Genomic DNA, 144179 nt, shown 5'->3' on the forward strand with positions numbered 1-144179 from the left:
AATTATGCACTTGATGAAAAATGATAATACCTCTTTATCTGTATTACACTTGATTTTGTGGTATAGGTGTCTCTGATGTCAAAACGACGCAAAAGTTCAGATGCGGACTACTGATTCAGGAGCTAAGTCTGTGGCAGTGTTGGATTTCAGATGCGGCACTAAGCAAGGTGAGAAGCAGTTAAATTCAACGTACGTTATGTGTAAAACAAAATAGTTCAAGCCTCTATCGTTAAGTTCCTTATTCTTTATTTTACTACTGTTTTTCTTTCATACGAAATTAAAGCAACTGGTCGACCTATCTGATTAAGTATTGCAGCAAGATCATTCTCTAAAACACAAGTTTCAACTACAAAGAGAATGACAGCATCCTCAATACTATTCACTACAGACTGAGCAATCGCACGTTTACATTTTTCGTAATCTGAAGAAACAACTAGGATTACTGTGAATGTTTTGCATTTAACTAGTTATGTATTTCTCGGAAAACAATGCACCCACCTGGAATAATGAGCTAACAACCCGGCTGCTCACCTCAGTAAGGCAGAATTGCTAGGCACTGGTAGTTTCAACAATGGCTCGTCTTTCAGGATATTTTTTAATTGTGTTGAAATTAAAACAACGATATATCCTAGAAATGGTATGAATTTTTTTGTAGGAGCATTTTTCTTTATTCAGGGTTAATTTGTACTTTTTAGATGCTGCGGTGGACTTTGAGAGTTTTTAATAACGATCTTCTTAATTTAATCTACTAATACTGTCACATCATCAAGATATTTAAAAATACCTTTGAGATTATCTTTGCTGATCATACTGTTATCACATGTTGGAAACAGTGTACTCCATTTGTAACTCCAAACGGAATTCAGTTAAAATGATACAGTTCACGTCCAGCCTCAAAATCATTTTCACGGATAGGGATTGATAATAAGCACTTTGTAAGTCAATAGGTAGTAAAAAAAACAAGCACTTTACGTCAGTATCTAATTATTCCAGATTTGCTAACATAAGACCAAGGTGTAGGGTTTTAGCTGCCTGGGATTATCGCCAGCATATACAAAGGGTTAAAGCTGGAATTCCCAACAATTTCCGTTTTTTTTTTTTAAGTCATGTCAATTCCACAAGAAAATCTTTGTCAGTGCCGTCTCAGATTGTTCGCAATGGAGGCGTTGCTGAGGAGCCTCTTGCGATGTGTGAAGCATTCAAGGATTTCTTCTCCTCGGTTTTCACGAAGCCCACGGGAGTCTTTGTTCCAAGCGGATATGACCATCTCGGCGATGGAGTTGCTTATGAGTTCACCCCTGAAGAAGTATTGGAGAAGCTTAGAAACCTTGATGACAAAAAGGGCTGGGGCCCTGATGGGATTCTACCAGGTGTACTTAAGTACAGTAGAAGCATCTTGGCCACTCCAGTTTGCCACATATTTAATACTTCACTTGCGATGGGAATCTTTCCTGAGGCGTTCAAAGCAGCCTACGTGGTCCCCATTCATAAATCAGGACCTACTGACATCGCCTCTAACTACAGGCCCATTTCTACCCTCTCAGCTTTATCCAAAGTTTTTGAGGATGTATTTCTTGATCGAATAAGATTTAGGATTGCTCAGTTAACCTGTCCTCAGCAACACGGCTTCTCACCAGGAAGGTCGACTTTGTCAAACTTAATGTTACTTCAGACTCAGGTGCAGAGTGCATTTGCTAACAGTAAACAGCTAGATACAATATATTTAGACTTTTCCAAGGCCTTTGACACTGTGGACCATGCCTTGTTACTAAAAAAAAAACCTCTGCACTTGGTTTCGATAACATTTCAATTCGTTGGCTGTCGAGTTACCTTTCCGAGCGCAAGCTTGCAGTGAAGTTTGCTGGCTCAATACCCTCTGAGTTTATCTCACTTTCTGGTGTTCCCCAGGGCTCTATCATTGGACCTTATCTCTTCACACTCTTCATAAACGATCTTCCTCTGAATATCAACAGTGACTGCCTGATGTTTGCGGATGATGTCAAGTTATTCTCATAAATTACTCATGTTGCGGACTGTGAATCACTTCAAGATAGTCTTCATGGCGTATATTATTGGTGCTTAACAAATAAAATGTCACTAAACGCCAAGAAATGTCAAGCCATATCATTTTACCGTTGCACTTTGCCTATAATATACAATTATTTGTTACAAGGAGAAACCATCGCTAGAGTGAGCGAAGTGAGAGATCTGGGAATTACTCGGACACAGAAGTTTAGCCCTGAGGCTTACGTTCATAATATCTGCTCGAAGGCAAACAGAATGCTTGGCCTTATCTCCCGTTTTTCTAAACATATAACAAATAGGGTTACCCTGAGGACTATATACTGTGCCCTAGTACGCCAGATTCTGCAATATGGATCGACTGTTTGGAATCCACACCAAAAATACCTTTGTGACGATCTTGAACGAATCCAGCGTCGTTTCATTCGTTTGGTGGGTGTCAGAAATGGATACCAGTATCAACAAGTACCAATTGATGATCTGTACCCCAAACTGGAACTAGAACATCTTGAGACTCGCAGGAGAACCATCACCAACTTGGTTCTCCACAAGTTGGTGATGGTTTTCCCGGACGTCCTTCAACTCCTCCATTTCAAGACACCATCCAGCACTCGTTCCAATGACCTCTTCATCAGGCAACACTATGGGACAAACTATGCAGCAAACAGCACGGTGGCGCGCCTGCAGAGGGCCGGCAACAACCTGCCTTCTACTGTCAACCTGTTCCACGATGGTGTGAGAACATTGAAGTGGAAAGTGAAGGGTACAGTGCTACCAACTTAAATGCCTCCACTCAATTCGTCACATATTACACCATCAGTTTTTGTTGTCTTCGCTGCTAACTTGCTGTCTACATAATTATTCATATTCTCTGTTATTGTACGCCATAGTTTATCTTGTCACTATTGTTATTTTTACTGTTGCTGTTTTTGAAACATTGTTATGAATATTCTTGTTATATTATGTTATTTATATTGTTATAGTTTATTTATTGTTGCGTTTTTCATGTTTGTATTGTTACAGTTTTAAAACATTTATATACATATATTTTGTTGTTGTTATATATCACACCTTGCCATAGTGTATTATGTTAATATCATTTTTCAGCCTTTCACAAGTTTTGTTGTAGAAATTATATTGAGGTTAAGTTGTTATAGTTAATTATATGGATCTTGAATGTGAAAATGGAGAGTATGTCCGTTGAAAATAAATAAATAGGGCTGATAAAAGTATCTAAAACTGAGAAACTTTTACTAGTTGTCAATATTCTGCAATGGGTATAAGCTTCCAGTTAAGGGGAGCATGTACCTTTTTGGCACCAAAATATCGATTTTTTGAAACATATCATAAAAAATACTATGTTTTATGCCCTTTTCAAAATATATAACACTCTATATCTGAGAGGTTTAGAAATATGTGTAAAATGTGTTTTAAGAAATGTATGCACGCTTTTTTCAGCTGACAACATGGCGCGCTATGGATTGTTAGTGTCAGAATGTATTATATACATATTACTTGCTCCAATTGTATGATTATTAAGTTTTTCCCCTTTAGGTTGGTAGCACTGCTTGCTTTAGATGCATTTGAAGGATGTAAGTCATCTGTAAACTTACCTAACCTACACTATTATTATTGTTATTGTTTATGTTTACTAACAGTGTTTGTCAGTGTAATTCTATTTTGTGTGGTGCCAGTGATCAAAAACTTTGGACTCTTAGTGTGTATTTATTATATAAATAAGTGATATTATTGTGTATTAGCCATGCCTAGAGTGAAAAGGTTCAATAAACAGTCTTACAGAGGTAACCAATTTCGTAAAAAATTCAAGTGAACTAGGACTAAGTGCTTCTCCAGGTACAAGTGAATCTAATAGGCCTAGGCCTAAAAACAATCATCTAGTTCTAAGAAGATTAATGATTCAAAGTTGCCTAAATTTAGTGATTATGACATAAACAATGTAAATATTATATTAGATTTACAACAGATTTTCTGGCCTAATAAAATCTTTCACTGCATGTAAATATTGTAGTAGTTCCGACTGCATTGACATAAGCCTAGATGAAGACTTCAAGTGTGGAATAGTATACATCGTGTAAATATTTGTTGCAATGTATGGTAAACATACTGACTCAGTAATAAGCTCCAAATGTGTTAGAAATATGTATGAGTTGAATCTAAAGCCCCATTTACACTGCCCAAACATCCCCGAGCATCGAGCATCGAGCATTCGTGATCGTAGCTCGCCGGTTTTCAACGAGCACGAACGCAAAACGAGCCCTCTGTTTACACTGCTCGAGCATTTGTGTCGATCAGTTTCTCGTGAGCGTTTGCAGTGAATATTGATGATGGCACCCGGACTGTCAAAACTTTTCCGCTGCGGCCGCCGTCCTCATCCTGTTACAGGAGGAAACGCGAGGAAGGAAAAGGCGACGCGTGTGGGATGTCTTCATTTTTGAAAAAGAGGAACCACACTATTTTGCTGAGAGATTTGAAAGAAGACCACGGAGGGCTCTTCGAAAACTTCAGCCGAATGTCGTTAGACGATTTCATCACCATCATATTGGGAAGGATAGAAGGGAAAATTGCCAAAACCGACACCAACTTCCGAGAGTGCGTTCCTGCATCAGTCCGGTTGGCGATAACTCTTCGATTTTTAGCAAGTGGTGACTCGTACGGTAGCCTCATGTATCTCTTCAGGGTTTCAAAGCCTACAATTTCTTTACTTGTTCCTGAAGTCTGTCGGGCCATCGTAGAAGCACTACAGGAGTACACTACAAGGAAGCCAACAAGGAGGTTATTTTGCTTTTGACGGTGTCGTATGTCGTCTCCAACTGCGTCGCTATAGCTTCCCAAGCGTCATTTTTTTTAATTTTGTTGAAGTACAGCTTGTGGTTCGGCTGCCACAGCTCTGGGTGCCCCTCATAAAGAGAAACTAAAAAGGAGGCACTTTTCATTCTCCCACTCCATGCTGCTTTCACGAAAAATTACTACACAGAATAAACTAAAGAAGGAATTCCACACTCGAAATGGGAGACGTGTGAACTCGACAGCCAGTAGGCAAGAGAAGAACAGAATTCGGTGAACGCTGTTCGAAGAAACCCGAGGTGTTTACACTGAGCGAGCGGCGAACGAGCATCCCTTTGATGATTCGCCGGAAAACCGACATCGGGCGGATCAGGCTCGAGCACGAACGAGCATTCGATTCGACCTTGCTCGGCTCGCCGAAACTGTTTACACTGCCTGAGCCTCGAAACGAATGATCGTTCGTCACTCCTGTTTGCGACGAATGCTCGGGCAGTGTAAACGGGGCTTAAGATTATGTTTATGCTCTACGTTCAATCGGCAAAGGCCTAGATTCTGGTAGGGTATTTTCTGCTGTGATGAATATCGCTCCACCAAACAGCCGAATTTAAAAATATAATAAAAAACTGCTTACTGCTGTAACAGAGGTAAGTGAATGTTCACTTAGACAGGCAGCTGATGAAGTTCGTAGCCTAAATGATGATTGTCGTGATATAGCAGCCGCTTTTGACGGTACCTGGCAGAAGCGAGGCTTCACCTCTGTGAACGGCGTAATGACAGCAACATCCTTCGATACAGGAAAGGTTATGGACTTTGAGTGTTTCAGCAAATATTGTAATAAATGTGTCAGAAAACCTCTAAGCCATGACAAAAACCCTATTGAAACAGCACAAAAATTCTGGTACTTGTTTGGCAAATTTTTCAGGTACAAGTGGTGGAATGGGAGGTGGCGGGAGCTCTGACTCTTTGTCGCCGCTCTGAGGCTAAACTCAATGTGCGATACACAAAATACCTTGGAGATGGGGACTCTAAGGGGTTTACTCATGTTGTGGCAAACAATCCCTATGGTGATGATGTTTTGTTAGAAAAAAAACTTGAATGTGTAGGCCATATTCAGAAGCGACTAGGAACAAGACTGCGGCGATTGAAGAGGGATAAAAAAGGAATCAAATTGAAGGATGGTAAAGGACTTGGAGGACAGGTAGGTTGACTGATGTAGAGATAGATCACTTACAACGTTTTTATGGGATGGCAATAAGGAATAATTTGGAAGATGTTGAAAAAATGAAGAGAGCAATATGGGCTACGTTCTATCACAAATTATCGACTGACGCAAAACCTCAGCACGAACTATGCCCGCCTGGGATTGAGTCTTGGTGCAAATACAGACAAGCTCAGGCAAATAATAAGCTAGATGATTTCAAACATACAAACTCATTGCCTGAATCTATTATGGAAGAAATAAAACCAATCTATAAGGATTTATCAGCCCCAGCCCTACTAAAGAGGTGTCTGCACGGTAAAACACAGAACCCTATGAAAGCAATCAATAGCGTAATTTGGAATAGGCTACCCAAGACCACATTTGTTGGCATTCAGACATTAAAATTAGGGGTTTGTGATGCAGTTCTTAGTTTTAATGAAGGAGCAATGGCCAAAGTGAATGTTTTGGAACGATTATGCATCCAACCAGGACGCTTTATGGTTGAAGGCCTTCAACAAATCGATTCCAATAGGGTTAAAAAAAGCTGACAAAGAAGTCCAAGAAGAAAATAAAAAGAAGAGGATAAAAAGAAGGATAGGAAAAAAAGAGTAAAAATGAAGAAGATGATTACTGTCCAGGTGGATTTTAAAGTGATTATGTGTTTTGAAGTGTAACTAAAACTTTAAAGCTGTTTTACCGAAAGTACCGTTTTGTGACATTTCGGAACACGTTGTGAAACAATTATTAGACTACAGACTTCAAATTTTACAAACTTATTGCAGACTAGTTGGTGAGTAGATTCATGCTTTTTTATCAATATATATTATGTTTTTATAATTTTAAAAAATATTGTATTTACATAATTAAAAAAAAAAAAAAATTTTTTTTAAATTCCTACCACGATAATTTTTTTGTTTATTGAGATATTTAAAAAAAAAGGCATGAAAATATAAAGCTCTTAATGTAGAACAAAACCCTAAAGTTTAAAAAAGTCAATATGTCTAATAGTTTAGGAGATAATGGTACCGACATGTTGCAGTGTACTCCCATTTAAATAACATGGGACCCGAAAAAGGTACATGCTCCCCTTAAGTAAACCGGTTTATGGTTTGGGAGTAATAAACTACTGACGTCTTTTGTGATTCTGACTTATAAATAGGACTTGATAGTCCTCCATAGCAAATAGATCTCTTAGTTATGGATCCCGTTCGATATCAATCTATTTATTTCACTTTCCATACATTATGTTTCATCAACGGAAAACTTTATTATTTATCAATAGAGATTTTGTCTTCATCACATAGCAATCTGGTTAAAGATTAGCAAACAATTCAGGAGAATGAATTGTAGCTTTAGGCAAAAAGCATGGCTCCAAAGCTAGAAGGGCATCCTCCGGATGAACTAGTGTCTTCAAAGGATATACAAATATTAGAATATTTAGAGAGTATGTCATCCCCGATAATCGTATCTGTAAAAAATTAGATATGACAGCAACCTTAGTTTTTATATGACTGTGTCCCAAAAGCTAAACATTGTTGTTGCTACATTTCATATTGCACAATACCGTTCAGGTGAATAAGACAGCCGCATTAAGTGCAATGAAGCGTCTGAGTAAAAATGTGATTAAGCCTACTTCCTCAGAAGGACACATGGTTATAATACAGGAATTATCTGAAACAGAAATGATAACCTACGTTTCTGATAGTATGGTAAAGAAATACTCCTTTGAAAAAACGTATCTCGTCTCTATTGAAGATAGAGATAAATGGAGTAAAAAGGAGGCCTATCCTACTACAGATATTTTGAAGTATTACACAAATGGATCACGCCTAGACTCAAGAGCAGGTTTTGGAGTATATAGGCCAGGAGCAAAATTAACAGTGCCCCTGGGAAAATACGCCACGGTCTTCCAAGCGGAAATCATGACAATAGAATCATGCGCCAGAAGTCTCATTCAAATGGCGTCAAAAGGAGCAGAAGTTTTAGTACTTTGACAGTCAGATAGCATTAAAGGGACTCAAAGCCTGCTCCTTGCCCAAAAGTAGTATGAGAATGTAAGAATACACTAATGGAACTGGCAAAGAGGATTAAGTTCCCTTAGGCTGGGTACTGGCCAATGAAGGCATTCAAGGGAATGAAAAAGCAGACTCCTTTGCCAAGACAGCCACAGAAAGCCTTCTGGTAGGGCCAGAGTCAGGCTGTGGAGTAGCCCTCTCCTACAGAAAAGCACTAATAAAAGAGGATTGCCTGTAAGCAATCTTCTAGAATTCTTAAAAGCCTCAGATTCTTAGGGCATAACCAGGAGAAAGGCCTCAGGACTTATGCAATCTAAATTTTTGATTTCCCCTTATGCAAAAGGGTGGTCAGCATTCCTTGGGCAAAGTAAGGAAGACATACGACTATTATTAGGGCATGGTCCTCTTAGGGAACATCTGATGAAGGTGGGTCTAAGCCAGACTGACAAATGCAGACTCAGCAGAGAAGCAGAAAAATCAGCAGAACATATACGACTAAACTGTCCTTCCATATGCAAATCAAAGAAAAATAAGGGCTTATCTCAGCTCTCAGGATATCACAGATTAGTCTTAATATATTCTAGGTTTCTGTAAAAGCCTCAAATTCTGAGGACCTATATATTAAGTAAGGGAAGTGCAAAGGCCCCTCTAACAATGTGCAGAGACCTAGTCTCTTTCTCTCTGTAATATATATGTCACAAATGTGAATAAAATTAGTTAAAATGCAGTCCGAATTCAACACGTTACTATTTTATACGACAAATATTATTGGTTTTTTATAATGATCTACAAAAATGTTTCGTATAACTAAACTTACGAGAAAATCTGAGACTTTACTTGTTACAGCAATAAGGTAGCCTTCACAACTAAAACACGCAAATCGTTTACCGAGCCATCAAGTCGGCACTAATCAAGTGTGCAGACCGGAGTGTGTGTAGCAGTGTTTCATGTTGTGACTTGAGTACTTTCCACCTCTCCCTATTCATTGTTTCCTCCTCAGTACTTATTGGTCACTCATTATATTTATTGCACTTCTAGAAAGTGGTGATTTAGTTAGTGCAACTATAGCACCTTTTAAAGATAAGTTTTAACTGCTATTTTCTAACAGATAGTCTACAATTATTGATCCCATTTTCTGATTAATATAATAATACAACGCCTGAAAAACCTAATGGTGCGGAGTATAGAAAGCAAAGGAAGGAGCAGGAAGAAAAAACAAAAAATCAGAAAATCAATTTGTTTTTTTTAAATCTGATGTATTTACAAGTAAAAACAATGAAAGTGTAGGGAAAAAGAAACTTTCAGTTTTGTTAGTGAGTGTAGTGAAATAAGTTCCAACCTACCTACCATCAGGGCTGAAAATGAAGAATCCACACCGACCCTACTTGAACTTGAACTCACAAATAACAACACAGATGTGAGTCTAGACATTAAGGTAAATAAAAATAGTTGTATCATAGAGATGGATCAAAACAATTATTTTGTTATTGTGATACTAATTTTATTGATCAGAAGCCTGCAAAAATATTTAGCTTGTTTATAACTGACATTGGGCTCTTCAGTAAAGCTAGAGTTATCTATCTTACAAGAATATAAAACTTTTAATTTGAGTTCTGATCCATGTAGACCCAAAGGACCTTTTCCTAAAAACCCAACAAGCAAAAGATCTTTTAGCAGTGATTTTTATTACAAAACTGCCAAAACAGGCCAAAAACTAGAAAGGTTTTCGTTCTGTTGTTCGCATTTATTAAATGGAGTTTACTGTAAACCTTGTTCGTCGTTTGCTGACAGAACCGATCCTAAATTTAAATATGCTTGGTGTAATTGTTTGGCAAATGATTGGCAAGGGTTAAGCAAAAAAATAAAATATTGTGAAACATCCCTTATACACTTAAATATTTAGCATACAGTACCGTAAAAAATATCCATGATGCAAAAGTCACTTATCCTAAAATATGCACCTGAATGGTGTGACATTCTTAAAAGACTTTTGGAAGTGGTAATAACTATGGCCACTTGTAACATAGCGTTCAATTGCATCGTAATGAAACTATTCAAATAGTGGATACTAAATCAGGACACTTTTTGAACATTATTGAATTATTGTCAAGATATGACCCTCTTCTAGAAAGACATTTTGAAAACGATTTAAGAAAATTTAAGTAATTATCTCCTACAACCCAAAACGAAACGATCACGTTTGCATTACAGCATGTTCTTAATAAAATTATAAGTGAAATACAAGCAGTTCCTTTTTTCTCTCTCATATTAGACACCACTCAAGACATCAAAAACACATCAACTGTCATTGGAATACATGTGTCAGTTCACAACAATGAAAAACTTGAAATTAAAGAATTATTCTTAGGATTCATCGCTGTCACATCCCAAAATTCTGAAAAAGGAAAATTTTAGAAGGAAAAACATTGCAATTAAAAAGTTTAGAGGTCAGGGTTATGACCGGGCAGCTGTAATGAGTGGCAAATACTCTGGAATCCAATCTAAAATAAAATAAAAATCATGTAATGCCGAGTATGTCCATTGTGCCTCGCATAATTTCAATTATGTACTCAATGACTCAGTTACTGACATAACATAAATAAATGATTGTATTTTATGATTTGGTCAACAAAATATGTGTTTTTTAGCCAAAGTCTGCCAAGATGGCAAGTTTTAAGAGAAAAATTAATGGAGTCATGGGGGCCTATTATCTGCATGACACTCAAAACATTGTGCCTGACTCGTTGGTCATTTAGGTACAATTGTTTGATGTCCATAAAGTGTAACTTTGTTTCTGTTTTAAGCTGTTTGATAAATATTATTCTCACTTCCACAATAGAGAAGTTGTAGAGGCAACAGGACTCAAAAAATAAATGACTAATTTCCAATTTGTATTGATGTTAGTTTTTCAAAGTAAGGCTTTAGAAGAATTAATATAATGTCAAAATGTTACAGAAAGAGAATGTATCTGAATATCTGTATTTTCAGACTTCAAAAATAACACAATCTGGTTAAACAAATTTCTCTGCAATACTTTGGAGATAGCAGATAAGATTGAAGTAGGTTTCAGATCAGACACACAAGTTGTATTACTTATCTTAGGCAAAGGATGATAATATATCTTCTTTTACAGTCAGACTGGTAAGAGGTAGATGATCTGGGTAATATATCACCTGCATAGAATGGAACTGATCTGACCATTTTAATGGAAGTTCCTTCCCCTCTAAAAGCAGTTTTTGAAATTATGTTCATTATGCATGTTCGTCTTCACTCACTTTACTTACTTACTCCCATGGCCATGGATACCCTAGGTGGTATTTGGCCTCGCCAACCAGCTGCCTCCATCTCTCCCTGTCTTCACAATCCCCCTGACCCGCTCTCAATTTCCGCAAGTCCTTCTCCACCTGGTCCTTCCAGCGATTTTTGGGTCTACCTCGAGGTCTTCTTCCAACTGGATTGTGTTTCCAAACCTCTTTAATCAATTTATCATCCTCCCTCCTCATCACATGGCCTGCCCACCAGTCTCTTGCTCTTTGCTTCTCCTACAACGTCTGGAGATTGAAACATCTCTCTGATTTCTTGGTTGTGCCTGATTCTCCATCCATCTCCATCTCTAATGGGTCCGAAAATTTTCCTCAAAATTTTATTCTCGAATGTAACCAATCTCTTTTCTGCCTGTTTTATCTATAATCCATGTCTCTGCTCCATAGAGAAGAACTGGTCTTATAACAGTCTTATATATTCTTAATTTTGTTTTGTAAGACAGTAATTTTGATTTTAAAATATTATTTAATGCGTACATGCCTCTATTTGCCAAATTTATTCTATTTTGGATTTCCATTAGTTCATTACTCTTTGAATTAACTATTGCTCTGAGGTATTTGAATCTTTCAACCTGTTTCGAATTTATGGTTCAGTATTTCCAAATCTTCTCTACCATTATTTCCTCACCTAAAATAAATCAACTTTGTCTTAGCGTCATTAATTTCTAGTCCTATTGACCGGGTTTTGTCTATTAATATTCCTGTCATCTCCATCAGTTCATCTCTGTCATTGGAAACTAACACCACGTCATCCGCAAATGCCAGTGCTTCTATCTTAGTTCCAATGCTTATACCTAGTTTCCTATTTCTTATTTCTTTCAACGCTTCTTCCAGGGCTAAATTGAACAGTAGTGGAGAGAGGCTGTCTCCCTGTCTCACTCCTGTTTTTACCTCAAACTAAGTTTTTCACTCACTTTGCAAAACCAAAATTTGTTTTTAATATTGTTACTGATGTAACATTTATAAAATGCAAACTTATCCCATCTTACTAAACAACCACAACTGTACCAGCAAACTATCAACGTATGTCATCGGGAGTCATATAATATTCTAGAGTTGCTTCCATTGTTCACCCAGTGAGCATTGTTACCCAGAACAATATAAACTCCTTACAATTTAGCTAATCTTAAACTTGGATTCATTAAAGACAATTTGATACACTAAACGTACTGGGTTTTCCGTACTCCCATTCCAACGTGTTGTGCCGTGTGGACACGATCCCGATTCAAGTAAGATTTGCATGTAAAGCTTTTTATTTTCTTGTTGCTATTTAATGGGTCATATAATCTAGAGTTGCTTAAATTGTTCACCCAGTGAGCATTGTTGCCCAGAACAATATAAACTCCTTGCAATTTAGCTAATCTTAAACTTGGATTCATTAAAGACAATTTGATACACTCAACGTACTGGGTTTTTCCCTACTTCCATTCCCACGTGTTGTGCCGTGTGGACACAATCCTGATTCAAGTAAGATTTGCAAGTCAAGCTTTTTATTGTCTTGTTGATATTTAATGGGACTATGTTGCTAATTTTTCTCTAATGGTTATAACAGTTTTAAGTTGTGTCTGGATTTGAATGAGGCTGAATAACCTTGACCAGGACTGGATATAATTCAGTTTACACAATATGCATGATTCAATAATTCCATAAGCAACATAAGCATAGCAGTGCCATCAAGTTAATATGACAGTGCAGAACATTACTTCAAAGAGGGAAAGTGGACGGGTAGAGAGTTTGATATTTATTTTGTTCTAATACTACAGAATAAGGAATGCAATAAATCAATATTTAACACTTGTTTCTGTGATTTTATTCTAGCAAATACTAAAGAGATTCCAATCCAATTCATTAGAATATCACAGAGTTAATATCAGACGATTAGTCTCGCTAAATTAATATTTAAATAATAAATCTACAATAATATATTTGACAACCAACATTTTATGCGTAAAGTATTGTAATGATTCTAAAGAGAATGCTTGTTGAGTAGTTGGAGGCAGGACCTGTAATATTTCACATGTTAAGGCCACTATAGGAAAATGACCGCAATGAAGGTTTATAGGCTGTCAGTTTGCACACAGTGTAAATTGAAACAGCAACCAATCATCAAGTTATTTGGCAAAGATCACAGTATTTTATAGTTATAAAATAACTATAAAGATAATTAACCCATTTATCTAGCATATATTAGAACAAGGTATAGTCTATAAAAAAGATAAAACTGTGTCATATAAAATATATAAAACTGGAAGCAATAGTTCACTTAATTTGATAATAAACATCTAAAAATATTTATACTGTAAATAGTGTTATAAGTATAACAGACAATAACACAATTCCTTGTTTCCATAGAATAAATAGTATTAATAGATTCTTTTTGGTATATGTCACAATCTGTACTAAACTTAATGCATGAGACATAATAAAAATCCAACAATATACCTTAGTTGTAATTAACTAATCAACAGTTTAATTTCCCCTATATTACAGCTCTTTATAAATAAATTCCATGCTAGGAGCAATGAAAATGCATCCACATTTATTTAAACAACTGGAATAATAAATAACACACAACAATGTTTTGATCTAAAAGAGTAATAATCATATCAAACCATATATCCAGGAGAAAGGAATGCTGATAAGGCACAAATGGTTATTAACAATTCCAAAAATCACTACAGTCTGTTCTAAAATATACAATATTGAAAATATAGAAATTTGTAAAAAGCAGTTCCAGCAACAGTTAAATATACCATGGATATTCATTAAATGGCAGGACATTATGAAAAATAGAATATATATTTCTTTGATTGTATAGAAAACATTCAATACAATGAAAAACTATTTGAATACCATTTTTTGTCCAACATGTACAGAATAGCTTGAAAAAATAATTTAAACAAATTGAATTCAAAACTGAAGTCTACTTTTTACTCTTTAAAGGATGTGGCCTTTAAAGATTTACATATTATCATAGTACAAAAACAGATTTTTCTGCAATGTAAAATAACTTAATATTTAAAAAAAAACCTGTATATAGTGTTTGCTATTCTTCTGTCCAAACTATATTTCTAATTCACAGGTAGGTAAACAATTCTCTCAAAGAATATAAAAAAGAGATTCATGCACATTTAAGTTCATTTATTCTTAAATATAATGTTAGTTGAGACAACTATATGTTTTTAATATCTACAGGACTTTTCATGTCTTAGCTACAGTAATAAGTTTCAGACCAATACAACCTTGTATCAGAATTCAGACGAACTTTTCTATAGCTCATTAACTAGAAATGTTTTTTATCCTCGGTTACTTAACAGCGGATTTCACAGCTCTGGTAACTTCCATAATATTGCGGGATCAGGTTTACTACTAAAACAAGAGTAATTATGTCCTGGTTCCTGTGGTTAAGATAAGAATTTAAAAAAAAACCGAGAACAATTGGTTCTGTTTAATGAAACCTAATAATAATGCAATCTTTAGGTTACGTTGTCATCAATCATCAAATCAAAAAGCAATTTCAATTTTTTCTTAAGTCATGGCAACATAATGTCTTTTGTAAATATAAACCAAGCCAAATATATTATTGTATATGGTCAGGAATATACGTTTAACCAAGTTACATTTAATTAAAAATAAAATGAAATAGTGTATAGGATATAACTAAATTAACCACTATAGTCTACGAGAAAATGAATTTACTTAAGACAGATCTACATATAATACTGACAATCAAGATGAATCATTAGTTTAAAACACAGCTGTCACAAAATCAGTGATCACTGCTTTAACAAACTAGGCTATTGACAGTGAAAACTGACTTAACAATGGAATAATTTTCACTAAGCTTGTCATTGGTAACAATACTTTTACATGACATTAAAAACATACTAGAAAAGTACAAAACATACACTATTCATTTTTTCTGTTCAATACTTAGTATAAAAATACTGAATGTAAATATTAACACGAAATATATGTCTAACGAGTCCTTTAGAATTTCTGAGGTCATAAGGTGTTTGTGTTTGCTTGAGTAAAGTGTTCTATAAAACATCTATGTTTACGTCCTATAGTCACAAACACATTCTGCTAATTATTTATAACAAGATCAACAATAACAGTCTATTGCATAGTTCTCTGTTGTATAATATCTCAAAGCATATAACAAATTTGACATCTAGGATGTACCTTTATTGTCAACTGTATCCACCCATATAAAAGTTAAAATGCAACTCTGGATGACAAATAAAGCTAGATACCCTTGAAACATGATTTGATTTGACACATAAACTTCAACAAGAGAGTAAGGCACTAGAGCACGCAGGTGATGTACCTGATATGTAAGTTTATTGTCTCATGGCATCACAGTGCGATGGTTACTTATTCACCGTCACATTCCCGACTCAGCGATGCCTTCATCATCTGTAACCAAACATTGATACATATAATTACTAACAACATAATGAACGACTAAAAGTTTAAAAGCAAACCGGCATACATAATAAAAATATACATTTATGAATATAAATAGCTTATTAAAGCAGTTGATATACATGAAAAGCTAGTTCCTTTTGTGTAGGTACTAATGTCATCTGGTCAAAATAAGTTTACATACTTTACTTAACTAAAAATCTTATTGCACCTTGCTGGGAAAATACCTTATGAGAAATTTTATACTATGTGCTCTAAAGGTTTTAAATCACAATAAAATACAAGAGTGGATCGATTTATATAGTAACTTGTCTAATAAAACCAATTCACTAATAATGCAATGGGAAATACAGACTATCACTCTATTTTTCTTGATCCAAAAAACATTGATGGACAAAATAATACAATGGAAAATGCAGACCATCGTTCTATTTTTTTTCTTGTAATCGAACAAACGTTGATGGACAAAATAATACAATGAACTATGTATTACTTAATGCTTTCAAACTGCAGTGATTTAGGGAATACTTTAACTAATATAGTATTTAAATAGAAAATAGCACTAATTTGAGATAGTATCAACACCCGATCAGGAAATGACACTAATTAAAAAAGCATGTAGACTGGTATTCAAAGCATCACAGTAATATAAAACTAGGTGGGTTAAAACTTTATAATAAATCTGAATTATTTGAAACTTTTGTTAAACAATACGTTGATTAATTTTTTACTATCTTCTTTCCATGGGATTCAATGTTGTAATTCCTAATTGGGATTCCTGTTGTAATTTAAACTTTCTATGATAAAAAGAAAAAAAATCAATATGTCAGATCCAATTCTATTACCCAAAATTTTTGACTGAAACTTTAACAAACACCATTTGAACAATCAGGTACTCCAAACACAAAGAGTGTTGATGTAGTTTTAAAATCATAATGTTTTTCATGCCTTGATTTAAAACCATTTGAAAAAATATGAAGTAAAACTATGTAGACTCTTTATAATTAGAAATATACATGCAAAGCTATCCATGACTAAAACGGTTGCTCATAAAAAAATTTACGATAAGACATAATTTATGCACTGTACAGACAGTAGCTATAACCATAAAAATTACTGAATTGAACCTACTTTCAGCTGAGTTATAACTATGTTTTTAGCAGCTGCTTCGTTTATGTGCCCTGTCTTGTTTTGTTTGTCAGCTTTTTGACATCATTTTTGTTCAGAATGGATAAAAGTTTTTTGAAAGACCGTAACAATTATACAGTATTATTTCATTTGACCTTGCACAAAATGAACATGAATATTCAATTGTGATCTTGCAATATAAAAAACAAAAGGTATAAACAAGTAATCCTGAACATATTTTTGTATAAATCTTTAACTTTATATGATATTTATAGAGTAAAAATCAGGATTAACCAAAGAGAATATAAAAAAGCATTGTAAAAATAATGCATAAAAATGGAATTTGTCAACAAATTTTATTTTCTCTGAAACTATTTTACTGTCATACAATAATTTGTCGCATAATTTTTACTTCTTTTAAATTCTTCAACAAAATATCTAATAAAATGAAAAATAAAGGTTATATGAATCAAAAACAAGAAAGTTGTATTCACATTTCATATAAGACCAACTAAATACTTTATTTTTTATTGTATCTTATTAGACCACTCTTTACAAAAGAATTCAAAACACAGTTTAATCCCTTTAATGGTATTTTAAAATGGTTAAATATTTTAAAATTAAAACAAAAACTACAATTTAAATAAAATATTTAAGAGGTCATTATTATTAATTTGTTTAATATATTTTAATAAGTAATTTATGAAGAACTTATCCTTTTAATTGAAATATACCTTGGCAGTTTTAGTTGTGACCAAAAAGTCATGGTGGCTGATTAAAAATTTAATTTCTGTTGATTAAAGGCTTTCTACTGAAAAAGCCATGCCACTTCACTAGTATACACTGAAAAATAACCTGCTTAAAAAAAACATTTTATTTCTTTGCAGCACTTAAAGGGATTAACTTTAAACATTAATTTATAAATGAATAAGTTCTGGATATAAGAACTCTAAAACATATACAACTCTCTGTTTATGTATTATACCTGCATTTTTTGTAATTTTCAATTCCATAGTTTGATATCTACATTAATATCCAGAGTACCATAGCTATCTTCCAAAACACCTTAATCTAAGAAATTTACACAAACTCTGTAATTTTGTAAATTTGTTAAAACATGACTGCATTCAGTTTTTTTTATAAAACTTTATGTTTAAAAAGTCTTGTTGTCATGCAATAGTTTTTGACATATTATAACTAGATCATGTAAAGAGACAAGAAAATGTGAATAAAATTCAAATGTGATACTTTGTGTTATAAAAAAATATGGATGGCATTATCAAACACCTACTGCGCCACAAGCTCCCAGCCTGTAAAAATGTATAACATATACCTTTGTCTAATATTTGTCAAGGCCACTGGCATTGTCAGCAATAGTTTCTTTAGTTGCAAGTATAAATATTAATATTGGAGAACTTGTTTCCACCAAAACATACAATTATCAGTATGAAAGTAACAATACAATCTCTGTGTAATCAATTCTTTGAATCCTCAATTGACTTTATTTAATCTTTATTAACAATTCCTTTGTTTCAAACAAGATGCACAAAATTAAATGGTACATATTTACTGGAGCACACTTGCATCTGTTAAGTTCACTATCCACTCACACTGCCTAGAAATAGGTATTTAATACTCATCAGGTACACATATAGCGTTTGTTGAGTTGTTACTTTTTGGATTAGGTAAAAACCATTATTTGTAGCAAAAAATACTCTTCGAGTAAAATAGTAATTATGTTTGGATTTTATCAGCAGTGGTTTGATTCTCAGACACGAGTTCAGAATTTTAAGTTTCTAACTTGTCAAAAATTCCTAAATATTTTCATTAGTCAATCAGTAAGTTGTATTGTGCAACTTTTTATTCAGCAAAGAAACTACATCTAAAAATCTAATAAACAAACAGGAAACCAGTTGGCTATTCTATAGTGTGATTTTCTGTTGACACAAGTTGAATGTTGTGCCAAATAATCACTCTCAGTGTTTAAACTGACTCAATTGATTACCCAGTTACAGATGTATGTAATTCAAATTTAATTAAATTAAAAAACTAAATCGTTTTTAAAAAAGCAAAAAATCACAAGCATTACAAACAGTTTGGATAGTTAATATAGTTATATCAAATAACATTATAATTAAAAAGCATATCATAAGCATATCATGTCTTTAGAGGAAAAGACAGACAAAGTAAGTATGTTTATTCATTGCTTTGTATCCTGGTGAAATATTACAGTATACTTATAATTTTAATGGTGTGAATTTGTTTATATTTTGACATAATAAAAACAGATTTAGGTTTTAGTTTTTTCCTTTGACTTCAGTAATGTTATTAAAGTATTGAGTTTTCATAAAAGAGAAAAAGTACATGTGAAATAAATTAATATTAATTTACAAGCATTTCAACTAATTTAATATATCTACTCAGACAAAGTAACGTATTCTGGTGACACACACAATCTGATAGATGAGCAAGATGTAAGTAATCAGACGACTAAACTAGCGACAACTGTAGACGAGCCAACACATGTTAGGTTAGGGGATGCAAGTACAAACACACACAACACAAGGCAATATAATGGAGGGACAAGTTTACCCCGTCACCGTTGTTTTTCTGCGTCAGGAAACTTTTCTAATACTTCCGACTTCCGTTTTCCTACAACCATCACCACAAACACTAATTACATCAATTTGCTAGTATACTATGCTGGTATTACTATGTAACACATTACTTACACATTATTAATAATATTTAAAACCACTAACAGGTTTGAGAAGAAGATTTTACCAGTAAAGATAATTAAGACAAATTGAAAGTAAATATGCAAGACTAACTTAATATTTCATGATATCAACAGTTATCATGAAGAGCAGAAGACAGACTTCACAACACCATGTTAACATCTAAATTTTAGAGTGCAACAGTTGGTATAATCTGTAGACCAACTAGTTTAAAGTCACTGAACAGTAAATAAAATTAATTTATCACTAAACCCATAATGTAATGTTTCATCACGTTCAATCTCTTCCACCACACCATCTACTTTTTTCACCATAAACACCTTAGTAATCTGTCACGACAACGTCAATCAGTCCTTCAATGTCCATATTTTACACATTTCAGTATATAATTTTTTTAAACATTCTATTTATAATTTAATTTAGTTATTTTCTATAGGACATCAATTAAATTTAAAAATTAACAAAATACAACTCTAATTATATTTATTAATTTGTTAACAAAGTAATTAGGTTGAACAGACTAGTTTATCTCAATGCAATGTAAATAAAACTACCTACTGCCGAGCATGATATATATCGTGAAACAAGTTTTTAGAAGAACCACTGTGCCTCAAATACTTCGTTTTCTGCTTATCAGCTGTGTTTTTTTCAAAATGACAGCTGTTATCTCTTCTTACTAGGAATGCTATTAGTAGGGAATGTTTATGAAATTGCAGTCTAATTGGTTGGTGCTGCAATCTTTTGGATTTTTATCTATTTAGAGGCCATGTGCTTACGTAAATTTAAGAAGTTTGGGTATTATTTTATCAATTGTTTCATGATTTTTACTTAATATTGTTTGTTATGGTGATAATAATGCACTATAATATGCACAATAAATGAAGGGGATTCACTTAATTTTTAAAGTTTTAAACATCCCAGTTCACCATTAGGTCCTGTAAATGAATAATTAAGAGTTATTATATTTCAACTCCTCCCTCATTGCCCTCCCCTCCCTTATAGGGAGATAAAGCTTTATTACCAAAACATAACTGGTATTCTTGAACTGATCATGAACATTATTAAAAAGGTTTGCTCTAAGTAATATATTTTAAATGGCATGTTCAATAAATATGTAAAAAAACTACTAAAACAGGGATAAATACATGACTCTGAATGGTATCTACACAACTATGCCAGAGCTTGGAACCACTGTGTCTGGAATCACAGTGGTTAAAGGGTTAAGTAGACCTCCTTATCTTCCCTACGTATTAATATTGCAGTGATCTTTTGGACAATTATCTTGTTTAAGAATTTTTAATAATAAACAAACAAAAAAGAATATGTATTTCACACATTTAAAAATAGCCTTACCACCTTTACAGGGTATAAAATACAGATTGCTCTCCAAGTAGAATGCTAAAAAGTTGGTAATTTAACAACTGATCCATTCCATATCAAATTACTAATAGTAATTTAAAAAATACTGATCTAGAAGAGAGAATAATGACATGACTACCTAAAGGAATTTCTTACCTTCAAAGCCCTGGTTGTGGTGGATCTCACGAGTATTGCCATTGCCCTCATTCCCCTCGAGGACGGCCAGCAGACACTGGTGGATGCAGATATACTGCTGCTCGGTTTGCACCATCCACACACGCTCCTTGCGCATCTGCCACACGATGCCGTAGATGTCCACCACATCTGACGTGTGCAGTTGTTGCAGGATACGGTCCAGCGCTATCAGAGTACCTGACCGACCCACACCCGCACTGCAGTGGACTACGATGGGTCTCTGGTCTCCTGGTACCTTGTCTCTGAAGGCTCGCACGAAACGTACCAGAGTCTGTGGTGGGTTAGGCACTCCGAAGTCTGGCCAGGTGGTGAAGTGGAAATGTCTAATCACTCGATTCTGGTCTCCCTGTTGTACAGCATATTAATTATCAGGATGTTTCAGTTGGAATTGTGGAGTTATACTTCAATTGATTTAGGTATTTTTTATTTCTAGAATTTTAAAACATACAAATATGAAAATTTGGCACAGACATTGAAGAAATCACCAAAACAGAATAAATCGCATTTGTTTAAAGTAGGGACCAAATTGTGGTCTTGATTTCATCTGTGATTGTGTCTGTGTTATCTTAAATAAGAATTTGATACACATTAACAATTTTTTTGTAACTATTAAAGCAAATCTGGACAGCAGATGTGGCCAGCCAAAAATGTCAAATCCTCCGCCTTGATAAAAATTGTACGATATAAGTTTACATATATATTTTATAGAAGACATATTTGTACAACTTCACAAAATATGGGTTAACAAAACTTAGTGATTGTCGGTTTGATTATCATCCAGCAGCAGACGAATGGCAATATATAAACATATAAAAGGAACTGCAAGCTAAATATTATTTACAAAACTGTGTTAATTTGATTATCTACGAAAAAAAGTACACCACAAACATGTTTTAGCAATCAGTAATTCGCATATTATCAATCAGTTATGATCTGTGTTTTTATGCACTATTTGAAGTTTTTGTAAACTTGAGATTGAGCTTCAAGAGCTAGTCATGATATTGTAAAATGAAACACTAGATAATACTACTCCAAGAGAACAATTATTTATAACAGAATCTGTCTACCTATAACATTTAAAATTCTACCCTATTATGCATCTTATGATTGTTTAATTTATTTAATTACTCAATAACACTTGAAATGTTATTTTACTTTTAAGAGCAAGTATATAAATACATAACATGTCCTTAATTAGACAGTTTTATATGCATTCTTCTCAAGGCCAAATATTTCAAGACATTATCTTCAGCACATTATACAAGTTGATCAATTTAGACTGGTCCAAGTTGAATGGAAGGGCGCAATAAATTCCTTGTTGTTTTGAGATAGGATTATAATTATTTTATTTAACAATTATTTTACAAATGATTTATTTTCAAAACTTGTTGCAGAGAATATTGAATAACTACAACAATCTTAATTTATCTGTCATCCACTTGAATAAAAAAGGGACACTTAAAAATTTCATTTATTATTTGACTACAAAGATAAACCTAAGTGTAAAAAAAAAAAAAAAAAAAAAACAACAAATTAGTTTTAAACAGATAATAAGCATTTCTCTATTTATTGCGTAACGTTTAAATATGTACTTAGTACAGGATGTTGGTGTTTTCATAGATTTAAAAGTGTTCTTCTCTGGAGACACACTGTTTTTAAAGGTAGGTGGAACTGAGGTCTTATGTGGATTGGACTTTTCTTTGATGAAGTTTCTTATTGATGTTTTAAAAATCCATGGCTCAATCTACCTCAATATACTATTACGGCATTGAATAAGGTCTGGGATGGAATAGCAACTGAGATTGTGCAGAGAAAATTTCTTTTGTAGATTGTCTGCAAGTTTCCTGTGCTGGTTGGTATAAGTAAGACATGCGAAATATACTTAATCTTTCTGCACTTTTAGCTTATTGTACTGTGGCAATTTTTTTATAGTGAGTTCTGCATGATTACTGTAGACCAGCAGAAAATACAGAGTTTAAAGTTTAAAGACCAGATTTTAAAGTTCCGAGCCATTCATTTTTCATATGACAAAACCATTATTTGTCTCATTTAATATTTTTTTTACGTATTAATTAATTGGTAACCTTGTATTTGAATTTGTTCGAATTTAAAGAATTAAATGGAAATTAATAAATGATTAATTTACAGTTAATTAATTGTAACCTGGTATTAACTGACATCACAAACACTTTTTGGATTTGGAACAACTCATAACAAGTTAGGAAATGACTTTATAACTGTGACAATGACATGTAAGCTAAGACTGTGTGACTGGTTCTCACCCTCACCTTGTTCAAGTAAAATACATGGTTGGGCTTCAGGGATTGGTTAAGAAATTTAATTTTTCTTTGAGAGATCTACTGGATGGATGTCAATGTCTGATGAGAAAACTCGGAAGTAGATGAGAGCTTCACTTAAAAAAATACCTGTATTTTTAAATAGAATTACTGAAACATTACATGTGTAAGAAGACTAAAACTAATGCGTCCTTACCCTGCACATGACCATCTCAGTGATACTCCAGTCAGGATAGTGGCACTCGTTTAGGATAGTCACTGCTATATCTCCGTAGAAAACTCTCAGGGTATCGTAGGGCCAGTAGTGGTCACACTTCTCCCTGCCTTTCTCTATACACCGTGTCAGCATGATGATGGCCCGAGAGTTGCTCTCCCAGCACATACGCCAAAAGTCGTCCCGTGTGGAGTGTAGCGGTCCTTGCGTCACTATGAACTCCCTCGGTGAATTGTAGCCCTGTTCACAGAGTTGTTATTGAAAATACCTTATACTAAGAGATTTGGTAAACCTAAAGTTAGATAAAATATATCCATTCTTACAGGAACATAGTTAGCGTTGATGTAATCTGAACCCTCCTCATCGTCTACAGGCTGCAATTTGAACCGGGAGTGGTCGTATGGAAGGATGTTTGTGAACCGGTTCTTGGGTCGGTTGCAAGGAAGGTCCGCAGCCGTGCAAGGTTGGTCTCTCCCGACATGCTTCAGCTCCTCAAACTCCTCAGAGAACCGGAAGTCCGAGTCTGCTGACATGAGACGGTAGTGTTCCGCAAACTTCTCCAGATGCACAGGTCTGCTATGTAAAACAAAAATATTCCTCTCTATACTTGGTAATTTTGAAACAATCATTCATATTGGAACACTTATTAAAATTCATTAATCAAATGTTAAAGAATATGTTATTAAAGCATGATTTTAAAACCTAAACAATTTTGTATCAAACTAAAAATAAGTATATTTTGTTGCACTTGTTTATTAATATCTTATTCTTACAAAAAGAGACTTCATACAAAAACAGTTTACAGCATGGAAAGTAAATATTTTGTACATGAAGGCCTACCTAGTTTCAATTATACTGTCTGGTAGAGACATGTTATCACCGACTCTATTCTCAGTGGTTCTCTTGGCGAAGTTATTGCGCCTCCTTATCAGCACAATAGTCAAGACCAGTACTATTAGCATTACTACTGGTATTCCCACTCCCACAACCATAGCTGTGTTGTCATTATCTGTACATAAAACATCAATGTCACTTACTCTAAGAGTAACTTTGTGTGTGCACAATTCAAACATATATAAAAATCAATGTAAATAGGAAATAGGTAAAAATACACCGATTACAACATGCATTAGTCTGTTCAGCTGTATTTCCACTAAATTCCAACTACTAAACTTGAAAATAGTTGTGTTAGCACTAAACCACACATTACAAAAATACAGCAATATGGCAAAATTACACAATACTTGCAGTTGGGTAAATAACAAAGTTTATTTATTTGATGAACAATTACCCTGGGTTTCTACAAGCAAAGAAAATAAGATAATAAAGTAATAATATTCAACTTTTGTAATATAATGGGAGTTTATTCTATAAAAAATGGAATTTTACTTATAAACCCTTCTTCCAGTTTTTACAAAGCAAGTCAAAAAGTATAATACATACACAAAAATATGAATTAAAATAATTCTTTGAAAAAGTTCTATGACTTGTTACTTAGTATTTCAGTGTTATAAGTGCACCTAAAGAAGTATATGAACACACTAGGATAACTAACCTGTAGTGATGGGGAAGGAATAGTAAGTGTCTGTAAACTTATCGGGAGTAGTGAAGGCCCGTATTTTAACACGATAAGTAGTACCCGGCTTCAGAGGCCCATTACAATAGCCTGAGGGTATTCCTTCACAGTTCTCCGCTCCTATCGTAAGGTCTTCGATCGATGAATTCTTGAACGGATTGTATCGCTCCATAACCTGGAAAAAGTTTTCCTATTGAAACAACTACTTATTACTCGCATAAGCTCTTGCATAATTGCTTCTAATTAAAACATTCAAATTTTTATATCACAACATGTAGCTTCAATTTCACAAATAGCTCATTAATTTAAAATGAATGTCTTTAATAAAACTTGTGTTTGTCCTTTTGAACTTAAGTAATTTTGCTTAAGTTTTTATTTGTGATCTGAAAAATGAAATTGTAGGATACTGGTTCTCTATTGCACATGACCAGCTCATGTTAATTCACAACAATTGACCAGAAATGGACAACTCTGAGGTGATACATTCTAACACTAAAATGGGTGCAGCAATTTCAGCACCTATCAGGGTAGTACTGTACCTGGTAGGGTGGCCAAATGCTGTAGGCCTGCACGTCTCGCCAGCTCGGCATCTCCAACCCTGAGGCGTTCTTGGTGTCATCTTCTGCCACAATCACTGTGTACGCTATCACCTGAAACATAATACAAAAGTTATTTGATATAAACTGAATTTGTACCTATTTCACCGAATAAAATAAAAATAAAATGCAATATGTAACTTACAACACCATTGACATCAGAGAAGTAGTTTTTACGGAAGCGTATCTGTATAGTGACTGACGTACGGCAGACCTCGGTGGGCACGACTTGGCTGCTGGGGCGAGGGGGAGCTGTCAACATACATACATACAACGTTAGATCATTCTTCCTTCACTTACATACTATTAATACTTTGATTGGGGAAATTCATGTACTAATTCATTCCGGTCATACAGGTTCTATATAATAAAAAATTAATGTATTACAGAATGTATTGTTAACAGGATATAATGTATGAATTTGTGTATTTCAGGTATTGGAGATAAAATTAAGTCGCAATAATAAAAATCCTGGTAGTTCATGGTTTTGTGTATTTTAGATGATTTTGGAAACAAATTTCACTATTCCAATGATTATTACACAAGACAATAATAACATGTCCTAAACATATTATAGTCACATGAGGACAAATCGGGGCTTTAGGAAGAGTATTCAAGTGTTTCCAAATATGATCAATCCAATTTATAGCTCATCAAAACTGCTGTGAGACCTGGTACTAACTTGAAAAGGATGCCATAATTCATACAAAACACAATATCTTTTCTTTCTCTAGCAAGCTTTCTGATGTGTTATGTCCACACTCACATCTGTAGTTATCACATCAATAGTTAATGGACACTTTGCTGTACAAGAGTTGTTGTCTGTTAAATTTTATCTCATACAAGATACCATACCCACAAGCCTCAAGCTAAGTTACATTTTCTACGATTTAACATCTTTGTTTGTTTAATACTTTATAATAATATGTTTTCTACTAAACAAATAATATAATCTCTTTCTTTCACTGGTGAAAATAGTGAAACAGTCCACCGTGCTGGTCCCCAACTTCTACCACACAAACTTAGAACACCCCACTCTACCAGCCCGCTGATACTCACTGAGGAAAGTAAAAATAAAAGTCATTTATATTTGACTCATCCTCACATGTGCATTTTCTTATATTTTCTCTTGATTCTTACTCATACTGTATTAGTATTGAGGAATGCTAACTGCCACCTTATCTGATACCTCCTGTATTCCAATCCTCCAATTTTTGTATGTTTCAAATTCCGCTCACATTATTGGAGCTCTGTGTGTATAATTAAATGGAAATGATAGAAAGGTGTATATGAAAAATTATTAGTTCTGTGGTTTTATTAAATGTATTTCAGAACTTTTTATATTTCAAACTTTAATATTAAAATAGGCTCTTTAATAGTTGGGGAATTAGGAGGAAAGCTACAAGATCTTTTGAATACAATAGAAAACTATTATACAAATAATTACTGCAATTTACATAATATTTTTTTTTGTTCAAACATTAAACAAAGTAAAATCTAGTCATTACTATAAATATGTACAATTACATATATTATCTTGATTGTCTTCTCTTATTTGTGAAATAGCTTTTTAAATATCCAATTATTTAAAAAGTATTATTAAATTTAATAAGATATATTTATCTATAAACAGAACAATAAAGTTTTAGAGTATGTAACAGCTAATTTTACCAAGAATAATTAAAATAAAACATAAAATTCAGTAAAGTTATACCTAGTATTGGCATTTTTTCTTTCCAAACAGCCTCAGGTCCATAGCCCACTCTGGTCTCCGCCTGGATTCGGAAGATGTATGTCTTCCCTGGTATCAATCCTTTTATTGATCCACTGAATTCCCAAGCCTTGAAGTCCTTCTGTTGGGTGTGGGTAGATCCCTAACAATTCATACAAATATATTTCATTAGTAACTTCAGAAGAATTTCACAAACATAAGCAGAGTAAAGAAATTATTGTGTTTAATCAATTCTGTGAATAATTCAAGATACTACATAACAGAGCTTTTAGAAGTAGAGCAATTATTAAAAATATTGGTTTTAGATAGATTCCGTGGAGCCTAACATTTTTTTGCGTGAATATTATCTTCTAGTTAAAAATTTCAACTCTTTGTCAATAACTTACACTGTCCATTACCAATTAATATGACTATTATCTCTTCTTGTACTGGTCATTGCCTTCTGAATGCTGATCCTGTTTTAGCCTATTTATGATCATAAAATAAAGTTCGTATTAAATATACCTACTGTCGAAATACTATAATATTTGGTTTCAATGTAACTTGTGACTGTGACAAACACACAAGAAAAATACTGTGTATGAACTTAACGGACACAGAGAAGTTGAGATCATTCAATAAAAAAAAGTTTTCCACAAAACACATTATCGAATCAACAGTTCTCAACCTACTGACCTCGAACCGGTCTCATTGCGAAGGAAAGGATTCAGGCAAGACGACAGTGTAGCAACATGTTGAAATAATAATCCCTCCAGATATAAAAACCTCAGTACATTTACTTTCTGGATATGCCTCATATTTTGTTGTTTGGATTTTAAAAATCTGGGGCAATGGTTGAGATATTCAAAAAAGTACTTAGATTCAAAAGAAAGCTATTAGCATTTTAACTAACACTGATCAGAAAACAAGTTATAGGTCACTGTTCGTTAAAGAGTATAAACCTTCTGTTATTAACTTATATATTTATTTATGTGAAGTTAATATTAAGACTAATTTAAGTAATTATGTTTTTAAGAGGAAGTATGCACTCTCATAATATTTCATTTAATAAATAAAGATTTTGTTACACTCAGTAAAACGCAGTCGAATTCTCCGGTAATGTCTGTCGCACTTTTTAGACTGTATACTGTTGATACAAACAGATTTAAAAGAAATGTAAGGGATTGGTTACTTAAGCAACCCTTTTAATCTACACGTGAGTATCCGTCCTATAATGATACTGACTGCATATTCTAAATTAAGTTGGTTTTGTTCTGTTGTTGTTTTAGATATCTATTTTATGATTGACCTTTTATTTATTTATTGAGATTTTTAATGTATTATTGACTTTTTAATGTACTGTTGATTTGTATTTTTTTGGGACATATGTATTGTGTTGTTGACATATATCCTCTTGTTATTATTGTTAGGTTTGAATGATTTAACTTAGAAATGTACTGCTACATTAGCCTCAAATTTAGTTACTAATCTATAAGTTTGTAGCCATTGTAATTTTATTAATGAAATTATCATGACAATGCCAATATTGCCAACCATGGCCGAAAGACAAATAACATTTTCTATTTTAAATCTCAGCGCTTTTTAATTTGTTATTCTTTTATATTTTTATTTATTACATTATTTTTCTGTACCTGATTTAACCAAATTTATCAGTATCATCTGTTCTAATAGACTGATAAATGTTTCACTCACATCTAGGCCGTATGTGATAGTAAACTTCCTGATGACTCCATTCTGCTCTGTGTTGGGCAGCGACCACTCAAACAGTATGTCTCCAGGATGGACATCGGTTGGTTCAAACTTTTCTACCTGAAAAAGTACAACTTAATTGGTAAAAGTTTCTATCATTATTTAGTTTGTTTTCACAAATGAATTGGTATTAAATAAGATAGGAGTGCGCCAGATCGCGTGTTATGCAACATGCTTTCGCTCAATTCCATAGCTCATTTCATTCTCGAGATGAAACCGTTGTTTGCTTCCGGTACTGTAGCCAGTGTGGTAACATTTGGTGCCCACTAAATTTACACTTTACTGTCTTAATAAAGGAAGAATTGTTTTTAGGTAGGTAACAATGAACCAACCAAGTGTATCAGCTAACATCTGACAAATAAATAATTAGTCCTGAACAATTGATTGAAACAATCTATTATCTCTTGGCTCTTATGTACTCACTTTGCCAGGGAAGGACTCCTCTGTTGTAAATATAGCAGACACAGGCAGTGAACTGCGGAGGATGGAGCTCTCTGTTCCCGATCTCACCACCACAGTGAACGTGTAATTGCGATGGGGCTTTAGGTCTGTGATGGTGATCATGTTTTGGACTGTCAGATTCTGCAATAGTCGCCCTTCTGTGTTCAAATACTGGACCTGGACATGGAAAAAATAACGTGCATTATATATAATATATACCACCTAATCTGGTTTACCTTAAAGTGTTAAGAGTTACACAATACTTGCATTAAAGTACTAATTACTGAACACTCAGCTATTATACATCAAACATTAAATAAAGAACCTAGACTGTTTTCTTTAGCCTGAAACGATTTAACTTGGCAATTCAGTTGTTGTTTTATTTAATAAAAAACCATGGTACAAATTGCAGCAGCACAATAAATTAAAATATAAATAATAATTTAAAAAGTAAATAAGTCCAAGATTTATGTTGCAAATATAAAGATTGTACAAGGAACACAGACATGATACAAAAGGACCAGACCTTTGAAAGATATTAAGCTATTACTTTATAAAAATCTGGTATTTCCTGTTCTTCTAAACTAATTCATTTGTTATTATTTGAATTTTTATAAAAGCTAAGAATACATTTTTTTAAGTGTACATGTCTTATGAGTGAGTAAATATTCATTAACAACATTGGTCATAAGCCTATTTGTATTCTTGTAAAGGGGTTTTTCCTTTGTGCCCAATTCAGTAAGTCCATTTAGTGTGTTTAGGTTTTAGAACAAAGCTAATTTAGTGTAATGATTATGATTGTTTTTGTGTTCATTGTAAATTAATTTAGTAAATTCTATAAATTCCATAAAGTAACATTCAATTCAGGCAACTTTAGAATAAATTAATACACGTAATACTCTCAATGTCTCTCTTTTCTATTTGTAACCATATTGACCAAGATCGGAATACAGACATCAAACCAGTGCAAGACTACTGTAATAAAAACATTATGACCTAAAATGAATATTGGCATATAACATAAATAACCGTATACAGTTCAGAAGACTATTTATGTTTTTGTTAATCTGCTAGGTGGAACATTAGAAGTGAGGTTGAACTGACTGACCTCGAAGGCGTTGTACTCCCCGCGTGGAGTGTCCCAAGTGAGTGTGATAGTGGTATCGGTGGTGTCAGTGGCGTTGATGGCAGTGATGGGTTCCGGGTACAGCCTGTCCTGTCTCTGCAGTGGCTGGCTGGCCACACCCTCTGCCACTGTCCACATTGTGATATTGTACAATCTTCCAGGCACTAGAGAGTTGAATGTCACCTGCAAATGCAATGAAAATCACGGTTAATTTTAAAGTTGAATGGGCATCAGTAATTAAAGGATTTACTCTGATTCGTTAATTACTTATTGAGCTTTTGATTAGTTAAAAAGATCACATAACTTAAAATATCAACACAAACATCAAAGTTCTCTCATATAGGGATGTGTGCTTCATACATAAAGTTCTTATCAACACTCGAATGATGTCTACCGAATCAATTTATTTTAATTTCAATCAAGTTTTCTGTATTCATACAATAAGTTTTTGGTATATTAATATCATGCACACTAAACCTCTATGATACTTGACAATTAAGGTTAAAGGTCATTGTCATTAGGTGCAATTATACGCATGTTTTTTAAGTACCATTTTGAATTTCCATTTTTTCAAGTTTATTTTTTAGTTTTAAAAACAGTAGTTACTTAAAAAATACAACTCGTATTGTTTGATAGGCAACTTCAGATATGCACATCAAATACACAATTCAGAAAATTTGCTCATACCTATTCACTTGTGTAATTTAAGAAAAAGAGCGTAAATTAGAATATATTTAGATACAACAATAGCACAACCTATAAATAACTTCTATATATTAAATAACGTTTAAATATTGAACACACACACATGCGTGCACACACAGTATTTAAAATATTATAGCTAAGTTACAAATAGCTTTAAAAAGTAAATGAGCTAATGTCACACGTCAGAAAATAAAATGCACAGTAAAATATTTTCAGCAATTTTTCCATGGTTCTTTAATTTGCTGACTGAAACATTCCATGCACTTTCTGGTAATTTCTCAATATTTTTGTGTTAAAGAACATCATATGACAGTTTTTAGTTTGATCTAATCTGGTCGAGTACAGTTCTAACAGATATGTATTTCTAAGTTATGCATATAAATATTTCCACTACTTGTAAAATTATTCAAATTTTGTTCTACTTGGAATAACAAACAATAAATTATAGACTTGATAACATCATAATTTGTAATTATTTAAATAATTGCTGACATGGTTCATAATTAAAAACATATTTTTATAATTCCTAAAGCCTTATTTTGCCAGATGAATACTTTTTAAGCTTGTGTTATTCTCAAAAGAGTCACAATATTTTACTACTAAATTTTAAAATGGAAAGAAATACACTTTTGTAGAACTGAGGAAGTTTTTGACTTTAGAGAGTGTTCTTTAGTTTGATATTATTTACTACTAAAAGTCTAAAAAAATTTTAGTTACATAGAATTCAAATATAATCACGATTTTAAACATTTAATATGCTTTTCGCACACAAGGACAACTGGCTAGCTGGATAGAATCATCATGTGTATAGAAGAGGTTGTGAAATAAATGTATGTTTCATAGATGCCATATTAATATTCCTTTCTCAGACGAAACTAGTACTTTCAGACAATATTTTATAGAACTTTTACAGGAAAAAGGATACCGTTCACATTCAATTCTGATTATCACTACATAGATTGGCATTAAATATAACTCACCTTCCACTCAGAGTCGTTGGCTAGTTTCTCCTTGACTGGAATGGTGGGGTCGGAGAGAGAAAAGCGGTAAAGGTCAAAGTGTGAGGATGCAAGGGGAGTGGGGGTGTAGCGCAGGGTAACAGAGTCGGTGGCTTGCTGGTTGTTCACCACCAACACTTCGGACAGGATCAGTGGCACTGGAACATACAGTATTCATCTTTACAGTCACAGAATCTACATTCATTACAATCTTATCTGTACCCAATTACAGAAAATATCTTTCCATATTAAAAAAAAAAACTAATTTTTCAACAAAAACAAATTGTTAAACTAATAATATAGCTTAATTGATGAGAAAATGTTACATGAATCAAAATTTACATTAAAGTAAAGTTAAATTAAAACTTTGTTACTTTCGAGTAAGAATCTATAGAGATAAAATTTGTGCCAATTGCTTAAGCATCTAATGGAATATAATGGAAATTTTATAACAATCTAAACATTGGTTAAAAAAATTGTTTTGTAGAAAAAAAGGAACAAATTTTGTTTTCGAGGCTTCCATAAAGGATTTTTTTAGTGAAAACCAAAATTTAATTTTTTAAATTACGACAACATTTCTTTCTGTACTATGTATGAGGCAGAAATTACAATTACTGGAAAACTTTTCAAGAACAACAAAATTACATTTCTTGATTATATTTCAAGTGATACTAATGAATTATATGAGTTACAATACAACTGGCAGTGAGAACTAACATGTCCGTGCAGTGAGGGAGGTGATGTCACTGTGCAGGTCATATGACACAGTGTGTATCTCAAAGTTGTAGCGCACGCCCGGCATGAGATCTTCCACAACAGCTCGCAACCGCTCCTCGTCACCCAGCGTCATGTTCTTGTGGCGGGCAGGCAGCACCTGACCACCATCCGTCACCTCGGCCCAGCTCACCTCATAGCGTTCGATACGCCCACCTGGTCGTGGGAACTCCATCGTAAGGTTGGTTGAGCCCACCAGTGGCGCTATATCCGACACTGGCTTTGGATCTGTCAAGTCAAACAATGCTAAGTAATACCTGTGTACACTTTCAAAATATAATTTATCTCTGTATTTACCATTTTAAAATGATTTACTCAATTTCCTGTATCTGTATCCTGTATTTATTATGTATGTTAATAATAAAAACAATAGAAAAATGTTCTTTCCATATCCTGATTCCAACAATTCAATAATTTTAAAACTTATTTTGATTTTGAATAGTAAAGGTCTAACCAATTTCAAAAGAACATGTTTTTTAGCCACAGCAATATATTACATACTTTAAACAAATGAAAAATAGCGAAATAAAAAAATTAAACTCATTTTCTCATTGCTCAGCTACTGGTAATAATATATAAACCATGGATAGTAGTAAAATTTATATTCCAATACAAAAAGGGTATACTGTAATTTTATTTTTCGATGAATGGATATTTTATATTAGGAAAAGCAAAATGCGTTGCTTATTTTAAATTAAAGAGTAAGAGAAAGGACAAGGAAAGAGCCTCAGTTATGATTGGCCTCTCATCTACAGCAGGCTCCTCTGTTCGTTGCTACGTTAGGTTCAGATCATAAATCATAGAATGTGACGAAGTAGTCTGTCTATTCAAAAAAAAGTAAAAGACCTAAAATGTTGTTTCGACAATGTTTTAGGAAGTTAGAGGAAATTTTCTCAGCTGGATGTTTTACTAAATATTATGTGTCTTTAAAAGACAATTTGAAATATATAGGATACAACAAATCGTTTATCTTGATTGTTTTCGAAAATGCTTAATGACAAACATAACAAAATCTGAGTTGAAAATGAAAGGGTCTTTGTTTGAATGAACTCTAGTATTTTCTTGGATTCTATAGCTACAAGTGAAAAAATTTTAAATTCTTTACAAAATCCTTCAGTTGTGTCACATGCACGCATTCACTGTCCTCGAACATTTAGAAATAAGTTTTACTAAGTGACAAATCATGGCTACAGTATTTAGAACCAAACATAGTCAATTTTAGAGTAAAGGAGAACTGCCTGCAGTATAACAATGCTTTCCCCATACACCTCGTGCAACAACTGAACTTTTGAAATAAAGGGATATTTTACTCCATCCACATTCCAGTCCTAATCTCACACCTAGCAACTGTCACTTATTCAATGAAATGAAACAGGTTGGTTGGTCAGTTTGGAAGGAAAGTCCTTCTCAAATGACAATGGGTACAAGAGTTTGAAAAAACTTGGCTATGTGAAATTGTAGATCTATTTTGTAAGGACCTTCTAAGATATATTCCAAATATTACTCGAGGTACAAAAAAAATGAAATTTTAAAATGAAATATAATTTACTTTTTGTAATAAATATAATGCTAAATTTTCACCTAGCTTTTTAGTTTCTTATTTTCCAAACATGCATCTTATATAGGGTTACTCACGGACAGTATGGTTGGCCTGCAGAGGGTGTTTGCTCTCAACCTTGCCACTGACAGTATTCACTTGTATGGTGTACCTCTCACCCGCCACCATATCGTACAGGTCAGCCTCATTGTCAGTAGCATTTACCATCTCTATCTTCCAGTCGATACCATCCGTCGTGTACCTATACCATGACATTACAATGCTCACTGTGAGCTTGGAAATACACACACCGTGTCCCTAGATACGGTTCATAATACAAGTTTTGAATACTTACATTTCTTCAGTAAGTACCTGTACTAAAAATTTATCTTTCTGGAAATTTAATTATTTTTTTATTAGTAACATATTAAATGTGGTTTTAGAATGTATCTGCTTTAATTTATACATATTTTTGGTACAAATGTTTCAATTTCATTTATGCACAACTGAGTTGGACAACAATGTAATTTATTTTTACAATAAAGGTTGAAGAGCTAGCTTTAAAGTATTGACAAAATTCTCAAAGGAGCTTAATTTCTTATTATTTGAAATATTTATCTTGTTATGTAAGATAACATTTTATAAACATTACATCACGATACTCATCAAAAATAAACATAATATTTAATACCCTTCTATATTTAATACACTGAATTAGTTGTAGTCAAAAAAATCATTCTTCTAAAAAAAAAACTGGATCTGGCAGTGCAAACATCTATTCTTATTTAAGCTACTTACATGATGTTAGGTTAACTTTTTTAGTGTTACACCAGATAGACATAGTTTAGCCAAATACTTCTACTTAATTATTAAAAAGCTTAGAAATTGTGTGTAAATTCATTGGTACTACAAAGTTTGAATAATCAAGTGAAATCAGTGATTTGGAATAAAAACAAAAATCAGTACAAAAAGTCCAACAGTTGAATGCAATAACCAATAAATATTCTGATTACGCGATGCTTGAATCACGTAAACATGCTCCTTAACTAGTGCTCTGTTATGAGAGTAGTAAGTGACACTTACTTGAGTAAGAAGTGAGTAAAGACAGTGCCGATTGGCCCCTTCCACTTGACAATCACAGCGTTGCTAGTCTTCTTCTCAATAACCAGATCAGTCGGTGGAAGAGGATCTGAGCAATACATATAGTTATCAATGCAGAGTGGAAAAAATGTACAGATTTAAAAATTGGCAGAAGTTCTAAAATGACAACTCTGTTATTATGTTAGTCACGGTTTGATATTAAATTGCAATAAAGGGTCCTGCCACTAATATCAAACACAGTACAGTTCTTTTACTAATCCACTAAATAGGCATCACAAAACAAACTCAAATGTTCCGACATCATATGCTACTCACAAACAGCCTGGGGGTAGTCGTGCGGCTCACTGCGCAGGTTATGGCTGATAGCAAACACCCTCAGTAAGTAACTGGACCCAGGGAACAGATCGTTCTGGGACAGTTTGTACTCTTTGGTCAATCGCTTGATGGTTACATTTCCTAAAACACATTGCTGATTTAAGCATTAACAGTTTAATTCTGTTGGTTTACTAAATTTTCTATGTAATAATACTTAACAAAATTAATATTTATTTTTTAATACAATAATTAAGTTAATATTTATTTCCTAGACAATATAACACAACAATTTGATATTAAACTATAGAGCAGAAACAATAGTATTGATTGTGTGTGCACAACTCACTCTGGGTGAAATTCAGTTCCTCTTCAATGTTGTTTACAAACAGGTAACTGGAGTATGTGACATCTAGGAGCTCTTTGTAGTAATTGACAGGGTGCTTGCCTCCCAAGATCAGCAGTCCTGTCATAGTACAAATGAGTTGTAATTCCAGGTACTGCAGTGAAAACTAATTTTCAGTCTGGTTTGGCTTTCAGACCTCAGTGCAAATTTAACTTAATATAGAGAATTTAGAAAATTTTGCCAATAAATACTGTACAAATAATTTAGTTGTATCATATAAAATGTGTCAGAGAAAAGTATAATTAACAAAAAAATACAAAATAGCTTTCCAGAGGGATTTTAATATATATTTAACAAAATGAATATTGCCTTGAAGACTCTAAAACCATACTGAGGAAGAGGGGCGACGTCTGAACTGAGAGTTCTGCTACTAATCCAAGTATCATTTGTAGTTACAACTCCTTGACCAGCATCTGATCATCCAGTGCACAACCAATCCAGAAACTAGAAATCCTTGTTTTAGACAACCAGTTCTTGATTAAAAAACTTTATGATTTGTGAAAGCAAAGTTCAGGTATACTAACCAGGCATTTGTATTCTGGCAGACATGGGCGATCACACTCATTTAATGTTTGAATTCTCTAGCAACTTTCATTAGCACACTCAACACAACAAATTGATACAATCAGGAAAGCTGTTCAATCTGAACTCACTTTAAATAATAAAACTTAACAATTGACCTTTAAAAATGCGACTTACTCATAAGAACTCAGCAACTATTGCATCTTATGAACAAAACTTATAAGCAAATGGCCAAACGTGTCCTAGTGCTGGTCATTACAATATTTTTGTGCATGTAATAATCTCATTAATAAAGGAATTTCTGTTAAAAATAGGCTAATGAAGACAATACTAAATTGCTTAATTAGAATTTACACACTAGCCAACACAGGTTTCCAATAAATAGACAAAAATAAAAAAAACTCCAAAGAGCTGGAAGATTTTAGAACTTCACAAGAAACATTCATGAGAAAGATCATAAAATTTATCCAAATCATATAATATAAAATTTCTAAAAATGATTTTGGGTTCTAATCTTGGGAAAACAGATCAAATAAACATTTAGAGGAATACAGAAATTTAAGATAAGATGAGCAGAAGACAACACACTGAATGTAAAAAAAGGCAAAAATTAGGCAGTACAAGACGTTTATAAAACATACGGCATTAGATGATATGGAAAAACTGTTAATTCATACTACCCTGCTATAATGCCAACAAAGATACAAATACAAAATTAATACAAGAATTCTCAGACCAGAAAAATATGTAGAGTTAATATTACAAATCAACACATTGAGACAAAAAGTTTCAGACATCTCAGTCGTTATTTATCAATGTTCAACAAAATAAGTTTTTATCAAAAAGGTGTTCTCTCAAAATCTTTAGAAAAGATTTATAGTAATTATCACGTTTCAAATCAAGGTAAATTTTAGATAATTAATAGATTATTACAGGGTTATTTAAAAGCCAATATACTAACTCTGCAATATAGAACTGAAGAAACCAAGGGAGAAAATCAAATTAAAACAAAATTAAATAAAACATAGCTTAATTAAAATAACACTATAGTCATGTAATTGATATGTTGATTTATTCACCAACTAAACATATCCTTCGATGCAAATGCTGACAGAATTGGATCACATAGGTGTTTACATTACTTACCTGTGTCGTTTCTCTGGATGACCACTTCAAACTTGTCTTGTCTTGAATTAACATCTGACTTCCACGATATATTCAGGCCAAATTCCACAGGCCGTAAATCTTCAATAATTGGAGATGAAGGACCTGTAACAAAACATAAATATCATATTTTAAATATTTATTTGTTTAAAACTGTGTATATTAAAATATAATAAAACGTAATTTTTAAGGCAACAAAATCAACTAATTAACATTAACTATTATAGTGTTTAAATTTAATTTGCGTTACTCTCTTACTAACATGAAAATTTAGACATATAAACATATTTTGTGCACTTAACTAAGAAGAAATCTACAATTAGTAAAAAATTTCAGCTTTAAAGATGGTTTATGAAAATTTCAAAAATGGATAACCAAAAATAATGTCAATGCTTAGCTTATTATTAAATAGTGGATAAAGGTGATGATTGCATTTCTAATACAAATACATTTTACAATAATCGATAAGGATGCATTTTCCTTTGAAAGTTGGTCTACATGCTGAGGTGGCTGTAGTGAAACAAACTTTTTTGCTATTATTTTAAATCATAGCGTTATGGGTGATGTCTCATTTTGAACATCTTATCATATGCATCCCAACGTTTTTTAGATTTTCTTTTAATTTTTTAAGATTTAAATGATAAAGTACAAAAAGTTTGAAATTTTGTTCTGAATAACCAATAAAAATAATGGAAAAAACTAGAAAAGTGTTTGGATGTGTATTGATAAGATCTTCAAAATCCTCCATAAATCTACAACTAAAAGTAAGGTTATAAATGTGCATGAAGTATAACATAGTTTTTATGGGGCTAAATAAAGGTGGTCACCACTACAACCGGCTAATAAATAATAAATCTATATGCATATCTACCTTTTAGATTAAAGATTCTGTTGGAACAAATCTTACTAGTGAATTTTTATGAATATAAGATATTGCTGTAAGATCTATGATATATTTAGTAGATATTTTTATTTCTTGTTCAAATTATTACTAAGAGTTTGAAATCATCAAGATAACGTATAATTTGAAGCAGACCATTCTAAATGAAACATTAAACATATGGCTTACAGCCGAGCATGCCAGTAGACACAATGCTTGGGGTCATATGGCCCACTGTACAATGTTGGAGAAATAAACTTGTTGTACTGTCAGCTCCGAAGTAGCATCCAATATATTGTTTACAGCGTGTAGGAGGGTTTAGATCTTGCTGTAACTTTGTCCTTGTTTACGATTGTTTGTAACTGATAATTAACTTTACATCCTGTATCAGAAATCTTATTTAGATACAATTTGGCAGGGAAGTCTTAATTTATAAGTATTAAAAAAAATTGCATTTTTAAGATCGAAATTTTCTTAAGATTTGAAAAGCCCAATTAATTATGGTTATCACTTGAATATTTAGGTCTAAACAGCAACTTTCATGTAATGCCATAACCTAATCTGCAAGACATTTATAAAGTAAAAATTAATTTATATATAACTCAACAATGTTATAAATAAAACAACCTAACAATGTCCTAACCTAGGCATTTTTTTTAACTCTCTGGTAATGTAGAAATAGGGAAATAGAATTTTTTGTAGGTAACAGGAAAAAGTGCCATATCTTAGCACTATAGATTTGATTTAGTGATCCATGTGAAAAGAAAACAAGCTATCATAGTTTGGAATACTGAACCAAATTGGTATCAATTAATCATATTCATTCATCTACCTGATCAAAAAAGGAATGCTCCACTGTGGTTTAGATAGTAAATTTTGTATTATTCTTTATAAAAAAAAATATTATATCATTTTCTATGTATGATGTTCAATTTATAATGTTTTCCTCTCAATATTGTGTTCATTTGGACTAAGTTGTGCATTAACTTCTTCTTAAGATAAAAGACGAATCCTCATTGTTCAAATTCTTTCAGCTATGAATTAATCCAAAAATTATTCAATCTCTTTGAATAGTTTGTTATGTTAACCTTGAAATGATTTTTCAGATGCTATCTGACAATCAGAAATTTCCCAGCAACAGTTTGTCACAAGTCATCTATAACATAGAGATCTGTTGAGTGATGAACCTATTGGCATTTTGGAAAAGTATTTCGGTATGGATATAAATTATTGATTGCAAAGTTGGTTCATCTTTTACAGCTATTTGCCATAAAAAGTGTTTGTGACTGAAAAAGATATATTGTTTAAAAAATTGATTCTTTCAATTCGCCATTCATCGCTGTGACAATGTGTCACCATGCTAAGCAATACGTTTTATTTTTATACAATTGTGTTTAACTCAAATAGTTTTCAGAGTCAAGTTTGTAACTGTAGTGTCTAGTTGGAGTTTGTATTTGTGTTATATAACCTTCATGCCATTGTGATTGTGAAACTGTCAAGTTGTGTTTGTAGTATAGTTATTCTTTAAAAATTTGATAAAAGCTAAATGTTGATGGGAGTGTCGAGAGCCAAAGAAAGAAAAGTTTGGAAAAACTTGCAAAAATAAGGTGCGAATTGGAAAAAGGACCACAGTTGGTCTGCATTGAAAAAGTTCTGTGTCGAAGAGAACGCTATTCATATAATAATAAAAAACTATTCATTCATTGTATCTATTTTGAAAATATTAATAAAACTATGACAAATGAGTATAAGTTGCCTTGGAAGTAATCACAACACAGTATTATAAAGACTACTAACGAGTGGCCTGGTAGACAGTGGTCTCATTGCTCTCCATGCCACTAGACACTGCCTGCACTGTGATGGAGTAGTTACGGCCAGGCAGTAGTGTGTCCAGGTCATACTTAGTGCTGGTCGTCGTCGCGGAGTTACTATCTCCATTCAGGATCTCCACCTCTGAGTAGCTCACCTGCATTACAGTCACTTTATAATAGGTAGGTAAACCATGATGCTAGTGATCAAAACATTATTCAAACCCCTGGTACAATGTAAAATAATATGAGTTGTTATATTCATGGCAATCAATTTAAAGGTATAAGTAACACTCATTAAAAATCTGGATTGTATACACACAAAAAATAGAAGGCACACAATTCACAATATACAGTGTCTATATTTGTCTGCTATTTCACTAATATTGTTTTACTGTAATTTAAGCATAGAAACATTGAAGATCATCAAGCAGGCTTCATGAAAGAAAGATCTACAATAGACCAGATATTTATAATGAAAGAGCTAGCTTCTAAATAATATGAATACAATAAGGATCTGTATATAATATTTATAGACTTTAAAAAAGCATACAATAGTATCTCTAGAAGTAGTCTATGGAACATTTTGAAAAGGTTTAGTATCCAAAATAAACTGATAAGTCTAGCAAGACTCTGTGTAAGCAGCTCCAAAGGAAAAGTACAGGTGGGAAAGGAGTACACAAACTTGTTTAATATAAATACAGGAGTGAGGCAAGGTGATGGAATATCACCAATTCTATTCAACTTTGCTCTGGAAGAAGCACTAAAAACGATAAAGGGGATGCCTGAAGGAGTAAAATTGGGAGATAAGTTCAATATCCTGGCATTTGCAGATGATGTAGCCATTCTAGCTGAGAGAAAGAGGGACTTAAACAGACTAGTAGAAGCCTTTTTAGTTGAGGCTGCAAAAGTAGGATTACAAGTAAACGAAGACAAGACGCAATACATGAAAATAAGCAGAAGAAGGGAACAGGAAGGAGAAAAGCTAGAAGTACTCAACCATGAATTCAAGGCTACATAGGAATTTAAGTATTTAGGAGTGACGATAACACATGACATTAACCCTCCATCGGGCGCTTAAAATTAGAAACACCATCAGGCGCTCACGGAGGTTTCCTCCAGGTTGGCGAATAATGGATATCATAGTCGTTTAAACTGTTTTTATTTGTTTAAATATTCATACTGATTTAATTACAATGTAATATATTCATTTTTAGAAATATAATAAAAATTACACTCTTATGTAATGAATTTTCGAAATAAGAAATTCAAAATCTTAAAAAATGTTATTGTATAATAACAACATGATTAATTTTAAGGAATAATGCAATTAATTGTAAAAATGTTTAACCTACTTTAAATATGTATGGAAATTAACTTAGTTTTTAACTTCTTACAAAACAACTTACTTCAATTCTTGAGATATTATACAATTGTAATGTCAATTATTGCTCTGAAATAAAAATTTATTCTTTACTAAAAATTTTTTTTACACACTGCACAAAATTTCAAAAAATTTTCCTTCTGGTTCTTATAACGGCAATGTTCACTCCATAATCATTACTAACATGTTCCCTAGCACACTGGTACTGTACTGACAAGTCTCTCGTCTTCATTCTCCATTTCAAAAAATTCAAATAAAAATATATGGTATAATTTAAAAAGAAATCATCACAGGTCACACATTTAGGCGCACACGGATTATTACAACATAAAAACTAAACACAATAAGGCGCGCTCACGGAGATTTCGTCCAAGCACTACAAACACACCATCGGGCGCTCACGGAGGAATCGTCCAGTCACGCACGGAAGTAGACCTCATACTGACACATTTTGATAAATAAAAGCGGGAGGGTATTGTTTCGTTTCCCCGAAAGATGCTCGTGAAGTACACTGCGGGAAACGACTGCCGACATCAGAAAAGTAGTACTATTTTTAATAATAAAACATACACGGAGGAAAACTCCGTTTAGCGCCCGATGGAGGGTTAAAGAAGAAGTTGAAGTCCAATGTAGATTAGCAGCAGCAGATAGAACATACTGGAACCTTGCAAAACTTCTCAAAAGCAAACTATTAATGAGGAAAGTTAAATTAAGAATTTACAAAACCATGATCTTGCCAGTTTTGATGTACGGGTCAGAAGTATGGGCACTCACAAAGAAATCCCAAAAAAAGTTAATAACCTTTGAAAACAAAATACTAAGAAGAATTTTTGGACCAGTTCAAGAAGAAGACATATGGCGGATCAGGAAGAACAGAGAATTAAGAAAAATATACCAAGATCCCGATGTGATTGCACTGATCAGGAGTAAAAGAATGAGATGGATGGGCCATGTTGCCCGTAGGGGAGAAGATAAAATGATAAAGAAGGTGTGGCGAGGGAACCAGAGGGAGTGAGGCCATTGGGCAGACCTAGGATGCGATGGAGAGATCAGGTGGAGAAGGATTTAAGAACGATTGGCGCTACACTGGAAGTGGCTCAAGATAGAGGAAGTTGGAGAGACATTGTTGGCGAGGTCAAAAACCATCTGGGTTTCGAGTGGCCACAGGAGTAAGTAAGAGTAAGTAAGTAATTTAAGCATGACACAAGCTATATGGTGAAGTTTTGTATCTTAGAGATATGACATCTTAAGCTGATTGACTCAGGATGTCTCCAATAATTAATTATCATCAAATTCACATGATCCAGGACTTAAATTGACCATTTTATAGCTGAATGTTTTTTTTTTTTTCAATTGAATCAGAATTATATCTGATGTATTGGACAGACAGATGTTAAATGTAATATTTATCATGTAAAAATGTGTACATTTGAAAAAATTGATCTACAAGTCACAGTGTAACTAACATCTGGGGCTGAGAATAGGTTTGCTAGCAGTAAAAGCAACACATTGCATAAAGCACACAATCACCAATTTGGTGGCTTTACATTTATTGGAAATTTTAATGATTGATTATTAATTTTTTTTTTGGCAATAATAATTAATGCCAAAGGTAGATGCATACTGACTTTTAATAACAACAATGGTACAAACATATCACGGAATGAAGTAATAAGTATGAAATGACAAAACAATAAAATATTCCTTTAAAGTAACCTTCAGTACAAGGGTCACTTTGAAAGTTTTGAGATATCTGAAGAGTTTTGTACTAGACTTCCAAACATCAAGCGTGATCAATGTATTCTCTTCCTGCGTCAATGCACTTTGAAGTTGAATTTTCCTCTTGTGGAAATCACACAGGCACTCAAATTTTGAAAGAGTCAAATTATTTATGAATTTCATTATCAATTTCAGCTTCATAAGAAAAGGGACAACCGGGCATATGTTTCTTACAGACAGACAAAACGAGATTGGGTGAACAAGAGGAGTGCTCCATTATTTTGATGCATTTTTGGCCAAACAAATCTATTGCAGCAGTGTGAGAAGAGGCTTTGGCATGGTGATAAATTAAACCCTTAGTGCTCCAAGTCCTGAAGAACTTCTGGCAAGCATTATTCAGTAAAACAACTTTCTGTGATAATTATTTGTTCCTCGAGCTTAATAGCCTTCACCAGTTTCGTACTTCTGATGATACGTGTCTCTTTCCTAGAGGTGGAACGTCATGGTGTTTTATCACCAGTGACAATTTTGGAAAAAATTTCATGATCACCATTCAAGCACCATGAACTGCCATTCTAAGCAGTTAATGGCAGAAGGTCTGCTGGCTGATTCTCACAAGCTCACCTATTTACTCATCTGTTAAATTGTGAGGTATTCATTGAGAAAAACTTTTCTGACTTTAAAAAGGAAACAAGATTATTCCTATTGTTGCAGATCCAATCCCTAAGGAACCTTCAATCATCAAATAAATGCAGGTCTGTCCTCTTGGATCATATCGTGCACCTGTTAAAGTTTTCTTGACTAATTGCAGAATGCGGCCATCCCGGAACTCCAAACACCACTAAAGACTGTAACACGGCATGGTGCTTCAGAACCAAAAGCAATTTTGAGATTTTCAATGAACCCTCTAGAGACAAAGTGACTTTTAAAATAATATTGGCCGAATATGCTCTCTTGATAACTCCATGACTTCACGAAATTGATCTTTCTGAACTGACGACACAATACACTGATGAACCCATGTTGTAGTCCGGTACTGAAAGGTGCTCAGCCAATCAGATAAGTATGACAAGAATACTGTAGTGTGCACTCTTTTCCGGTATCTCAAAACTTTTAGAGTAATCCTCTTATTTACATAAGGCGTTCTTTTTGTACTAAAACTAATTGAATAAAACAAGTGAGGTACCTTATACTCCTCCTGGAAGCTGGAGTTATCAGGCTGCCAGGACAGAATGACAGCTCCTGTAGCATCATTGACACTAGCTCTTAGGTTCACCACAGGCAGGGGCTCTGTCGAACATCATAGTACATGTAATAAACTCACCAGGAATAAAAGCATAGGCAAATATCACTATTAAATAAATACATATTTATAATCAGTTAAATTAAAGCACATTCATCATAATATCCAGAAAGAATATTTAGACATCTAACTTTAATAACAATCAATTGTAAATCATAAGTTGTTACTACTTAGACTAAAAAAAAGAATATATGAAAATATGCTGAGGTGGGTTTGGTTATAATTAGGATAAAGCCAACATACATTAAGTGAAATGATATAATATATACTTTTCTTAAACCAGGGTTGATTTTATAGTCATGTAGGCTTCAGTGTTGGATCCACTTCTCCTTATTATTTACACAAATTTAATGTAATTCATAAAAATTAATTCTGTATTAAGCTAGTTTAAAAATGTTTAAATTTGCATCTTTCAATTTTTTTGTTCAGTCTTTGAAATGATAGTTGTTTTTATTTAAGTACAAATTTGTTTATAATATTGTGTATAACAATCACTTTATATTGAGTAATGTGGATCTGATGATACTTTCATAGAAAGTGGAAGGCCTCATAAAAATACAAATCTACATTGTTATTGGATTGTATGATTTTAAATCAATAATGAAATACTATCAGTTTGTTCTATTTAAACAGAGTAGAGTGTCTACTGTATACACTGCATATTACTGTCATATTTTCTGAGAGACAAATCAAGCCTTGATACACTGTTAGGAGGTTTCTGTACTCATTCATGTCCTTGTGTAATACTCACTGACAGTGACGTTGACGGCAGCGGGCCAGCTGGTCACCTTGCCCGAGACAGTCTTGACCAACACATGGTAGGTGCGGCCAGGCTCTAGGTTCTCCTTGAACTCCCATTCTGTCATCTCGTCACGGTTGCGTGTGATGGGAGCTGCTGTACCCTGCCGTCGCACGTTGATCACCACCTGGTACTTGTCGAACTCACTGGAACATAACATGTCAAGTAAATACAAAAATAAACAGTCGATTGTGTATAACCCACTAAATTCATTGAAAGTCTCTCAACCTTTTGTTCTGTTAACGTCAGGAGTATTTTCTACCATCTAAAAGGGCATGGTAAGATTTAACATATTACATTATTTAACATATATAACTCTATTAACATAATTATAACTTCAAATAGTTTGTTTTAAAATAAAATAATAAACTTTTAAATATAGGAAAATAACAGGACTTTATACAAACGGTTTTACTCAATATATGTTTAGCGTATTTTATACTTTATACATTGTGTGATTGTATGTATTTTGTGTAATAAACATTAATATAATAGAATTGTACAATTCAGGTAGAAAAGGTGTTTTGATAGAGTTAATCTTAGACAGTAACAAATTGGCCTTGTGTCTCTTCCTTTCCTTTTTTATATATTTTGAACTGAGCTGAAATCACATCTGAGTCTGCGTGAAATGTACCAGTTTCATAAAAAGTTTTATATGAAAACATTTAATTTACTTCAAAGTGGTTAATTGACATTTTGGTTATACTCAATAACAACTATAATATTACTATTATAAATAGTGATGAGTAGCATACGTTGGATTTGAAATTATGAACATCAAACATTATGTTAATAATTTATACAAACAATAAGAAATATAAAAGTATAATTAGTTGTTAACCCCAAACATACTCAATTCCGGTAATGTTCTGCAGAGATGGGTGTTCTAGGCAGAAGTAGAGGGTGAACATTTGCACACACACTGGAACAAAATCCATTTCGGAATGGTAACAGAGATATGTTGAGTGGGCCCAAGATGACACGAATCATGACCTCGCATTCATTGAAACCTCTGATCTAGTTGTGAATATTGGAGCTCACTTAACTACTGTAGCCTACCTCTTCCCACCAGGTCTGTGCATGTGCGTGTGTGTGCATTCAAACAACAACTGTACAGTATAGCAGACTTTAATTGACATTAATACTAGTGTGTTACATAATATAATCTTTGATAAGGATACAATAAAAAACAATTTAATTATCAATTTAAGCATTAAAAATTTTGTTTATTCATTCTGAAATTAAGATTACTTAAAGCAAATCTAATTTAGTGCGAAATGCAATTTTATTTTTATGAATAAGAGAAAAATACATTACAATTTTAATACTGCAATAAAATTTCTGTAAAAGTACATTAAAATGAATAAAAAAATGTATTAAGAATTATGTATTTGAAATACAATTGAACTGTGTAACACGATTTTGTAAATATATTATTTATCTAGTTTTGTAGAGTATAAATGTTTAGCAAAATATTTTTTTCCCCAGTTTTTAAACTAATTTATTTGTTGGTTGTGGCTTTTCTGTACCTGAATTTATCTGCACAATTTTGTATTGAATGTGTATTAGCTTTAACAAAAATAGAATTTAACAGGATTTAAAATTTACCTCTATTATTAGTTGGTGTTAAAACTCGTATGGGCCTGTAGTGAGTTGTCCAACTTGCATGATTTTGCATAAAGTTTGTTTAAAGATTTGATGGGACTTGTAATAATTTACTACACCATTATTAACTATTGTTTGGTCCAGGGAAAAATTCTTTTGAGATTTTTAAAGGGTATTGGCATAGGTTCTGCAATTTTTATAGTTCCGCTGATCAAGTTAAAGCCGGTACTAGCAGGTTGCCATCCAACTCGTAATACCAACAGTGGTAAATTGTTTTATAAATTTAAACCATAACTGGCTAACCAACTCGGTTTTCTTTTGACATCAAAATTTGAATTTGGTGATTACCATTAGGTTTATTTCTTTTTAGTACACTTTAATCTGCAAATTAGATTTGCTTAATTTTAATTCATTACTCAGGTAATGTATAATTAAGAACCAGAGAGTAAAAGCTAATTTTTGTTATTTTTAGTTTGAATTTTGCTACCAAGATTAGTTTTAGTTTTTGTTTATTTCATATTGTACAGAAAATTTTACTTTAGTTGTTATATTATAATTTTCTTTGGTCTTTTGGGAAATTGGTTACATACTCATTTGAAGAAATTCTTTCATGAATGGTTACGTAACAACTTGGGTACAAAATATGAATGAAGTTGCTACAATGGATTCCAAGATAAGGAGAGCACACATATTATATATACAGGATTCTGTGTCAGTGCTCACCTTACACCCTTGGGGGGCTCCCAGTGCACCTTGAAACTGTTGTGTGTGACTGACGACTTGTCATAGTTGAGTGTGAGAGGGCGCAGAGGAATAGTCCTGTACTGTGCTGTGGTGGGAGTCGACGTCTCGTCTTCACTCACTGTCTGCACTGAGATGTTGTAAGCTCGTCCTGTAAAATACCGATGTTAATGCACAATAACTAGCCACAGTCACCCACACCTTTGCTCACGCATAAATCACCAAAATCCCACTTTGTACTAAGTGTAAAGAAATAAATAATTCTCATGGTACTCTTACACCAACCTGCCTCGCTCAAAAATATAAGACAATGTCCACTAGAATAAAATTTTAGTGTCCAGCAAATTAATTGACAATAATATCTATGCCAAAACCTATGAAATGATGTCTGGCAATTTATTACCTTAGAATTATGGTTTTAAATTTATATTTAATTTCCTAGGACAAAAGTTTACTGAAGCTTCCAGAGAAGGAACAATACAAACAACTTGTTTTTCAGATTCTCATAGCTTATTACGAGAATATCCACAACAGTAAAAGTGGGCTCTAGATAGAATGCTAGCTCCAGCTCCTTACTCCCAGGACCTTTATATTGAAGTTCATATTTAGCCCCACGAACATACAATGGGGTAATGAAAAGAAACTGGAATTACTTTTTTAAAGTTATATATTTAATTTTTTCACAAAACACCTTGTCCTTTTAAAACATTTCATTATATATAACACACTCGTAAATTGGTGATCCTATTTTTAGAAGGAGAGAGACAAGAGTCTCTGCATGTAGTTCTGAAAGAACCTTTGCCCCTTTCTTCCTTAAGATTTAGGCCCTCCTAATCTGAGGCTTTTATAGAAGCACAAGATTTGAGGGCTCCTGGTCTCCGATTTCCTTAGGGCTGAGAAGATAAGCCACTAGGAATATTTTCCTGATTTTGCATATGGCAGGACAATTCAGCAATATGTATGTTCTGCTGATTCCTCTGCTTCTCCACACAGTCTGCATTCATCAGTTTGGCCTAGGCCCCACCTTCATCAGATGTTTCCTAAGAGAACTATCTCATATCAACATCCCTAATACTAGTTGTATATTATCTTTACTTCGTCCAATAAGTGCTGACCATCCTTTAGCATAAGGACAGATAAACATTTTAAATTGCCTAAGTCCAGAGGCCTTTCTCCAGGTTAAGGATCTAATCCTCTTTTCCCCTTCATGGCCCAGCACCCAGTTGAGGGTAACTTTGTTTCTCTTTGCATCTGAAGTTTTTTCCTTGATGACAACAATATTGTCAAATGTAAGTCCTTTCATACCCTATTTATATGTGGATATTATAAAAATGCACACAGACCTTATTCAGGTACGGAGTGTGAGACAATGGTACTATGCCATTTTTTGGTGGTGTGTGTAGGTGCATTGTCGTGATAGAAAAACCAGTTTCTTTTCTGCCAAAAATCAGGAATTTTTGTATGAACACTTCACGATATGCTATAACTGATTTACAATAAGTAGTACGAAGTCAAATTCAGAATGTCGTTCTAAAATATCTTTTCAGTGCAGACTTTCTTTTAGAGTGTAGAGTGTATCAGCCAGTCATTATGCAGTATCTTCAGCTTCGTTCCATTGAAAAGCTTCAATTCTGTTGACAGTAGGTTGTACAGCTTCATATCAACATATGCAAAGTAAGGTGTACTTATAATGGGTGTTAGTAGAAGTCATGGTCTCAGATTTAGAGGGAAATAACTATCATGAGGTCCTTTGAGACTTCTTTGCAGATGTCTCTAGGACTAAGACAATTTAGAATCTTTAGTGTTTTTTTATGGAGACACAGGATTTGCTGTAGATTCTCTAGAGTTGCCCTCTAAAGACAGGTATGCTGTAGCAAATGTGGCCTTTAAATATATCAAAATATGTGGTTTATGGCATGTTATTAAGGCTTTTATTCACCTTTTAATAAAGAGAATGGTATTTATTTCCAGTCAGCATGTGATGTCCATGACGTTTCCATCAGTGATCACTACCCGAAAGTTACCTGTAGCTTCAATTCAACACCACATTAAGTATTACGTCAAGAGAATATATTTCATAGTGTAATGAAGCTATGCTATAGCACGTAATGTGACTGTTTCTTGACTTTATTGGTGTCAGTTTACCTCATTAACCAATATTGTGTCAGACAAGTGAAAACCTCTTAACATTTTGGTTTGCAAAATAATCATGGCATAATGTTTTTCTATTGTGCCATGCTGGTAACCATTGCATGAATTCTTTGTACACATATTTTATTACAAGATTACAAACATGAATGCTACAACAAATTCTTCCACCAAGTGCATGCTGAACATTGGGATATTTTTTTTGCAAACTGAGGACTGTAATATCATACAACTACATTGTAGAATGGTCTCAGCAGTTCCCATAACAAAAAGAAATCTTCTTTCTATTATTTGAAAGAGTTACAATAATGTAAGGTTGTCCTAATTCCAAGAATTTGCTGATGAACCTCTATCATAAACTGCCATTTGGACCATCTTGAATTTCTCTTGTCTTTCTTTAAACAATGTGCAATATACCATCCATGCAAAATAACTTTAAAATAAAATACTTTAAAATGAATTTGTTGAAATAGTAAGAACATGTAAAACATAATTTGGATACCACATGATTAAGTTTTATAATATGACCACTTTGAGACAAAGGCACTGACAGCAGCATTTCATTCAAGATGAGTCCCTCTCAATATTGTCCCGATATGGTTCACTGGTGACACAATCTGGCTTCCTAATTAACCCTACATCGGGCGCTAAACGGAGTTTTCCTCCGTGTATTTTTTATTATTAAAAATAGTACTACTTTTCTGATGTTGGCAGTCGTTTCCCGCAGTGTACTTCACGAACATCTTTCGGGAAGCGAAACAATATCCTCCCGCTTATCTTTGTCAAAATTTGTCAGTATGAGGTCTACTTCCGTGCTAGACTGGACGATTCCTCCGTGAGCGCGCCCGATGTTGTGTTAGTAGTGCTTGGACGAAATCTCCGTGAGCGCCTTATAGTGTTTAGTTTTTATGGAGTAATAATCCGTGTGCGCCTAAATGTGTGACCTGTGATGGTTTCTTTTTAGGTTTTACAATATATTTTATTTGAATTTTGTGAAATGGAGAATGAAGACGAGAGACTTGTCAGTACAGTACCCGTGTGCTTGGGAACATTTCAGTACTGTTTATGGAGTGAACACTGTCGTTATAAGAACCAGAAGGAAAATGTTTTCAAACTTTGTGTAGTGTTTAAACAAATTTTTAAACAAATAATTGACATTACAATTGTATATTATCTCAAGAATAGAAGTAAGTTGTTTTTGTAAGAAGTTAAAAACTGAGTTAATTTCCTTATATTATTACAGTAGGTTAAACATTTTTACAATCAATTGCATTATTCCTTAAAATAAATCATGTTGTTATTATATAATAACATTTTTTTTTTTATTTTGAATTTCTTATTTGGAAAATTCATTACATAAGAGAGTAATTTTTATTTAATTCCTAAACATGAATATATTACATTGTAATTAAATCAGTATGAATATTTAAACAAATAAAAACAGTTTAAACGACTATGATATCCATTATTCGCTAACCTGGAGGAAACCTCCGTGAGCGCCTGATGGTGTTTCTAATTTGAAGCGCCTGATGGAGGGTTAATAATATATGGGATTACTATGAGGCAACGCATTTCATTCTTCTTATATTTTCTGTTTATTCAATGAAAAAACTGGCTTTGTTATAATTGACATATGTTGCAAAAATTATACTAGAACAGTTAATTGAAGAAACACATTATTGTTGAAAATTATTATGTCTAATATTTGGCGATGGAGTCTTTACCTAACGTTTTCAGTCTGGTCTTGAAGCTATTATGTGAAGAATTGACATAACAGGGCTAAAGAAATGCAATAAAAATGTTTGAATTGATAGATCTAAGAGAATTAATGAAACTGGATTAGATTTAGTACAAATATTTTATCAAAAAGTATTGATAGCTCAGACAATTAACCCCAGCAGTGTGTGAAGCGTATCATTGACGCGTTTCAGAATTTTTTGACCAAATTATTACTTTATTAGCAAGGTATCTGGATGATATTTGTACAAATGTATTCTGGAAGTTCTCAACTATATTATTATAGGTCTTTATCTGTAATGTAAAGAGTTTGGTTTACGCTTTACAAAAATATAATTTCGTAAGCTCACACCGGTGGTCTGTAAAAACTACCAATTACGTAATTTTTAATCAATCACAGGACTGGTATGACATGACTGACACACAATTGCCAAATGTCACCAAATGCAGAATTGAATTATATTTTCAGTACTGTGACTGCCATTTTATTCCATTTCCTACTTTGTTTACAATAAACGCTATATTGTTATAATAGAGTATACTTTTCACCACATAATAATAATTTTTTTGTAATTTTACACTAACACTAAGGTATAAAAAAATACTTAGCGTACTGTTTACAATTTCTGTATCTTATGCGGTTTTTTACAAAACTTATTGCAGAAATTCCATTGTTATTCCTACTGAAAACTAAGCACATATTCATTTTCTATATAATATTCTACAAATTTTGGCTGATTGGAATTTTCTTACAATTCTTGTTTACTGCTAAAAAGTGATAAAAGTTAACATTTTGTAAGGAACTTTTCCCAGATTCCCATTCTTCTCATGACAACATACAGTAAACATTACATTTATAAATCAAAGTATGGTTTCTAAAACTAAATTTAATACGAAAAAAATGATTTGCTACAATGTATATATTAAACAAGTTTCGTCTTGTTTCGGATTATTTAAAAAGGGCTTGGAACATGCACAAAACCCAGACCCCATCTATGAGATTTAGCAGGGCTGCTGTGCTAGAGTTAAATATTGGTCTATTTGGTTTATGTATTAAAATTTTGAACAATACTACAGTCTTGAATTTTGTTAAAGATACTGAACTGGTAAACAAACTGCCACAGTACGTAGCATTTACAACTATTTAGCATATTTTTTATTTTTATTTTGAAATATTAATTAAAAATGCGCTTTTATGAGTTGTATCAAAAGGAAGCAACCTATGCTAATATTAAATTCAAGTTAGATCTAACCTTGTTTAGAATAAAATGTAGCACCATTATGTGTACTGTTTTCATTTTAACTGTTATATGTTGATAATTGATGTGTTTCACAAAATAAGTCTTCCAGACATTATTTTACATATTGTAAACAACAATAGTTTGACATGTATTTAAAAAAAACTTAAAATATATTTTTGCCCATTATTTTCATTCAACAGAATATATTAAGAATAGCTGGTTTTGAATTAATTCAGCTTAATAAAAATGGAATTTTGCGGGAGAAATTGGAATATTTAAGGAAACTTGATTGCAAAAAATATACTTTAGTCATTCAATTTCTATTTATCAAAAGGAAATAACTTTGATTAATTTGTGTGACCAATACTAATAGATTAAACTTTATTATTAATAAAATGAGGCAAATATATCCAACCATATGTGTCTGTCAAAGTTGGATCTCCTAAAACTTATCTGAAACTTCTTCTTTAAATCACGAATAAAAAAAGTATCACTTTAAATTTTAAAAGTAGAAGACATATTATATACTTAATGATCAAATTCAATTGATTATTTTCCATGAATTGTTGTATGTAAATATTCGTTAATTCTAAAAAAGAACAGAAAATACGTTCTAAACAAATGTCATTATTAATGAACTTCCTTCTTATGACATAATATAAAACTAATTGACAAGAAGAAATATCTTGCGTATACAGTACCAGGTATTAGACCCTTGAAGGCGGCCTGGGCGGGTCCAGGAGGCTCTCCCTCCTTCTCCACGTACAGGACACTCTCCTGAGCGTCAGGGGGGTCGATGGAGACCTTGTAGTGGGTGTAGATACTGGCAGGGTACGAGGGCTGCCACAGCACCAGAAGTGTTGTCTCATTACGGAACCATACAATGAACTTTCCTGGAGTGTTTGGTTCTGAGCACAACACACAACACATTATAACATCTGTCCAGTAATATGGAATTCCCATACTGCTAATATTAGGAGGCAAAAAATATTGAGGAATCCCAAACAAAAGTGGGACAAACTGCTGACAGTGTAACCTTGACTTGTTTATTTATTTAAAAATTGCTTATAAATAAACGTTTTCAATTAGACTTATTTTATTTGTTGTACAATTGGATGACAAAAAAAAACAAAAGATTTTTAAAATACTGCCAAAATCTTTCAAAATAATAAATAGATTAAGGTAATTTATACTGATATTTTTTATAAATAAAAATTAACTAACCTAATTACAGAAAAAAATGGTGTTGTTGCACACCACTGTATGCATTAAGTGAAGCAATCACAATGTATCAGTTATATTGTCCTATAAGGAAGTAATTTTAAATAATCCATGTATATATAAAATATTTCTGAAATTTCTGAAAGTTTTCAAGTGCAAAAGGGGGTTTACAATCAAAGAATTCGATATCAGAGGCACACACAAATTAAAAGAATGATAAGACAATGTAACAAGTGTTACTGGGTACTATGTCCAAAAGTAGAAGTCCGATTAACCGGCCTAAACAGGACCGAGACTATCTCGAATATGGAAAAACTCAGACAATACGAAGATTGCAATAAAATATCTTAATTTATTAAAAGAAAACTGAATACTGATAAATAATAATGGTTTTTTTATACAATAAATGATATAACTTACTATCCAGATATAACCAATAAGCATATTATAACTCCATATACTGTTGTTGATCAAACTGACAACAACCAACAAAAGATGCAGAGTGGCGAGCGGTGTTCCATAAGCACATCAAAAACCATTTCAGTTAATCTTGAGGTTTGGATAATTACAATATACTGCAGTCCAAATTTTAAATTGACTAAATAAGTCATTTATGAGCCACAATGATTTGTCTTGTTGCTTAGATTATTAAATTAAATGACTCTCAAATATTACCAATGCCAAAAACCTGTCATGTCACTTTTCTATGTACACCTATTTTCCGAAAAAATTGATTTTCTATTTAAAAAATGTTAATTTACAGTGAGTGCATTTAATCGTTGAGTGCAGTGATGTGACATATTTAAATTTTTATTGTATGTGTAATTAATTTATGAAGCAGAATTTTTTTAAAGAGTGCACTAAGCTTTGATTTTCAACTGGCCCAGATTTTGTTTTGTGATTTTTGAAAAACTTGTTTTTTTGCTGATGTACTCCAATTTTTCTTAAAAACCACAGGAGCAAATTGAACCAAATTCTTACCACTTATATATAATATAGGCTTGCCTTGTAAATTTGTACTACGATTTTTGTAATTAGACAAAAATAAAAAAATAATTTTGCATTAAAAAAACTTATAACAAAAGTTTTGTTGTTAAAAAATTCATATAATATTAAATTTTGTAATAACAATTTATAAAAACTAATAGGGACTTACACTAATACGGTTTAAAATATTTGATTATTATAACTTTAACACTTTCAGAGAAAACAGGATTAAAGATTGACAATGTAACATGCAGGCCTTATGGGCATACATCTCCCCTTAGTAATAATAACAAAACGTCACATTGCCATCTATCATATATAACTTCTGTAGGTATAACTTTTGTATTAAAATGTTGGCTAATGAAGATGTTAGTATGGGGAAGAGAATACACACTTGTAGTAAAATTGCGGGAGATGTAGGCGGAACTCTCCTTGTTGTCGAACACTGTGTAAAGCTGTATCTGATAGGAACCACCGGGAGTCAGCTCTCTCAACGTGTACGGACTCGCATCCTCTGACAGGTTGATCAGTCTGGGTGGAGGTTGTGGCTTGTCTAGGTAACTGAGCACCTGTAACACAAGCAGTAAGTTACATTGAACATATTCTTATTTATAACCTTTCAAGTATATAAATTATATAATTTTATGCTAGAGTCAGAAATCTGGTGAAGGTAATACTAAAAGGTCAATGTTTCCTGATAATGTGTAAATGACTGAGCTGAGAGATATTTTATATTATACAAGTAGCGGTTTTACTAATAGAATCACTACTATTGAGCTTAAAGTACTCACAAAAAACAAATTAGTCACTCTCATCATACAACTGCAACAGTCTCTGTTTTACATTCAAAACTAAATGTTGTAATTAATTAGTAATGTTGATAAATAATGTAACATTTATGTTATAAGATTCCCCATGTTAGGCTGAATAATAGTGAATAACCTGCTTGATGATAGTGCTGGTACAAGTGAAGAAGAATGCTATTTATTAGCAAGAAGTATGACATTCTCACTACTAATCTCCATTCACGTTAGTCTCTCTGACATAGATTAAACATGAACAAAACATATTAGTTATAAAGGTACTGGTACAGTGTTCTTTACACACTTATAAGGAAAGGAACCAGTACAGACTATTGAAGGACCTGACACAATATAACAAACGTACACATAACACAGCTATGGTGGGAAGGGTTGATTAGATGCGAATGTTGAGTTTAGCTCCAGTTCACCTTCCAAACGTGCAACATCTGAAATCTGATGCTGTTGCAGACTTGACTCTTGATTTTGATTTCAGATGTAGCAAGTAAGGGAAAGTGAACTTGAGCTAAACTCAAAACACATCACATAACAAACATCTTACAAACTAATCTAACAAAGTAACCAACACATGTGCTCCAATTTCATATGATTGCAATCGGTTCGTTAAAACATTTGTTTGCACAGCAATTTTCATGTTGCCATAAAATTCTATATTAGGATTAAACATTAGCCTTCAACTTTGAACTTTGAACTTCAAAACCAATAGAGTTCCTCCTTGGATCAAGAGGAGCATGTGTACCAATTTTAAATCTCTAGGATCTTTATATTAAGTATTATCAAACAAAGGGATAGACTGGCAGACAACCAAACAACAAAGAGATCGTTAGAAGCCCCTGTCTGGTCCTTAATAAAATGTGAAAAATATAATACACAGTTGCCAAAAAAATTATAAATCTTACCTGCTGAATATAATGTTTTATTATTTGCAGAAATTAAGTGCTTTGGTCATTACAGTACTTAATACAACCATAGTCAAGACAGCCTGATTTAATTTAAAATTTATTGCCAGGATATATTTCGTATAAATCATCTTTTTGCGCTACTATTTATCTATATTTCACATGCAGTAGTTGAGTATGACAGATTGAAAGATAATCTGTACACCTCTCATCGTTAACCAATAAAGTAAAATATTGAAGGTCTACCACCTGGATCTGTTAATTCTTTTCTTAAAGAGTTGGGCTCAGGGAAAAATTAGAAGAATACTTAAGAAAAACTTAACATTCTCACCACTATGAACTAATAAGAGTTTAAAATTATATTTCAAATACTTCACGTGTATCTGTGTACCCACTACAGCTCAAAAGGGCATATTTTGTTTTTTAATTGTATCTATTTATTACTATAAGTAAAGAATTTATACACTTCAATTTTGTTGTTGTTAAGACTATGTCCTCTATAAACATAATGTCAACAAAAACTTACTACAGCTATAGAATTTACCACGTTTTTGTTTTACGGGATTGTGCTTGTCAGCACTCATTTCACAAGCATTAAACTTAACTATTACATAAAATGTAAATTTGGTTTGTTAAAGTAATCTAGCAAATGATACAACTAGAAAAATATTTATAATTACCTGGAAATAATATTATTACATACAATAAATTTGAGAGAAAAACTCAATTTTTTATCACTCTGTATGGTAATGGCCAACTTTCCAATACAGCTGAGATCTGCAAAAGTCATCGTTTTCCTTGTAGCCAAGTTAGCACATGTTCCCCTCTCCCAAACATTACTTTCCCTGTGTAAACATCTATTTCCCCTTATGGACACATCAGTGCGATTTACTTATTTGTTTTGATAGTTCTATGTTCAAACAGCCGATTGTTCATTAAAATGAATTACGAAATAGTGTTAATAGTGGATTATTAATAGACTATAAAAGTCAGATAATCTTTTAAAAAACTGTATGTGCTTTTTTTGTATTGTCATGAAAAGTATCATTCAATACTCATCACAAAAGTTCTATTGCAGGACTTTGGCTTCGCCCACACTTGGCTTCGCCTTCTGTGTCAATCTCACCCACAATAGGTCACTGTCAGACTAGTAATGAAATGTACTATTTCTTTCAATAGCTTAGAAATGCTTTAACCATAAATAAAATAAAAATAAGAAATAAAAATAGTACAAAATATAAAAACATAATACAGAAAACTTGTTTTTACTCTTGGAGATTTACACACAAACTTGAGGGTTTTAAAAAGTTATCAAATAGAGACTATTTTATTTAAAGGAAACAACTCCAGTAATTTGCTCACTTTGTAGGGAAGAGGGTGGAGAAGGGAGGGCCTAGAGGTAGTATGCTCTAGCTGAGGTACAAGCTGAGAGTTCAAACATTGGTCCTTCCAAGCAAAATGATCATCAATTTCTACAAAAAATATAATTTTACCTTGACAAACAATTCTAAAGTGGGGTTATTGTATTTTCTAAACCATCATTGTGTAGATACAGTGGATACATAATCCAACTTTGGAATGTTTGACAAGGTAAAGTATAACATATTTATTCATTGACACAGTTCGATAAGTATAGAAATTGAATTAATGTTAAACTTCTGCTTTCCTGAATCACATTTTTCACTGCACTTTTTTCGGTTTGGTTACTTTATCTTGTCTGTTATCTTAAGTGTTAGTTTATTTTTCTATCAGAGAAAGAAATCAAAATCTGCTCAACGCAGTAGATTCAATTTTAATAATAGTTTTTTATTTCATTTCAGATTTGCAGTATTTTTTAACTCTCTTTCAAAATGAATTTAAAAATCTCTTTTCAGTCATACATGGTGGATGAAACAACTCAGCCTACGTTCAGGCAGGATGCCCATGTAGTCAAAGTTATAACAGATATCATTTACAAATAGTAATGATTTCAGTTTGTTTCTATAAAATTTGTCTTTTTAAATTATTGGAATTAAATAAAATTCAATTCAATTCTTCACATGTAACAATTAACGATTGAAAATATCTGTTATTCATACAATCAAAAGAGGCACTCATTAATTTGAACACGTACATAAGGTCAATGTACATATCATCTGAACTGGGTTGAGCCTCCTAACATAACTATTAACTTCCACTCAAATGCAAACTTCACTATCATTTACACCTCATACGTTTCACAATGTACATACCTTCATTTTGAACCCTGAATAATGTCCGAGAGCTGGTGGGTTCCAAGATACAACGGCTGACTTGCCTCCTCTTACATTGATGGACAAGTTGGCTGCTGGGTCAGGTGCTGAAAACAAAAGCTTACTTTAATGAAGAAAATCATAAGCATATAACGTTAACAATACTTTACTAGAATACTTTACATACCAAAAAATTGAAAATTACATGGAAGAATTTCAAGTCAAAGGAGAATTGAACACGATATAAGAATGGATTGAATTGTATTTTTTTGGACCTGTGGATTAAAAACAAATACATAGAACATGGTTTTATTTAAATAATACCAATCAGTTGTTATCCATAATGATACCAACTCAGTTATATTAAATTTCTATGTAAAGTATTTATTTCCATTTATGCTGTACATGTTAAAATTCTGAAATATAGATGCAGTTTCTCTTTTCTCTCAAATCCAGTGCCTAATGTGAATTTCTCTCAAATCTGGCCACAAAAATCTCTCCTATCCGGACCTGGTCTTGATGCCATAGGATGATTTTCAATGCTACAAATTCTCTGTTCAGCTGGCTCACTTTTGATCCGTAAATATCATGTCATTGGTGGTCACCAGCCATCTTCGTAGATCTTGGGCCATCGAGGAACAGACATAATTGATGTTTGCCAGAGTAGTTTTGGGAATGCCTGAGCTGATAACGTCACACTCCTAATTTTTACCTTTTATTGTATTAGTTACACAAGAGATAACTCATCCAATTCTATAAACTGAGGCATGGAAATAGTGGTAACAATCAGAGTTATACGACACAGCCTTACTATCTGACCTCAGAATAACTGATATCCCTGGACCTGAGCACACCTTGTGTATATGAATAATTTATCTCCTGTGTAACAAGCACAATCAAAGGTTTAACCTTGTTGGAACTGTGACAAAATTGCGTCTACTAAACAATGCTTGGTTGATGTCACTAAGGCATTTGACAGTGTAAGGCACTTTGCCATTACGAACTTCTTGGCTGAGTCAGAATTGCCACATGAGTACATGATGAAATCTGTGAGCAGAGTTTGATGCTGTATTGGATTTATCACATGGGCCTTATCAGTGCCTCATTGTGGATGTTGTCTTAAAGGCTATATACCGAGATGTTAACTTTGACATTGAGAGCCAGTAGGTCATTCTTTAGCTTTTGCCGTCTTTCATTTTCAGAGTACATTCAAACAATTCTAAACCAAATGGAGCAGGCGTCGTTAGCACAGGGCTCACCAATAATTTTGTCAAGTACAAGTCTCAATAAATAAAGTTAAGAAGACCCTAATATGTACTTACAGCCCAAATAGTTACTTTAAGAGGACACATGGATTAAATGCTGGCAGCAGGACTGTGGATTTGCTTTTAACATGGAGATGAAGTTTAAAACTACGTTAAATTCAGAAATTTTTCACTTTAGAAAATCGAGAATAGCAATAACGAATTTAATTGGATTCTTAGCTTCACAACACCAACAGTTCCCAGAAGATCTCCAAAGTGACAGACCAGGTGCATAACCATGACAAACATAGCAACACTCATTACACATAGTCAACAAACTGTCTAATGAAGGTAACCTTCAGCAGTTCACCTGCTCTTGATCATCTGCCATAGCCATTTTATAATCTGCTGGCTGCACTTCTTTACAGATTTTTATCACTTACAATTGATGCCTTGGTAGGACCTGTATTTTTATAAACTAATAATACTAAAAGTATGATTGTCTTACACTTACAGTTATTTACAGTATAGTATTGCACTTTTATAGTTTAGCACTGACATCCTATAAGAAAATAAAATATGGCAAAGACATAAAGTTTTATGTATTTTGCTATTTTTACATGTTTACCAATCATATTACAGCCTCCTGAATTTTCGGACTCTACCTCTTACTATAAACAGAAGCAGATGATGGCTTCTATTCTTGCTGTAATGTAAATTGATCACTATAAATAACGTAACAAAATCTAGGCCTTCTGGTTGTACAGTTCACAACATCAGGAAATGGCTTGTTTTTATACAAACAGCCACTAAAAAATCAGACCTATTTTGAATCTGAAATACACTGAAACAATTGAAGAAGATAAAAATTTACATGGATTTGTGTATCAAAGTTTAAGACAATTTTAATAATATATTATGATTGGAAATTTGAAGGCATTAAAGTCATTAGGAATATTTTTTAATGACAAAACAGACATAGTCCTTATTTTACTGAAAATGTTATAAGGCGTGTAGCAGAATTTAGAATAAATAAATTATCATTTTGATACACTAACAACAAGTTTTCTCATTTTATAGTCCTTGTATATTAAATAACTGTAACATAACACAGCCAAAATAGTCAATTAAAATATGCTACACTATGATAAAAATAAACAGCACTTTCAACAAATACATATTAAAAAATCAACAGACAATAACTACATAAAACACTTAAAACTTGAAACAAGATTGAAACTAGTAAAAATGCAATGAATTAGAATAAGAACACTGAATACACTGAATAAGAAGCCTTTTATTTCAACCGATTATTTATTGTATAGTTTTATTTATGGTCACTGTATTGGCATATTCTGGAGGGTTATTAAACAATTTGATCTTCATTGTTAAAGGTTACAGTTTTTTATTTTATGAAATTACTGATGGCAAATACAAATTTGTACTTTGTGGTCACATGGTTATAAATATCCTGCCTAAAGAGTAAGTAAGGTCAGTTAGAAGAAATGATTTTGACTATTCTTAACCCTATTTTGGCCAGATGAATACTTTTCTTGCCTTAATAATATTTCCAGGATTATTCTATATAATAAATAGGAATTAAAGAAAATATAGTAAGCTGTACTTAACATATCTATCTGTATTCACTTATTATTCAGTCTATGAATCAGATAGTAATATCATTTCTGACAAAAATTGTCAACATGGATTTTCTAATGAAGTTAAATTCTACATGAATACTAATAATTCACACTGCTGTCATTAACACATACCAGAGAAAATATGAATCTTTCAGTTTTACTGCTGTTCTACAGAAAATATTTTGAACCAATTCAGAGACAACATGAATTAATGTTAAGTCTTATTTCAATTTATAAAAGACTCATTGTTATTTAAAACAATATTATCTTCAGGATATCAAATAGATCTGCATGGATTATGGAGTGAAAAATCATTTATGGCATTATAAAAAAACAGGGTCACAGTACCGATTCCTACAGTACACAATGTTAAAAACTTTTAAAATTTGATACACCATGAAAAATTAATTAAATAATTAATAATTAATTAATAAGTTGATAAAAATAAAATTTATTGGTCCATTATATCAAAACCTTTATTACAGGCCTACATTGTTGTCGTACATGTAATTTTTGTTTTAAAAATTTCATAGTATGTATTTTACAACTTTCCAAGAGCTTTCATAGTATTTATGCCTGAAAGAATTCCAAAATAATCTTAACATAAGTATTATTTTATGTTCAAAATGCATTCAACTTTGATTGTACACAGTTTTCAAGAACTGGCATCAAAGATTTGGGCCGATGGTATCTAGGTATACACTTGGATATACAGGGTGATTCGGTTAGTGTTACCGGCACTTTCTGAGCTGATTGTACTATAAAAAATAAAGAAAAAAGTTCATATAAACATGGGTCCGGAAATGCTTCCTTACTGGGTTATGGCCAATTGAAGATTTCACCAAAAATTGTGTGCAGGAGGTCCAAATGATGATTTGCCGCGTGTTTATGAAGAGATATTTATAGGCGAATGCAACTTTTTCTAACGGATTTTTAGATGAAAAAATTGAATAAAGTTCATCTCATAGCTGTATCTCATTTAGTTTTTTTGTTTATACTACAAAAAAACAGAAATAAAATAATTTTGAAAACACTTTTTTAAAGTTTAACTTAACGGACAATTATTTTGTTAAATAGGCATTGAAGACTCCACATTTTTACAAAGAAACTTGCAGAAAAATTTAATTCTGAATAAAATTATGTGCCACACGGCTATTAACAGCGAAGTATTAGTTTCTGGATATTTAATTTTACAACAAACATTCTACCAAGCAAGAAAATCCCAAAGCAAAGAAAAAACCGCATTTTAATGACATAGAGTAGCCTACACATAAGATTTATTAGGATGCAATTTAAATTAAGTTTTAAATAAATTATTGTTTTTCATCTAAAGCTTATAATACTACGTACCACTTTCATAACAGGTGTTCAAAAATCAGTCCTTGTACTTCAATACACTTAGCAGCTCGCCTTTCTGATTGATCGAGTTATCCTCCGCAACGCTGCACGATTGTTTTTGATTTGTGCGGCGGCATCTTCAATTCGATTTATTTAACTCTTCAAGTGTATTTACTTTTTCCTGGTACACCAGGTTCTTCATCCAACCCCATATACAGAAATCTAATGGAGTTAGATCTGGTGATTCTTGGTGGCCAAGTGTGTGGTCCACCCGCGACCAATCCATCTCCCGGGAAACTGCTTGTTTAAGTGCATTGTTACATTATGGGAAAAGTGGGCAGTCGGGCACCATCATGTTGATAAATAATATTGCACCTTGCTGCTAAATGGAACATCTTCTAATAATAGTGGTAGTTGTTCTGTAAGGAATTCTAGGTACATGCGGGAATTTAGATGTCCTCGGAGAATGAATGGTCCTATTAATCGATCATGAATGAGTCCACACCATACATTTACACTAAATCTGTGTTGAAAGTTGCGCACGATTGTACTATGTGGATTTTTTCCCTCTGCCCAAGTGTGTTCATTGTGAAGGTTGTTGACGCCATCTCGGGTAAATTGAGCTTCATCAGTGAATAAAATGGTTCTATGATGTTGACGGTTTCTAATTAACCAGTTGCAAAATTCCAATCGAAGAGGAGGATCTGTTGGTTGAATACTTTGAACTTGTTGTTTATGGTAAGGGAACATGCTATTTTTGCGCAAAGTTCTCCATACTTCAGGACTGAGACACTGCGAATCGCCTAGAAAGACACCGTGTACTGACACCAGGACTGCGTTCAGTAGCCATGATTATAGCCTCTTCCATATCTACATTATTCTGGGCAGGGCGATCCCGATAATTATTAATACTAGGAAGTTTACCTGTTACTCTTAGGTACGAAATGATCCACTGATCGTTTTTGGGTTTGGAACTCTGCGATTTAAGGAAATCGTCTTCGGTATTCTGCAGTAGCAGCGGTTGCATTTCCGTCACAAAACCCTAAGACAAATACCAATGTCGGCATATTCTTCCGTTGTAAAATAACAAAGGCATTGCAATTGTGATAGTAAGTTACTTTAAAATACACTTCACTAACAAACGAGTAGTAAATTAATTGTATTAAATTGCACTCATTAAACTAGTACAGAATTGGTAACAAATAATTTGGATTCCTCAATAAATTGCAGTGTATTGTTTGAACAGCTGATTTGTGATACCAACTTATAAAAACATAATTTACCTTCTGTAAAGCTAACGTGACAAAGATATGTAGGTACATGATGTAACCATTTGGATAGTCCTAAAAAGTAATAGTATTATTGTTTTTTAGTTGAGCATTAATCTATTAAAATCGTATTTACAATTGTATGCTAATCAATTATTTGTGTACCTTATATCATTACATTACGGTGTTTATTTACTAAATACGTATTTCTTGCTTGTAGAATGTTTGTTGTAAAATTAAATTCCAGAAACTAATACTTCGCTGTTAATAGCCGTGTGGCACATAATTTTATTCAGAATTAAATTTTCTGCAAGTTTCTTTGTAAAAATGTGGTCTTCCAATGCCTATTTAACAAAATAATTGTCCGTTAAGTTAAACCTTAAAAAAGTGTTTTCAAAATTATTTATTTCTGTTTTTTTTGTAGTATAACAAAAAAAACTAAATGAGAGATACAGCTATGAGATGAACTTTATTCAATTTCTCATCTAAAAATCTGTTTAGAAAAAGTTGCATTCGCCTATAAATATCTCTTCATAAACACGCGGCAAATCATCATTTGACCTCCTGCACACAATATTTGGTGAAATCTTCAATTGGCCATAACCCAGTAAGGAAGCAATTCCGGACCCATGTTTATATGAACTTTTTTTTTTTCTTTATTTTTTATAGTACAATCAGCTCAGAACGTGCCGGTAACACTAACCGAATCACCCTGTTATATCTAGGTACCTTGACAAGTATATAACTTACAATATAATAGAACATATGTCTTCTATGACATAAAAATAACACAAATCCGCATAAAATAACAAAATTACAACATAGAGTACACTGGGATTTGACACTCAAAAGTTTGCTCAGTGTTGTCATCTGTAGAGGAAGCTAACATGACAAATAACCCTCAATCAAGAAAAAATTGTTAAAATATGTTTCATCTTAACATTCTTCTCGACACAGGGGCCATCTATAAAGCACAACACCGCTAGGGAGGGAGGGGATGTTTTCGGCAGCGTTACAAACCGTTACACAGGGCAAAGAAGATTTATTAGAGGGAGAGTTAGTCCTCTCTACCGCTTAACCCATAAAAAATTAAACTAACTAGAGATAAACACTTTTTGGAACATTGTGGGTAAACACTGTCTCTAATATATACATATACAGACACGCAAATGATGACGGCCCGCCAAGCAAGTAGACGCTGAATCGTCTGTCACTTGTGCACATGCATTACAGTTGAGTATATCAGTACAGTGAGTTTATGTAACTATGTTCCCTATCTTTCTACATTTAGCATCTGTAGTTTTACTTAAAATCCATCATTATAAGCAGTACTAGATTTTGAACAACTGTTTCCTTACAAGTCTGAGTTAACACAGTGTGTGGTCAAGACTGACCTGTAGTGATGGAAGCTGTCCAGGTGAGCCAGTCGTGTAGCGTGTTGTTGGAGTAGTACAGCCAGAACTCGTAGCGTGTGCCCGGCAACCCCTTACTGAACTGTATGACGTCTCCGATGTCGCGGGACGGTATGGTGGTGTTAGGAGGAGGCACACCGTGGGGTGGTGAGTAGGCCAGGCGGTATGAGCTGTTATCCTGACTCAGGTTGTCCGGTATCCGGATCACCAGGTCCGCTCCCATCACACTCTGGAACAACATATAATAATCTTAAAGAAGTTAAATCAGAAATGCAGATCTAAAGCTATCCAGTCTGATAGTGATGGTGCAGGATGATTCGAAAGTCCTTCAGTTAGTCTATGTTTAAAATTATTGAGAATACTAATACTTCCTCTGTTACGAGGACATAATTTCTGTGAAAGATACCCAGATAAATCCTCTAGTGTTTTGTGCAGTATACTTCACTCATACATCCATCCATATTAGGTTCTTCCATAAGGGTTCTATTATACCATAAATGGCTGAATAGTCAAATTTTCTGGATCACAATAGTAGTAGAAATTGATCCTTTTATAATAGTAATCTTAGTTTCTTAGACTTTTGCAACTGGTGTTGTAACTAACATCTAAGTTTTCCTATTGACACTGTCTATCAGACAGTTAAATACATTTAAATACAATTAACTAATACATTTACTAATACAATTAAATCCTTGTAATATTTCAGCTTCACTGTGGAGGACCATCTTCAGCCAATACATTAAATCGGAAACTAGTTTTAAACTACATTTTTTATTTAACATTTGTTCATTGAAGATGGCTCTCCACAGCACGGACAAAATATTGAAAGAATTTATGACAGGTAGTTTTCGACATAGTGTGAATCACATGTTAATAAAAAATTAGTTTATATCCTGAATATAAAAAAACTTGTTTTGTCAAAACTGTAATAAATAGCTTAGCTTACTTCTATATGACCTTCCTGGAGTACTATCATCGAAATGAGAGACTATAATTCATACGCAATAAGACATGGTTATTTACTCTGGATACTCATATCCAGAAGAACAACCACATTGTTCTCCTCAGAGAAGACAATTATTACACTGCTTAGTTGCATGATAAAGCATGAGAAAGCTACTGCATTATCAGTGCAAATACCAGTTAAGTATTGAAAAACAGTAATATATTAAAACAAAATATGATTAAATGTTTTATTGTAAAAATATCAATTTTACCCATTTTGTAAAGCAGTCTCATTGAAGTGAAAATTTATAAAGTAGACCTATTACATAAATTGGTAGAAGACAATAACCAACAACACAGTAAATTTATAGGAAAATTAATCTCAGCTGAGCTTTAGCAAAGCTTACCATTTGAAAGGCTGGAAAAACTTTATTTCTATCTGTCTGCAAGATATCTAAAAAAAAATTACCTTGATTACTGAAATGTTGCATGAAACTTTATTTCTATATGAGCAACACTGTTAGATGATGGTGCATGTCACCCTATGGAGTTTGGCAGAGTGTTAGCAAATACATGGATCTTATGGGATAACCATGATGGCAACGGGAAAATAGCAGAATAAATAAATTTGTAAACAAACTGCGTAAGATCATACGTGATTTGAACATGTGACATTTTTATTCAAAGAGTAAAAAGGAAAATAATAAGAGTGGAGAGTCAATGTTAAAAGTCAGTGGAAAGATTTAATTTCAGCCCACCCTTGCGTTGCAGTTCCCTCCATAGCTCACTGGAACTTTTATTATTTGAACATTGCTATAGAACCTAACTTAATGACCAAAATTTGAATATATCATGTGGCAAGATATGTAGAGAAAGATTGCATCCCTGACTTTAAATTTTGCATGAAACTTCACATCTACATAGACATGCAGTTTTTTTTTTGTATGATTGTCTGTTATAGATTATAAATTTTCCATGCAACCTCAGTGACGCCTTTTATGCGCATGTGGTGTGGTATACTCTTACGTTTTATTATTGAGATAAAGTGATATTTGTAACTTTTAGAGTATATTTATTACCAAACAATGCTAAAATACACTTAAAATAAGTAGTATCACAAGTTTCTCCTAAAAATGATTGTAATTCCATTATGAGAATGATTGGAACGGGTAGATTTCATTGAAAAACTATTTTAAAAATTATGAATAAATGTTGCAACAATCAAATTTATATGTTTAACATAAATATGCAATAGTTATAAGGAACTGTCAAACAAGAACAATAAACATTAAATTCTAAAATTATAGTAGCTTATACAGCAAATCACCTACATAGACATGTGCCAACTCATAAGTTTATAGTGAGGAAATACCATTTTCTAAACACTAAGATGTTTCAGATTTGTGTTTTATAACACTATAAATAACTATTAGCCTTGAAATACTGAAATGTTATTTTATGGGCACTGCAAGTGGTTAATCATAACATGCCTGTAATGCAATTCATTCCCGACACAATATATGTGTATGTATCTTTTCCTTATAATGATAACGATACCTAATTTCTTTTCTCAGATTATATTTTTCTAGTTTTATACACTTAAAATGAACTGTCAGATTTATAAATAATCACTGTCAGACAGCTAGATAAAGAGACTGAACATTGCCACTGTAAAGGTCTGTATATGGTTAGCTGACGCAGGTTTAACATTTATTTACATGTCAGACAATTGAGTTTAAGAGTATCAAGTTACGAAAAATAATATGATCTAAAAAAATGATCATTTTATAATTTCAACCCTTTTGATCTCTACCAAACTAGTGCAGCTGATGATCAATTTCTTTCTTGGTGGTAAGTTCTCTATTGATTTCATGAAAAACAAAGTTGTGTGTTTATACAGAGCAAATTGGTTCTTGGCTCCCAGTCTATAATTGATCTCATGAGTTTTAAACAAACTCATGATTGAGCTCATGAATGAGACAATAAACTGGGACAATTATTAATACTATTATTGTTTTTTTACAGGCAATGACAAAAAAGATATTATTAGAAAATCCAAAAGTATGAGTATTTTGTTGAGTTAGTACAAATTTCCGAAGGTTAATAATTTTTATTTTTTAGTCACACACTGTACAATAACAATTTTTGTAAAAGAAAAAGATTTGTTTATAACTGAAATCAGTAAACCCTGTATGACTAAGACAATAATCAATCTGATACAACAATTCTATGCTTCACTTCCCAACATCTGGACTACACTTGCACCATAAAATTTATCGTGAAGAGCTGACACCTCCTTACAAGAAGACATCTGGATACAAAGTTGGCAGTAATATATTTATTAAAATGTTTACAAATAATTATATCAAAACAACAAGGAATTTTAAAAAACCTTTTCAAAATATGTATGTTTCAGTAAACTTGGTTGATTCAATACATATAGAAAAAAGATATACTTTTTAAATTTTATTAATTTATTAAATAAAAAAAAATTTTTTTTACCCCATTATCTTGACATTTTCGGTTAGTGATGTGCTCCAGGATGTTCAGTAGATTGCCCAGATTTAACTGATACATTGGTTTTTGCTGTACCCGGTATAGGTTCTACTGGCAGGTATAAACCAGCGAAAAGTGAACCTTACTGGAGTATTTTATTAACTTAGTTTACATAAGATTGAATGCTGAACATTGAGAGCAAATTTTATTTACAGTAAGACAATCTTTAGTCTCTAAGAAACCCATTAAAATTTAGTGTATAAAAAGAAAAAAAAACCAATATTTGGTTTTAGGCTAACAGAATCATTTACATAAACAGGTAAATACCAACTTTTATTTTAAAGCTAAACACATCTTTTAATCAGAGCTAGATTTGTATTAGTTACAATCTCACATTCTATAGTAATCAATTACTATTCTGTAACTATGTCCTACTCCACTCTGTGGAGGCATGACCTTCACGGCACAGTGTTTACAATAGCGTGGGAGAACAATATGAAAACAAAGCAGTCCCCATTAGTTACTTCCTGCAATCGTATAATGATGATGCAATGGTAATAACATTTCGTATACATCAAGCTAAGTATGGTTTCTGAGAATGACTGTTAAAACGAGCCATGTTCGGGTACAGTCGGTGCCTTGCATCAAAGGTGAGACAGACACCTAGACAACATTATTCACAGTTAAGGCGGGTACCGTCGGCCATATTAACTGGCAGTTGATGTAGGAGCCACAACACAGGAGGCAACATTATTCGCAGTTGAGGCAGGTGCCGTGGGCAACATTACCTCGCAGTGGAGGCAGGTACCGTGGGCAACATTACCTCGCAAATGAGGTAAGTAAGTACAGTGGGCCTCATTACCTCGCAGTTGAGGCAGGTACAGTGGGCCTCATTACCTCGCAGTTGAGGCAGGTACAGTGGGCTACATTACCTCGCAGTTGAGGCAGGTACAGTGGGCTACATTACCTCGCAGTTGAGGCAGGTATAGTGGGCAACATTACCTCGCAGTTGAGGCAGGTACAGTGGGTTACATTACCTCGCAGTTGAGGCAGATACAGTGGGCTACATTACATCGCAGTTGAGGCAGATACAATGGGCTACATTACATCGCAGTTGAGGCAGGTACAGTGGGCTACATTACATCGCAGTTGAGGCAGATACAGTGGGCTATATTACATCGCAGTTGAGGCAGGTACAGTGGGCTAAATTACATCGCAGTTGAGGCAGGTACAGTGGGCTACATTACCTCGCAGTTGAGGCAGGTACAGTGGGCTACATTACATCGCAGTTGAGGCAGATACAGTGGGCTACATTACCTCGCAGTTGAGGCAGATACGAGTACAGTGGGCTACATTACATCGCAGTTGAGGCAGGTACAGTGGGCTACATTACATCGCAGTTGAGGCAGGTACCGTGGCCACATTAGCGACAATTAGTAATCTCTCGCAGTCGCGGTACTTTCCTGTTGTAATACGCCGCAGCCGCAGCCGGCAGTGCTTCTGTTAATTTGACCTGATCTAATGAGGTGGTGCGAGCCTCTGCTCATTACACGAAAGGTTCCTACTATCAAGAAACGTCGCATCATTACAACAACAATATTGCCCAATTTTTGAATACATATAAAAATACGTCTCCTAATTTATGGGATTTGTTTCCTCCAACTGTAAAACGGCGCTCTCAATAAGATAGTGTTGTATAATAAAGTATTTATAACAGGTCAGTTATGCTTTCACAACTACACATTGCAAATCCAAGTGTCAATTGTACTAGCAAGAGCCTCCAACTCAAATAAAAACATTTCAAAGCTAGCAGGATGCCTTCGTGTCAAACCTTACATTGCATGCTCGTGTTACAATGTAGGCCGTGTAGAGCGAGCGATGTGTTACTCCTTATTATCTGAGGTAAAGGCAGCCATTGTGAGTGGGAGCGTGGCTCGTAAATACTGGATGATCTGAGAGGCGGGACGGCCGCCAACTGCCCACCCACCCGCGGCTCAAGGGTTCGTCTACCCGGGAAAACTGCTGCTTCTCAGAATGGCCAATGTGTAGTAGTTGACTTCGAAGGAAACAAATCATACGCCACACAAGTTATAATTCGCGGAAACACTGCAATTAGCGGCTTATATTCGTATTGTATTGCACCGGGCAATTAATAAGTTCTGACGGTACATGCAACAAATGTTAGATCTATTAATTGGCCGGTTTGGTTCCAGTCAGTTACAGTAAAACAAAACAGAGTATATACTAATAAACAATTATGATTCTCTATTTGGCTTGGTAGTGAATTATTTACCGCTGCTGCATGTGATACTCTGGTAACGTTTGTTAGAATGTTAGTGTGTCGGTGGTATCGTAAGATCGCACGTACAATATGTTGACACTGCCGGGGTGCCTCGGACTTGTCAAGTGCCACTGCAACCGCCCGCGAGTGGGTGGGCCACGTGTCGCAACATTGAAGACTGGAGAGCACTTCAGAGGGCAACAATATACCGAGGGCACTTTAAAGCACTCCACTGCTTCCTCTAAAGCGCAGCGTTTTTAGTGCAGATAAAAGCAACTTTTAAATTGGTTAAAACCATAAATAAGTGTTTATATTTCGAAGATATTAAGTAATAAATAACTCGTTAATTGAAAACTGACAGATATATTGTGAAGTTCAGATACACGATTTTGCCATGTAATGTTTATAACATCAAACAGGATATAATTCGCTTTCACTTATACATTTCCCATCAGTAAATCGTAGTCTGTGGGGAAACTTCAACGTTAAATGGCACTATAACGAGCACAAAAACACGTTTGTTAAGTTTGTGACTCAACCGTTCGATAATCAGGTTTCCTGTCAACATTCCATAGTCTGTGTGAAAGTTAGATGTCAAATGACAATATTCTGAACATAACAAGACGTTTGTCAATTCTGTTGATCAACTGTACGATAATCCGGTTTCACTGTGTATTTCCTGTCAACATATCATAGTCTGTGTCAAAGTTCTGTCAAATAACACTATTACGAGCATAAGAAGACGTTTGTCAATAATTTTCTAAATAAAATGTACGATAAACCGGTCCCAGAGGTGTGGTTCCTATCAACGTGTAATACTCTGTTGGAAAGTTCAGTGTCAAGTGACACTATAGCGAGCATAACAAGATGTTTGTCAATTTTGTGATTCAACTGTGCATGGTAGTTCAACAGGTGAATTTCCCATCAATTTGTCGTTGTCTGTCCCACAGATTGACGTCAATTAATAACATTATAACGCACACAAAAATATGTAAATTTTGCATTTCAATTTTACATCGATTGGTGTATTCGTGTTTCCTTATTTTGATTACGAGGATTAACTAGATGTTTTTACGATACTCATAGTACAAAATACATACAATATAAGTTTCTGAGCATATTAATTTTATTAACTTAAGCACAATAACGGGTTTACAACATGATAATTCATTCTTTTGACAGCAATCACCTGAGACAACAAACCAGTCATAGTACACGCTACGTTGCGTTAAGAAGACAATGTAACGTGGATTACACTGAACTGATAGTATTGTCTCTTTCCAATCTGAAATGCATAGTATTCCGCAACCCCTTTGGGCATGCTTCATCGATTTGTTCCTAGAGTTGAGAGACACTTATCTCACAATATGTGAATGTATATACTTATATTTGTCTGTCTATCTCTCTGTATGCATGTATTTTTGTAAAATACGAATGAAAGAATAAACATATTTACGCCCTGTTGTTAAAACATCTGTAAAAATTACGACGCAAGAATGGCTTGCTGGGTTTTATACAGTTTAATATTTTCAAATGTCCTTCTAACATATATTTGAAAAAAAGAGAATACTATATACATTATTTTAGTAAGTAACGTTAAAATAAAATTAAGTGACATAATTAGAGAAGAGAAAACTGTATTGATCACAGTAGTTTGAATTCATTCAGATTACGTCATGATCGACATACATGTATTAGACGTATTCAGTTAGAGAATAAAAAGTTTAAACGATGATAAACACTTTGTGTGTAAGTTGTTCCAAGGAACACAAGCAGAATTACATATGTTTACTTGTTCCGTTCAATTCATACATGTATTAGACGTATTCAGTTAGAGAATAAAAAGTTTAAACGATGATAAACACTTTGTGTGTAAGTTGTTCCAAGGAACACAAGCAGAATTACATATGTTTACTTGTTCCGTTCAATTCACTAAGGAAACGACGAATGTACCGAAGCCGAACGCCATCAGGACCAAGGCGAGTCGGTGCGGACTGCGGACTGTGGACCGCATCATAGCGGACTTTCACCGCTCACTAGTGCCGCACGGGCATAATACTCGTACAACCGCGTTATGAAACTCCGCCGACCGCTCTCTTACACCAGTCGCACTCTGTCTGGTGCAGAAGCTGAACAAGGAAAATTGGAAAAGAGCCAACTTACTGTTTAGTTACAGGAGGGAAGACCGACTATGAGTGACGTCATAAGACGGAAAAGTCGTCGTCACTCTTCTATACTACCTAAGACAACGAGAACAACTAGGAAGATATTTGAATAAAGTGGTGCTGGACACTGAATTAGATGTAAGGAAGATGGGGGCTGAACGTAAACAGAATAAGGAAATGGTATGTTCTTCCAAAGTAAATATACTTGTAACAGTTGTAACATTGTCCCGATGAAACAAAGTCTCTAGACTTTACTTAACCCTGATTGTTCGTGGGGCTAGAACATAGTTGGAGTTCATACGGATGAGATAAGCGGACAGGCAGCAGCGCAAAATAAAATTAACGTTATAGAGACGACAGTAAGAAAAACACGTGGTTTACTCCAGAAATTACTTGGGCCAACAAATTATACTTACACTAAGATAATTAAAATTTGATTATAGATACGTCAGTACAATTAAGATAAGAACTGAAAATAATAGAAAATGGGTTTTGTATATATATATATATATATATATATATATATATATATATATATATCACACGTAAAACATTGTGCAAGCTTGCAATCACGATATCGGTTTTTGACAATAACAACTGAGGACTACTAGTAGAAATGGAAGAGTAAAAAGTGTATTGCAGATTTAATAAAAAGTAGTATATAGGCTGTAAGTAATGTTTTAGATAATGATCAAATTGCAATTGAAATTTATAATGCAGAGGTATTTGTCAGAAGTAACCAGAGGTTGTAAATGTGGTGGCAGACGCGATATATCGACTAGGACATTGAATGTGCTAAACTAACAACAGTAACATCTAAACTATTGATGGTGATTATAGATTAAAGTATTGGATGTAGATAATTGACCAGAATAAGGTTTGATTAATTAGACTGAGATGCATACATAAGTAAACAATTTCACGGATTACAACCTCAGATTAAAACAAAAGAACTGTACATTCCCCTTTAAGCTTATTCCTTCCGTCCTCATTTGACTAAGCCCTCTGGGAGGATAGGCTATTTTGAAACATACAAGGTGGAGAGGTTGCCATACGAATACATGTAATGAAAAAGAAAAAACGCCCGAAGCACTCATCAGCAGTTATGCCCACACTTTGAGCCTAGTGTGTCCTTGGCCACACGCACCGTCACTTCAAGAGTCGAGTCAGTAGGAACATGCAGAGATAAGGTGCCAACACAATGCGGTAGGCGATGACGTGTGCGCGACCTACTTCAAACTGAATTCCATTTCCACTACACAACTGTGAGCCGAAGGATTGAAATTTTCAGGTGTAAGCAACATACGGAAGATATTGTATATCAACTAAATTTTATAACCACAGGAGTCGACTATTGAGAAACATATGAATAAAATGCTCCCACTAATACAAAAAATGTAAACTAGGAAATGTTTCAAAACCAATTATAAAAGAACCAACAAGACAAAAAGTTATCCACAAACCTTTTGCGAAACCATGAAGTACTGTAAATGTCTAATAGTACTACGTTATTAGTGGACAATTTATGCAGGATAATTGTCGAAGTCTAATGATGTTGGACACCACTTGATTCACAGACGTAAAAATTCACTATGCACAATTGTACTGCTATTCCTACTATTTCCTCTTGTCTTTGTCGCTAGTCGCCAATATTGTAGGCCACACAACCGCACGTTTATGGGGCTATATAAAGCTCAATAAAAATCCCACTATGGACTAGGTTTTACGACCTCAGTTATGTGTCACACTCAATTAGGTGTTAAATTAAATGGATAATAGCCACATCGCATGCCAGGAGATCCTCATACATACTCTCACGCACACCCAGCACTGTCAAGTTACCGGGGTCATTGAAAGGTTGCAGTAATAATCAATGCCAGGAGGTACTCATACTTACTCTCACGCACACACAGCACTGTCAAGTTACCGGGATCATTGAAAGCTTGCAGTGATAATCAATGCCGGGAGGTCCTCATACATACTCTCACGCACACCCAGCACAGCCCAGTTACCGGGATCATTGAAAGGTTGCAGTGATAATCAATGCCGGGAGGTCCTCATACATACTCTCACGCACACACAGCACAGTCAAGTTACCGGGATCATTGAAAGGTTGCAGTGATAATCAATGCCGGGAGGTCCTCATACATACTCTCACGCACACCCAGCACAGCCCAGTTACCGGGATCATTGAAAGGTTGCAGTGATAATCAATGCCAGGAGATCCTCATACATGCTCTCACGCACACCCAGCACAGTCAAGTTACCGGGATCATTGAAAGGTTGCAGTGATAATCAATGCCGGGAGGTCCTCATACATACTCTCACGCACACCCAGCACAGTCAAGTTACCGGGGTCATTGAAAGGTTGCAGTAATAATCAATGCCAGGAGGTCCTCATACATACTCTCACGCACACCCAGCACAGGGAAGTTACCGGGATCATTGAAAGGTTGCAGTAATAATCAATGCCGGGAGGTCCTCATACATACTCTCACGCACACCCAGCACAGTCAAGTTACCGGGGTCATTGAAAGGTTGCAGTAATAATCAATGCCAGGAGGTCCTCATACATACTCTCACGCACACCCAGCACAGTCAAGTTACCGGGATCATTGAAAGGTTGCAGTGATAATTAATGCCAGGAGGTCCTCATACATACTCTCACGCACACCCAGCAGAATCAAGTTACCGTGTTCATTGAAAGTTAATCAATTACAGTAATTATCAACGAGAGACTCCTGGCATTGAATTTTACTCTCATACATATTCTCACGCACATCCATGAGAGTCAAGTTACCGTGTTCATTGAAAGTTAATCAATTACACTAATAATAAACAAGAGACCCCTGGCATTGAATTTTTCTCTCATACATACTCTCACGCACACCCAGCAGAGTCAAGATACCGTGTTCATTGAAAGTTAACCAATTACAGTAATAATCAACGAGGGACCCCTGGCATTGAATTTTACTCTCATACATACTCTCACGCACATCCATGAGAGTCAAGTTACCGGGTTCATTGAAAGTTAATCAATTACAGTAATAATCAACGAGAGACCCCTGGCATTGAATTTTACTCCCATACATACTCTCACGCACACCCAGCAGTCAAGTTACCGGGTTCACTGAAAGTTAATCAATTACAGTAATAATCAATGAGCGACCCCTGGCATTGAATTTTACTCTCATACATACTCTCACGCACACCCAGCAGTCAAGTTACCGGGTTCATTGAAAGTTAATCAATTACAGTAATAATCAACGAGAGACCCCTGGCATTGAATTTTACTCTCATACATACTCTCACGCACACCCAGCACAGTCAAGTTACCGGGTTCATTGAAAGTTAATCAATTACAGTAATAATCAACGAGAGACCCCTGGCATTGAATTTTACTCTCATACATACTCTTTCGCACACCCAGCAGTCAAGTTACCGGGTTCATTTAAAGTTAATCAATTACAGTAATAATCAACGAGAGACCCCTGGCATTGAATTTTACTCCCATACATACTCTCACGCACACCCAGCAGAATTAAGTTACCGGGATCATTGAAAGTTAATCAATTACAGTAATAATCAATGAGAGACCCCTGGCATTGAATTTTACTCTCATACATACTCTCACGCACATCCATGAGAGTCAAGTTACCGGGTTCATTGAAAGTTAATCAATTACAGTAATAATCAATGAGAGATCCCTGGCATTGAATTTTACTCTCATACATACTCTCACGCACATCCATGAGAGTCAAGTTACCGGGTTCATTGAAAGTTAATCAATTACAGTAATAATCAATGAGAGATCCCTGGCATTGAATTTTACTCTCATACATACTCTCACGCACACCCAGCACAGTCAAGTTACCGGGTTCATTGAAAGTTAATCAATTACAGTAATAATCAATGAGAGACCCCTGGCATTGAATTTTACTCTCATACATATTCTCACGCACATCCATGAGAGTCAAGTTACCGGGTTCATTGAAAGTTAATCAATTATACAGTAATAATCAATGAGAGACCCCTGGCATTGAATTTTACTCTCATACATACTCTCACGCACACCCAGCAGAGTCAAGTTACCGGGTTCATTGAAAGTTAATCAATTACAGTAATAATCAACGAGAGACCCCTGGCATTGAATTTTACTCTCATACATACTCTCACGCACACCCATGACAGTCAAGTTACCGGGTTCATTGAAAGTTAATCAATTACAGTAATAATCAACGAGAGACCCCTGGCATTGAATTTTACTCTCATACATACTCTCACGCACACCCAGCAGTCAAGTTACCGGGTTCATTGAAAGTTAATCAATTACAGTAATAATCAATGAGAGACCCCTGGCATTGAATTTTACTCTCATACATACTCTCACGCACACCCAGCAGTCAAGTTACCGGGTTCATTGAAAGTTAATCAATTACAGTAATAATCAATGAGAGACCCCTGGCATTGAATTTTACTCTCATACATACTCTCACGCACACCCAGCACAGTCAAGTTACCGGGTTCATTGAAAGTTAATCAATTACAGTAATAATCAATGAGAGACCCCTGGCATTGAATTTTACTCTCATACATACTCTCACGCACACCCAGCAGTCAAGTTACCGGGTTCATTGAAAGTTAATCAATTACAGTAATAATCAATGAGAGATCCCTGGCATTGAATTTTACTCTCATACATACTCTCACGCACACCCAGCAGAGTCAAGTTACCGGGTTCATTGAAAGTTAATCAATTACAGTAATAATCAATGAGAGACCCCTGGCATTGAATTTTACTCTCATACATACTCTCACGCACACCCAGCACAGTCAAGTTACCGGGTTCATTGAAAGTTAATCAATTACAGTAATAATCAATGAGAGACCCCTGGCATTGAATTTTACTCTCATACATACTCTCACGCACACCCAGCAGAGTCAAGTTACCGGGTTCATTGAAAGTTAATCAATTACAGTAATAATCAATGAGAGACCCCTGGCATTGAATTTTACTCTCATACATACTCTCACGCACACCCAGCACAGTCAAGTTACCGGGTTCATTGAAAGTTAATCAATTACAGTAATAATCAATGAGAGACCCCTGGCATTGAATTTTACTCTCATACATACTCTCACGCACACCCAGCAGAGTCAAGTTACCGGGTTCATTGAAAGTTAATCAATTACAGTAAAATTCAATGAGAGATCCCTGGCATTGAATTTTACTCTCATACATACTCTCACGCACATCCATGAGAGTCAAGTTACCGGGTTCATTGAAAGTTAATCAATTACAGTAATAATCAATGAGAGATCCCTGGCATTGAATTTTACTCTCATACATACTCTCACGCACACCCAGCAGAGTCAAGTTACCGGGTTCTTTGAAAGTTAATCGAGTACAGTAATAATCAATGAGAGACCCCTGGCATTCAATTTTACTCTCATACATATTCTCACGCACACCCAGCACAGTCAAGTTACAGGGATCATTGTAAGGTTGTAGGAATAATCCATTTTCTTGTTGTTTCCTTGGCTATACGTATATCCTTCAGTTTGATTGCATTAAGCGATAAGCCTCTTTAACGAATCACAATTTGATTCGACTTAAAATTGACTACACAACTGGAATTGTTATAGAAAGATTGTGGAGGGAAAACACAATCATACGTACTTATTAAAAGCTTATTAAAATTAATTGGTTATACTTGTTTTAGATTCAATTACCAAAACTATTAGGTACTCTTACCTCCGACAAATCCATAAGAAACTGATAATATAAACACTTCGTTTGATTTTAGATTTGATTTAGGTAAAGATACCTAATTAATTAGTGCGTTCAACAAAATGGATGCATTTAATAAGGAATTATTTAACTGTATCTAAAAGTATTAAGCTGGCCTTCGACTAAATAACATGTTACTTAGAATAATCTTAATATTGTGAATCTCTTCATACATATGCAGTACTTTTAAATTGGGTTTAGTAGGAAAAATGTTTCATAATCAGGAACGTCCAATATGGCTTTAAAATGGTCATAAAGGATTTTCAGATGGGATTCTAGACGTTATAAGTTTGCAGCAATTATTTAAGTGTGAGAACCAACCACATAGCACCAGTAGAAGGTAACAGTAGAGTCAAGGTTTTAACCTGAACTCTGGAGAGACTGTAGCAAACTTACAATACTTAAATAGACAAAAATTGTATTACTATTAACATATTTGGCAAGAAAGCGGCACCCCCCTTGTTGGCCCCTTGCTGATACGCCCCTGTTTCTGTAGTGCAAGTGATCCGTTTCGCCACAACAGCGAACACATTCGGAGCTGACTGACCGCGTGTACTCCGGCGCTTTCACCGACCGGACCGGACCCGGAGCCTTGGGCAAGGTTGAGGCACGGCACGGCGCGCGGTACGTCCCTTCAACTGTCGTAGGAACTAGAGAGTGTCGTGAAAACATCAACAACATCCACACTGTTCCTTGAAACCAATCCACTTTGTTGTTTTCATGAGAATGGTGTACGGATGGAGTGAGTTAATATCCTGTGTATTATGATCACTGATAATTGGTTTGCAAAGCATCCGGAGATTCAACGGATTTACGGTTGAAGTGCGATCAAACAACAACGATGATCGTGCCAGCTTGTAGTGAATGATATTACACAGATCTTGCTGGAACAATAATTCTTATTGACGATCTGTCAATAGACGTATACAGTCCTCGACATAAAGGATTTCTTTAATAGTTTAACAAGATTATTTCTCAACTAGTTGCTAGATCACTACAACCAATTTTATCATATCTAAAATTCACTGCAATGAATACACGAGAACTCTTTTATTGTAACAAAATAAGGTAAGGAGCGAATTAACTAAGGACAGACAACATTTACAATTTATAGTTTTCATCAATTTGGGGCTTGTCTGGCCTTCACAAAATTCATCTAGTACCTGTAAATACACCCCAGCGAGGTGTAATCGAGTGTTCCAACTATCCAAACTCCCAAATCTTCCGGTTCAAGTCTAAAGTACCATCTCCACCTATTCTTAGATCCAAAGGTGTAAATAACCAAGTGTGAACTTTAACCACAAATTAACTAAAATTACGGAAGTTACAACACAATTTAGCTTGTGTATGTTTGCGTCATATATATAGCACATATTATTTATGAACAATAACTTCAAGAACAAAAAAAGCTACCGGTTTTGCCGCTTTTCAACTAAACTGCAACTGGAAAATTCACAACTCGGAAACTGAACGCTTAGAGCTTTTGAAAAACTAATGTTATTCAGTTTAAAGTTCTATTTCAATTAAGATTTCTAAATTTATTATAGGAAGTAAAAAATTGTTTTAAATACTAAAGATATTTTTTACAAATAAATGTAGCTGCAGAAAAAAAACATTAAATTGTCCAACTACATAAAACTGAAAAAAAATACATTCGTATAGAAAAAATACAATCCTACAGTCGTTGTAAACAATATTCAGATGTAAAATATAGTACGCAATTCGACACAGAAACAGAGCTTGCGCGCAGGTCTCAAAAATTGCGCGGTCATCCTTCGTGCACGGAAAAGACCGTCAAACGCGCCAGCGAACAGCGGAAAAAATGGCGTTTCGTTGCCATGGCAATCAGTTTCCGATTGATAACAGCTGGACGAGAATTACGAATGCGCTCTATCTGTTGTCTGACGTTCCGTTAACATTCTAACGCATTTTATCACTAGCTTTACGAACTACTTTGAACTATCGGGAACAAAAACTTCAATAGCGAGATTTGTCGTCATACGCGTGTTGTTGTCTCTATCACTCGGGATGTCCCGCAATACGCTTGGGAATGGTTAAGAGCAGATCGTCAAGACCAAATATTTATATAAGATAGATACGAGCGTACACTGTTTTTGAGTCTGTAATGTTAGAATTATAACACACTGAAAGTATAATATTGTCAAGAATATTCGGTACGAGTAAGACAGAGCCTGAGAGCAACGGTCGCGCTCCCAGAAGCAAGCCTACACACTACACAGCCTTCCCACTCGTGAGTCAACAGGACGCGACAATCTGTGTGTTGCCGCCGCCTCCTGCTTCATATCTGCAGGATAGAGAAAAGTCCTCTAGTTTCCTCGCGCAGTTCTATCAGGGTTTTCCGCAATACAAATAGCATTAAATGTTTTTTGTAGTTTCTCTAACAATATTGCGTTATTACTGTTTTCTTCCCTTACACAACAATCTACTTGGATCACATCAATATATCCCGATGACGGAGATTACGCTGGAGTGTGGTGCCAGGATAGACACATGGTGCCGCGAATCTGCGGGGAGTCCGGCGTGTGGCGGCCTTGACATCGTTGGAAGTTCGTGCAAAATGATTGTACCAATATCATAAAGCAAGCCAGGTAGTTCTGAGCGCTTTGAATAGAACTCACCGCCAAGTATGGTCATTACTCAAGATTCTAAATGAAATTTATCCGAATTTCAGAATTCAATTAGAATTCTTTCTCTCATTAATTATTTGTGGATGGAATATCATCTGGAGCTTTAGCTCGGAACCTTTAGTATGACATTACTTCAGGCTAAACCACAGATGATTATTTGTTAGCAAGTCAAAATATCGTGCCCAAACAGGGATTCGAACCCTGAGACGCTAACCCCTCAACTACCACAGTAGGGAGCAGCAATTCGTGATGCAAATAGAACGCTATGGGAAACGTATGTGTCCCACTGCATACCACTTGTATTGTACAAATACTGACACTAACTCCTCAACTACCACAGTAGGGAGCAGCAATTCGTGATGCAAATAGAACGCTATGGGAAACGTATGTGTCCCACTGCTTACCACTTGTATTGTACAAATACTGACACTAACTCCTCAACTACCACAGTAGGGAGCAGCAATTCGTGATGCAAATAGAACGCTATGGGAAACGTATGTGTCCCACTGCTTACCACTTGTATTGTACAAATACTGACACTAACTCCTCAACTACCACAGTAGGGAGCAGCAATTCGTGATGCAAATAGAACGCTATGGGAAACGTATGTGTCCCACTGCATACCACTTGTATTGTACAAATACTGACACTAACTCCTCAACTACCACAGTAGGGAGCAGCAATTCGTGATGCAAATAGAACGCTATGGGAAACATATGTGTCCCACTGCTTACCACTTGTATTGTACAAATACTGACACTAACTCCTCAACTACCACAGTAGGGAGCAGCAATTCGTGATGCAAATAGAACGCTATGGGAAACGTATGTGTCCCACTGCTTACCACTTGTATTGTACAAATACTGACACTAACTCCTCAACTACCAGAGTAGGGAGCAGCAATTCGTGATGCAAATAGAACGCTATGGGAAACGTATGTGTCCCACTGCTTACCACTTGTATTGTACAAATACTGACACTAACTCCTCAACTACCACAGTAGGGAGCAGCAATTCGTGATGCAAATAGAACGCTATGGGAAACGTATGTGTCCCACTGCATACCACTTGTATTGTACAAATACTAACACTAACGGGTAGGCTGCAGAATGAAACGAGAACAGATTCGATTTTATAAAACCGGTTATTGCAGTGGCGAGAAAGTTGTTCTGATCCCATTGTGTTCCGCGGCGCGCTCGTCCAAGTTTGGGTGGTTCAGGCGATTATTTTCTGCACCGAATATACAACCCCCAATATTTAACTTGTGGCAACAAAGCGTTAGAATCCAGCAAGGAGATTGTCACAGATCGTGCATGACATTTCTTGCATGTTATTATTTACCAGTAATAACATGCATTATTATTATTATCGAATAAAGTATAAAGGAACATATTTGGATAAAAATAAAATGTCGATACCTTTATCTGATTGGCTGACTGACTGGATCATATTTACCTGCCTGGTGAGAAGTTTTAGCTTTTCAAGCTAGAAACTGCTGTCAAGCTACTGCATTGTTACAAAAATTAAACCGCCTCATGAGTTAAAAAACATATCCATCACATATCACATTAGTTTATAACCGTTGTTTTATTACAGGTAAATAAATCAAATCAAAATTCTCTATTGAAAGCAATCGTAAGATTAAATGAGTGTTTAAGGCCGGCCATTTTTCTAGTTACTAGTTATCGATCTAATTCCGAAAGGTAAAACCGCTATTAAACTGACAACACGATTTACATATTTTGATATAATGTGATTGGTGATTTACAGAAATCGAATGATTATTGAAAGAACACAGTTTAGGTTGGGCAAAACACGCGACATTGTGAAATGCCTTGAGGTTTGACACCAATGTATTGGAAAAAGCGCAACACAAACAAGTAACTTTTTGCTGTTTTGTAATGTCTGGTTACAGACATGAGATAAGCGTTTTATGCAAGACATTAACTTGGTACATCCTTTTACGTCTTTCTAGGCATGTTTAAAACCCCATAAAATACTCGGTGTCTTTGTGCAATAATTATATAAGTTACATGTTTTGTTTTTGCTACTTCGGCTATCATCGGCCACATGGAAATCTACAGGAATGGTTTTTATATTAGTTTCATAAATATGTTTACCAAGTATCGATTGTTATGATTCCTTCACCATATTAAAGGTGTTTACCTGTCTACTACAGGTAAGGTAGATTTTCCAACTATAATGTTGCTTTTTAATCAAACGATCATTTTGAGTTTCGAAATGTTATCTTGGAATTATAAATAAGAGTTAAACTATGAATAAATAGTCCAAGTGCCAATTCACATTGTATCAGAACACAGTTTAGTTTTTGTGGCATTGAGAGAGGAATTGTCAAGATAAGAAAGAAATTGATCTGCAGCCGCGCTCATTTTGGCGGGAGTCAAAATCAGAGACTATCAAAATAGCTAAAAAGAATCAAGCTATACATTTTTTCCGTTAATATTTTCAGCTCGACACAATTAAAACCAAACGACAGTTTGCAAGTGATACAAGTAAAATCTGTGTCAACCAACTATATGGTTGACCGACAGCTAATTGGCTGAAAATAATGAATTTCAGTACCTCCGTCTGACGGCTGACGGTAATGCAACTCTTATTTACGTGTCTGACGAAGGTTAGTGTGCCAAATAACACATTTAATTTAAGAAAAAATAACGTTAGATATTTTAACCCTTTCGATACTCTTCTATTTCAGCCTCACCAAAACTAAGTTACATGCTTATACAATGCAAACTGTCTCGGACCCTACACCGATACTTCAACTTGTAGACAAACCTAACCTGCAAACGAAATAAGTTTTAATAGCATATGTAAGTAAATGAATAAAAAATAAGTAGTTACAAAACAAAGACATTCCGAAAACACTCTGTTTATTTCTTACCTAGGACTACACGTCACAATCCAAACAACGTAATTTATATAAGTAATAAAATACTGATTTAAATTTTCCCGCTTTCCTACTTCGTAACTCCAACGGTATGAGTGTCTTGAAGACAACGTAGTAAGAAAACCCTTTTCTAGAAAAGGGATACCTAGGTACCCTTGTTATTCAAGAAATACCTTCTTGTTATTCAAGAGATTCCTAGAGTTTGTTGTATAAATGGACGTAACGGCTCACTACAATATCACCGAAGAACCAATCAACGGATGTCGATTTATATGCACAGGTTAGTGGGGTTGGCTATCCTTGCAGGTGCTTGCACGTAGACTTTTAAAATGTCCGCGGTTTCGGCATAATAACTTACAATAATGTAATATTCTAACAACTACTCAAAGCTAAACTTACAATGTTCAACTGTTTCTTCGGTCATAAGTGTTCACAAGTTCTTCGCTAATACGGTTGATCAGGAATGATATTGCACATTTTGTATTCTACAGCGTGAATCGGCAAGCTATCCAGGTTATGATGCCTGACGTAAACATATTTACTTCCGGACCTAGTATAATGAAGAGTGATATGGTAAAGCAATGAATTTAAATCTTTAGTAAAACCAGAAAATTATTGGCAACATATGAAAATAATGTCTTTGTTTGAAACTTAAGAAAATGTTTCGTAAAATCAATGAATATATCAATGTAATTTATGACAATGTATTGTGTCATCTACTGCATACTTACATATTTATATTAACGTTAGCACAATACTTTTTAATCTGTCATACTTGTGAACAGCTAAGAATCAAATATCATATTGCAACAATTTTGTACATTGCACATAATTATGAAACATCATTATGTAATTACAGCAGAGAGTCACGCAAATAGTATTATAAAGCATGTATATACGGGTAAATGCAAGATTTATATTTGCATATATCATTTCATCAAAATATTATATTATTCTTAAAAATTTCTCCAATTTGTGTCACTGTCGTCAATGCAACAATTTACAGTGGAAGTACAATTTAACCAAACGCAAGTACTGTAAATCATTTATCTTTGTGTAAAACGATAGCAGCAAACAATCAAAGCAAACTTATACACAAACAATGTGTGATAACATATTCAGAACAAACACAACGTTATCTACACAACATTCTTGACACAGGAACGCGACCACCGCATCGACGATGTGTCGCGCGTAACCGGGACACACATTCCGTGTCGGCTGTCGCTCTGTGTCCAGGCACATGGACGATGTGTTGTGTAATTGATAAACAAGGCTCATAGTTCTGGAATTGTCTGAGTAATACATGGACGATTGGGAACAAAATAATCAGAATTACATCACATCCACTGTAATTCTTTGTTTGAAGTTTGTATTTGACGATGGAAGGATTGTGAAGGAGACAGGATTTTCCGGACATTTGCCATCGTTCAGTGATACAAAAAATCAGTAACACTACGTTTCGAGATCTGCAATCTGATCTCTTCTTCAGGTAAATAACTAATCTAAGATATAAGTACAAACTATCATACCAGAGCGTTGTGACACGCGTAGTCATTAATCATAACCACCATGTTGTGTGTCAACTTCACTAACTCTAAAACATGCACTTAATTTAAAAAAATCTAAACACAACACTAATTATTAAAACTGAATTACAGAATACAGGTCATAATAGGTCTGCATTTATCGACCAACCACCTACGACTGACCAGAAGCCAATAGGAAAATTCAGATCTCGATCTTTTTTTAAATCACTGATCGATGGCAAAAGTCCGGAAAATCCTGTTTCATCCACTGTAAGTCACTCATGGATTTACAAACATCGGGACATCGACACAAGAGATAAAAAACGGGGAAACAAAATCATTAATTTCATTAGCAAGTAATTTCTATTTTGTCTGGTCAAAATAAGCTTACTTCATTTAACAAAGTCGACGTTTTTCCCATTAAACTTAATGAATTACAAAAAATGATTTCCATGTTTATACGGTGGACTGTTGAAAACATGAAATACGCTTGATGTATGCAAAGGAGCAAAACTCTAACTAAGAAGGAAACAAGAGATCAAACAATTTCCAACGAAAGATGTTGAAGTTACAGTGTAATTCAATGCCGCTAGGAACAGTTCATCCCGTTGTCTCCAATAAATGTTTAAGTTAATTATCAGTTAAGGGTCAGAAACTGTTGCTTAAATCGCTTAAATCCGTTGGAACCCTCACAGGACATTCAAGATGTTGGATAGAACAAAAGTTTTCTTTGGATTTGTATGATTGTACAAGTACGTGTAATTTACGATTAAGGAAGAATCCACTGAAATTAAAGTAAAACCTACTTTATTTAATAAATGTTAGAGCCGAAAATGTGTACATCCACATGAATACCTAATCTCAGATTTTTAAGCCTCTAAGTGTTACAGTTGTTCTAAAAATGTATATTTCACGGTCATAATCAATCTATACTCTTCTCACTTGCAAAGACAATTTAATCATCAAGTTTACGGTGTGTTTTGAACTTGTGTAGTCAACATGATTGATTACTTAGGATTAGAATTATTGCAGTCAGGCCCAATGTTTAGTATATTTGCACAGTATACCGAAATGCACAGCTTACACGCATATCCAAGCGTATTTCCACCATAATACTAGCAACACTATTGTACCAATACTGTTCAGCCAGCCTTCACGTTTCGATTCTTACCAAACAAACCATTGGCCCAATACAAGCAGGGCGCCGACAACCGATATTTGAATTCAAGAGTATGAATCTGTTAGTTTTAGGACCCAACTGCATCTATATCAACATAATATGTATATAGCTATGTATAATAATCTCTACACAATCTCAATGTCGATATATTATGGTCTGCCATTTTGAAAAAAAATTTGCCGTAATTTCTTTTGTTAGGGTTTTGAAATTACGAACAATATGTACCTATATAAAATCTTGATAATCGAAGCCGGGACCTGGCAACAACTTGTACATAAATTCTCATGAAAATACTTTAAATAGATTCCCTGCTGCACGTAACTTAGAGGGGCTGCAAGTTGTTTCTTTGTTATAGCTCTAACCGTTCTCCCGATATACGAGTAGGGCGCGGTACTTCACCCTGTATAAAGTGTAGGAGGTACATAATACTGTAGTATGCGACGAGGCAATCTTCACAGTATAATTCGTGATCTCAGTTATAAGCAGGAGCAGGACGCGGCATAAACACTAACACAGTACAGTAATAGGTAGGTCAATTTCCTATTTCCCTCCAGGAGCTGTTCTCATCCTAGTCCCGCCCCTTCCGCCCCCACACCGCAATCAATTAATTATCACTTCCATCAGAATACTAAGTGCCATTCTCAGGGTTGCCTATTATCATTATAGTTGCATCATCAAATTATCTTTAAAATCTCAAGTTATTTATTCGATTCTAGTTAATTTATTTTTTATGTATGATTTATGATACCTTTATACTACACCTATTAGGTGACGTGTGCCGTTACCCCAAACACAAGTTCCGAAAGTAGGCTTTGAAAGAGGTAACACATGTGATCCTACACCATGTAGTTTGTTTCAAGAACTTATGTATCAGCTTACAAGTGACATGGGCGAAGTCCAAACTGTTTTGGTTTAAGGTAGTAACAAATAAAGAGACAAAATGGAAACTAATAGTGAAGACTAAAATACTTTCCTAACACATTTCTTGGTCCCCGACAAAGAATCCTAAAGTGTTTTGTTCGTCAATGTTCACGTAACACTCTCAATCTGTATAATATCTGCCGAATCCTAGCTCTAGGCCCGATGAAGGAAGGATGGGTTACGATACAGGAAATCCCTTATCGGAGCTGATATCACGGCTACAAGGCCGCCGTGTGCATAATATATGTGTGACGTCATGTGACATCCTTGTCGCTCGGGACCTCTGTGGCCGTGGACCGCGCTGTTTGCGAAACATGCTACTGCAGCGCACAGTCACGTCTCAGACCATATGGGTCTGTTCAACTGACCAACGCCATGGCTTGCATATTAGTACTAAACTAAATCACAATTGGTTTTTTATTACAGATTGGATCATTCAAATTATATAGTTTAATTACAAACTTATTAATTGAAATTAAAGAAAACTGGAAAAACTTTAGTTTATTTTTGACTAATTTGGCTGAGCGTTAGTGAAGCCTATCACTTTAAGGGGTGAAAAAATTCAATTGTCTATGTGTCGATTTCTCGATCTGTCTGTCCACACTGTCCGCATATTTGAAATATTGTATGAAGCTTAATGATGACACATGTTACTCCATTGGATTTAGCTGAACTTTAGCGAATAATTTTACATTGGTATTATGGGTAACCATGATGGTAACGAAGAATATCAGAATAAATAAATTTGTGAACAAACTAAGTGTGTTACCGCTATGTCATTTTAACACATAAAACAGGAACATAAAAATGTTGTATACAATCAGAATGAGAAATAATGGAATAACAACATAATTAATTATAACATGTAACTGTTTTATTCATATAGTAAGTACAAAAAAAAATATACAGGTTACATATCGGTGAATAGATTTGATTTCAGCACACTCTTGTCTCGTAATGCCCTCTCTAGCTCATTGGAACTTTCATTATTTTAACACGACTATAGAACCTTACTTAATGAACAAAAATATAAATATATAATATGGCAGGATACATCGAGAAAGATTTCATCAGTAGATTATAATTGTGCCTAAAACCTCATTTATACTTAGACAAGAATGAGTTCTATGATGGTGTATTTGCAAATATGGAATTTGCAGAGTGTGATTGAAGCCTATCACCCAGTAGGATAACACCAAATTTTTCTTTTGTCTGGCGGGGGATGTAAAATCTTTGTTTTTTTTCGAACCGAAACAAAGTCTGTTACGAGACACGTAAAGTGACGTACTCTTACCTCGGTATTTCATTTTAAACTGGACAGAGAAAGGACACGTAATTAACGAATTTTAGTAAATAATAATAGTTTATCTCATCTTAGTAAGGAAACCACCTCAAAATGGAAATAAGGAGTTATATAAACGTCTTGATACATTGTACTTTCAGAGGTTAATGACGGACCATTTGTACACTAATAACAGTTTTGTACCCAGGAAAAAAGATAACATGAAATAAAATTCTCACTGGTTACCTGTTACAAAGCAACAAAAAAATAAACACAAGCAGCACTGTATTATAAAGTCAGCGCAGAAGTAAAAGTGAGTCGGACTGAACGATCTAGAAGTTTCCGGTCGCTACATGTTATCGTCAAGTCCCTGAGAGGTGCGGACAGACAGACACCGTGTGGCTGAGGGCCTGTGGGTCTGACATCTGGTATCGAACAAACAACCAAGTAGCTAATTAGAATATTCTGTTATTTCTCAAACGTGATACTATTTAATTATAAACAAGGAAAACGTAAGATTTTAACTAAAACTAGAAACAAGAAAACTCCGAATTATTCGTATGCTTTAGGTGTTTTGACCTATCTTATTAATAAATCATTATGAAAGGAAAAGTTCTCTAACATTTTGAAAGTAAACATTTTTCCGCCCTATTCCAAAATATGCGGCCCCTGAAAATGTGCATCAGTTGCATTCAATCTCAATATTGCCAGCAATTTCTACAATTATGGAAAAAATTGTTTTACACCAAATTCGACATTAATGAAAAAAAATATATAATACTGAAGACACAAACTGTGAGATTCAAAGTACTTGCACTACCCTGTTAAATTTATTTAGCGATATATTTTATGCAAAAAATTGGAGAGATATAGCACATACTAATGCTGGGCTACTTACAAGCTTTTGACTCTGTAAATCACAATTATTGTTGGCGAAAATGAAATATTATGGCTTTGATGATAGATCAACGTTTGAACGGTGGTACAAGATTTAAAACATATGTAGAAGACAAAGTTCAGATTAAGAAGTGTGGAAGGGAGGCGCCTGCTGCTCTCATCAGACAGAGAGGTATTCCAGGGAGGAGTTGTCTAGGGTCTGGGTGTTCAATCTGATGTTCCGAGTTGTGTACAGATCAGAAGGTCATCACTAACATAGACAAGTGCACTTCATGTAGTACTAAAATCTGTAATACGGAAGCTAAGTGAGAGGGGAGTTAGTGTCACTCTCGATAGTAGAGAGGTATTCCAGGGAGGAGTTGCCTACAGTCTGGGTGTTCAATCTGATGTTCCGAGTTGTGTACAGATCAGAAGGTCATCACTAACATAAACAAGTGCACTTCATGTAGTACTAAAATCTGTAATACGGAAGCTAAGTGAGAGGTATTCCAGGGAGGAGTTGCCTACAGTCTGGGTGTTCAATCTGATGTTCCGAGTTGTGTACAGATCAGAAGGTCATCACTAACATAGACAAGTGCACTTCATGTAGTACTAAAATCTGTAATACGGAAGCTAAGTGAGAGGGGAGTGAGTGTCACTCTCGATAGTAGAGAGGTATTCCAGGGAGGAGTTGCCTACAGTCTGGGTGTTCAATCTGATGTTCCGAGTTGTGTACAGATCAGAAGGTCATCACTAACATAGACAAGTGCACTTCATGTAGTACTAAAATCTGTAATACGGAAGCTAAGTGAGAGAGGGTTGAGTGTCACTCTCGATAGTAAGAGTTTGCAGGTATGCGACACGATAAACACTCTTACAGTGCAAAAGACTCTACGTACTCTGGGTTCGATTTTCCGACCGTGTCACTCATTCCATTCAACATGCCGCTGGTAGGTTGAGGAGTCTGTATTGATTCAGATACTTGGTGCCTTAATCTGTAAACCTGGATCCCACGCAATTGTCTGGTCTTGTGTGTGTGTTTTTTCCAGCTTACGGAAGCAGTATCTCAAGTGAGGGCGCCAAAATAATACAAAGGATTCAGAACTCTACATTACGCTTCATTATCTGCCTAAAACGCTTTGACCATGTGTCTTCTTGACTGAACATGCTTGAGATAGAAAGTATATGAGCAGTTTAATGCTGAACTGCGTGATTCACAAGGCCATGAAACTTCTAAGCGAGAGACTGCTGTACCGGGATAAGGTCTCTAGCGTAGCACCTGCCATGATAAACAGCTTCACTTCCGCTGAGTGAGGCTCAAAGTGGGTAGGAGGAGTTTCTCATACCATGAACCAAGGATGTACAATAATCTTTCTGAAATCTTCAAAGGTGCTATCCCTGTTTATAAGTTCAAGAACACACTGAAAAATCTTTTCAGTCATAAATCTTTGTAAGTTAGTACATCATTGTTAATTTTAAGTATTGTAGATTTCACCTAGACATTTGTGTGTGTGTAAAGTTTGAAATAAGTTATTTCGCAAATCAGTTAGAGTGTACTAAAAAACGCTTAAAATAAGGAATTTATATTTATTTATATGTTATTCCTATGAAATGACATTCACACTTGCCTCAAACGGATCTTAATTTTTATTGTGGAATGAAAAATCCCTTTAACAAATACACATACCTGTACATTAAACGTGGCCACTAATAGGGGTTTCCCCACTACAGTTAATAGCACCAGTCACTTATTTAACTAGTAAACAAAAATAGGTCCTTTCCCCAGTTCGAAGAAAGGGTGACAACGTGTAGAAAGGAAGGAAGAGCCAAGTCCTGCAGAGAAAGTTAATGCTCCGTCCTCACATTATATTTATGGTAATGCGTGTACATGACTCGTGAATACAATCACTTGCTGTGGACAAGCTCCACTTGCCGCGGTGTCCAGCACACACATACACAAGCGAACGTTAAGAGGGAAGTAATCGAACTAAATTATATATAATATTCTAAAAACACGACGGAGTTCATTCAATTTTCACGTTCGCAAAGAAACAAAACCTGTTACAAAGAAGAAAGTTCCGTACTAAATGTGTAGCAACGTTTAGAGTATGTTTCTGCGTTGTTTGACGTCGTACCATTTGCATTATTAGAACAATTGAATTTTGAAACAGTTTGTGTGGATTTGATTAACACACGTCTATATTGAACGGATTTGTATCATTCAAGTAGTTCATTATACACCAAGATGGGTTTGCTCCGTCGAATAGTCTACGATCTAGAATGCAGGAGACGTGTCTTTACCGATGAAACCCAAAAAGAATTTTAGTAAGTCTGTAGATCGGCAGCATGTTATTTATCTGTAATTGTAAGCAAGGCCATAGCCAGCAAGGGGATCCAAGAGGGCCGGATCCCCCAATTTTTTAAAATTTTTAATTTAGTTTTTTAATACACGATTATTATTATTTAAATAATTCAGTATTCCTGACATGTACTGTTGAAAGATCGTTTTCAACAAAGAAACGGATCTAGAACTTTTTAAGGAACAAAATGGGGCCTTACTCTCTGTCCACTACGGCAAAATATCAGTTGTCTGGACCCCTCCCCCAATTTTTTCCTAGCAATGTTCTAGATTGTAACCCCTGAGTCGATAAATAAGTTTGTGGATTCAAAGATATTATTTCTCGCACGTTTCTTCTATAAGAGTTTTTGCAAGGTGAGATTCTTGAAAGCTATGATTCTTGATTTTTAACATACCACGTCCTGCCTTCCCTTCTACTGTGTTAAGGGAAAGGTGAGGCCCTTTCTTTCGATAGGGGCTATTTGGAATCGTATTGTTGTCCGCCCGTAATGAGGAATGTTTTAAACTATAAAAGTTTTAAACTTGAAACTTGGTACGTAGGTTCCTCGTGAACCAAGGAAGAGGGCAACTGATTTTAGGACCAAAAGGTAAAAGGGCACTCCGTCTGTCTGTCTAAGCTTACCTCTTTTGTTACGTCCTGTCGGGTCCTTCGGTAGCCTACTCTGTTGTATCGGTTTGTATAATAGACTCAAAACGTGCATCATTACACTTCACGTAGCTCCCAAGCATATAAATGGTCAGTAAAGACAGACTACAGAGAGAAATTTCAATTTCTCGATATCATATAATATATACATAATCTACATAAGGCTCTAAAGTTTGTTAGCTTTGTTAATGGATAGCTCAAACTAAATTTCAGGATACCATTACGATCCTGTTGTCCACGGTGGCTATTACATAAGGTTGTGCGCTCCGCTTTCCAAGTTCTGCCTGTACGCTGTTAGAGACCGTAAGTTAGAAACATTACAAAGTATTTAACTAAATACCGATTAATAAATATCGTCTTATAGAAGTGGTCTAAAAGAGAGCTACGTCCTCTGATGTCAGGACTCCTGCCCACTGGTCTTTAGACATTCAAAGATTCGGGCGTGTTTCCGTACGTTGGGATATCTTACAATGGCCATCACATATTGTCTTAATATTACGTTGAATGAAAATAAAATATATTAAAGTATTGATAAATATTAATTATGGATAGTAATATTCATAAACAATTGACTGATTGAGACCGTATACGATGTACCCGGTCTGACCTTACAACTTCAAGTTGAGGGTCGTCACAATATTACAGGAATGCTTAGGATGGCATTTAAAAATGGGTTGCCTATACTGCCGTTGTTGTAGTGCGGAGAAATTCTGATGAAGCCACGGGTAACAGCTAGATATGCTTGGGAATCCATTCTTATCACATCAACGGTTCTGAGCTACGAGTTCAATTATTTTTAAATGAAACTATTTCACGTGTTTTTATATGAACATTTTTTAAATCATCTCTTTGTTGTTCTGCTTTACAATTTCATATTTTTACAATAACATTATACATTTTATATGAATAAGAAGTAATTGATACATAGTAGACACCCAGGCAGGTTTTTTTACAAAAATATTTTTATCAAAATGTGTCTACCTTTATTTAAGAGCAATTAGAAGTTATTAAAAGCATAGGAAGAAATTAACAGTGTTATATACGAATACATGGTACTATTGTGGTGTCGATTAATTCACAATAGGATATTCTATTAACAATAGAATTGTACGCATGCTTTTGATCACGTAGACAACGTACTGTCTAAACTCTATTATATGAAATAACGTTAATCCTGCAGATTTTAGTTAGCTTGCTACATATTAAAGTATCCTTTGCTGGATATATTTATAAATACTTTTATAAATATTCACTTGGTTCCTCCTCTCCAATCAGGGTCTAATGGCAACCATAGACAGAAGAATTTATTTTCTTTATTTCTTGCGAATTATTAAAGGCAACCGATTTACAAAACGTAATAGGCTAACTCCTAGAGATTTTAAACTCTCGTGGTTTGAGTAGAAATCATGAAAAAATTCAATTATTTCACGTTTTACTAGCCAACAATTATTGTTCACGTTTACAGGAAATGAATTTGACTTATTACGACTCGACCGTCCCACGCGTCTGAACAGGCTGTGCGGAGCGGAGCGTAGTCCATTACGCTGCGGTCACGCTGCTAGGTGGCGTGAAAAGGGACAACAATAAAAGTTATAATTAAAGTTTTAGTGGCGTCATAACAGTCCACATTCCCTTCTAGAAGAGAAAGAGCCTATTTACGCCAACTTTCATAGTCTCCTGCCATTGTCGGGCTGAGCACTTCCAACAGGGAGCATTCATCACAATTTACATTAATACTTCGAAGTCGTGCTGACATTAAAAGAATAAACATACTTCAAGCATGGAAGCCGTGATAAAAGAACAGAGCAGATTAAACACATATTAAATAGCCATCAAGGCTACGGGTTTGTTAGATTTTTATGTTTATGCAAGGCAATAATAATTATTAATTTGTGATTTAATTTTAAGTTTTAAAGATAATGGCGTGACCAACAACGATTGGTTTATTTTTAACTGGTGGACGCTCATCGTTATGATAAAATACGTAAGCCAAATATTTCCAAAACGTTGGAGGCGACCACTTTTCTTCACATGTTGCCTTAAGACGAATAGTACCGAGTGGCCCTATTTGTAAAACAAACGGAACAAGGTTACGAAGACGTAGAAACCTACACCCTGATTAGGCCAGCAAGAAGTGTGCGAGAGACATGAGACAACGGTTGTATTGGTGCACATGTGTGCCGGTGAGAAACTGTATCTTGCACGCACAGCTGCGGCCGGTGTAGACCCTAGTCACGGCTCGCGAGTACAAGGACGCCGCCTGACCTTACCTTACCTTACACGAGGATCTCTCTCTCTCTCTCTCTCTCTCTCTCTCTCTCTCTCCTTGTCTGTGCTGAGTTGCTGCTTCTACACTCCTCTCCTCTGGGGGCCAGCAACTGAGAATGGCCATTCTCTCCAAATATCCATCACTCAACTCAAACTAACCTGACCTGATAATGTGCTATTCCTCCTCAATTTCGCCCATTTTCATACTAGAAGCAATACTGGACAAAACAACTGTAATTGAACGATGTTCGATATAAAAAAAGTCATCAATATACAATCATACTAGCACATACTCCCTCCTTTGCCCGCAATGTCTAAGCAAAATTCCCAAAACTGTATTGTATAGCTCCTACGATATCAGTAACACTTCAACTATTGTGAACTAATGTAGAGGAACTCCAAGAAGAACTTCATAGCATTTTTAGTGAAAGTGTTTGTGGTGTAATCCTATGATATTTTTTTAATCCAATTACTCATATATCATGCATCAGGTACTCATCTTTCAGTGTGTTGAGAGGATCAGAGGTTAAACAAAATTGCAAGTAATTCTTATTTCAGGATTTTGAGCTTTAAAAGCATTTCTGCTTTCAAACTAATTACATTCCCGACACCAAATTGGAGTTTACTATTTTGCCCCGAGATACAATATTTATAGAACTAAATACAATTTTGTAGTAAGGTTTGATTCAAAACAATACATTTTTGAAATTGTTATGAACATAAATATTGTTAATGAAAAGTATTAAAGGATTTAAAGTATTAAAAATTATAAACTAAAACCAACATTAATAATATATTTCAATACTTAGATCATGACAGTAAGTTGTTATCCATACTACGGCAGTCCTAAGACATCTTTAAAATCAAGTATTTCAGGATTCAAGTTTAAAAGATAATAATAAATGAACGAATATCATAAACATTAAATTTGTCACCGGCTGTTATATATAATATTTTTAAGTCTAGACAAAAAGAAGAAATATATAAATTTATTTAGACCGTCTGGTTGCCTACACTTAAAATTAACTAATGTACTAATTACAACATCATTAAATTCATGTCACATATATATATATATAATTTTATAAATTAAATTATTCCTTTTTGGTGTGATAAAGTATGTACGTAATATGTATATGTTAATTTGTTAATATATATACATGGTAAAATTGATGTTAAAATTTGTCTACTGTTTCGAGATAATGTTTTAATAAACCTGTTTTACTAATAATATTTACAGTGGGTTAAATTATCTTAAAGGAAATTTATGCCTTTTTTGCTTGCCACCCAGATTGCTGCCATTAATTGCACCTTCAGTGTACATTTTTCAAAAGAGTGAATATCTGAAAACCTGATACAGTAAAGTACATGCTCTGATTCCCTAATCCATGTTCACTATACCATCCTATGTCCTTGCTTCAGTCTAAGAATTATATCAGTATTTATATGCCTAATTAGTATTGTGTACCCAAATCAGTGAAAAATGGATGTGAAATCCCCTCAACGATTTTCTGTTATAAAAGTTGCATTTATTGTCTGGTATATTGCTTTGTGATTCAACTTACTAATCCTAGACTTACTGGGCTCACCTGTTTCCTCAAATTCTAGTCATGGAGAGAATGATTTGTTGAATCATCCTAATGCCCAGACCCACCGCTTTTGTTCTTTCAGCTACGTACTGTAAATATGCTGTCCCACAATGTAAGGAAACTAAATTCAACCCTACATTTACATATTCAATACTGGTTCATGAGAATTCTATTTCCGACGGCAATGTTAAGTTTGCCATGTTGCCACGATCAAGAAAATCTATAAAAAGTGTATATTTATGACCATTGTAGTTTACTCCGGTCTTAGTTTGTTTCCATAGTTGATTTTGCTATGTTACCTGATCAAGAATATATATATATATATATATATATATATATATATATATATATATACAAATGCAGGTCTGAGAAGCCTACTCCTGTCAAAAGAAAACTAAGATGGGTTTTATAACAGTCTTTAAATTTATAGTAAAAATTAGATGGTAAATTTGTCTTTTATGTCTCTATTACAGTAAAAAGATTGAAATAAGAAGTGTTTTTACTACCAAGCTTACTCTATGCTTTCATGACTATAAATGTAAACAAACTTTAAATAGTGGTTAAACATATAGTTGTGCAGTAATAATACAATATGTACACAAAACAGTTGATTACATTCTACAGGCTCTTCAATTAATATTTTGTAAATATAGAGACCAAGATTGGGATATTTCACTACTTGAGAGCCCAGTGAGGCGTCGCTCGGAGGGATTTTCGTTATAAGAATAAGCCTGTATTCATACCAGGGACTCTTAGGAATGTCCATGTACAATTTCAGTATAATCGGATAAATAGTTTGGTGTGTGAAACACCAAATACCTGTCAAACGACTTTAATATTAGTTGAATTTGTAAAAACGGCAATAGCACATTTAAATTCCAATCTAGACTGATTCAAAATAATACTTGCTCCAATAGAACTCGATCCCTGATATCTCACTTTGTATGATTCAATTGTATTGTATGTTAGAGGAGTATGTTGTCAGTTATCGAGTGTCAGCTACTCCGTCTTCCCTAAAGGCCAAAAAGTAAAGGCAGGCATTTCCCTGGAAGTAATTTTGTGATCCTGTGCAAGTCACATGACACAGCACTCTGTAAAACAAAGGATGGCAATCAAATTCTGAATTAAACTTTGTAAGACCACATTGGAAAACTGTTCCAATGACCAAATTTAATAATCGTAATAAATTTTAGAGAATTTGCCTTATTGGATAGGCAAGTTGCTATGGTAAATCTGTTTGGTAAGCCAGGAAATGGCTGGGACCATGATCAACAATGTGATGCAAATAAAGGACCAAGTCAACATTTTGACCATAGACCAATATTACGTGTCATAGTTTAACAAGTGCAGTTATTAGACATTCTGAAAAATCATTCTTGAGATCGTTACAAACAGTTTGAATATGCACGAATATAAACACAATATATATACACAATACATCTTTTGTTTCTGTCTTTAAGGACCTATAATAGGAAATCATTTGAGTCTATTAGGGGAATCCGAGCACCTTACACCGCGACTTTAAAGGACATTTTGGAGGAGACATACCATGGTACATCCGATACCTAGGTCCTGTTGGAGGAGCTGGGAAGCCAATGCAGGAAGAGCCTATTGAAATTTTATGTTTTGTAACTAAAAGTTCCATTCAATTTTTCGTCAGCTAATTACGATTACTCCCTGGACAAACTCTAAATTTATAAATCTCAGTCAGAGAGCAATTTCTCTGACCATACTTCACACCCACTGATCAAAGAGAATTATGAGATGATAAACAAAACAATACAATGATTAATTTAAATAAACTATGCTTACCAGAATAAAGGTAAAAAACTTCATCTTGATACTGCGTATTTCAATATGTTAACAACATAATACAATAAAAGTCTAATCAGACTATAGCATCACCACCTTAGTAGCAAAAGCACATATTCACCGAAAAGAAGACAAAGCCACTCTGAGTCAGGAGTTAAGCTACTGCAGTTATAACCAAGATATCATCAGCTAGACACAACAATGATATTACACTGATAAGATTAGGACTAGTTCCAACCATATGAGAATGTTACAACAATGAATTCAAAGTAACTTGGACACATTTTTTGATAAACATTCCATATAAAATGTGACAATCATTGTTCTGTTTCCAAAATACTTTATTTAGCAAAAGTGATGAAAGAATAAATTAATGAAAAATTTGCTATTACAACATAATATGCCACTAAAATGTTGGTTGGTTAAAGTAAAATAATGTTACGTGTTCTCATAAATCTAACAATTGCAAATGTAATTGTGTGGTGATTCTTACATAGTAATGCTATACTAAAGGATTTTTTGCTAAGAACTGTAAATATATTTGAAACTTCAAACATATCTCACATACACCAAAATACATCTATTGTTTGTCCTCTTATTATTTATGACGTTGAATTACAATATGATGCATTTTTTTGTTATTTTCAGAAGTTAATGACATAAAAAAATATGTTCAGCATAGTTATAATAAATACTGCATCTGTCTGTTGCCACTAGATATCAACGTTTTAGGTAGTTTAGGAAGAAAAGAGGTCCAAGATTTGACCCTAGAGGCAGTCCTATTTCACCATTTTGTAATTTAAATTTAAATTTTATGATTAAATTTGAATAATTTATTTGAGATATTTTCACATATATTGTTGTCGGTTTGACAAGTACAACTTAACGAATTCAATGAATTTTTTCTGATCCCCAACTGACTTAAAATCGATACATGAAAATATTACATCTCTTTTTGAAATGGTGGCCAATTAACATCTTAAAATTAAATACCTTAAAAATAAATAAGTTTTAATAAATTTGCAAGTGACAAAAGTTTTAGAACTTTTACATAAAACAATTTCAAACTTAAAATGGAAAAACTAAAATGAAAGATTGTGTGTTTTCTGTAAGTATAAACTAACGATGAAACATGTCATTTTATATTGGGAAATAAAAAACTAACTTTGTTTTCAATTTAATTTATGTAATAATTAATTTCAAATATATTATTATAATTAACTTTTAGACTTTGGTGATTTGCTTGTTGCCTGCTAAGTTTTATATATGATCACACTAGGTCCCTCTCATTCAATTAAATAATTTAAATTAATATTTTACCTTTAACATTTTTTAGTCAGAGTTTGTTTAAGTACTTATCTTCTGATTTATTAATTCAGTATATTGTTAGATGAAGAGGAGGAGGCTTTCACATCATGAAGAGTGAGTGTAAAATTAGTATTATTCAAACAAGTTTGGCTTAGGGAAAAATATACTTCTCTTGAAATAAGAATGAAAAATAACTCCAATGGCATCAATATATCTTTTAAAAAGTTACAGGCTAAGAGTTATAAATCCTCAGCTAAAAAGTTTATCTTAAGGCTTTAGAGGGAAGGTATTCATAATGATAACCTACAGTAATTTAATGGCTTTGTAATGTAAATGAGAGCCATAAAGTATACAGTATATCATTGTGAAGTGAAAAAAAATCTAAATGTTGGCTGGTTGGGTACTTATTGTGTTTTGTAAGTTTGAATATGATAAGTTAATTTGATTTATCTTGCTCGGGAAATAATACCTGAAAAGGTTAGTAGAGTTCTGGGACACCTTGTGTTTATCAACCTTTACAGGTTATTATTCCTGAACCAAAGACAAATCAAAATATCATATTCAAAATTACAAAAATTCAATAATTTCCCAACCAGCCAACATTTAGATTTAACATAACTTTATGACTCAAATACCCAATTACTTTAAAATTTGTTTAAAAATTTTATTTTCAAAATGATGGCTAATTAAATATTAAAAACACAAATATTGTAAAACAGCATTTGATACATCAATTACTGTTATTATTATTTAGTTTTATTTAAAATAAAAGTAAAAACTTCTTTAATCATAAATTTTACATACATACAATAAATAGAGTCTAAAATGCTACAAACTAATAGATAACATCAATCAAATTTGTAATTTACAGAAAATGTTAGCTTAGCTAAAATATTTAAATAGTATTTTGAATGTAGTAAAATTCCTAAATACAGAGATAAGTTTATTATTATATTGGAAATATAATTATATATATATATATATATATATATATATATATATATATATATATATATATATATATTATATTGGAAATTTATTAAAATGTACTAGCTTTTGAATTTTAAGTATAACATTCACAAAAGAGGAGTTAATTAAATGAACCAGTATTGGGTAAAATTGTGTGTTAGCATGTTTAATTATAGTAACAAGAATTTAATAAAAACCACAAGTTATCAAAGATTCCATCACTTCCTGGACTTCCTTTATTGTGTTTGGCACCAAATGAAAAGTTTTATTATAACAATGGTTATTCTCAAACACAGAACAGCTGACATTAGTGCTGGATGAAATGTTTACAACCAAATTAACATCATTACCAGCCTTCTTAGCCACATTCACAAAGTAATTATTAAACATATTATTGACCAAACTGGCATGGTTATAGTTTCATTATTGTCATACTTTTCCAAGCCTTAGTTGTCTTATTTCCAGTTTCTAACTTTATTATTTCTCAGGTAGTTTTAAAAAATTTGACTGCACTTTTTAATTTTTTCATAAAATAATTTCTTTTTAGATTTTAATAGATCTTCCTTGTAAAGTTTATTCTTTTATCTGGTGTATTCTAATAGTTCCCAGTTATTTGTTGCTCTTGCAAATTTATTAAGACGTAATAGATGTTGTTTTTAAGATTTTAGTTGGTCATTGGCCCAATATTTATAAGTATTTCTTTCTTCGAACCTTTCAACCTTGATAAGGAAGGTCAATAAAAGTAATATTTAAATATTCTATTAAAAATATTCCATTTTTCTCCAGGATCAAAATTATTTACTTCCCACCCAGTTCCTCTAATAACAAGTTTTTAGACAAATTTATTACAAATCCAATGATACATCAATACAAAATCAAGTACAAAATAATAGTTTGATAAATAAGGGAGATAATTAATTTGTTTTAAGCTGAGTGCTAAACAATATTTTTTATGTGCCAGCACTGCTAGTAAGTCATAAAAATCAGCTGATTAAATATTACTGTAATATTAATATACTTACCCATTGCAGGATTTAAGCGGACTGCGATTTAAATGTCTTGATCGCAGTTTGGTCTTGGTCTTAATTATATATATATTGAAATAAAAAAATGAGTATAAACTACAAAAATAACAATTTAATTTATATCAGATTGTGAATGCAAAATAATAATACAAAATAATTTAGTAGTATTAAAAGAACGATTTTCCTCTGGTGAACAGTGTCAGTTACAAGTGTGTATGTTTAACATGTCGGTTTGATTGCACATATAAAACCATGCCATTAGAGTTACCTTACCATGAGATTTCTTACTTTGTTTGAATAGAATAACTTACGTTACAATCATAAGCAATTCTGTGTACACAAAGTTATTATTTTTGTACATTGCACACATTTTTTATTCCACTATGTCCAGAGAAATCTGAATTCTGCTACTAGTAAAGATATTGTCACAACCCAATAACATGATATTGTAATCAGCTGATTAGAGAAGCTAAAATTAAAGAAGCTGGTTGTTGTGACTCACTAGTAGTGCTGGCTCATAATTTATTACAGTTGATACTGTTCAACACTCTTTTTAAAAATGAATTATTTCCCTTATTTGTCAAACAATTTGTTTGTACTTGGTATCGTTGGATTTGTAATAAACAAAATGTGTGACTTATTAGCAGTGCTGTCATATAACAGTTGATATATTAATAAATAAATATAAATATATATATATATATATATATATATATATATATATATATATATATATATATATATAATTTCAATAAACATTGAATCACAAAAAGTAGTACTTGCTCCACCGAGACGGTATAATATATATGAGATATACATGATATATCTCATATATATGATATGAGATATATCATAGTGCTGAAAATGTTATTAGATACCTACATTATATATGTGAAATATTTTGTTTGGCCGTGCAACTCATTATTTGTAATTAAAAGCACGAGGAGAGGGAAATGGTTAATGTAAAGAAAACATTTCTAAGTTTGTTCTCTACAAACCTGCATACCAAATTATATAATGTTGTATTGTGGTAATTATAGTGCAAGGTCAACTTTGACACATGGAAGGAGTGGAAAAAAGGTAACTCTAAGTTTTATAGGATGGCTAGTAGTGTCAGAGCCATCTGCCCACACCGATGATTTCATCTGTATATCACTGGGAGTTTTGTATATACATTTATATACTTTTTTAGTGGTTGCAGTTGAAAGGGATTCAAGGAACGCTCCACATTTGAGGTACATCATTCAGTAATAATATACAATTACATTACTACCTCAAAATCCTTTTATACTGAGATGTCTATCTTTTCGTATTTTAACAGAAGAAGAAATAATTACAAGGAAATTTTATTAAGTGCCAGAAAGTTAGTTTACAGACAACCATTCAAGCACCTACAGCGTACACTTATCTGCAACGCCAAAGTCATGCGTAATCTGCCCGGCAGTGTGCTTTTAGCTGTATGTCAGTAGACAGACGATGCTCGCACAGACTGCACTGCTGTTCAGAGGCATTCGTGATCAGACCTGGAATATCCATTTGTCTCCTGAGACGGTAGTACCTACAGGGACCTTTTCATTCATTGATAGTAGTGAGAGAGCAGCACCATACAGCTGGCATTTGTGATCTGATCTTCTGGAATATTTATCTGTTATGTGAGATGAATATAACAGAAGGACACCATGAAAGTGTAAAACATCCTTAGAGATAGTAGCTTTTGGGTAATAGATAAAATTCAAGAGGGTCTCATCATTTTTATATGGAACCAAGTAGTTCCATAGTAGTAGTAGGATTTATCATTTCTGAAACAGATGTAGAAGTATTTCTGAGAGAACTTTCAATTCTGTTCTTTCCACGGATTAAAATATACTCATCTATTTTTACAATGTTGTAGACATAACATCTCAGCATGAAAAGATTTAAAGGTGACATCTGGATTACAATTACCAAGATCATTCTTTCCATAATTCTGCCCACACTGTTCAGGTGGGAGTACATCACATCATGTGTTACGCAATAGGCTTCACCGAGCTTACATGTAAAATTTTAAAGTCTATAGCTCATTTCATTCACAAACAGTTAGGATGTTAAAATATCATATTATTGTACTTAGTTTGTTTACAAACTTACTAATTCTGGGATTTTGTTGTTGCCATCATAGCTAACTTATCCAAAAGAGCAACGTCAAATATACTCTAACACTCAGCCAAATTCCATGGAGTGACATGCACAATCATCGAACTTAATGTTGCCTAAATGGAAATTAAGTTTTTATGCAAAGTTTCCAGACTATAGGTCAGTTTATTGTCAAAATATCATGCAAACAGACAGACAGACAAAAATGAAATTTTTCCACCCCCTCGAGTGATAGGGTTCACTAAAGCTTGGCCAATAAGGATTTATTTTGCAGGTTTAATATTGTGTACATTCTCTGTTCCAAAATCAGGAACATCTGCACCGATCTAAGCTTAGCCTATTCAATGAAAGAGTTAAGTAATAGAAAGTATCCTAGTAAACATAGCCTATACAGAAGCGAATGCCAGATGCGAGAACAGTAAGTAAACAGGAGCTTTTAAGGTGCTTGATGTTGTGCAAACTCACTGTTATTGAATCAAAAGGGCTTACTGTATGTGATCTGAGCTTATATTTACTGTTTTTTTACTACAGCTTATGTCTCTTTTAAGCATGTTATTTGTATCAGTTCAGCAAAAATAAATTCTACAAAAAATGTCATACAAGGCACATATTTTGCCATACCAACAAAACATTCTGTGGTACATGCTGATTGTATTGTGGAAGCAAGCTGATCTTTGATAGCTTCACCAGCACAGCTGGACAATGGTAGACCCTGTTGTATTCCATGTCTCTTATAGTTTAATATAAATAAATAAAATAAATAAAAATTTAAAAAATAATAATATAATACATAATTAAATAAATAAATATAATTAAATATACAGAAAAGTTGGAGGCCTGTTCAACCATAAACTACATATAAAATGTTATAATATAAATAGTATGCAACATACTACTCTTTTTGCTGTAATACCATACGTCATTTATATTATAAATGACACCTAAAACAATAATATCTTAATTTGATGCTAATCAAAAATGTTACAGTACATAAAAATTAGTATAAGTAAACAAACTTTTATTTGTTTAAACATACCATATTTATTACTTGCTTATTACATTGTGACTTTAAACTTATATAAAAATGACACATGAGTGTCACATTTTTGGTGATACGTGTGACATTTTAGTATTATAGTATATCTTGAGCTGTATTAATTTTAAAACATATAATGAATTACTCACAATTACATTAAATACTGTCTATGTATGTCATTGTACCTAATTTTGTAGGTGCAACATGTACAAACTATGAAGGTAATATTATAAAAAGTAAATGAAAATTATTTGTTGACAGTAAAGTAACATTTTATATAGATATTTAACCTCCACAGTTTAGTTAGACAGTCTTGCTTTAGTGGAAGTTTCACGATGGACAATTCATGTAGCCGTATATGGAGCCAGTAAAAGAATAAATCTTTTGTTTTATGTGCTATCATTACAATACATTAGTTAATTCCTAACTAATCTTATTTTATATTTAACTTTCCAAACCTAAGCTATTGATATCTAATTAGTTGTATTATGTCCAAGTTATCCTAGCAAGCGTCATTGCCTACTATTTAGGTTGCGGGTTATATATTAATTACAACAAAGTCATAAACATACAACAAAAGAGATTCGTAAAAATCTATTTGTCATTTAGAGATTTCTAATTTCTTTTAAGAGTCACATCATCAAATTCCAGCCAAGTACTTTAAAATTATCTAACCATTCTTGTTTTTGTACTCCTCTGTTTTATATTTTTGGGTAGGAGAATTATACAAAGAAGGTCTCTTAATTTTATCAATAAATACTTCTATATTGAAATCAATAATGACGAGAAGACAAAGTTAAAGCAGATGATCGAACACGTGCGTGCTTGTGTATCTGTGACATCCAGCTGCATAAAAAGACACATAAGGCCCCATTCATTTATCCTGGATACGATATTTCTTGTTTTTGAATTAAGTGATATGACACACTTAACATACAGAGTGGCAGGCCTTATGCACAAGAGCGGATTAAAAGTATATTTTTTCCCACTCCATTACAATACATAAACATTTTGTATGACATACAGGGCAAATCTCATACTTAAAAGTGCCCTTATAGTAGGAGACTTTTGAGTCTGAACCTCAGTTCACCACTGGATGTGTATACATAGTATTTAGTCTACACTAAAAAAAAATCACTCTGCAAAGACAATTTATTAGCTCCAACTTTCACCGTAACCGAGGCATAATTGCGGCTCTTTAAGAAGTGATAGATTCAATTCCCGAGCAGATTAACAAATTGATTTCACCGGATTTTCTTTAATCCTGATCTTATTTAGTATGGCGGTAAACCGTCATTAGAACCACTTAAATTTTAGTGGATAATCTTGAAAAGTACAAGTAACAACAAATTTATAATAATGACCAGACTTACCTTAACACCAATAAAGTAAGGGACCGGAAGGAAATTAATACGATATAAAACTACATTTAAAATAGAATATTCTTAACGATGTTAAAATTAAGAAGCAGCAAGAGTTGCAGAGCGGAACATAATTAAAGTAACATATCAAAATTCCAAAGAGTCAGATCACGATTATCTCTTGTGTAGGTGCTGCCTCAAACCGCTGATAACTAATGCAGAAACATCCCTCAAAATAGTACCAGCCAGATGAGATGTAAAAACTCTCTGAGGAGTCTGATCAGGAATTATTTAAACCAATGATAATTGTTAAATATTCCAAAGGGGCAAATTGTTGAATTATTCCTCCCATAATTGGATGGTTAGTCTTTCCATAAGAAGATATTTCGAATTGAAATTTGTGGTTTTAATGACAGTAGCTACATTGTCAGGGATGTTGTAAAGGTAATTTTAGATCATTAAATCATCTGAAACATTGAATGAATACCAAAATGCAAAACCAATTACATCAAACTACAACACTACCCTCTCTCTCTCTCTGAAAAATACAACTATGAGCTAGAGATGTAATCTCTACAATTTCTAGAAATATTAGCCTATACGGTATTAGTTACTTAGACAGAACGATTGATTGGACATGTTCTTAATATTGAAAAAAACTTCTATGCCTAATGATCTTAGTAATAATGGTTTAATCCTTGAGGTGGCAGTCAGAATTTCACTAAGTGGCTGCCTGAATTTTGCCTTTATGAAGAGGTTCACTAAATTGTTTACATATTGTACATATGGTAAAACCGTAGTGTTAGATTTTAACAATCTGTATATGCTATAGATTAAGAATCTGGTAAAACAAGTTTTTAAATATTTTTCATTTATTTTATCCAAAAAGGTACTACAAAATAAAATCTGAAAAAGTATCAATTTTATTTACGATTTACATTTATTTATAATTGAATTACTGTACTTATTCTAAAATCTGCTGGCATCTGTAGATTAGTATGTCAGTAGTCAACTTATAGCTAAATTATTCAATGAATTATAATGAATTAATAATAAATGAATGAATAATAAATTAATTGATAAATAAAAATATAAACCAAGTTTGAAAACTCACACTTTAGTAGGTTATTTTACAATCACTTTTAGGCTGTCTGGTATAAATACCATAATAAATATTATATTTACGGTTTATGGAAACATATATTGAATAAAATGATTTTACACCAAATTACACGTTAGAATAAAATAAAGTTCATATTACTATTTATCATGTCAACAGGTGCACCAAACAATAAATATAGACTGACTCGGGAGTACTTGTGCCAGATAATACAACAACCAAAAAAACGGTTACTTTTGAAACAGCTGTGACATGATGACTACTGACTGACAATTGTTACACATATAGTCAAACGAGAGTACAGATCTTACGCTTTTGTGTAATATAAGTTACATAACATTACGAAAAACATCAAATAAAAACAATTTCAAACTCCTGCATAAAAACTTGTAATTAACTAGAGTTGTTTCAAAAATAGAACTTTTCATCATTGTAAATTTCAAAAAACAAAAAAATTTCAAAGTAACTGAATTTTATTGATGTAACAGGACAAGCGAAATTATAGTATTATATCTTTCACTATTCGTAGATAAACAAAGACAGTACAGCTATTTTTTACATAAAAATTAAGTTCAGAATCTCGTCTTTTCTTTGATATTATACATAGAGCTATGTTTGAATTAAATGTAGTTATAAACATTAAATCATGAGTTCAAAAGAACAGTATACAACCGTCGAAAAACCTATGGCTGCCACCTCACAAACAAAAATATTGTAGGAAATCCAATAGCCACTTCTAGGGTTAACTAGAAAGTAGGCTATTAGAAAAAAGGATCGACAATACATTATGCTTAGTAAAATAAAATCTCTGTATGAGTAAAAACAAAATCTACAAAATATGTGACAGGCATCTCCTGAAGAACAAAATATCAATCAATCTTAAACTTATTATTTGTCATTTTGTCAACCCAATACTTAACCTAGCTTAGGTAATGCATTGGTTAAAGGAAAAAGACATGCATCTTAAAATAAACTGAAGGATACATTAAACATAGTATAGTTCTACTTACATGTAGGAAGAACAGTGAAATGAAAACTGAGCAAATACATAATCGAAGATATGCGAATGAGAAATAGCAAAATAAATGCGACCACATCACGATTGGAAAATTTTCTTCTGTATGTCCTACTTTAAACTTCCACTAAATGTCACCTGCACCATACTTTCCACAGCATTATTAAACATTAAAATAACCTATTAAACCAAGGCATACTGATCACTTGTTTAGACTTATTGATGATTTTATTACCACTAAAAATAATTAACAAAGCCGAACTTAACAAATTGCAACCACACACTCTCACTCACGCTACACAAACAAACTGACAGTTCTCTTATCTTTTTTCAAGTTAATGCAGACTCAGATGTTCTGTTCTATGTTTCTAACTTGTCGTTTCTTTTCAGTAGTTTCTAAGTCGTCCACGTGAAGCGCTCATGGCGACATTGGACAAGCTGGCCAATAAATTTATTAAAATTCTCATTATCCCACTGGAATTTAGACTTTGCATATATTATAGTGAAGTTTCTAATGACTGAAACTTGAACCTTACAATGAAATTCTATTGAAATGTCAGCAATTTTATATTAACTTATACTAAAAATATATAACTACTAAAACTTTCATTTGATTAAGCTGGTATTAAGGATTATTTATCTATTACTATTATGTTAGGTCATCTGATAAATAATTGTTCCATCCTACGTCATTGTACTAAGCGTTCTATGCGTCCTTCTGTTCACATAAAACGTCATCATACGACACAAGTGAAAATTACCAAGATTATACTAAAGCTTTTAGAATTTGGGGTTCACAGATATACAGGTCTGTTCACCTAAGTCTTTCATTAATTGGTGTTCCTTTGAGAATTAATGCCAGTGTTTGACGAAAACCGTCAGACAGTAAAATCATTGTGTCTCCAAAACATCTCGAGTCATTGCGTAAGTTTTTCAATTTTCTGATAAGTTGTTAAGTGTTTCCAATGCGCGTTTATGCTCTATAGTGCATTCATCCCAGATGATGACTTTCGATGCTACTAAAACTTTGGCCATTAAACATTACTTTGGCGGATTTTTTTTACAATATTACATTTTTGTTGTTGAATAGTTTGAAGATTTAACGGTAGTTTTAATCTTAAATGAGCTGTGCGGCATCTTTCTAATAATTTTGCTGCTATTTTAGAAGGAGCAACTGCAACTGCAATGTTGGATCTCGCACGAACAGTGGCTATAATTAATGGCATGAGGAATGTTTTACCATTTCCACCAGGGACGTCCAGAAAAAATAAACTACCATCTCCATCATCAATTGCTTTCATTAATGATGATTCGTACAAATGAAGTTTCAAGCAAATTGAAATTCTTCAGATTATAACTTTGTTTCTTGAGATATCTTGCCACACGATACCTTTTCGTTCTTGGAGTTAGGTTTCATAGAAGTGTTTTCTTATTTAAGAATATTGATAAATTTTATTCCCGTGCCGTACCCAGCACAACAGGACGTAAGGATATATACAGAGCGAGTCAGAAATATGGTAACATATTTTGAGACGCGATTGTAGAGCTAAAAATAAGAAAAAAATGTTATACGAGTATAAAGGTAGGTCCGGAAGTGCTCCATTATTGAGTAATCGCTGGCGAAAGATTTTGCTTTGTTTTCAGTTCACCTGGTGAAATTAAGTGATTCTGAAATGTTTTGTTCTTACTTTTTAACTCAAATAAGGTGGATTTATAAGGAAAATCACCTGAAAAATAAAACCACAAATAAAACCACTCTAGAGGTTGTAGTGTGAACAGTTTTTGAGAAAAATGTATGAAATTTGCCAAAAATCTAATGACAAAAATACCGTCTTAAATGTTTGATGGCCAATAACATTGTTAAATGACCAATAAACAAATTGTTTTTCCTAATACAGATTGTAGAGAATTTAATTCTGAAAACAACCACAATAAGCAAAGTTAACTAAATGTGTAAAAAAGTTACGAAATTGACTCCTCACGTATTACACTACTCAGCAAACTTTTGCTGTCTTATAATAAGTAATGAGTATCTCTGATTGATAACAGCTGGTGAAAAACAAACATATTTTTAGTTCAAAATTTTATTTTTAAATAAACTAAACATCGACATACTTAAACAACTTCTCTACATAGGCTACTTGAGAAAAACCTTTGAACCCAAAAACGTAATATTTTATAAAAAGCGTGCTCGAAAGTAGCGTCTTCGAGAGAGACGAACTAAATTTAGTTGTTATAATTTTTATTCGGATTGTCCTCTAACAATATGAGGTTCTTGCAAAAAGTGAATGGCGGGTCTTTGTTTATTATCTGGGAGGGTTCACTTACTTGTTCAATTGGTAGTGGTTCATCAGAGGCTCGACATCGAATAATATAAAATTATGCTCTTGGCTGGTCCTGGGACCTTCCCTACTTCAACTATTCTACTTCGTTACTTATTTGGTTAGTTCATATCTAACATGTACTAAATGCCTATAAATGGTGATGTACAGAGTTAACAGCCTAGGATTAGTCCGCCGTTTTGACTGAGTTATTGCTCTATTTTTAGCGTTATCTTCTACCCGCTTCCTTAAGGAAAACTGCTGAGTCTTGTTTCTCATGGGAAAAAATATTTGTTCTAGTTGACAAATTATTTGTAAAGAAATATTGCATTGTTTTAGAAAAAAATCATAATAACTAATATAATTGAAATTAATATAATTTGGGGTACTGGGCAACAACACTACATTATTAATTTCTAAAAGATCATCTATTTCTTCATTTGAGTTCTGTTATATCTTTATAATACTATATTTTTCTTCATTTTCAGTGTAAAAATGTAAATGTTGTATTTTCTAAAAACTTCATGAAATTCCCTATTTTTGAACTCTGAACCTTTTTTTATTTGTAAAAAGTGTTTTTTGCCCTTGAGGGGAATGTAAAGATTAGGAGCTTTATAATTGACTTTTATTGTATGTTTATTTCATTATATATCCTCAAACATTTGAAACACCTTTTCCTGTTTTAATTGTTCTTTACTAAACATATTTTGAAAACATAATAACATTTAACATATAATTTAATTCTTCATTTTTTCAGAATAATTTGACATTATTACTAAATCTGCTGACAGAAATTGATTCCTAGAGTTGTAGTTTTTCTCTTTTTAATTGTTTTCCTTAAAATTGCATGATTGTTTCAATCTTCAATTTCAATTTCTTCTTTATTTTCAATTCTTTTTTAATTAGTGGTTTCATTAGGATTATTTACGAATTTAACTTTTTTAATTCTTTAAAATCCATTTTGAGTTTAAACAGTTTTAGAATTGATATTTAGTTTTTCTTTTATACTTGTAACAGTGTATTAAATAATCTTCTATTTAATATATTTTATTTTTAAAGCTACATATTTTATTTATATCTTCTAAAATATTAGATTTGACTCCATTTTCTTATCCAAATGGAGCTGTTTCAACCTTATTTTCTAAGAGTTTATTTTCTTTTATCATCTTTAGAACACCAAGCCAATTTGTTAAAAGTTATTCTACACAATGGATGGTTACAACTTCTTTTGCAAGTTATCTTCCCTTCAGGAATCCAACCAACATGGATTCCTGAAGGAGAGATCGACCAATACAGCAATCATCAGACTGGTAGTACACATAATAGAACAAATTGACAAGGAACAGTACATTTCTGGCCTCTTCCTACGAGATTATATAGTAAGGCTTTTGGCTGCCTGGGGCACAATCTAACCTCAAAAAACTAGAACAACTGGGAGTCAGAGAAGGAGCAAACAACTGGTTTATGAGCTAGGTATCCGTTTTGGTTACTTGTAGCCTCTCCTAAAAATCACTTTTTTTCTTCCCAGAGTCATATGACATACAAGTTTCGTCGTAGTTATAAATAGTATCTAGCGATACGTCTTTGATCGCCTCTTGCACGTTCTCAATGTACTTTATTATTTTTTCATCAATTTGAGCTCGATTTCGTTTGATGTTAGACAAAAACTTGACTGTCAGCTGAGAGTGTGTCTTTAAAAATGACAACCCAGGCCACAGCCCGAAACATTGATACAAAAACATTGTAAATCTTTCCTTTTCTAGTTAGGTGGGATTTTACGACGTACCTCAAATCAAGTTCTACCAGTGGAAAACCATATTCACTCATTTTGGCGATATGACTAGCAAAAGCTAATTCTTCTTCTTGCGAAAATACTTTAGGGTGGCCTGGGGAACTTGAAAATAAATTCTTCAACTTGTTTTTAATTAATAGTGTTTCGGGGTATTCGGAAATGTTCTGCAGCTTGCCTTCGTGTCATTTCACCAGATCTGATGGTTTTCTAAACAAGTTTGAAGATGTTCGTTGCTGTAGTCAACATATTTTCGGCTCCCAGGGACACGTTTGTAGTTGTAGGGCATCTTGAATAAGCTGAAACCAAACACACACAATATATATATATATATATATATATATATATATATATATATATATATATATATATAATTCAATACCCATTTCCAAGACTATTTATAGAACGTTACTGCTAAAAAAAACGGGTTTATAATAGTACAACATACTTTGACCCAAAAAGCTAGGCCAAAGTACGTAGTACTGTGCAAGTTATCAGACCTTATTTAAAAATACATGAAAATGGGAAGTCACGTTGTGTTTCACAAAGTTATAACTACAGTACGTCTTTAGTAACTTAAAAGAGTTCTAAAAAAACATACTTACATTAGAAGTTCCTGAAGAAATACGTCTTCTGTAGGAAGAAGTTTTGAAGGTTAAAATATCACGTGCTTTCAAGAGACACAAAACTTATGGTGCTGCTGCCTAGCAACAAATCGGGGAATCACTTGAATTATCAGGCAGCTTGATTTATGCTACAACTTAACTAATGTAACCAACCGAAACTAATTCAGATACTGCCACAAATCGCTCAAAAAACGTGTTTAGTTTAATATTGATTTTGGGCCAAAGAAGGGCCCTAGACCCAAAGTAGTCCTTGTTTGAGATATCTTGAAGGACGACATCAAGTAGTGGAGGTTTTCAACATACAGTTGACTAGTGCACCACCACATACCGATCTAACCCTCAACCCATGACACGAGGTGTCCCTCAGGGATCAGTCCTTGGCCCGATACTTTTTATCCTTTTAACAAATGACTTCCCTTACTACATCCAAAGTCTATTAATCACCTGCATCATGTATGCTGACGATACTACAATTACCCTGAACAGCAATGCGGCATGAATGACATTGCAGTCACATCCCTTATTAAGGCCCTAGACTACTGCAAAACCAATGGTCTTGTTATGAACCTATCTAAAACCATCAAAATTAACTTTAATACAAAACATGACATGATTCCCGAGATCCCAAACATCCCGGATCAAATAAGTACAACGTTCCTAGGAGTCACTCTAGACAAAAACCTCACGTGGAATGAACATGTTAATAATGTATGCTAAAAGATGAGCACTGGGCTATATGTGGTGAGGCGAATAAAATGGACCAGCAACCTATAGAGGTTGCATACTATGCACTAGTTGACTCCCACCTCAGATCTGGGATTGCGGCATGGGGTGGATCATCGGTTGCTAATCTTAGAAGAGTACTGATTACTCAAAAAAAGACTATAACAGTTCTAGCTGACCTTAATCAAGAAGGAAGCTGCAGGCGAGCGTACAAAACTCTTTGCATCCTAACAGTCACTAGCCTCTACATACTTCAAGTAATCCTTCATGTTGACAACCTTAATCTCAAAACAAACCAGGATATTCACAATTACAACATGAGACATGGAGCAAGATACACTCTTTCCCGACACCGGACAGCCTTCTTTGAGAAAGCTCCTTCATACATTGGATACATACTAAAAAATCTGCTACCAAATAATCTCCAAGGTCTGACTGGAAAAATCCTCAAGAAAAAAGTCCATAAGTATCTACAGGACAATCCAGTGTATACCTCAGACGAGTTCCTGGGATTACTACAATGAGACAATGCAGTTTTTGTCATAAATCCATTTCTTAATGTTGTTGGATTTGTAATGAACACACAAAAAAATCTATCAACATTTTTTATCCTTGAATAAAATACTCTTAAAATTATCCATGTTTTTTGTTTTATTTACAACACTTCTTTTCTTTCCTTTGCATCTGACAGGATTTTTAATCTGATATTTGCATAAATATGTTTTAAGTCTTAATCCTCAAATCAGGATCATATTTCTTCAGTTTATCATAATACAATTTATACATTTTACATTCAATTTATAAAATATCTAACACTGATATAAATGATTTATCAAATATCACTTTTTCTTCTTTGTAAATGTGTGGTAGTATACAATTATCATCAAATATTTTAAAGCATTGAAATTTGTTCTCTTTGATTGACGCATTGAAAATTCTTCATTTCCTAGTTTAATATCACGTCTGTCTCAAACATTTTCCATAGATTTTCCAAAATCTAATAATATAAAAGTTGTAAGGTTGACAGATGTCTGAGAGCATTAGTTTTACTATTCTTATTTTATGCTCTACAAAAACGACTATAACATAAGAGAAATTTAACCTTTTGGAGACCACCTGGTAACACAAAAGAATTTCAAAGAAAACAACACTGTGTTAAAGTGAATAACAGAAGCTTAGGAAATGGCTATATCTTAAAAACTACAAGATATCCTCCATCTTTTACCTAGAATTTATTCATTCTAAAATGGGCTTCCTGAATACATATCTTTTACTTGAAAATATGGGTGTGTATTTCGATTACTTAAATAATATGTATTTTATATTTAAATATTTTTACATTTCAAACCATGCCATCCATGATAACATATGTTTGGGTATCATTCAACGTGTATTTTGTTATGTATATTTACTGCATATACAACTACACAAATTTTGAGACATAAAATGAGTAATTGTAGGCTTTTTATAGCAGCTGATCGGTTGTTGTCTATTGCCTGCATTGCGCATATATGTGATAGATGCTCAGTTTATGAACAAGTATAAACTTAGAAAATATCAACATCAAATTAAATATTATTTACAAATCATGATATTTTATTACTTTGGTTGTCTAATTTTGGGCTTTCATATAAAAAGTGTGTCAGAAACACGTTATAGCAATTGGTAAATAACTATCATAATAATTAATGAACTTACAAGAATATAAATGGCGATTTTAACGTCATCCCAGTAGTGATAATAAAGACTCTAATGATATACATATAGACATAGACAAACTATTGCATGTATCATCCCGAGATCTGACAGGGGAGGCATGGTATACAGGCCCCTGCTGGGTACCTTGAAACACAATAGGGGGACACAAGAGGCAAGGGCGAGTTTGGTTTAGATGGTTCAATGATGGCAATTTTGACACGGATCATAAAAATGTCAAGGAAGGCCAAAAACTTTTAAAGACGAAGAATTTAGAAAACAAATTCTTGTCATACACAAGAAGAACTTGAGGCAATATTTATAGTAACTTAAGAACACATTTCTGTACATCAAAAGCCGTAGGCATGATTCAGAAACAAGGAAATTGGGTACCACACATGTTGAGCTGAAGTGACAAAGGTAATCAATCTATGGAGTTCAAAAATCAGCTTCTGAGTGTATTAACAGTAATGAGTCTAAAATTCATTTGTCAAAGACGATCCCAATCTGGTTTTGAAAAGTTTTAATTTAGAAAATGCTTGTTCACAATAGACTGGACTCAATGGGATGGTTAGAAGAAATTTATATACCTATGAAAATTATGGGTATTGTAAACAGTATCTATTATGTTATAATATAATTTTAAATGCACTATTGATACAACTGTTGCATGATGCTGATGCTTTGCACTGAATCTCATGGTCTTCATCATCATCTCCTTCTTGATCATTGTCATCATCAATTTTCTCATCTGAGACATCTTAATACTCATATTCAGCATTTATACTCGTATTTAAAATCTGGGGCCATACATTCATGAACGATATAAGTTCTTCTTTCAGATGTTCTTCATCAACGTTTAAAAGTAATTCTCCTATTTTCTTCAATGTTTTAAAAGAGAGAGAGAGATTCTTCGGACTTGAATCATTTTGGATCAAAACAGGTCAGATCCAAATAGATTGATCTCTGCTGCACAAAATGGCTTTCCATTTTTGGGACAGCTTTGTCCAAAATTACGAAGATCTTTGTTTTTAATTCTTCTTCAGAGAAGAGAAGAGGTATCTTAGAGGTCACACCATGCGGGTACTGGAAGAATCCGTCCCAGTAGTAGCTTGCAGTTACAATACTCAACTCAGCATTTCGGCAATATCGACCATAAGCCTTGTTTTATAATGTTCCAGATTTAATTATATTAATTTACATTATTGTTTTGTTTACTCAAGGCGGTGTTAATTATGTTGTTAAATGATATATCACTTAATTTGGTTTACTGTTCAATGTTGGTATTATGACTGTTAAACTTGACAGTTTTCGAATAGGAGGGTGCCAAAAATGTTCAGGCTGTAGGGCACACTGATATATGTCCCAGTGTCCCAGCGACCCAGCACGGGTCTGATGGTATACATAACATTTTTGTTCATCTTTCACATAACAAATTAGCCTTTTATTTAGTAGTTCATAGAAGCAAGTGCACTGGACCTAAAAAAATAAAACTGATAATTTTTAGTAAGAAAACTATCAAAAACATTGCAACATGGATTTAACATGAAAGACTAATCATTTATTTTTATAGACATTATTATAGACTATTCGAACAGAGCATTCCCATTAATTCACTAAACAATAAAAGGTTATTAGTCAAAGTTGTTTAATACAAAAATTAGAAATTAACAGAAAAGAACTTCAAGATGCTTATATTTTACAGATCAATAGCCAACCAGGATTAATATTTATTATATCTTGAAGAAGTTTGAACATAAAACTTATTTCTAGAGTAAAATTTGACCATGTCAGGGTGGTAACCAATTTGTTGTTGGTGGTAATCCTTTGAGGGAAATTTGGAAAATTATCACCCATTCTAATTTACAATCTTCATCATCTAAACGTGAGATGGTGAATTGAATCTCGGAATAACAGAATAATCACACATGATCTCCAGGAAATGTATATAGTTTTAAATACTAACTTTATCGACAACTACATTAAAATCTAAATCCTTTTATTCCAGTAAATGGCCAGTCTTACCACTGTTCAATCTAAATCTTTAAACTTTCCCATTATTAATGTATTTAATTACATTTTACTTGCAGAAAATTCAGTTATTTGAATCTCTGGATACATGTAGCTCTCTTAAAAAGAGTATTACAACTGTGCGTGACCTGATAAGACTGGAAAACTTATGTGAAAACATAACCCGCCTTCAGCAAACCACAGGTGCTACAGTCTGTGTAACATCCTATGACCAACCATCTGCGAGAAGGAAGCTGTGGCATGGTCTCACTCATACCGAGTTTTTGGAGAAACTGCGACAAGTAATGAATGACACGAGAAGTAAAGCAGCAGCCCAAACAACTACTACAGTGAACTCGCCCTCTGTCAGCCCGATCAGACTTAGACCCACTCAACTTGGAGACAACGCAGACACCACACAGAGTCCAGTGAGCCCGAGGGTGGTGCCAGGCTCTCAAGAGTACAGCCAAGTAGTGAGGTCTACGCTAGTGAGTGATGTGCAAAAGCAGAGTAGTGTGTCTAGTGTTAAGTCTGACCAAGTTTCACAAAAATGTACCATAAACAAGAGTAATATAAATAATAGTAGTATAACTGATAGTACAGGATTAGTGGAAAATGTTAATTTAAACTGACTTTAGGTGACAAAGATAATGTATCTGCAAACTGTAATTCTTTAAATAACCCAAAACTAGCTTCTTTCAATATTCACTCCAGTTTGATAATGCACTATAACATTCAAGGCTTTAACCCCCATAAGATTTCTGAATTATGTTTATTTTTATCTCAGCTAAATTCAAAAATTAAAATAATATCTATAAACGAGCACTGGCTTAACAATTATTCCATTGTGTTATTAGAAAACATAAATAATTTTAGAATAGCTGATTTTTATGTTAGGAAAAATTCATTGAGAGGAGGTTCATGTTTATTGGTAGAAGCTAGTTGTAAATATAAAGTTTTGAATAATATCTCCTTAGGTTTGAATCAGGATTTAATATTTGAGTGTTCTGCTGTGGAACTCATTGATTTAAACTCTATTGTCATATCTGTATATACAATTCCTAATTATGAGGTAAAGAAATTATTTTTTGCAAAGTTTGAAAAGCTTCTCTTCTTTTTGCAACAGCGAATGAGTAATAAATCAATTTTTGTCACAGGCGATTTTAATGTAAATATTTTAGAGAATAGTATATTTTCAAGCAAGTTTAAGGAATTAATAGAATGTTACGGGTTTTCTCTACAATTTGAGGAACCAACTAGAATAACCCAGTCTTTATCATCCTGTTTGGACAACATTATAACAAATAAAAAATACAATGCAAAGATTAAAATCAATATGGATTTAGGGTTGTCTGACCATAATGCTATCTTTTTAAATATACCTGGTCAAAAAAAAATCCAAAATCCGAACAAAAATAATGTTGTGATCAAAAAGAGAATATATTCAGATATTAATGTTAATAGTTTTGTCCACTGCTTGGAAAGAAGTGGTATCTCAAATTTTGACCCAGCTCTTGATGTTAATAAAAATTACAACAATTTTTTAAGTAACTTCATAATGACATTGAATAATATCTTCCCTCATAAAACTTTTAAGAGGACCACCAAGACTAAACCAGTAGTCTTGAATTGGGTTACTCTGGGTATTGAAATATCTAGTAAGAAGAAAAGGGAACTTCATTGGGAAGCAAAAATAAACAGAAATCCAGAGTTTTTAAATTATGTCAAGTCTTACAAAAAAACATTCAAAAAAGTAGTAAAGGCAGCAAAAATAATGGCAAATAGCGCCTACATAGTTCAATCTGAAAATAAATCTAAAGCTGCCTGGCAAATTGTAAATACAGAACTTGGCCACAATAGTATAAAAACTAAAACTGGTATTGTATTGAATGGGTCCAAGGATGGAGAGGACGTTTCTAGTCCTCAAGTTGTAGCTGAGAGTTTTAATGATTATTTTTCAAATATAGTTTTAAATACCAATGTAAAGAGAGCCACCGTTAATGGAGTTCATATGTCAATGAAGCTCACTTGTTGTGAGGCTGGGGTTTCATTGTCTAGCTTCAACCCTTGCAATATTGGTGAAATTACTAAAATAATCTTATCAATGAAAAATAAAACCTCATTAGGATGGGATGAAATACCTATCAAGTTGATAAAAGCCACTGTTCATATAATATCAAGGCCCCTCACATTAATTATCAACCAATGTCTGAGAGAAGGAGTTTTCCCAGAAAAATTGAAATATTCACAAATATCACCAGTTTTTAAGAAAGGCTCAAAAAAGGATTTAAGCAATTATCGCCCCATATCAGTTTTAAGTAATCTGTCAAAAATATTTGAAAAAGTAATTATTTTAAGACTTGTAAATTATTTTGAAAATAATCACTTACTTTACAGTAAACAGTTTGGTTTTCACAAAAATGTTGGGACAAGGTCAGCTCTCACAGAATTTACAAATGAGGTGATGGTGGCACTTGACAGGTCGCAGGCTACAGCGGGTGTTTTCTGTGACCTGTCTAAGGCCTTTGACTGCGTGGACCATGGAGTATTGTTACTCAAATTAAATGATTACGGTATAAAAGAAAATTGCTTTAGTCTGTTGAAATCTTATCTCACAAATCGAAAACAAAGAACTGTTATATTGGATAACAATTCAAAATCTTTTTCTAATTGGAAGGATATATCTACAGGTGTCCCTCAAGGTTCTATTTTGGGTCCCCTTTTATTTTTAATTTATGTTAATGACCTACCAGAAGCCATAGATAGAGACTTAATCTTGTATGCCGACGATACAACAGCATTAGTAAAAAACAGATTAAATACTGAGCTCCCTGATTCAATTTCAGATGTATCTAATGCTATGGATTCTTGCTTTAGTGCTAATGGTTTAAAACTTAACATTGATAAAACCCAAATTATAAAATTCTCATTAAGGAAAACCGCTGAAACTTTAAATGTTCCAAATTTAGTACCTTCTCATAAATTTCTGGGAGTATATTTTGACGAAAACCTTAGTTGGAAAGTACATTTAGAAAATGTAGTAAAAAAGATTAGGTCAATATCTTTTGTATTTTTGCATATGAGAGACTGTGTCCCCCTTGATACCATAAAAATTATTTATCATGCATACGTAGAGTCAATCCTGAGATACGGTATAGTTCTGTGGGGCCAATCCTCAAATATCAAGTATGTTTTAAATATCCAAAAAAGAATAATTCGCATAGTTACAAACTCCAACCCACGTAGTTCATGTAGAACTCATTTTGTGAATTTAAAAATTTTAACAGTAATAGGATTGTACATCCATGAAATTTTAACTTATATTCACTTTGAAAAAAATGCTTTGCCAGACCATCTCAGGTTTCAGCATAATTATAAAACAAGAAATGGCCTCGTTTTAAGATATCCATCCCATCGCTTAGCTCTTTTTCAAAAAAGTCCTGTATATGCAGGGTTGAAGCTGTACAATGGTTTACCTGCGGCATATAAGGAAATGAACCAAAAAGAGTTCAAAGAAAAATTGAAAAATGAACTATTGAACACAGCATTTTATTCATTACAAGAATATTTTGAAAGTGATTTGTATCTTGGTTTTTAGGATAAGTATTTTATTTTCTCTGTAATTGTAAATTGATACTAATTGACCTTATTAATTTTTTATGAGGTTTGACGATGCACCTGTTTTCTATGTGCATGTACATATTATAAACGTCTTGTGCAAATAAAGTATGTCTATGTCTATGTCTATGATTTTGTTGTTTTCCTCACCACTCAAACAAAATGTTTTTGAACTATCCTCTTACTTTACTGTTTTGCTAAAATCTTAAAACACTCAGGGTGTATTCCCAACTAGAGTAAATGCATAATGTACTGTGCATTATAATAATTGTACTACAATACTTTACTTCAGTTTATTATCATACCTTACTACTTTCTTGAAACCAATAATACAATATGTTCATCTCAATCTACATTCAATCATAATATTTCCACAATTTCCGCAGTTTCTTTATTTGAAAGTAAGTGAGCAAAATGAGTATAATGCTCAGGGTGGCTTAAGGTGGAATATTTTAGTCTCGGCTATGTTTCATGAAAATTAGTTTTCTTCAGAATTTGGTTCCGTGGACTTACTGGTAGTCTGGTATTGGAACTCAAGAGAGTTAAAGAGAATATTTTCTGTCACAACCCTCTTTAATAGTTTATTTTATTGCTTTTGTTTTAAATAGCAATTTGTTTACAATTCCAGCAATATAAACTATAATTAGCTAAAAATAAAGAAATTGAAGTTACAAATTTCTAAAATGTAAATTCTTTACTTTGGTCCTAAATTATTAACTCATAAAAACTAGTACGTTATCTGATCAGAAAGGCATTTTACTGTTTACACAAGTTTTAAAGTGTATTTTAATATGAGCTTAACATTTACTTTCTAATAGCATTATGCCAGTATACTGAATTATTTTATTAATAATAATCGTTTACTAAAAAATTAATTTAAAAAATTTAAAATTTGGGGGGGTCCAGACCCCTTGAAGTTGCTGGCTAAGTCCTTGACATATAGTTAGAATAACAATTTCTTTTTTCAAGTGTTGTTTACATCTTTTATGAAAAAGGATAATTAAAATCTCATCTCTTAAACAAATTTGATACTATTTAACTCTTTATAGATGAGATTATGGTCTTTGAACACCATATCTAATTGCATAAATAAAACTGTAATTATCTTTATTTTGAAAATTAACACAAGCTTTTTAGTTTTGTGTGTCTTTTATGGTAATTGGATACATGATCCAGTATTTAAAGAGTTATGTTTGTTTAATCTTAATATAGTTTGAACATGTCTTTTTAAAGTCCATCCAGATCCTCCATTTGGTGAGTTATTTTGTTCACAAAAAAATCATTGTTTAATGTTCATTGATTTATTTTTTTAGATGTTTCTTAGAGTGATAATGTCGGTTATAGTTTTTCTTTTCAATATCTTGATTGCAACAAGGACAATTCATTGATCATGCTCCATTTAAATAGGACAAATCTGACTATTTAGAAAAATTATTTTTGATTACAAATTGTATTTTCAAAAGTTTTGGATAAATCTTTCAAGATTCATTATCTACTTAAAAAATGTTGTTATTAAACGATTTTTTATTGTTTTTTTTAATTAACTTTTAACATTTTGCTACATTTTATTAATATTTAGTAATTTTTAATTTCTCAATTTATATATATTTTTAATGGTTGCAAAACTTTTTTTGATTGGATTTTAAGATTAATGTTTGCTACATTATATAGATTTTTCATTAATATTTGATAGTCTCAGAAAAAGTTGAAAGAACAAATAATTCTATGATATTTAGACAGTACTTATATTTTAATTTTGAATAGCTCAGAAAATGGTGTAGGTATGACAATATTCTATATACTAGTAGGGTTCCACCCGAGTAATTAAATGCAAGAATAATCCCAATCACAATTAAATACCTTATATAGTCATAGCTTCCTAATATCACAATATTAGGTTCATTGAATAGCCATAGCGTGTAATTAGTGGGGTTGGATTTCGATAATAAATTCTAGATTTTGTTCACTTTAAATAATATCGGTAGCATTTTCATTCCTAAAACAATATTATTCAACGTTTTTAAGAATAGGTATGTTTATTATCTATAGAGTAGACCAAGTCCATAAACGCCGCACTAACACAGAACTGCTATCTGCATTTCCAAGCAATATGGCTTACAGCATCACATTGAACTGAAGGGGCTGTCGTTAATCCAACAAAAGCCAAATCTGATCGGTATTGTTTTATATTAGTTAGTGTATAACCTGTTGGCAATATGTTATGTAAGATGCACAGATGGATATAAATGTTTAAATAGTAAAGTACATTAACAAACGTCCTATTGTAGACATTGTAGTAAATAAGCATGGGTGGTCTATTTACCGTGCCTTTGGATTGTTGCAACGAATTGTGATTTTCCAATGGAGTGTTTATAACAGCCACATCTCTTATACGAAGGATAGCTGTTTAATATTTATTGTGAGTTACCTATTCTGTAATCGTTACGAAAAAACAAATCAAAATACGTAAACAAGAAAAGGAATCTGCTAAATTATCTATTAAATGTTGGAAGAAACTGCCAAAATCCAACAAAAAGGGACAATTATTGTTATTGTTGTTGTTGGAAAGCCGAAGTCTGAGCGGTCTGAGACGTTAGACTTGGAATCTGAGATAGATACAGCGATAATTCAAATCCTGTCTGTGACTGTTGCGCATTTTATCAGTACTACTGTATCGACCTTGACTGTGGCCCCCTTATTCTGTTTGATAAGATCTTTGCACAGACCAGTGGCCTATGAGAACGGACAGTAGAAGGCTTAAAAGAGGGAGGGATAGCATTCTTATTTGTTCAAAAGCACAAGTCCTCTATTACCTATGCCTAGTGTTTCTAGTTGTATACAATTTACTTTAACTTAGTAGACAGTATTACTTACCAAGAAATTGTGTCTCCTAATAATGAACACTGTGCAGAAACTAATTTGGCTGTCGTATCTAATTTTGTAATTGAATAACGTTGACATATAACAGTTTAGATACAGTAAAATTAGAGGACATTAATGAACAGCTAAAATTACATAAGAATCTGTAGAATTGTTGTCTACGGAAACAAATTAAAACTGGCGTTATAACCATGCTGATAAGACATTTATACGTGGTTAGAGGGTTGATCGATAGATCATGCCTGAAGAGTTTGCAAAACAATACTATTGAGTGTTAATTGGAACAAGCAAGGTGATTAAGTGGCGATTCCAAAAAAATAGGCCTTCCAGCTCAGTCGGAAGAAGTAGGTTGATTTTGTAACAACTGAAATGTTATTTATTTATTCTTATGGGGTTTATATAGTCTAAATATCACTAACAAATGTCAAGATACGATAAATTTGTATGTAACAAAAGTTTAGGAAATGTTTATAAGCATTCCAGAACAATTCTGATTTTTTCTACAAATTCATACATAACAGAGTTGTGATTTTTTAAGTTTGAACGGCTGCCATAGTTTAAAAAACGGCGTACCAAGATGGTCAAAACTTTAGTTCAAATATTTACAAGATCGATTGTTTTTTACCAAGTTTAAACTTGTTTTAGCAGTTCCTGGTGATAGAAACATTCTTATGGAATTTACATATAGTCGATATCTCGAAAGCGATCGAGTTATAAAACATTGATAATAAAAAAGGGTTATGTAAATGTTAACAACAATAAGTAGAACACTGCTTTTTCTATAAGAACGACCACCATATTGAAATGGTCGGTAAGCCAACGAACTTAGCCGAGGTATTTACAAGATAAATTTTTCACCAAGTTTTAACTTGTTTGGAATCTTTTGCGGCAGTTATTGTAACAAGCCGCGTTATATGTATATATATATATATATATATATATATATATATATATATATATATATATATATAATTTTCAACGGGAGGTGATTTTGGGCCCTGAAGGTCATTTTCGACGAAGTTATGTAAACATTTTAACTAAGTGCTACCATGAGGACGATAGCAAAAGGCTAGTTTTCTATACACTATCTATTTTAAATTAATTTTGTCTGAGTGATTGCTATCTTTTAGTCTAGATCATTTAAAATTTCCACTGACATTGGCTTTTGGGTTTACAATAAATAAAGATCAAAGGCAGGCAATCTCTTTGAAAAGTGGCAGCTAATGATTAATTTTCACATGAGGAGTTAGGTTAGGTTAGGAACCGTGATCAGCCATGTAATAGAGTAACCCTTCTTTAATCTGGAAAAGAACCAATAATTACACATGCGTGGCCATCTACCAATAATTTTATTTATTTTCAGAATTAGAATAGTACAAATTTTCTAAATAAAAAGTAATATATTACACATTTCAACATACGTCTTATGGGTAACAATAAGAAAAATAGACAGAATAAACAAACTGTAAATAAACTGAGTACTATCATATGACATAAACATACATGACATCAGTAATACATTTGAGGAAGTTGGTTGTGTTGGTGTATTTTTAATTTCTAGCATTGCAGTATCTAAGAGAAATTTTATAATCATTAGGGCCTAATCGAAAATAAATGTAATTCCCGGTTAATTATAAATTAACAGTAGTTTCCCTCCTATTTGTACGTTAAAGTTAGCATTATAGACACCACTATTATAGTGTATCTTTAGTAACTTTTTTTAATGGCCTTAACAAATTATTAAAAAATCCCCGTTATGAAGATTTGAAAATCAGTTAGACTGAATGAACTAACTAATAAACAGCTGTATAAAATATGGCAATGATGCCTGAAAATAACCGTTCAGTAAAAAGGTGGTTTCTATTGTTAGAAATTAATTTTACATTTTCATTTAAAAATAATGTGTTAAAAACGTATTTACTTGAACTCGTGTACTCACCGAGTCTGTATATTCATTATTTGTGCTAATGCTTTTGATTATGCTCGTGTTATTTTGGTGGGAGCGGCGACAAATGTCCTGTGAGATGATGGTGTATTAGAAGCATATATTCTCAAGGATTCACAGCGTGTTTGGGAGCCAACCGTTTCGTGAAAGGACAAGCCTAATTCTCCTATCTGAGCAGATACCAATGCATTTAAAAGGTGTTTGTTTGTTTTTTTTTTTTAATATTTTCAAGACTTACGACTAGAAATAAAATGTTTTGACATTCAGTGCAAATCTAAAACTAGTAACTTATAACAATAGCTAACTGTAACCTAAGCTGTTCTTAGGTACATCAGAAATAATAGGTGATGTACAGAAATCATATCATCAGATTGATATAAAATGTATCAGATTAATTCATTTTTACTTTATACTTCGACAACTGAAGCGAAATATTCATTCAAGTTGTAATTTCACTTCAAAATCTTCGACATTTGAAATTTAGATTTGAAATTTGGCAATTTTTATGATAAAACCCACTTTAACCCTTTGAGTCCCAAACACTTGTGAGGGGGTGGCGCTATCAGTGCCAAGCACTGTTTGGTGTTCAGCTAAATCATTCATAAATTACAAAAATAAACATAATTAGATGATTTATCTTTCATTATGTAGGGGGATAGTAGGTTATAACTTGTAATGTTTATTTTCATGATAAAATATATTACAATTTTTTAATAAAAAAATAATTTAAATTTAAATCATTTTTTATTTTTTGAAACTTTGGAATACAGAAATTGTAATTTTATGTTCTTAACTTATTTGTATGTATCTTTTTAATTGTTTCTTATGTACATATGAACACACATACCAAATTTCAAAAAGTATTTGTGAAAATGAGTTTCGATTTCTTTTATATTTGAGTAGTGTTTCACAAAATAATTCCCAATATTTTCAAAATAGACATAGTGGGATGATTTTTGTTTTATTGTGTTGGCAGAAATGTAGGATATGACTTATAATATTTATTTGGATGATACAATCTGTTGAAATTTTTAAATTAGAAATATGCAAACAAATGTTTTAATTTTTTAAGTGTTGATAAAGCAAAGTTTCTAATTTTTATCTTGATACATTTGTATGCAACTTTTTTATTGCTCCCTTTTTAAGTAGGAACAAGCATGACTTACCAAGTATCAAGAAGTAAGTATCTGTAATTAATGAGTATGATTTTTCTTACATATTAGTGCAAAATATTGAAAATCTGCAGTTGCAACTCATATTTAGCAAATAGCTTTTACCAGCTGGAACAAACCAAATCATGATCGATAATATATGTTTATTTGATTTGTTATGCATAAAATGAGCCTAAGTGCAATGCCATATGCCAACATTTTGTAACAGAATAATAAATATTCGAAAAGCCGGTCTCATCGGCCCTCCGGAATTCTCGGAAATACCGCGAGCCAATCTCATCGGATCTTGGCACTAAAAGGGTTAATATATCCTTCAAGTATTAAAATAAATTAGGTTATTTGAAAAATATAATGTCAGATACATGTTAAGATATTGAATAATCCTTACTCTTAAATTTAAACCAAAATTAACCAGTATTCATAATACTATAAGTCACGAGTATAGATTAAAAAGTAATATTTCCAACTGCCTAAAACGACATCAACGGTGAAATTATCAGTTCACTAAGACAACTAATTAAGTATACTGTTTTTGTAAATTAGAATACGAAATACGCACTGATCTCTCGTCCCAAGAGCCCTTTCTCGTCCCCGTGAAATATCGCCTTTTTGTGCGAATTCGGCATAAACACATTGTTAATATTTACAACAGTAAAAAGTGAAAGTGTATTAACGAAGATAAAATTTGACTTACTAACATAGATGCCGTATGACGTTAAAGAGTCAAATGTTCATATTTTTACAATAAATATAAAACATTGACATTATAGCTTTTGCTATTTTCTGAATTGTATTCTTGAAGGAAGTACGAGAATTGAAGACAACCTTTGTACTTTCAAAAAATGCTAATGGAAGTACAAAAAAATAAATTCAATTCTAAACTATAACAATTTTTTTGTAAGGAATTAAATTACAGCATAAACAACCGCATAACTTAGTACAGACTGTTATAATTATTTGAAATAAAGCAAAACTTCACGCTAAAACAACGAAATAAGCACCAAAAAGAAACCTATTTTAAAATTAAGAGTCCAGTAAGCCAACAGAAATCAATGCTTACAACATCCTCCTATTATTAACACTGTCAGTCCCACGTGAATTCACATTGATGTTGTCAGTCCCTCATTGATGTTCACGTGTATTGTAGAGTAACAATGACGTCTGAGGCTAACAGTGTTAACATACGAGTATGTGTCTCCTAGTTTTTCAACCAAGTTCTGTGGGATAGAATGAAGCAACTTTCCTGAGAACTGGGAGCAATATTGAAAACCGTAATATGATAATGAGATTGCTTGTGAAAATTTGTCATTGCCAGTTTAGTAGATGAACTCATATTTTAGAAGTGTTGCAAATAATGGGTATAAATCTATATATATATATATATATATATATATATATATATATATATATATATCGTTTAAGTAAACCAAATCACGCCTTCCAACTTTCCATTCCATAGAGGAAGCCCAAGGTAACATTCCAAGAATGTTATTTTAAATCTAAGTACGCCCCGGTCCCGTCATGTTCGGTTGAGAGGGAGGCCGCTGTGTATTGTTTCTTATTAATGAAACTCAACTGTGTTTTTAAAAAAGTAGGGAGCCCTTGGTGTATACCTAAACCATTGTAAAGTGACATATTTCTCCTAAAAAAAAAACCATGTAGTACGTATTTATTTCAAGCTTATTTTAAATATGTAATTAGAATGTAAACTCAAAGAAAACAAACACCACGTGTCGTGTAGCAAGTTTCGCTGTGGTTGCTTGTAACATTTAACTCTATAGTTCATTTCATTCTCTAGATGTCGTGCGGACAGACAGACAGACACACGAACAATCAAACAGACAAAAATGTTTACAACCCCTCGACTGACAAACGAGAAGCTGTTTCACCCTCTGAGTGTCATGGTGTCAATTATATGGTTTGGGATGCACAATCGTAGAATTAATTCTTGTTTATGCAGAAATGTTGAAGTTTCATGCAAAATTTAAAGTTTATATAATAAATATTTCTCAAGATATTTTGCCACATTATACATTCACATTTTGTTTTTATTTAGTTAGGTTTAATATCAGTCTGCTCTGAAATCAATTTTTGTCACCGAATTTAATATTGACTTTCCACTCTATTATTATTTTCCTTTTAACTCTATGAATAAAAATGTAACACGATGAAATACTATACAATTGTACTCAGTTTGTTTACAAATTTTTTTATTCTGCTATTTTCTCGTTTTCACCATGATTGCCCATAAAACCAATGTAAAAATATTTGCTAACCCTCAGCCAAATAATAAGGAATGACATGCACCATTATCGAACTCTGTAGTGCCTGTATATAAATAAAGATTCATGGAAACTTTAAAGTGTATAGGTCAACTTGTTTTCGAGACAGACAGACAATAATGAGATTATTCCCGCCCCTCTACATACTTATAGGCTTTACTAACGCTCAGCCAATAATGTATTTACATAATATGACCATGTATCCTTAAGAGGTATGAGTAACATTTATATCTAACATCTAATAAGTCATATTTGAGAGGTTCTATATATTTGGTGATCCTTAACATCATCTAATAAATTAAAATATACAATAAGAGATATTATGAACGTTTGCACTAAACAAATTGTTTTTGGTTCTCTTTTCAGGCACTTTGTGGAGTTTCTCTACACAGACAAAAAAATCGCTCTTCATTTTTTGTCGGCAGAGGGTTGGAAATTGCGCGCCAGCAAGGGACACAGATGTGAGATTCGCAGCCACCTGACGCCCGCGCCGCGAAGGGTTGCGCCACAGTGAAGGGGGTAGCCGCCCACCCCTCCCTCTGACAGCTGGAGAACGGGTAAGGTTTCCCTTTTTGTTGAATTTCGGAAGTGAATCAGGTGCGCGCGCGATGTCGGCAGTTTTCACGGTATTTTATCTTCTTCCCCGGTGCGCTCCCACCGCTCCCACACCCTTCCTTATCGCCGGGAGGAAGTGTTGGGTTCGTCAAAGAGTTGGGAAGATCCAGCCTTTTTTGGCCCGTTTTTCAACGAAGAGAGGAAACAGGCTCATTGTTCATTACAGAGGTGTCAGCTGACATAAGCTACCAAAGGAAGGAAACTGTGATTTGAGAGATAACGCATATTGGAGCTGGAACATGAAAAACTCTTAAAGTGTGTTTTTACTGTCGTTTTTAAGACATTTTATCAAACCTTTCTCGCCTTCTACGGGACGCCCACTTCCGATAACGTGGTCTCGATATCCTGACCTGAACTCAAGTCGAGAATTGTTCAACATTGGATATGGTCTTATGTTTTTATTTAAATACACATGTGTAAATCAAGACAATTCTTTACTAAAATAAGACATTCTTTACTTTTACTTTTAAATCAGTTATATCCAGTTCCTGGTTGTCACTAACATATATGTATGTAATATATAACGTATGTGTATAATATATAACATATGAATGTGTTCTGTGGTGTATGTCGTGTAGATACGTACATTATACTGTTAAACTACTATATGTATATAAGCCAGTGTTCTTCAGTTTTAGACTATAACTGAAGTATTTTAACAATTAAATGCAAATAACTTTCAAAAGCTGCGTTATACGCCTTGATAGATGGTTCGTGGTGTTTTAAGATCATGGTACTTAATTTCTAATCAAAATGTACACGGTCTCAATTTAGGGTTGACAGATAATTCACCTTTGGTCCACCAACATAATGTTCAGACCTTTACTTGAGAAATCTAGGATAGGCTTGAGGGAATCCGTGCATTTATTCAGTAGCAACAATGATTCATTTTAAAACTAGATCTTTAATTTAACAGCACACTTACTTTACCGATGAATGTATGATGACTGCATGCAGTGAGAGGAGTGGTGGAAGAGGTAGCTAGGTCATCTATGATAGGTTTTACAAGTTTCTAAGAGTATAATTAGGTGATTGGAGCAGTCCGCACCAAAATAATCCGGTGGTGGCTGTTGTGTTTAAATCCCCTTCTACACCCCGTGCTCACACTGTTGCCAATTTTACATCCTTTAAAAAAGGAACAGCTGATGGTCAGCAGTGATATGGCAACACTGCCTCCAAAGTCACCGACTATTTTGCTGCGGTCTGCTCTAATATATAATCAGATATTACAGAAGCTTGGTGTTGTGGAAAAACGAAGATGTCTACAAAAAATCAAACATCGTCTACAATGTAAAATGAAATCATATCTTAAGTGAAATTGTGTTTATAATCTTAGTTTGTAGCTACGTTTGCGTATTACTTATAGAACATACAGTGTCTTATTCAAAGGTATTACTTAAGTTTCTTCTCACGTTTGTAAAAAATCTTGCTAAATCTGTATCTTAAATTTAGATTTCTTTTATTAAATTTCACCCTCAACTGCGGTTTGAAAATTTACATTTTGCGCAGTGGTGATTATATTTGTTGTTAAGTTTGCGCACAATATCGCACTGGCTTAAACTTTAGTATCGTATGTGCACCCACGCCAAGCAGATCCTTCCGCTAACAAATCCAGTGAGACAGCGAGAGTAGAGGGCGCTGTATGAACTTTATTCAATGCGGAAAGATATGGAGGCGAGGTCTAAAACGTTATTTTGTTTGTAACCAGTGGATGTAAGATGAAATAATTCTCTACACCACTAAACACTCTTCATTAATTTTGTGTCTAATTAAACTGAGTTTAAATATACAATATATTACCACATGTAGCTTATTCCTACTGAAAATAGAAACATATTTAATAGAAATTTATTGTTAAAAGTTGGCGGCAAGGTTTTAACTCAGCGCATTATTCTTTGTTGCACCCTTCGTACGCTGTAAATCTTATTGTGTAAAACTGGAATGAAACCATATAATTGTCGATAATGTGAGTGTATCATGTGCTAAATACGTCAAGAAAGATTTCATCTGCAGACTTTAAATATTGTATGAAACTTTCTATAAAAACAAAAATGAGATATATGATGGTGCATGTCGAATAATAGAGTTTGGCTAAGCATCTTTGAAGCCTATCATTCAGCAATGTCTGTTTTGTCTGCTAGAGAATACAACATTTCTTTTGTGTATAGTTAACTGTCTGTATATATATGTCTCTGTATAAATCTTGCAATCTGAGCGAATCCTGTTATACAATATGTAGTGTAGATTACTCCTACCTTGTAAATGTAATAAATATTTTACACAAACCCACCTGTTCGATTGACCTGTCTCATCAGTTACGTTACGTTAGAAGATTACTCAGTTCTGTTTAATCCAATATTAAGCTTTGTATTGCTTGAGTGTCTTTACACAAGATATTTATTCGCCTTCGTAACTTGATTGAACTTTTGTTGTTTGAGAAATACAATTATAGCTTATAGTTCTTTTGGATACGTTTAAAATGAAGTTACGTATGATAATGTAAGCAACACATAAGGTGAAACCTGTACGATAAAATCAAATTGCTGATATATTACATAACTTGGCAGTAAATATACCTGTTTATTATTATGTCGTAAACGACCTGGTCAATATATTAAGTACTTTTATACTATTATCTATTGCCATCACTACAATTGACAACGCCTGCAAATTACTAGTAAGTGAATAAGTGATTAAACAATTTAAAAAATTAGTTATTTTTGTTTTCTCAAAAAGTTATTATTAAAATGTTAATTTTATTTTTATCTTAGTTAGAGTTTTAAACGAAATTGGCGTGATTGTCCTCATGGCAGCATCCCCAGAGCCCAAAACAACGTTCAATTCAAAAGTTACATATGAACATAGAAAAAAAGTAAAAGCTTTTCTGCAATGCCTATAATATTTCATACAACATTTCTGTATCTCCATCCATGGATCGATTACATGTAAAGTCCATAAACATTTTTTGATCACCAAGGATTGGCGAAGGAAAAGCTGAAAGAAGTTCAAAATTGGAACAAAATTAATCTTATTAAATATATCTCACCTAAGTTCATTGGTTACCTTGTTACACCAGTACGGCAACTGTTCAAATTCCGTTATTTATCTTTAGAAAAATTGTTTTTGTAAAGGTCACAGTTGGAATTCTGTATTTTATTTTTTAAATGAAACACTTTAGTATATATGTTGGCATAAGGCTATCCAATTACCTAATTATTCCGGCCCGGCCGAAAAGGTTTTTTTTACTTTTATTTTTAATTCCTGAAAAGAGTACCTACATGGATGAACCTCTTATGAACACATAATAATTACATTAATGAACATTAATAAATAAAAATGCCTTTATTTTTAGGCTTATATCGCAGTCCTTCAGAATGTTGTGCTATCTCCCATAAATACAATAATTTTAATATTCATTCAAAAGAAGGAAATAAACGATTACGCACGCACAGTACGGTATAGTTATTTATTAGCCAAGTGAGATAGGTGTGCGATACCCAACTCCTGTGGAGACGTGTGCTGCATACTGAGGAGACCGGACTGTACACAATTATCGCTGAGTTCCTTCTCAGACTGTACGCGTACACTGAATGAATGTATTTTGATTCTTCACTCTGAATTAGATCACTCAATTGCTTAGCACAAGAGCCACATCCAACTAGAGCAAACCTCAAGAGAACGGATTGCTCTGAGAAAGAACTATCACACTAGTACGTGTATAAGTAATATTTATTTTAATACAAATTGTCAGTTTATTTTCATAACTCCTGTATTTCTATGCCAATTTTGAGGAACGAACATTTTTCATCCGTTTTCAAGTTAAGTGACAACGTAGTTGGTTTTTTTGACGGATATCACATTTGCTTATTTTTAAATCTTATTCCTATTCAGACAATAATAATATTGATATAATAATGATACATCGTCTCTATTAATATAAACATATATAAATAAATATATAAACATAATCCTGAGAAAGGTATATATAACACTCTTACGTAAAATCTATTATCAGTTCAGCCTCGAATAATATTTACTCTACATCTCATGCAATTATACACTTTGCCGCGGCAATAACAATATTTATAGAATATACAACCAAGAATAAAGCTGTTTACTTTTAAAATTAAAGAATATGTATTCAACCTTCTTCTTATTTTATGTGCAATCTTTCTTCTTGTCCTTAACTCTTGCATATATTCTTTCAAGATCTACCTAATAACCATCCATGTTCGTTAGTATATTTATTTATTTATCAACGGACAACCATTTTTTATAAGAATAATACAAATTAATTTATTCAAGACAGACAGCATAATCGAACAAATTTACAATAAAACATGGTGTGTTAGTTTTGACTATGCAATAAGTATCAAAAAATAACAAATCATAAATAACACTAACCAACTCGAAAACCAATATAACTTGAGTGTAATAACAATAACAACAAGATAAAAGAAAAACAATGATAAACATTTAAGAATTAACAAGATAAATTTAGAGCAAATAACAAACAACAAGAAATAAAGTAGCAGATCTACTTGAAAAAGTCTATACAGTTACAAGAAATCAGGCAATTAACAATGTACAATCACATTCAGAAGTGCAATTTTAGAAACAATTATTAATTCATTAAAAAAGTACAAAACAAATAAGTTCAATTTACAACCAACCTATTAGAAAAAAATAATAACATAAAAAATAAATAAATTAAGCATCATTGAGCATGGTGAAAAGACAATTTCTAAAAAAGCTATAGCTACATGCGAAATAGTCCAGATGCTGGCACACCAAATTACCCAAATGATGGACTCTGTTGCTGAAAAAGTTGGCCCGATAATTGGTGTCCACGTGCTTACGGACGAAAAGCTCCCTGGACCTAGTTTGAGCAGTGGGGCATCTGAAGGAGATCAAGGCAAGTAGTTCTGGAGCATCCACCAAGTTGTTCAGCAGCTTAAACAGGAATAGGTCATCATGGACGCTTCTCCTGGTAGAGAGTGCGTGAAGAGACAGAGACTGGCCAATCGCCAAAATAGGAGCATCCCAGTAAGCAAAACCCAGTCTCACACCAACCATTCGCAAAAAGCGGTCCTGAATTTGTTTTATTTGAAGTAGTTTTATTTGTCCTGAAGTAGTTTTATTTGACTTAAGTTCTATACTATTATATTTAGGGTTAATTGTAAGACAGGGCCTTATGGCTCTAAATTCGCCCTTTTGTATATATAATACAAATAAAGTCATTTGAATTTGAATTTAAATTTGAATTTTCCGGAGCTCTGCCTGGAAAGTAGCTTGATACGGAGACAACACAGAAGAGCAGTATTCAAGAGTGGATCTTACGAGAGAGGAATACAACATTTTGAGTGCCGTAGTGCTAGTCATGCCTCTGGTAGATCGAAAAAGGAAACCAAGATTTCTCTGGGCTCTCTTGCACACATCAAGTACATGTTGCTCAGGGCTAAGATCATGTGACAGAAGTACACCCAAATCACGCACAGTGGAGCGGCGTTCCAAGATTTCATCCTCCAAGGTGTAGGAAAATAGAATAGGAGTTTTTGTACGATGAAATGTCACACATAATGCACTTTTTTATGTTCAGGGACATGGAGTTGAACTCACACCACCGGAGCACCCAGTCGAGACATTCCTGGAGCAACACACAGTCCGCCAAGGTTTCAATCTTCCTGAAGATTTTGATGTCATCAGCAAATAGTAGATATTCAATCAAAGAATGTTCCAAAATGTCGTTGATGAAAACAAGAAAGAGGATAGGCCCAAGGTGAGATCCTTGAGGAACTCCCGACGTGGCAGAAAACTCAGAGGAAAGGCAGTTAGAGAATCTGACCTGGAGCTGACGATCATCAAGGTAACTAGAGAACCAACTGAGTAAAGACCCAGTAACTCCTAGGGCTTTGAGTTTAGCTATGAGATGTGTATGACTAACCTTGTCGAAGGCTTTTGGAAAAATCCAGGTAGATGACGTCAAGTTGCCTTCCATCGTCAAATGACGATGCAACATGATTTTGGAATGTCAGAAGGTTAGTCTCTGTTGATTTGTGAGGGGTAAACCCGTGCTGGTTGGGGACAATGATACTTTTAAAAAACGGGGCAACTCTCTTGAGAACTAATCTTTCACAACTATCTAAAACTTAAATTCTTTGTTTCGAAGTTTCGGGATATTTCTGCACAGACGCAGGACTTGGTTGTTATTCCTCAACCAGTGTTATGGGAGATTACGTTGTTACACCATAAAATGTCACGTGATTATAAGTACCCAGTTTGTTCATATCCTTGATTATTCTGAGATTTTTGCGTTGCCATCAATGGTTACCCATAAGACCAATATAAAATGTGTTAGAATTTTGTTTTTATCCCAAAGTTAATATATTCCTTCCTTGGATCTAAAGGAACGTATATAACAAGTCTCTAGGATTATGCAAGTCTCAAGAGACGGACATACAACGAACGATTGTAAGAAGGCCCTGAAAAAACACATCTGAGATATTAAACTGTATTATACTGTATTATATCTCTTTCCCAATACTGTAATAAAATTTGGTTTTATATCGCAAAATAACCTCATTTTTACAGTGGGACATGCCATAATGATTATAGATCATAATTACACAATGTTAAATATTAGTTACATAATTAACTAAACCAACTGTTTTATTATGATAACAATTCGAGAGTAGTGCTGTGCTCTAAAACTATTTTACGTGATGATAATTTATTACAAAAATCCATGATGCAGAACTGTGAAAATTAGCTTAACGGTATTTGCTGGGAAACACTTTAGTACAATACAATTTCAAAGTAATTTTGATTGGTCTGCCGCGTGAGAAAGAATCTAATCTCTTGATTTCACGTTGAGCGCCAGATTATCGCGAAAACCACAACACAACGGCAGCATTACAGGAGCACAGCAGTACAGCAGCGCTGTAGTGACAGACGAGAGAGGAACGGCAGGAACCACTGTGCCTGCAGGTCCTGCAGATCCTGGAGTAGTGACCGTGTCCTTCCTGGCGCTGGCGTGCCGTTAGCCGTGTTGGGCACAGCTCACCCGCATCCGCTCTAAGCAAACATAATCACTGTGAGGACAAGGAGCTGTAATTTTAACTGACGTATGCGTAACAAGTATAAGAAGGATACACTAAATCATTCCATTCAAAACAGAAGATTCTCTTTGTTGATGGGCCGGATGTATCTCATAACAATCAATATTTAAGTCGATATCTATATTGATGAGATTTAGCAGCAATATATTTATTAATACTAAGATTTCCCGAATTCTGTACTTAATCCCATCGCTATTTTAGGATATCGTATCATAAAACATGCGAAAATTATTTAACCACTCTTTAGGTACCGTATTTCCTTTAAATTGAACATTGTTGATATGCGTACTGGTTAATAAGTTTAAAAATATTATTATTTATTATAAATCTTATTAGTTATTTAATACAATATTTTTTTCTTTTTTAATGCAAATTAATATACAATGAAAGCTTGTAATAGTTAATTATTAAATATCGCTTAAGGAAGTGAACTATCGAGATTGAGCTTAAGAATTATTATAATATTTAAGCACACAAAATTAGTTCTTGAAGTTATATGCAAAACTTTTAACTAGTTTGAGTAGAAAAGAAGAGAAATATTGATCACTGAAAGTTCTTATCTAGAGGTGAGATAGGCCTCAATGTTCCTCAGGCCTTTAATGACCATTACCCGAATGTTTCTATATAATTTTATAAGACCTCTGGACCTCGTCGCCCTCGAAAAACTATATCATCTGGCGCCATTATCTCAATATATGTTCCTCCGCATCACCGAGGCCAGTTGAGATTATCTATCGGTCAGACTGTAATCTCTGCAGGTCATCCCGCCTTACTGCATCAGACACACAACCTCATCAACAGAGGTGTATTCCTGCACCCTCATTGGTGGCGATATGTTCCAAAGCTTAGCTAAAGTCAGTGATTACAGTTTGGAGAAAATCACATATCAGCAGGCCTCCTCTTCTCTCTGCTCCAGGGACTGCGCCAGGGGCGGTATTGTCCTCTAACTGGACAGGCCGATCGATGTCCCCAATGGTCGTTGGCAGTAATCGAGAATAATTTACATCTTTTCATGTCTCCAATTTCACTCGCTGTACCAATGAAAAAACTGTATTGAATGTTCTCATCTGAATTTCAAATTATCCCTAAGCAGACTAAGATATTAATAGTCATTAGCAGAACTAATAAGATAATGTTATGCCATTAGAGTTATCCCTACACCATTCACAATATCAATATTTTAATTATTAAACACATTCAAGACTCATAAAATTATACATAGCGAAGGAGTAGCTTACATTTTAAATTTGTATTATAGAAAATAAAAAACGTCACTTAGATTTATTATAGGAAATTTATTAACACATAAATTATTATGTGTTTTTTTATTACTCTCCTTTAGTTAATAAATCAAAATAATTGTACATTTTTATATCCATAACGCAACATTGATGTCTTCATATGAATAAGTATATAGTATTGTGAAATCATAGTCATTCAGCAGATTGCTGTTTCAAGACCAGACGTTTGTAGCTTACGACAGCAGTATCTTTGCCATATCAATGACATATTCCATGCACTCTTGTGATACCAGACCCGAGTAGTTCGTAGCTTACGACAGCGGTATATTTGTCATATCAATGACATATTCCTTGCACTCTTGTGATACCAGACCCAGTAGTTCGTAGCTTACGACAGCGGTATATTTGACATATCAATGACATATTCCTTGCACTCTTGTGATACCAGACCCGGTAGTTCGTAGCTTACGACAGCGGTATATTTGTCATATCAATGACATATTCCTTGCACTCTTGTGATACCAGACCCAGTAGTTCGTAGCTTACGACAGCGGTATATTTGACATATCAATGACATATTCCTTGCACTCTTGTGATACCAGACCCAGTAGTTCGTAGCTTAAAACAGCGGTATATTTGTCATATCAATGACATAATCCTTGCACTCTTGTGATACCAGACCCGGTAGTTCGTAGCTTACAACAGCGGTATATTTGTCATATCAATGACATATTCCTTGCACTCTTGTGATACCAGACCCGGTAGTTCGTAGCTTAAAACAGCGGTATATTTGTCATATCAATGACATAATCCTTGCACTCTTGTGATACCAGACCCGGAGTTTGTAGCTTACAACAGCGGTATATTTGTCATATCAATGACATATTCCTTGCACTCTTGTGATACCAGACCCGAAGTTTGTAGCTTACAACAGCGGTATATTTGTCATATCAATGACATATTCCATACACTCTTGTGATACCAGACCCGGTAGTTCGTAGCTTACAACAGCGGTATATTTGTCATATCAATGACATATTCCGTGCACTCTTGTGATACCAGAACCGAGAGTTTGTAGTTTACAGCAGCGCTATATTTGACATATTCCATAACTTCCTTGCAACTTGTTTTGATGTAACTGATAAGATTTCTCGTTTTAAATTCTCGTTCGTATTTACCAGGGTAAGGACATATAACCCAGAAAAATATCCTGTACAATGGCATTACTCATTTATACCTGAGATCAATAATATTAGTTGTTAAAAATGTTGGACTCCAAAACATCTCTCTGGACAGTCCTCTGTGATAGTCCAACTTCCAACACGTGAAAAATGAGATACTGTTGACAGAAGATCAACTATTAAAGAACTGCAGTAAGTCTAAGCTTTAAATAGATTTATATTTACACCATATAAGAAAATTGATTTATTAATTAGGTTTAATAAAAACACCATTTTGTATTGTAAATATTTATAATATATAAATGGAAGATTTTCAGAACGTCCCTCCAGGTATATTGTGTATATTCTTTAAAGGTCACAGTTAGTTTACTTTTAGTTAAGTGGATCCCATTTTAAATGGCTTGTAAATTATGCAGACCAGAAAAATTTAACTGTCAGTGTTTGATATCTTACCTTTCTATATGATAGTCAACAAGTACAATTGATTGGAGACTTTCATTCAATTTTTTATGTACAAAAGGTATTTTTTTCTTTCATATTGTGGTAAAAAGAAGTAACATTATATTGCATTGCAATTGAGATTTTATATTAAATGCAATCTAAAGATTGAAAAAGTATACAAGTTTGGCGAACGTGTTACTTAAATCTATTTATCTTCAACATTTGGTTCGACAGTTGTTGGAATTGGGAATAAATAAAACAACACTGCATTTGAAAAATATGTGTACCTTATTCCTAACTTATTATATATAAGAATACAATGTTCTTTGTTAAGTTGGATAGGTTCTTTGTGCTTGACAGAAAATCCATTCAAATTTCCCTCAATTTGCCGCAGACAATACCTTTTCAAGAAGGGGTCAAATTTTCAGTGGTTTGTAACAAGATAGACTCTCAGTTGAAAAATGGAAGCTTTATGTGGAAGTGCTGGAAATTAACCAATTATCTCTTAGGGGAAGAAACCCGAGAAGCCACTTCAGTTTGTTATGGTCCGGCCAGAGCCACTGAAGTGCGGCCAGATCTGTTGCGTTGCGGATACCTACAGAGTACAGGTATAATGGTGTGAGATGAGATGGGAGCATATGGCGACCCGCACCGACAATCTCTGCCGACACATGGCGTGGCGCCCTATTGTATCCATTGCATCATCATCATCTAACATGCCGCGGCCGCCACTAGCTATGCCGTCATGTGTACTTCTGACCGCGTCCTCTCAGCAATAACCACACAACTGTTTGCTCCATCTGCGAGCAAAAAATGTTCGCTCCAGACCAACTGTTGTTTTTATACGAGAATTGAAAACTGCAACAATACTTACAAAAATAATACTGAAGATAAAAGTGTAACGGTTTTTAGTTTTAGTTAAACACTTCTTTATCTACGAGAAACTTGACTTAAATTTCCGAAATATTAGTAAAACAAGCGCAATGTATTATGTACAAAACTTTTACGAACTAGTATTCAACGAGGGGCGCGCAGCGACTGACAGTGCAGCAACATTCGATTGCATTTTTTCAAAAAGGGTCACAGTACATACGTACTGCAATATATACCAGGTTGCCACCAAACATTATAAATAAGACACTTTATAATACTTCTAAGGGAGTATTTTGTAACAAAAGGTTGTTATGAGGGCTTTATACAGGACATCTCAAATGTTTTTATATTTATTCTTACTTTGATGTGTTCAATTGTATTATAACTTGACAGAATAAAGTATTATTATTATTATTGTTAATACATTTTAGTATTTTGGAAATGGGTACAAACACAACAGTTTTCCATCCCTCCCCCCAGTATTTCCTGAAGGGAAAGTTTTTTGCCACACAGTGTCCAAGTTACATAAGGAACGGTTTGAGTGTTCAAAGTGGTTTATCATAGATAATCAACATTTTCACCATCATGGCGAACAGAAAATATTGTCAATATTAATAAAAGTTGCATATAGATTTATTTCATGTATGAGAATGTTTATGAAAATATACAATTCTAAATAAGGTACAGACTTCAGTATTGTGAGTCGATAGAACAAAAGTGAAAACAATAAAGGAGTAAATATTTTTGTCATTATCGCCAAAAATATTCCAGTCAGACCATAATTGATTCCAACAGTGATAAAATATCTGGTGATAGTGAAATTTGTTGAGACAGTTTATATTAGCTATGCATGTCGTTATTAAAGATGGTTGTTACAGTAACGTCTTTTTGTGAGTAAAACTATCAATGTCTTTTTAACCGACCTCAAAAATGAGGAGAATATACAAATTGACCTTTATTTAACTTATTTTTTCGAAACTAATAAACGGATTTGGATTAAACTTTTTTAAACGAAAATGGGTTGACCCAGATTGGCTTCACTTAAGTTTTTTTTATGGATTGGACAAGCATCTGACCAGGAAATCACTTTGGAAGTT

General features: G+C 33.6%; 1 protein-coding gene across 4 annotated transcripts; it reads right to left on the reverse strand.

The window, feature by feature from the left end:
- Positions 1-13153: 13153 nt before the first annotated feature.
- Positions 13154-110917, reverse strand: LOC124362648 (tyrosine-protein phosphatase 10D). 4 transcript variants are annotated; one of them, XM_046817337.1, is made up of 29 exons: positions 110548-110917; positions 66873-67119; positions 59989-60095; positions 56432-56606; positions 54531-54737; positions 48686-48854; positions 46310-46503; positions 45442-45545; positions 41142-41310; positions 38447-38569; positions 36722-36838; positions 36376-36516; positions 36043-36148; positions 35058-35221; positions 33366-33650; positions 32631-32806; positions 30928-31128; positions 29802-29996; positions 29322-29438; positions 27612-27771; positions 26043-26149; positions 25841-25951; positions 25281-25476; positions 24566-24734; positions 24049-24298; positions 23708-23965; positions 21176-21560; positions 19515-19574; positions 13154-15785 (listed from the first exon to the last, which is right to left on the reverse strand). In XM_046817337.1, the coding sequence occupies exons 1-28, from the start codon at positions 110632-110634 to the stop codon at positions 19519-19521; spliced, it is 4776 nt and encodes a 1591-aa protein (XP_046673293.1). In that variant the 5' UTR covers positions 110635-110917; the 3' UTR covers positions 13154-15785; positions 19515-19518. The 4 variants fall into 4 exon arrangements, with proteins under 4 accessions (XP_046673293.1, XP_046673292.1, XP_046673295.1 ...); XM_046817336.1 differs by having other exon boundaries at positions 24049-24301; positions 110548-110916; XM_046817339.1 differs by lacking the exon at positions 110548-110917 and adding an exon at positions 100586-100697 and having other exon boundaries at positions 24049-24301.
- Between the last annotated feature and the right edge of the window lie 33262 nt (positions 110918-144179).

The sequence above is a fragment of the Homalodisca vitripennis genome, chromosome 5, assembly GCF_021130785.1.
Source record: "Homalodisca vitripennis isolate AUS2020 chromosome 5, UT_GWSS_2.1, whole genome shotgun sequence".
NCBI lineage: Eukaryota > Metazoa > Arthropoda > Insecta > Hemiptera > Cicadellidae > Homalodisca > Homalodisca vitripennis.

What these genes read in the sequence shown, in the direction of transcription:
- LOC124362648 (XM_046817336.1), bottom strand. Translation starts at nt 110,634, where the DNA reads ATGTGGTCGCATTTATTTTGCTATTTCTCATTCGCATATCTTCGATTA. An exon ending in ATTCAGGGTTCAAAATGAAG is followed by an intron (nt 56,607 to 59,988) that starts GTATGTACATTG and finishes CTTGTGTTACAG; the next exon opens with GTGCTCAGTTACCTAGACAA. An exon ending in GCATTTGGCCACCCTACCAG is followed by an intron (nt 25,477 to 25,840) that starts GTACAGTACTAC and finishes AACTTTTTCCAG; the next exon opens with GTTATGGAGCGATACAATCC.